General features: G+C 39.4%; 2 protein-coding genes and 1 long non-coding RNA gene across 8 annotated transcripts; 1 reads left to right on the top strand and 2 right to left on the bottom strand.

Moving 5' to 3' along the window:
• Nucleotides 1-1,317: 1,317 nt before the first annotated feature.
• On the bottom strand, nucleotides 1,318-6,210 carry LOC129652896 (uncharacterized). Its single transcript, XR_008714831.1, has 2 exons — nucleotides 5,933-6,210; nucleotides 1,318-1,660 (listed from the first exon to the last, which is right to left on the bottom strand). It is a non-coding gene; the product is annotated as an uncharacterized LOC129652896 (long non-coding RNA).
• Nucleotides 6,211-9,833: 3,623 nt separating this feature from the next.
• NVL (nuclear VCP like) lies at nucleotides 9,834-100,091 on the top strand. 6 transcript variants are annotated; one of them, XM_055581970.1, is made up of 23 exons: nucleotides 9,851-10,134; nucleotides 16,634-16,707; nucleotides 19,183-19,235; nucleotides 19,318-19,417; nucleotides 22,798-22,852; nucleotides 23,411-23,683; nucleotides 26,623-26,755; nucleotides 26,976-27,052; nucleotides 27,611-27,745; nucleotides 29,195-29,296; nucleotides 31,434-31,551; nucleotides 38,026-38,170; nucleotides 42,592-42,856; nucleotides 44,112-44,330; nucleotides 47,170-47,274; nucleotides 52,367-52,429; nucleotides 55,080-55,199; nucleotides 56,761-56,860; nucleotides 72,473-72,579; nucleotides 80,406-80,482; nucleotides 83,485-83,573; nucleotides 90,979-91,049; nucleotides 99,772-100,091. In XM_055581970.1, exons 1-23 carry the CDS (start codon nucleotides 10,078-10,080, stop codon nucleotides 99,814-99,816), a joined length of 2,583 nt encoding a protein of 860 aa, XP_055437945.1. In that variant the 5' UTR covers nucleotides 9,851-10,077; the 3' UTR covers nucleotides 99,817-100,091. The 6 variants fall into 6 exon arrangements, with proteins under 6 accessions (XP_055437950.1, XP_055437945.1, XP_055437948.1 ...); XM_055581973.1 differs by having other exon boundaries at nucleotides 10,071-10,134; nucleotides 19,188-19,235; XM_055581974.1 differs by lacking the exon at nucleotides 9,851-10,134 and adding an exon at nucleotides 10,159-10,311 and having other exon boundaries at nucleotides 19,188-19,235.
• A 5,226-nt stretch (nucleotides 100,092-105,317) lies between these two features.
• On the bottom strand, nucleotides 105,318-105,756 carry LOC129653941 (small nuclear ribonucleoprotein G). Its single transcript, XM_055583573.1, has one exon. It carries the CDS (start codon nucleotides 105,693-105,695, stop codon nucleotides 105,465-105,467), a length of 231 nt encoding a protein of 76 aa, XP_055439548.1. The 5' UTR covers nucleotides 105,696-105,756; the 3' UTR covers nucleotides 105,318-105,464.
• Between the last annotated feature and the right edge of the window lie 10,801 nt (nucleotides 105,757-116,557).

Below are 116,557 nucleotides of genomic sequence, written 5' to 3'. Positions count from 1 at the left end.
GCAACCGCTATAAAAAAATAGGATGGAAGTGTCTTTAAAATTTCAGAATAGAATTACCATATGATCCAGCAATCTCATTTCTGGGTATATATATACAAAAGAATTGAAAGCAAAATCTTAAAGAGAGATTTGCACACCCATGTTTTTTGCAGTATTATTGACAATAGCAAAGAGGTCAAAACAACCCAAATGTTCCTTGACAGATCAATGGATAAAGAAAATGTGGTATATAAATGCAACAGAATATTATTCAGCCTTTCATGAATAATATTCATGTGACATGCTATGATGTGGATAAATCTTTAGGCTATTATGCTACATTGAAATAAGCCAGCCACAAAAAGACAAATATTGAATGACTCCATTTATATGAGATACCCTAGTAGTAAATCTCACAAAAACAAAGCGTAGAATGGTGGTTTCCAGGGGCTGAGTTGAGGAGGAAATGTGGACTTTTTAGTCAATGCATACAGAGTTTCAGTTCTGCAAAATGAAAAAGTTGTGGAGATCTGTTGCCCAACAACGTTAATGTGGTTGACACTACTGAAATATACACTTAGAAATGGTTAAGATGGTGAACTGTTACATATTTTTGAAAATTTGCTTACATATTTTTTAATGTTTTTTTAGCTTTTTTGTGTGTGTTGGGTTATAGCAGATTAACAATGTTGTGATAGTTTCAGGTGAACAGTGAAGGGACTCGGTCATACATAAACAAGTATCCATTCTCCCCCCAACTCCCGTCCCCATCCAAACGGCCACAGAACATTGATAAGAGTTCCATGTGCTATACAGTAGGTCCTTGTTGGTTACCCACTTTAAATATAGCACTGTATCCATGTCCATCCCAAACTCCCTAATTATCCCTTTCCCATACTTTCCCCTCTAAAATGTTTTTAAATGAAGGAGAAATGAAAACATTCTCAGGTAAACAAAGATAGAGATTTCTGTGCTAGGAGACCCACTACTAAAAAGATAAAGAGTATCAGTCCTCATGCAAAGAGTTGACTCATTGGAAAAACTCTGATGCTGGGAGGGATTGGGGGCAGGAGGAGAAGAGGACAACGGAGGATGAGATGGCTGGATGGCATCACTGACTCGATGAACGTGAGTCTGAGTGAACTCCGGGAGTTGGTGATGGACAGGGAGGCCTGGTGTGCTGCGATTCATGGGGTCACAAAGAGTCGGACACGACTGATTGACTGATCTGATCTGATCAGTCCTTTAGGCTGAAATAAAGGACACTAATTTGAAACCATGTGAGGAAATAAAGAATTCTGGTAAAAATAACAACTTAAGTAAATATAAAAGTTAATGTTAATTTAATTTTGGTTTGTAATACTTTCTTTCCTATATGATTTAAAATACAATTACGTAAAACTATAATTACAAATCTACTGATGGGCACACAATGTATAAATATGTAATGAGAATGACAAAGCTATATATATATGTATATGTGTGTGTGTGTGTGTGTGTGTATGCCAATATGCCAGGTTTTTCACTCTCCTCTTTCACTTCCATCAAGAGGTTCTTTAACTCCTCTTCACTTTCTGCCATAAGGGTGGTGTCATCTGCATATCTGAGGTCACTGTATTTATCCCAGAAATCTTGATTCCAGCTAGTGCTTTATCCAGCACGGCATTTCACATGATGTACTCTGCATAGAAGTTAAAAAAGCAGGGTGATAATATACAGCCTTGACCTACTCCTTTCCCAATTTGGAACCAGTCCATTGTTCCATGTCTGGTTCTGTTGCTTCTTGACCTGCATACCAGTTTCTCAGGAGGCAGGCAAATGAGTGAGTGAAAGTTGCTCAGTCATGTCCGACTCTTTGCAACCCCATGTATTATACAGTCCATGGAATTCTCCAGGCCAGAATACTGGAGTGAGTAGCCTTTCCCTTCTCCAGGAGACCTTCCCAACCCAGGGATCAAACCCAGGTCTCCTGCATTGCAGGCAGATTCTTTACCAGCTAAGCCACAAGGAAAGCCCGGAGGCAGGTAAAGTGGTCTGGTATTCCCATCTCTGGAAGAATTTTCCAGTTTATTGTGATTCATACAGTCAAAGGCTATGGCGTAGTCAGTAAAGCAGAAGTAGATGTTTTTCTGGAACTCTGTTGCTTTTTCTATGATCCAACAGATGTTGGCAATTTGATCTCTGGTTCCTCTGCCTTTTCTAAATCCAGCTTGAACATCTGGAAGTTCTTGGCTCACATACTGTTGAAACCTGGCTTGGAGAATTTTGAGCGTTACTTTGCTATATATATGTGTGTGTGTGTGTATATATATATATATATATATATATATATAGTAGTAGCAAAGTTTTCATATGCTATTGAAATATATTAATTCAAAATAGATTTTTGTTATAAATTAAGGTATTTAATTGTACATCCCAGGGCAACCATTAAGAAATAAACTTTAGGGAAATGCAAATCAAAAACAATGGGATATCATTTCACACCTATTAGGATAACTGAAATTAAAAAACAAAATGACAGAAAATAAGTCTTGGAGAGGATATGGAGAAATTGGAACCTTCATACGCTGCTGGTGGGAAGGTAAAATACTGCAGCTGCTGTGGACAGTGGTTTGGTTGTTCTTCAAAAAGATAAGTATTGAATTCCCACATGACCTAGCAATCCCAATCTTAGCTGTATACCCAAGAAAACTGAAACCACGTATTCATAGAACAATTTGTATACAAATGCTCAAAGCAGCATTATTCTTATAAGCTAAAAGATGAAATAATCCTAATGTCAAACAACTATGAACTAATAAGTAAAATGTGATATATCTATACAATGGAACACAACCACAAAATGAATGAAATGCCAATACATGCTACAACCTGGATAAATCTTGGAAACAAACTATGCTCAGTGAAAGAAGCCAGACACAAAAAGTCACATATTGTATGGTTTCATGCATATGAAATGTCCATAATAGGCAAATCCAAAGAGATAGACAGTAGAGAATTCACCTGCAATGCAGGAGACATGGATTCGATCCTTGGGTTGGGAAGATCCTCTGCAGAAGGGAATGGCTAGCACTCCAGTATTCTTGCCTGGAGAATCCCATGGACAGAGGAGCCTGGAGGGCTATAGTCCACGAGGTTGCAAAGAGTGTGAAATGACTAAGTGACTAACACTTTCAGTTTCACTTTCATAGATCCAAAAAGTGGCTTAGAATGCTTTCCAGGGGCTGAGGAAAGGGAGGAATTGGGAGTGATTGCTTAAAGGGCACGGGCTTTCTTTTGGAACTGATGAAAATATTCTTGAACTACGTATTCATGACACTGGCCCAACACTGTAAATATACTAAAAGTCACAAAATATCATCTGTATTATATTTAAAATGGTGAATTTTATGTTAATTTTACCTCAATTAAAAAAGTATTGAATTATACAGTTAAGATGAATACATTTTATTATAGATACAAGATACATCAATAAAGTTTTTTTAAAAAAGAGTATTGATATTTAACTTCTCATTCAACAATCTTTTGCTCTTCTTGGCCATTTGTTCTTTCACATTAATCTTAGGCTCAACTTTTGAAATTTGTCATTATTGTAATTATATGTTTGTTTGTTTGTTTGTTTATTTATTTTGGCTGCATCAGGTCTTAGTTGCAGCATGCATGGCATGTGGGATCTTAGTTCTCCAATCAGGGATCAAACCCATGTCTCCTGCACTGCAAGGTGGATTCTTAACCACTGGACCACCAGGGAAGTTCCATGTGTTTATTATTTAGCCAGCCCACTGTTTGACCCTCTCACTAGAATATAAGTTCCAAGACCATATCTGTGATCATCACTGTATCCTCTGACTTTAGCATAGCAACTGACATATAGTAGACAATAAACATTTGTAGATATAATGAAAAAATGACAGCTCAAAATATTACTTGTATTCTCTTAGGATTAGGGACATGAATATGGCATTCATCTCAAAGGAGGACAAACTTGATTAGAAATCAGAATTATTGGCCTTCACAAAATAAACCAAATCAAAGGTTTTTTTCCTCATCTCAGAAAACATGGATACAGACTCAGCCTCAAGCTCACAGCAAGCAGGCAACCTCCCTTTTGAACCTTGGTAAGGAATCTCAGCTATGCACACTCTCACAGTTTTCCTCCATATTCCTATTATACACTGATGACTATATAATTCATTGTCTAAACTGGAACCCTTATGAGACATAAAGGTGAGAAACTGGGTATTCAAATGAACAACGGCCAGACGCTGTAAAACAAAACAGAAAAACTATGCTCTGATTTATAATCTGCAGCAACCAGCCCAGGAAACCAACCTGCTATCTACAAGTTAGACTTATAGGAAGTCAGAACAATATCTCTAGCAAACAGTCCCAGAAGCCAAACAATAAACCCTGTAGCATTGGTCCTGAGTGTCTAGGACTCCACTGACAGGACTCACCAGAAAAATCAAATATGCTCCCCTAAGTAGTCACCTGGGCTTCCCAGGTGGCACAGTGGTAAAGAATCCGCCTGCCAATGCAGGAGACACAAGAGATGCAGATTAGATTTCTGGATCAGGAAGATCCCCGGGAGTAGGAAATGGCAACCCTTCTAGTATTATGGTGGGCTATAGTCTATGGGGTCACAAAGAGTCAAACACAACCAAGGGACTGAGCACACACAACTAGTCACAGAGATGCCCTGCTTTTTAGTTAGCTCTTCCACAGCTTCTCCATGCCAACAGCCTTTAGTCAGTGCACATCTGAAACCTTCCCTTCTCTCAGCTATGACGCTTTCCCAGTCCTTTACCCACCTTTGAGTCTCTGCCAAAATGTACATGATGGTGGTCAACTCCCTTGCTATTTTTGCAATCTTTGAATAGTCTTTGCCTATTCTCATTTGGGTGACTTTCACTCATTTCCATGAAAGGAATACTCTTAATAATTGTGCCAAGGACTTCCCTGGCAGTCCAGTGGTTAAGATGTCATCTTCCAATGCAGGGGGTGCGAGTTTGATCCATGTTTGGGGAACTGAAATCCCACAGAGTGTGGCCAAAATTTACAATAAAATAACTTGTGCTGGGACTTCCCTGGTGGTCCAGTGTTTAAGACTCCATGCTCACATTGCAGGGGGCAGGGGTTCAATCCCTGGTCAGGGAGGATCCCACATGCTGCAAGGCATGGACAAAATAATGATTGTGGTGGGTCAAGAGGCAAAAATTGGGACTATTTTGAGTAAATCAGGACACATATCATCTTAATTAAGAAGCACAGTTAGACAAGAGGCTATTTACCATTGAGGTACAAGGTTTGGGAGGGCAAAGCTGTGAAAAATAGTAAAATGTGCCACTACCACTAGGTGGGATTGTGCCATCAAAGAATGGAGGACAATTAACTTTCTGTGGGAAGTTCTTGAGATGTACATGCACTCAGGTTACTGTTCAGCAATCTTTTTGGTTTATCTGTATGGTACTGTAAAATCTGAATACTGGAATTGATGTAAAATTATCTTCAGGGCAATAATTAATGGAAATAACTCCAAAGGAAAATGTTATAGCATACCAGTATTGATGCTGAGCATTAACTTACTTTGAATTATTGCCTACTGCACCTGATGCAATAAATGGGTGAAAAATACTCCTTGCCCTTAATAGGTTTGCATTCTAGAGTACTTAAGGTCCAAATAAGTTATATAATTTTCAGGGCCCTGTACAAAATTAAAATAAGGGGCCTCTTGTTCAAACAGTGCCGGGGTCCAGCCCCGGCTGATCCAGGGTATTCGAAGCGGGGACGGCGTCGGCGACCTATTTATTTATAAATATTTATCAAAGATATAAAGAGTAATAGAATGAGGATAGCTCAGTAGGAAAATTCAGTGGAGAAAAGAGGCTGAGTAGCTTGGTTTACGCGGGAGACCAATAAAACTTCAAGACAAGATGTTTGCACCACTTACGTAGGCCGCAGGCGTCCTTCCGTTCTCCAGAAGGAGAGGAGACACTGAGGCCTCCCCGGTCGGATCTTAGAAGCCCAGGCATAATTAGCAAGCATGGCGGGTTCCGCGCTCCAGATGGAGACTCAGCCAGAATTTGAGAAAGAGAGCGACATGGGGAGACCAAGTTTCGGTGAACAAGGCCCACACTTTATTTTCCAAAGTAGTTTTTATACCTTAAGTTGTGCATAGAGGATAATGGGGGAAGAGGGGGAGTCATGAAAGCACAGCAGTTCCTGGTCCTAATCGAAGCCAGGCTTTCAAACTTATCATATGCAAAAGTTCAGGTGAATTACATCATCTTCTGGCCAGGAGGCCTATTAACATTTTAAGAAACTTATTTTTCTCTAAAGGTGATTATTCCAAAGTCAGGCACCAGCCTCCAAAAAAGCATTGGACAAAGCTGCATTCCTATAGGGCAAAGGTGAGGTGGGCTCAATCAAGAAAAGAATTAACTCAAGGGTCCAAGGTTACAAACATTGAGGCTACTACTTACATTTCTATACACCCATTATATCAATCAATACACTGCCAAGGACACAGTAGGTAAGGAGTATGGAGACTTAGCAGCAAACATTGGCCCAATAAGTGAAAAACCCTTCACCAATACAATTTCTAATCAATCTTTTAACTACTCAAAGGAATCTGCGTTTAGACAGTTTAGAACATCTCCTGCCTCTCACAGTTGGGAGGCTCTGAACAATCACATGTGGCCGGAAAAACCTATTCAGGCAAGCTAGAGGATTTTCAAAGGAGTTTGTAGGTTGAAACACTGTCACACTCAGGAATTATTAACTGGAGCTGTAAGTTAACTCCTTTTTCAGAGAGAGGTAGTGGGGGACAGCCCCCCGTAAAGTCAGAGGTGTAGGTGAAAGCACAAAGCAGAAAGTAGGCAGACTCTGGTTTTGGAGGGTAGATGCTCGAGAATTTCCAGGGGGACCCCTGAGGCTCGATCCCGCCTTTGCGTATGCCAAGCCTCCTTCCTCATGACCTTTGTCATGGGTGGAGCTCCTCACGCTGGCTCCCGGCAGTGATAGAATTCCAGTTGAGCTATTCCAGATCCTGAAAGATGATGCCGTGGAAAGTGCTGCACTCAATATGCAATATGCACTCAATATGCAATATGCCGGCTCCTGGCAAAACAGTGTTAAGAATTTCAGGATAGCAATTGTGGAGCATTAACCTGGTGTTGAGCCCTTTCTGAGCACAAAGCTCTTTGCAACTGCACAGGTCACACACCCATGAAGCTGACCCCAAATATAGGATAGTACTCTCAAACAAATTATGGACTAATAAACTATGCTGCTTGGTATATGTTGTAATGCTGCTGGGCCTGTTTTATTCCATGTAGTACATTTGGTACTCAGTCCCTCAGTTGAGTCCGACTCTTTGTGACCCATAGACTGTAGCCCGACAAGCTCCTCTGTCCATGGGATTTCCCAGGCAAGAATAATGAAGTGGGTTGCCATTTCCCCAGTTCATGGGTCTCAAAGAGTCTGACTCGACTGAGTGACTAACACTTAGTGGGCTTCCCAAGTGGCGACAGTGATAAGAATCTGCCTGCTGATGCAGGAGACATAAAAGACATGGGTTCAATTCCTGGATCAAGTGGAGGATGTCCTCAAGCAGGAAATTGCAGCCTGCTCTAGTAGTCCTCTCAGGGTGCACCATTACGGGCAGGATATGGCTGATGGCATTATGGCCACAATATTCTTTGTTTACTAAAATGGCAGGCAACATTCTTTATCCACACTGTCAACATTTCACCACCTTCTCTTAATTCCATCTCCTCTCCGCACCTCAATGCACTACTTCAGTTCAGTTCAGTTCAGTTGCTCCATCTTTTCTGACACTTTGCGACCCCATGAACTGCAGCACCAGGCCTCCCTGTCCATCACCAACTCCCTGAGCCTACCCAAACTCACGTCCATTGAGTCAGTGATGCCATCCAACCGTCTCATCCTCTGTTGTCCCCTTCTCCACCTGCCCTCAATTTTTCCCAGAATCAGGGTCTTTTCAAATAAGTCAGTTCTTTGCATCAGGTGGCCAAAGTATTGGAGTTTCAGCTTCAACATCAATCCTTCCAATGAATACCCAGGACTGATCTCCTTTAGGATGGATTGGTTGGATCTCCTTGCAGTCCAAGGGACTCTCAAGAGTCTTCTCCAGCACCACAATTCAAAAGCATCAATTCTTCAGTGCTCAGCTTTCTTTATAGTCCAACTCTCACATCCATACATGACTATTGGAAAAACCATAGCCTTGACTAGATGGACCTTTGTTGGCAAAGTAATGTCTCTGCTTTTTAATGTGCTGTCTAGGTTGGTCATAACTTTCCTTCCAAGGAGTAAGTGTCTTTTAATTTCACGGCTGCAATCACCATCTGCAGTGATTTTGGAGCCCCCCAAAATAAAGTCAGCCACTGTTGCCACTGTTTCCCCATCTATTTGCCATGAAGTGATGGGACCAGATGCCATGATCTTAGTTTTCTGAATGTTGAGCTTTAAGCCAATTTTTTCACTCTCCTTTTCCATTTTCATCAAGAGGCTCTTTAGTTCTTCTTCACTTTCTGCCATAAGGGTGGTGTCAATCTGCATATCTGAGGTTATTGATATTTCTCCCAGCAAACTTGATTCCAGCCTGTGCTTCATCCAGCCCAGCGTTTCTCATGATGTACTCATATAAGTACATCTCATGATGTACTCATGATGTTTCTCATATAAATTAAATAAGCAGGATGACAATATACAGCCTTGAGGTACTCCTTTTCCTATTTGGAACCAGTCTGTTGTTCCATGTCCAGTTCTAACTGTTGCTTCCTGACCTGCAGACAGGTTTCTCCAGAGGTAGGTCAGGTGGTCTGGTATTCCCATCTCTTTCAGAATTTTCCACAGTTTATTGTGATGCACACAGTCAAAGGCTTTGGCATAGTCAATAAAGCAGAACTAGATGTTTTTCTGGAACTCTCTTGCTTTTTCCATGATCCAGTGGATGTTGGCAATTTGATCTCTGGTTTCTCTGCCTTTTCTAAAACCAGCCTGAACATCAGGAAGTTCACGGTTCATGTATTGCTGAAGCCTGGCTTGGAGAATTTTGAGCATTAGTTTACTAGCGTGTGAAATGAGTGCAATTGTGCGGTAGTTTGAGCATTTTTTGGCATTGCCTTTCTTTGGGATTGGAACGAAAACTGACCTTTTCCAGTCCTGTGGCCACTGCTGAGTTTTCCAAATTTTCTGACATATAGGCTGCACTATATGTCTCATAAGCCAAGTAAGACCTCAAATAAGAATATTGAGAACACAATTGAAACAAGCAAACAGGTAGAAACTAAAGACAGTAAATTTTTTGAAAATTGATTCTTTATTTGTATCTTCTGAGATGCAAGATAAACTTCTTTGTGGTCAAATACATACAGTTAAGAAAATCCCGGGCAGTTTCTAGCCCAAGATGGAGTCTGCCAGTGGATGTGCTCAAGGAATTATCTGCCGAAAATACCATAAGACCAAGCGATTCCCAAATGTAACAGACGGTTTAGTTTTCTGGTTAAGCTAATTTTTTTTTTTTTTTTTGGACACCAAGCCCCTTTGTCGGGACTCACTAACGTGGGTCACTGTGTGGGAAAATAAGCAGGAGAGTGGCGGTGTGTTTTTACCCTGATCTAATCATCACAATTACCCAGCTTCGGTTTTAAGATTCCGGGTCAAGATTAACTAAATTCGCAAACTGCGCCTCGACAGGCTAGAAACCTGTTACAGATGTGGGTGGCCACGCCCCCGCAGGAACCTCCCAGCTCCCGCCCCTGCGCTTGTCCGCAGAGTCGGGAACAATAAAGTTGAGCGTGTTCAAATGGGTCCTTGTATTCCAGGGCCTCTTGAACAAGCCTGTAAAATAAGACTCTGAAAAACTCCCTTCTTCTCTCAGATCTTCATCTTGTTCTTGGTGATTTTTTCCCCGTTTACTCGCGGTACAAAAGTCTTGAAGGGAACGGCGTGGGCTAGGGTGGGTGGGGCGCATTTCCTTGGGCAGCTGGCCCGGCAATCGCCGTGGGCAGCCTCGGGGAGGCCCCCGGTTCACGTGAAGCCCGTGCAGCAACAGTGGAGGCAGCTGCGATGAAGCCCAGGCCCGCGAGGTTCGTGGATAATAAACTGAAGCAGCGCGTCATCCAGGTGTGTATCCTGCACGGCCAGCTCTCAGAGTGGTCCGCGTTCGCTGCTCAGGCGCCCCAGAGGCCCTTTCTCGCCGCAGCTGGGAGAAGGGGGGGAGGCTTCTAGATCGGACTGACTTGCCGCCAGCGCCAGTCTGGATTCCAGCGTGGGGCTGTTGACGACTCCACTTTTTCGCGGGTGATTCAAGCCCCTTCCTCCTCATTTTGCGGCCGAGTTTCAAGGCGCAGCCGGAATCCCATGAGAGGCAGCAGCTTGATGAGGGCCTGCCCGGATGTGCCTGACTTCTGTGCAGATCCGTAAAAAGAGTGGAGATGGCGTTTGAGTTTAAAACTTCCTGTCTTGTGTAGTTGGGAAGGAAATATTCCTCGAAACCTTGTAGGGACGAATTGCTTTCGGGGTCATAAAGAATACGTTAACTTCCTTTCTTAGGAAACTTGGAGTCAGGTTCGGACACCAGTAAAGACAAGTACTCTGAATCTTACTTCATAACGGGCACTTTACCTGCCCTTTTTTTTTTTTTTTTGTATTCATAATCGTCAGTGGAATGCATTGTGTGGTAAATGCCTTGGACATTTAGATTACTAAGCACTCAGTTAGAAGGAGGGAGAGAGACTTTAAGAGCTATATTCTCACCTTGTTTTTCTTTTACCCTTCCAGCTCCTGTATCGTCAGTTTTTTGAATCTGTTTCTTCCTTTCTCCTTTAAATGTTGGAAGTGCCTTGAGCACCTATGCTCTTACCTTCTCTTTATATTCTATCTATCTGTGCATACTTCTAGGTGATCTCATCCAGTCTAGTACCTTTAAATATTATACATCCATTCATGACTTCAAAATTTATATTATAATCCAGTGCTGATTATCTTGAGTTCCAGATTGATATATCCAACTGCCTACTCAACATCTCCTCATGAGTATCTTATAGGATTTCAGCTTAGAGTATTGATCTCCAAACTGTTATTTTCTTTGTGTTGTTTTATTTCAGTAAATGACATCGCACCATCCATCCATTTGTTAAGGCCCAGAACCTTAAGAATCATTCTGACTCTTGCTTCCTGTAACCAATTAATCAGTGACCTATTTGGCTTTGCCTTCAAAATATACTTCAAACCTAATCACTTGGGCTTCCCTGATAACTCAGTTGGTAAAGAATCCAACTGCAATGCAGGAGACCCCGGTTCGATTCCTGGGTCGGGGAGATCCCCTGGAGAAGGGAGAGGCTACCCACTTCAGTATTCTGGCCTGGAGAATTCCGTGGACTACAGTCCATGGGATCGCAAAGAGTTGGACAAGACTTAGAGACTGTCACTTTCTTTCTAACATCCTAGTTCAAACCACACTCCCTTTAGACTGTTGAAATACCTCCTAACTGATCTCACTGTTACTGGTTTTACTTAGTCTGTTCTACACTAAGAGCACCCAGGGAGATCATTTTAAAGGGAAGATTGGAGTGTGCCAGGGTCCTACTCAAAACCCTTCTGTGGACTTTCAGACATCTAGAGTAAAATCCATTCCTAAATAGCCCTTTGTATTTTGGCCCCATCCACCTTTTTGTCCATTGCTTTTTTCCCCTTTTGTAATCTCCCTTGATTACACGGTCCTATCCACATGGACCTTCTTAAACTTCCTGGGCACAGGACTTTTGTTTTTGCAGTTTACTCACTTTATTGCTCTTTCTCTGAATGTTCGCACAATTTGCTGCTTCAGTTTGTTCAGATCTCCGAGCAGTGACTCCTAATGGCTAAATCCAGTGGCCTCTTCTCAGTTTTTGCCACACTTGACTGCTCTGCAGCGTTTGACATTAGCAGTTTTCCTCTCTTTTTACTTTGGTTCATTATAAAAGTAATAGGGGGACTTCCCTGGTGGTCTGGTGGTTGAGACTCCATGCTCCCAATGCAGGAAACCTGGGTTTGAACACTGGTCAGGGAACTGGCTCCCACATGCCGCATCGAAAACCAGGAATACTGTATGTCACAACTAAGACCTGGCACAGTCAAATAAATAGTAATTTAAAAAATAAGAGTAATAGGTTCTTATGGTTTAAAATAAAGGGAAAGAAAGTGAAGTTGCTGTCGTGTCCGACTCTTTGCGACCCTGTGGACTATAGCCCTCCAGGCTCCTCTGTCCATGGGATTCTCCAGGCAAGAATACTGGAGTGGGTTGCCATTTCCTTCTCCAAAAAAATAAAGGGAACTGGAGGGTATAAAATGAGAAGAAAGAATTCTTTTCATCTCCACTCCACTTCTGCATGAGTAATCATGGAGAGTTTCTGTTGTACCTGTCTTAAAATTTTGTATGCATATATGCACTTATAGATTTTTTTTTTTTTTTAATCACACTCACAGGCTCATCTGCATCTCTTCTGCTGCTTGTTTGTTTCATTTAGCAATACGTTTTAGACATCTTCTTTCAAGCAGTAGACTTGCCTCCTTTTAACTAGCACATTAATCTATTGCTATATAACAGATTACTCTAAAACTTAGCAGGTTAAAGTGGTTTTAGTCCTGTTGTTTTTTGATTTGAAGTGGGTTTGAGATATATATGTGCAATTCAAGATTGACTGTGGTAAATGACAGCAATCTATAGGAGTCCAGAAAAGGGGACAGTTAACTGAAACTGCAGCCTTGGACACCTAGTCTCTTGCCATTGGGGGCATTTATGCAGAGGCATAATGTTAGGCATTATGTTAGGCATAATGTTAGGCATTATGTTAGGCATAATGCAGAGGCATGTGTTAGGGATCCTTGAGAAGAAATTGCTGTATGAACTGGGGAACCTAGACTAGATAATTAGCAAATATTGAAACTTGTGAGTTGATCACTAAACATTCTAGGTTTGAAATCTGGCTCCGTAACCCACGGGCTGGTAAGCAAGTAAGTGATGCTTTCTAAGGCCCACTTGACTTCACATTCCAGAATGTCTGGCTCTAGGTCAGTGATCACACTATCGTGATTATCTGGGTCGTGAAGATCTTTTTTGTACAGTTCTTCTGTGTATTCTTGCCATCTCTTCTTAATATCTTCTGCTTCTGTTAGGTCCCTGCCATTTCTGTCCTTTATCGAGCCCATCTTTGCATGAAATGTTCCTTTGGTATCTCTGATTTTCTTGAAGAGATCTCTAGTCTTTCCCATTCTGTTGTTTTCCTCTATTTCTTTGCATTGATCGCTAAAGAAGGCTTTCTTATCTCTTCTTGCTATTCTTTGGAACTCTGCATTCAGATGTTTATATCTTTCCTTTTCTCCTTTGCTTTTCGCGTCTCTTCTTTTCACAGCTATTTGTAAGGCCTCCCCAGACAGCCATTTTGCTTTTTTGCATTTCTTTTCCATGGGGATGGTCTTGATCCCTGTCTCCTGTACAATGTCACGAACCTCATTCCATAGTTCATCAGGCAGTCTATCTATCAGATCTAGGCCCTTAAATCTATTTCTCACTTCCACTGTATAATCATAAAGCATCACTATGAACAAAGCTAGTGGAGGTGATAGAATTCCAGTTGAGCTATTCCAAATCCTGAAAGATGATGCTGTGAAAGTGCTGCACTCAATATGCCAGCAAATTTGGAAAACTCAGCAGTGGCCACAGGACTGGAAAAGGTCAGTTTTCATTCCAATCCCAAAGAAAGGCAATGCCAAAGAATGCTCAACCTACCACACAATTGCTCTCATCTCACACGCTAGTAAAGTAATACTCAAAATTCTCCAAGCCAGGCTTCAGCAATATGTGAACCGTGAACTGCTTGATGTTCAAGCTGGTTTTAGAAAAGGCAGAGGAACCAGAGATCAAATTGCCAGCCATCCGCTGGATCATGGAAAAAGCAAGAGAGTTCCAGAAAAACATCTATTTCTGCTTTATTGACTATAAAAAATATTTGCTGTATTGACCAAAGCCTTTGACTGTGTGGATCACAATCAACTGTGGAAAATTCTGAAAGAGATGGGAATACCAGACCACCTGATCTGCCTCTTGAGAAATTTGTATGCAGGTCAGGAAGCAACGGTTAGAATTGGACATGGAACAACAGGCTGGTTCCAAATAGGAAAAGGAGTATGTCAAGGCTGTATATTGTCACCCTGTTTATTTAACTTATATGCATAGTACATCATGAGAAACGCTGGACTGGAAGAAACACAAGCTGGAATCAAGATTGCCGGGAGAAATATCAATAACCTCAGATATGCAGATGACACCAGCCTTATGGCAGAAAGTGAAGAGGAACTCAAAAGCCTCTTGATGAAAGTGAAAGTGGAGAGTGGAAAAGTTGGCTTAAAGCTCAACATTCAGAAAATGAAGATCATGGCATCCTGTCCCACCACTTCATGGGAAATAGATGGGGAAACAGTGGAAACAGTGTCAGACTTTATTTTTCTGGGCTCCAAAATCACTGCAGATGGTGATTGCAGCCATGAAATTAAAAGACGCTTTACTCCTTGGAAGGAAAGTTATGACCAACCTAGAAAAGGTTGAAAAATTGAAATATTGAAATACCAATATTGAAAAGCAGAGACATTACTTTGCCAACAAAGGTCCGTCTAGTCAAGGCTATGGTTTTTCCTGTGTCATGTATGGATGTGAGAGTTGGACTGTGAAGAAGGCTGAGCACCGAAGAATTGATGCTTTTGAACTGTGGTGTTGGAGAAGACTCTTGAGAGTCCCTTGGACTGCAAGGAGACCCAACCAGTCCATTCTGAAGGAGATCAGCCCTGGGATTTCTTTGGAAGGAATGATGCTGAAGCTGAAACTCCAGTCCTTTGGCCACCTCCTGCGAAGAGTTGACTCATTGGAAAAGTCTCTGATGCTGGGAGGGATTAGGGGCAGGAGGAGAAGGGGATGACAGAGGATGAGATGGCTGGATGGCATCACTGACTCGATGGATGTGAGTCTGAGTGAACTCCGGGAGTTGGTGATTGACAGGGAGGCCTGGCGTGCTGTGATTCATGGGGTTGTAAAGAGTCGGACACAACTGAGCGACTGATCTGATCTGAAGCAAGTAAGTAAGCTTTTAAAGCTTCAAATCAGAGCAGAGTGCTTCCCTTATTACTCACTGGTAAAGAATCTGCCTGCCAATACAGGAGACATAGTTCCATCCCTGATCCTGGAAGAGCCTACATGCCCCGGATAACTAAGCCCATGTACCACAACTACTGAGGCTGTGCTCTAGAGCCTGGAGCTGTGCATACTGAAGCTTTTGCGTCCTAGAGCCCCTGTTCTGCAGCAAGAGAAGCCACTGCAGTGAGAAGCCTGTGCAGCAACGAAGACCCAGCACAGCCAATAAATAAATAATTTTTAAAAAATAAATAAAATAGGGGGAGAGTAACATCTACCTCATAGCATTGTGAGCACTAAAAGAGAATGTGTAAAAGGCCCCTAGAACAGCTTTACCAGGCAGCTTTACCAGGCTCTTCTTTCTAGGTCCCAAAGTCAGTCAGTGAAAGTCACTCAGTTGTGTCCGACTCTTTATGATCCTGTGGACTATACAGTCCATGGAATTCTCCAGGCCAGAATACTGGCGTGGGTAGCCTTTTCCTTCTCCAGGGGGTCTTCTCAACCCAGGGATCAAACCCAGGTCTCCCACATTGCAGGTGGATTCTTTTACCAGCTGAGCCACCGGGGAAGCCCAGGCCCCAGTATGTTTGTATTGGGTTGGCCAAAAAGTCCATTCAGGTTTTTTACTTTGGCTGACCCAATATTTCATTCTTAAATAACCACAGTTATTTACTGGTGAAATTTGTATGCCTTTTGGGCACTGCACAACTTCTCATACTTTGCGATCAGATTGACACTGTTATTCATTTCCTGTTCCACCTTGATTTTTATTACAAGAAATGCTGGAAACCCAGTTTTGCAAAGATGTGACATCGTCAGAAGGTGCTTTAATATTGAAGCCATGAATTGTCTCAGGCTAGTACAATTGACCCTTGAACAATATGAGGGTTGGGATGCCAACATCCCCTTCTCCCCCCAGCCCCATTCATTTGAAAATCTGTGTATAGCTACAGTTGGCTTTTTATATTTGTGGTTCTATATTGGCATATTCAACCAGCCCTGGATCATGTAGTACTGTAAAATGTATTTATCGAAAAAATCTGCTATAAGTGGACTAGTGCAGTTCAAACCCATGTTGTTTGAGGGTCATATGTAGTTCCTGCAGATGGACAGATCAAATATTGTGTTCCTTCAAATTTAAAATATCCCTTAGTGCTCTTACGAGTTCAGTTTGTTGTGGTATGTCTGGGAATCTGGGATATAGTAAGCTCTCATCTACTGCCTTATAGCCATTCTGGTTATTGTTATTGCATTTCATAGTGATTAATAATGTTAATTAAATTCTTTTATTCTGACTTGGCAAATATCTGGTGATTGTTGTTTATGTTTCTAGCATACTTTATTAATGAAGAGTTTGCATTAAAGTATAACATGTTCGAATAGCTCAATTGCTTAGTTGTTGATTACAATCACTGAGTTTGGACTACTGTGTTGTATTTGTCATGTTTTCTGTTTTAGTACCTCACCAGTAACAGATGTGGCAAATATGTGGACACTGGAATCTTAGCATGTGATTTACAAAGAATGTACAGGTAAAGAAATGTAGTCTCCAAATTTTTGCTTTTCTTTCCTACCTTTCTTTAAAAACAGATTTATTTGTTTATTTGTGTGGCTGTGCTGGGTCTTCGTGCTGTGAGGGCTTTCCTCTAGCGGCCATCAGGAACTACTCTCCAGTTATGGTACTTGGGCTTCTCGTTGCGGGGGCTCCTCTTGTTGCAGAGCATATGCTCTAGAGCATTTGGGCTCAGTAGTTGTTGCTCCTGGGCTCTAGAGCACAGGCTCAGCAGTTGAGGCGCATGGGCTTAATTGTCCTGCAGCATGTGGGATCTTCCTGGGCCAGGGTTCAAACCCATGTCACCTGCATTGGCAGGGGATTCTTTTCCACTGCGCCACCATGGAAGCCCCTTTCCAACCATTTTTTAAATCTCCATCCTGCCTAAATTTCCAGTTGATATTTATAGCTGCTAGCTTTAGTTCACCAATCCACAGGTTTAGAACTCAATTCATTTATATAAGCATTTATCAAGCACCAGTTATATGGAAGGAGCTGCCCTTGTTATTAATGAAAATGGCTACTTCTTAGATTTCAGCATCTTACTCACTGGTCAGTAGTATTCTTTTCTTCACTAAAAAATGAAAACCATCAGGCATGATCTCCTTCAGCTTCCTGACTATCTAAAAATGTGTCACTCCTGCAGTCTTTGCACTACAAATTAAATCCTTCTTTTGTGCCTCGGTTCCAGGTCTTCTGATATCTTTCCTCATTAATTATCCCTGCTTTGTGTATTGGTGTCTCTGTTTTCTTCTCTCCCTTTGTCTGTATATTAATTTGCTAAGGCTGCCATCAAAAAGCATCATAGACTAGGTGGCTTAAACAACAGAAATTGTATTCCTTAATGTTATGGAGGCTACAGCTTCACAATCTAGGAGTTGTCAGGATTGCTTTCTTTTTGAGGTTTCTTCCTGACTTGCAAATGGCTATCTTCTCCCTGTGTCTCTACTTGCTCTTCCTTCTGTGTGCGTATGTATCCTAATCTCTTATTCTTAAGAAGACACTGGTCATATTGGATTAGGGCCCACCCATATGACTTCATTTTACCTTAGTTACCTCTTTTTATCTTTTGGCCAATACTGTGTGCCATGTGGCATCTTATTCCCTGACCAGGGATCGAACCTATGCCCCCGGCATTGGCAGTGCAGGGTCTTAACCACTGGACCTCCAGGGAAGTCCCTTTAGTTACATCTTTTTTTTTTTTAATGTGTCTTTATTTAAATTAATTTTAATTGGAGGATAATTAGTTTACAATATTGTGATGGTTTTTTGCCATACATCAGCATGAATCCACCACAGGTATGCATATATCCCTCCCATCCTGAACGCCCCTCCTACCTCCCTCCCTTTAGTTGCCTCTTTAAAGCCATATCTCCAAAAACAGGTATATCCTGAGATACTGAGGATTAGGACTTAAACATTATGAATTTTAGAGGGACACAGTTAAGCTCCTAACACTGCCCTTTTGCCCCCCAAATTCATGACTTCATTGTTTGCAAATATACTCTGTCCATCCCAGCCACCCCAGAAGTTCTTAATCAATTTCAGCATCAACTCTTAATCCAAAATCTCATCTGAATATCATTTAACTCAAGTAAGGGTGTGACTTGGAGAAGGAGATGGCAACTCACTCCAGTATTCTTGCCTGGAGAATTCCATGGACAGAGGAACCTGGTGGGTTACAGTCCATGGGGTCACAAAGTCGGACATGACTGAGTGACTAATGTGCATGCATGGGTGTGACCGGAGGTATAGTTCCTCCTGAGGTAGAATTCCTGTCCGGCTGTGAACTTGTGAAGTCAGACAACAACTTAACCTGTTTCCTAAATATGATGGGATAGGCATAGGATAAACATTCTCATTCCAAAAGGAGAAATTGGGAAGAGGAAAGGTGTCATGGTCTTAAGCAAGTCCAAAACCTGGCAAGGCAGATTCACTAGACTTTAAGAGTAATTGTTTTTGGCTCAGTGCTCTGTCCTCTGGACTCAATAGAATGACTGCCCTGCTCTTTGGGACCAAGCGAGAGACAGTGCCTGTACCTGGGCCTGTGCGCCCTGGGTGCATGGTGTGAGTGGCAGCCCTGCCAACTTTGGAGCGTCCCTTGGAGCCGCCTTTCCTTTTTTTGAAGGGTAACACATGTTCACAGCTGCATTGTTCTTTTGGCTTGTCTTGTGGGATCCAAGAAATCCGGTAGCCTGCCTTCATTTCATCCCTCCTCTGTCTTCTTCAGTACAAGGTGGCAACTTTGCTGTGGCTATAACCCTATTTCTAGTCAAGGAAAAGTAGAGTAGTAAAAATATAAACATAGAATTTGTTTGAAAATAGGTTTATGGTTAATGTAAGTATAGTGACATAATCATATATACATGTAAGGTTAAGTTCTCAATTTAGATTGAGCTTAATGGGAAAATATTGGTAGAGACCCTGGTACTAAACTTCTTGTTATGTTTTTCAGTATAGACTATGGTCGAAGGAAAAGAAATGCCTTTAGGATTCAGGTGGAAAAAGGTGAGTCTTTTAGTGTTAGAGCTGAATTATTAATGAAGTCATAGAATTGTTTCAGCTCATGGCATTTTTCTTTTTGTTTCAGTTTTTAGCATAATTAGTAGTGAGAAAGAACATAAGGATCTAGCAGAATTAGAAGATGAACATCTGGCCAAAAGAGCAAGACATGGTGAAGAGGATAATGAGTAAGGATTATGGAGTGGAGGGTTTTTCTAAAACATTAACCTGATCATGTTACATTCCTACTTGTAAAACTTCCAGATAGGATAACTTGGCCCTTCATTGCCAATAAGTTCCTGCAGAATACTTACCTAACCTCTCCAGACTCGTTTCAGACATGCGGAATACTCGCTGTTTCTCAGAGAGGTTAGATTCTTTCTTTGTGCCTTTGTGTGGGTGGTTTTCTGTAGCTGGAGTGTTCATTTCCCCTTCATGAACTTTCACTCAACCTTCACCAGTCAGCCTTCAAAAGGTTATTTTCTTGCCTTTCAAGCCTTTTTGGACTCCTTTCTCAGCTTTTCCTTAACTCAAAGGTAATTTAGTATAGTGTTTCTGTCATCTGGTATATGAGATTATTTGTGTTACTTACAGAACTTTCTCATTAGCTTTGTTTTTCTCTGTCCTAATACAATGCCAGGTATATAAAAAGGTGTCAATTAATTTTTTGTTTAAGAAGTAATATTGTTGACACTTTTATGACTATATTGCAGTATAATTGATGTACAATTAGTGGTACATTTTTAAAAATGTACAGTGTATTGATTTTTGACATATGTATATACTCATTAAACCATTAGCCTAAGCAAGATACTAAGCATATCCATCAACTTCACAAATTTTCTTGCACCCATTGGCAGTTTATTTTTCCTTCCATTCCTATTCTGAGGTAGCCTTTGATTTACTTTCTGTCACTATATATTTATATTTTCTAGAATTTTATATATATGGAATTGCAGAGTATGCATTAATACTTTAAAAATTTAGATTCTTTCGTTCAGGATAATAAGTTTGAGATTTATCAGTGTTGTGTGTATCAAAATTCCATTGCTTTTTATTGCCCTGTATGTATGTATATACCACTATTTTTTTTAATCTGCTTACATATTAGTGTTGGATTGTTTTCATTTTTTGGTTTTTACAAATAAAGCTACTATGATCACTTATGTACTGGCATTTTTGTGGAGAGTGTTTTCATTTCTTAATACTAGAACCAGAATAGCTGAGTCATATGGTAACTGCATATTTAACTTTATAAGAGACTGCCAGACTCTTTTCCAGAATGTTTGTATCATTTTACCTTTGCATCAGCAGTATGTGAGAGTTCCTCTGTTACCATGTGAGAGTTCTACATATTACCAGCATTTGGTATGATCAGGCTTTAACTTTAGATAGCCTGTAAAGGAAATGGCAGCCCATTCCAGTATTCTTGCCTGGGGAATCCCAAGGACTGAGGAGCCTGGTGGGCTACTGTCCACGGAGTTGCAAAGAGTTGAACACAACTTTGTGACTAAGTAACAAAATGTATGTTAGCTGTAGGTTTTTTTAAAAGGTGTTCTTTATCAGATTGAGAAAGCTTCCTAATATTCCTAGTTTGCTGAAAGTTTTCATCGTGAATAGGTATAACATTCGTCAAATGCTTTTTATGTGGATATTTAAGGGTTTTATTATTGGCTTTCTCCCTTTATTCTATGAATCTGGTGAATTTTATTGATTTTTGAGTGGTAAACCAATCTTGCATTCCTGCCACAAACCTTACTTGGTCCTAAAACATTATCTTTGTAATATATTTGAAAACTCTATTTGCTAATCTTTTTCTGTAGATGTTTATATCTGTATTCACATTGATCTGAATTTTTTCTTTCTTTTTTGCTCTTTGTTAGATTTTGGTATGAGTTCTAGCAGAATACTTATCTCACCTCTTCAGACTTTTGTTATAGTGGTCTTATAATATTAGTTGGAAAGTGTGTGGTTTTTTTGGTCTCTAGTTTATGTTTGTATAATGTTACTGTTATTTTGTTCTGGAACATTTCTTAGAATTCATCCAGGATTCATCTGGGCCTGGAGTCTTTTTTGTGGATAGGAGTTTGATAACATTTAATTTTGGTAGACATAGGTCTCGTCCCCCTTTTTTTTCCTTACATCAGCATTGGTAAATTGTACTTTTAAAAAAATTTGTTCATTTCACCTATTTTGGCATTTTGGCATTGAAAATTTGTGGCATTTATTGACATAAAACTTTTCCAGATACTCTTTTGTTTTCCTTTTAATAACTGTAGGATCTATGGATGATAACTCCTTTTCGTTCTTTATAGCTGCTCTTTTTTTATTTGGCTTTACCATAGTTCTTATAATTAGTTTCACATTTGTGGGCTTATAATTGTTTCCATTTTTGCACTATTGTATATGTAATAAATAATCCTTTAGTATATATATCTTTGTACAGATTTCTTTTTTATGTTGAAGTCCTGAAGTGGTATTTCTAGGATCAAAAAGATTTATATTTTTGAAATTTCTGGTACATATGCAGTTGCCATCCAAAAAACTTGCCTTTGGTTTATATTCCCAACAGTTTTGTATAAAGAGTGCATTTCTCAACATGCTTGCAGTTCTGGTTATATTTATTATTTAATCTTTGCCAGTTTTATAGGCAAAAAGTTGATTGTGTTATTTTCACTCATAATATTTTGATAACTAGTTTTGTGTTTCCTTTGTGAATTGCTTATTTATGGATTTTGTTTTTCATTTGAGGTCTATTTGAACTTTCCTTATTGTCAGAGCTCTTTGTGTAAAATAATCTCTTTTTATATGTATTACAAATGCTTGTCACAGTTTGCCATTTGCATTTTATTTTTGTTTATAGTGTTTAATTGAAAAATTATACATCTTTACCTAGTCATATCTTTCAATCTGTTCTTTTATGATTTATGCTAATGCACTTAGACCTCTATCACAAGAGTATATAGAATAATTACCTATACTTTTTTCTTATATCTGTGGTATTTCATTTAACTCTTGATAATTTTGTAGAGCATGAATTGTAGGGTAAAACAATTTTTTTAAAGCTTTTATTTAATCCTCTGATAAGCCAGTGTGTTTGTGCTCAGTCATGTCTGACTCTTTGCAACCCCATGGACTGTAGCCCGCCGGGCTTCTCTGTCCATGGGATTTCCCAGGCAAGAATACTGGAATGGGTTGCCATGCCCTCCTCCAGGGGATCTTCCCAAGCCAGGAGTCAAACCTGTGTCTCTTGTACGTCCTGCATTGGCAGGCAGATTCTTTACCACTGTGCCATCTGGAAATCCGATAAGCCAGTGAGAGATAGACATCATTTATAATCTCCATTTTATAGATAAGGAAGCTGAGGCTCAGGTTACAAAGCTAGTATCTGGTGAAGATGGATTTTTTTTTTTTAAGCTGTATTTTGAATCCACACTTCTCTGATTCCAAAGCCTGGATTCTTTACCACCATAGTATTTTGCCTCAGTTTATTTTCTTGTTTTGAGTAGTATTTTTTTTTAGGATGTGGGAGAAAATCATTTACATTTCTTTTCTTCTTTTTACTGAGGTATACTGAAAGCTATTCTGATGCCTCAAGTATGGAAGATTACCCAGACCCACAGGTAAGCAAGATATTTAATGAACCAACTTTGATTTTTAGAAAATCATTTTGAATCCTTCTCAGAAAAGACCAGTAAGGAATAGAGTTAGAGACTTTGAACATCTTCATTAGTAAATAATTGAATATTTCTGTGTGGAGCATTGAACTCATGGATTGGCCATCCTTCCAGTATTTGTGTGTATAGCCTGTTACACAGGGAAAAAGAAGGGAAGAGAATGGCCAGAAAAGTCATGATGATATCGTTATATTTGATCTAGTTGAATTGATAGGATAATAATTGCCTACCAGCTCATTTTCATACTTCGATGTTTTAGAAACAACCTTTCTTATTTGGTTTTGTTTGCCAATTATAAATTTGTACATTAACCTGGAATGGAGGGGGTACATCTTTTTGAATAGTAAATGTTTGTGAAGTATTGTATTGTGAGCACATGTATTTTCGGACTGTAATTGTTTTGGGAAAAGGTATTGAGAAGAAAATATAGAAAACTTAATACATGTAATCAAATTTTCATGAGTGCCTATTGAGTAATTTATGCTAAAATCATGTTTCCACCAGTCAGCAAATCATATGAACAGTTCGCTGCTCTCCTTGTATCGGAAAGGAAATCCTGATTCTGTTTCAAGTACTCCTGAGATGGAACAAAAAGAATCCATTACTTCATCACCACGGATAACTTCCAGAACAGGCTGCATTCCTTCAAAGGCCCCTGCCGGAGGTTCTGAAGGAGGATGGTTTATTGACAAAACCCCGGGTAGAAAGAAGGACAGTTTTTTCTCGGATCTATCAGATGAGAAGTGTAATGATAAGAAGCCGATCTCTGAGATAGAGGTATTTTTTATGCTGGCATTTTAGCCTCTTGTAGTTGGAATACATTACACCCTTTTCATTGAATGTAATACCATGTAGATTCTTGTGTTTTGTAAAAGGCTTAGGAACTTGAGATAGAATTTGCTCACTTCCCACTATGGTCATCATTTTCATCCTGGTCCAAGCTTCTACTCTTTCTTCCCTTAACTTTTGAAATAACCTTCAGTTGCTTCTGTGTTTGATCCCCTAGTTTATTCTACACACAGAGATCATTTTTTTACAAGTTAAGTCTTATGATTGTCCTTCTTTTATTAAAAACCCTCCAGTGGCTTCATTCAGTCTTCAGTCAGAGATCTTGCAGTTGGCAGCCCTGCCTGACTTGGCTCCATGCTGTCTGTTTAATCTTATCTCCTGCTCCCCTCCTCTCCCACCTCCAAGTTTGGCCTCAGCCACAACTGGGCTTCTTGCTGTTTCTGAATATGCTGACCCTTCTCTCATTTGGGACAGTCACACTTGTACTTTCTGTTTGGAACATCTTTCCCGAGATTCCTGTGGCTTACTCTATCATTTCTTTTAATTTTTATATTGATTCTTATTCTTGGCTACACCGTGCAGCATGTGGGATCTTAGTTCCCCCACCAGGGATCAATCAAACGGTGCTCCTTTGTTGGGAGTTCGGAGTCTTCACTACTGGACCACCAGGGAAGTCCCACCATCATTTCTTCACATCTTGTTTCACTTGTGATCTTTCCGGAGGCCTTCCCAGACATGTAAAATAGTGCATCATTGGATATTCTGTTTCCTAACCCTACTTTTTTCAAGTAATTAAAAAAATCACTATATTATAAGTATTTATTTTTTTTTTTTTTTTTTTTTTTTTTTTTTTTATTATAAGTATTTAAAATGACTGTTTGTATAATTGTTTTTGGGTTGTTGTATAAGAATGGCAACTCCAAGAGAGGAGGGGCTTTGTTTAATAATGTGTCCCTGGCTAAAATATGTCTAGCATGAAGTTGTTAGTTTGTGAATTAGTGCCTGATAAACTTCCCAAGTTGTTTTTATTAGTGAAAGTTAAGGAGTAACTACTACCTTTGGTGTGCATCACAGAAAATTGATGATTGTAGACAGAAGGGAGGGTAGCTGCTAAAATATCTGTGTGGTTTATTTTCAGTTTAGGATGATACTTTGAGGGATCCAACATAAATAGATATACTATGAAAATGGATAAAATAAATAGATACTTAAAATAATTTTCTTTTAATTAATTAAAAAAATATTTATTTAGCTGCTCTGGGTCTTAGTTGCGGCATGCAAATTCTTAGTTATGGCATGTGGGATCTAGTTTTCTGATCAGGGATCAAACCCAAGCCTCCTGTGTTGGGAGCAAGGAGTCTCAGCTACTGGATGACCACGGAAGTCCCTTTTTTTATCTTTTTAAATTGGAATATACCATATATAAAAAAAGTAAAGCTTGATGGACTGTTGCAGAGTGAGCACATCGGACATCATTCTTACTTGATTCTTTTAATGCCTGGCAGAGAGGGGGTTTCAGGTACTCTGTCTCCCAGTAGAGTGGCTGCTTGTGCTCCGGGTCTCGCTGTCTGGTATGGGAAATGTTAGCTGCCTGTGTCTGTTGAGCTGCTGAAATGGGGCTAGTGCTAATGAGGAATTGAATTTTTAATTTAAATGTAAAAACTATCAGTCAGTTTAGTTACTAGGAAACTTCTACGTATATTTTAAATAACTTGGGTATGTGAATATACTTTTTCAGCTATAGATTTTATAAAATATAAACACATCAAGTGTTTCTCGTGAAAATTTTTTGTCTGAATTAAGATGTGCAGTAGATATAAAGTATCCACTGGACTTTGACAGCTTATTGTTAAAACAGTGTAAAACATTTTATTAATAATTCTTAAACTGACTATATGTTGATACTGTTTTGAATATATTTGGTTAAATAAAATAGATTATTATTTTCTTAAAAAATACTTTCACTTATTTTTTCCCTTTTTAAATGTGGCTCCTAGAATATTTGGGCTTCCCTGGTGGTGCAGTGGTTAAGAATATGCCTGCCAATTCAGGAGACACGGGTTCAATCCCTTGGTCGGGAAGATCCCCTGGAGTAGGAAATGACAACACACTCCAGTATTCTTGCCTAGGAAATCCCATGGACAGAGGGGCCTGGTGGGCTATAGCCCACAGGGTCATAAAAGCGTCAGACATGACTTAGCAACTAAACAATGACAGCTAGAATATTTAAAATCCCATATGTGGGGGGTGGTATGTTTCTCTCGGGTGATGCCATTCTAAGTGGTTTTCAAGCACCAAGCTCTTTGATTTGGCGAAGCCTCTCCCCTCTGCTTTTGAATTATTAATAGGCCTTTTCCAAATCTATTTACTTTGTCTTTAAAGAACATTATTATTGTTGGCAAGGTCAAGGACAAAGCTTGACTTTTATGTTGAATTATATGGCTGTCAGAGCAGCTTTCTAGTCATACTTAATTTAGTGATTGATTAGACATCAGATGAGTACCAACTACGTAAAAGGCTCAGTGAGAAATAAAAGATGAATGCTATTATCTTAACTCCAGAAGCACACAACTCAGTGAGGAAGAAATAACATAGACAGGTGAGCCACTCATTTACAAGCAGATTGTATAGGCTCTACCACAGTTGCAAATTCAGTGTTCTGAGAGTGTGAAGAAGAGATTAATTCTATCTAGAAGATTCTGGAAAGGAGGTTTTTCAGGTTTTAGGAAGTAAACTGAGCATTAAGGTTGTGGAAAAGGACATCCCCAGCAGAGGTCACCCTTAAGCTAAAATGTTGGGAATAGCTAATGGGTGAAAGTACCAGGGTTGAAATGTATTTTTATTTATTTATTTTTTTAGTAATGCCTCCCCCCCCCCTTTTAAATGGCCTAGTTCCAAGCATGACACATTTAATTTTTTTCCCCCAGAATTCAAAAGATTCTTCTCTTCTGGAGAGTAACAAAAAAAGAAAAGGCAAGCTAAACAGCAAAGGAGGCAAAAAGAAGAAAGAAGATCTTCAGGAAGTAGATGGGGAAATAGAAGCTGTCCTGCAGAAGAAAGGTGGGATGGAAGTCTTGTGGGTGGCGGCGGCTGTGTTTGCTTTGAGCGAGACATTGTGATTCCAAGCTCTTTGGCCTGGGGAACCTCCTATGTGTGGAGACATTTACTAGAAAATATTTCAGTGTCTAATGGACCTTTGTTTATGTAAAGATTATTCAGTATAGTTCTGAGTCGCTACTGAATCACTAATCTTTTCACCTCCTCCTTTTTTGTTTACCAGCTAAAGCCAAGGGGCTAGAATTACAGATCTCCAGTGTGAAGTTCGAAGACGTCGGTGGCAATGATACAACATTAAAAGTTAGTTCAGATTCAGAATTTCTACCTCAAATGGGTAGATTACCAATCAAATAAGGCCTTCAAATAAGGTATTCAATAAGGTATTCAAATAACGCCTTCCTCTTTGTATCTAATAGGAACTGAGTCTAGAAAAGGAGGCCAGGAAGGTGAGAAGGGCAAGCCTGACTTGTCCCCTTCAGGGTCATGAGGGATACAAGAAACATATCTTCAGTTTTCTCACCATTTTAGCTACAGTGTGCATAAGATACTTGCTTTATCAGGAGTAGCACTTTAACAGTTGTAATGGTTAGTTTTTTTGTGTTTACTCTGTTTCAGTTACTATGCTAGTTACTATTCATTCTTTCTGCAAGGTAGGTATTATTACCCTTTGGAAATGGAAGCTCACAGAGGGGTTATTGCTAATTCCTCATGACAGTTACCAGAACAGGATTCAAACTCAGGTGTAAGTCTAAAACCTGTCTACTGCATGTTGCTGCTCCAAAGAATAGGTCCTTTCATTCCACATTGATTCATTCCCTTTGGGGCTGTGAAGGACATTGTTCCTGTTTATTCCTACAGGAGGTCTGCAAGATGCTCATACACATGCGTCACCCAGAGGTGTACCACCACCTGGGCGTCATACCCCCACGTGGAGTTCTTCTTCATGGACCACCAGGCTGTGGGAAGACATTACTTGCACATGCGATTGCTGGGGTGAGGTTTACTGACGTTTGTTTGCTTTTGTTCTTTTGTTGTTACTTGTTTTTATTTTTTCTCATTGGTCAACTCGAACCAGACTTGGCGTATTTTCAGGAGGACTGATCCCTTCATTCTTTTCATGCTGCTCTTTGTGAGATGGTTTTTTTTTTTTTTTTAATGTATCCAATTATATGGCAAGGGTCGGGTGGGAAGCCAAATAATATACTTATGAACAACCCATTTTTTTAACCCATAGTTCTTGTTTTAGTTTTAGTTCTTACCCATTGTTTTAGTTCTTGTTTTTAGTCCCTGTTCTTTCCCTTTAAGCTAGTGGTTTTCAAGAGCAATAAAATTAAACTGGAGGATCATATTTTACATAAAACCAAATTTATTCAGAATTTGCATCCAGAGTCATGTTTTTATCCTTTTTAGTGTAAAAATGTCCTTTCTTAAATGGTGATAATAGATACTCAGTTGGCAAAATAAAAAGTTAGCAATTTTCATTGTAGCCCCATCAGGTTTCTCGGAAACTGTAAAATGCAAAATGTCCCAGTAAGTTTAGTTTGAAGAGGAGCACACTGTCAGTCATTAATAGATCGTGTGCTTTGAAAGAAAATTGTTTTTCTAGGAGAAATTGATAGATGTGCCTCTTTTATTCATTTGTTAAATAAACCTTTTGTGTGACTATTGCATGCCATACATTGAGACATAGTGATAAGTACAAGAAACTCAGTTTTTATCTATAAGGGGTTTTTCGATCTAATATGCGAGACACATTAAACTGTCTTTCACACAAATAAATGTTGCTTCATGGTTACATTTACACTGAGTGGGAGACCAGAAGTGCAGAATGCTATGTGGTATGTTGTTGGTATGTTGCTTTTACCCACGTTAAGAATTAGGGTTAAAGAGAATATCATTGAGGAAGTGAAATTTCAAGATAGTCAGAAGAATAGTAGGGTTTAGGATGGGTTGTTGCCAGTTATATTGGTGGGACAGTGGTAGTTTCTCTTCTTTTAAGAATCTGCCTCCTCTGACTTGTTACTGGCTATTTCTCTGGGTTTCTTTGGTGGAGAAATGCCAGTAGGGTGTGTGGGAAATGACTGTGTCACAACTCCCTGCTGTTTCATATCCAGCAGATAAATAACAGAGATTTGTTTCGGCTCAGCTCTAAGTAAGGGCAAATATATTTCTTAAGATTCAAGACCCTTTATTCAGAAGAGATAATAACAGTTTTATGATATCTGTAAAGTAAAAATAAGTAGAAAGTATCTAGTCGATGTGTTTGGATATAATTTCAGATTTTTAAGTAATGTTTTTCATTGGAACAGTACAAAAAGATACGACGTTCCTCAGAAAATTGGTCGTTTAAAAAATGTAATTTTGAGAGAGGGACTGAGTAAAGAAAAAGTAGGTAAGTGAAACTTTGAAAATTTAGTCATTTTTTAATATATTTGTGCATAGGAACTTGATCTTCCAATTCTCAAAGTAGCTGCTACAGAGATTGTATCTGGAGTGTCTGGAGAATCCGAACAGAAGCTAAGAGAACTATTTGAACAAGCTGTGGTGAGTCAGCTAATGACTGTAATGTCAGGTTGTCAGATCGTATAAGGCTATATGGAAGTTCTTGTTTTCTTTAAGGTTGGTATTTGTTAACATGTTCACTGGCTATTCTTTTCTAAACGTAGTAATTTGTTCCTCATGATGGCTAAATGTTTAAAGTAGATTAATTGATAGATTGTTGGGTAAAATAATCTGTTTAATCTGAAAATAACATAATTGGTGAGAAGTTCTGACTGTCATACCTATAGCGATATGCTAAAAATAGGTTATCCTTGTGATATATTTTTTTTTATTCTGATTATAACTCATTAAAATTTGGCTGCTTAAGAACTTCTGAGGAAGATGACATTTGTATTCCATTGAAGTTTTATCTTCAGTATAGTGTTATGGTTAAATGTACTTTCAAGTTAGAAACAGAGGTTCAAATCCTTAGGCCACTGCATACTAATTGTGTAATCTTGGGCAAGAGATTTTACCACTCTTAACCCTGTGTTTCCTTACTAGCAAATAATACTGATCAAATCTCATGGGGTTGTTGATTGTATTAAAGGGTTTATGTAAATTTTTAATGTAGTGTCTAACACATAGCAAAAGCCATGTAAATACTGGCTATGACATCATGCTCATTTGACCAGTCACTGGTCATCACTGTGGTTAAGAAGTTAAAAATACTGATAAGTTTAATTTTACATTGTCATCATATGCATCCCAAATACATTGGGACTGGTGACTATGGCCAGTGCATCTGAAATGCAAAGCTGAGAAGATAAAGTATATTTTACCAGAACTTGAAAATGTTTTTTTTAAATAGTAAGAAAGTAGCAAAATTTGTTACCTAGTCCAAGCTCTGTATTGCTTGCTGTGGCAGGTCAATAAATTGTTAACAAGTAGTTGGGGCTGCTGCTGCTGCTAAGTCGCTTCAGTCGTGTCCGACTCTGTGCGACCCCGTAGACAGCAGCCTACCAGGCTCCCCGTCCCTGGGATTCTCCAGACAAGAACACTGGAGTGGGTTGCCATTTCCTTCTCCAGTGCATGAAAGTGAAAAGTGAAAGTGAAGTCACTCAGTCGTGTCTGACTCTTTAGCGACCCCATGGATTTCAGCCCACCAGGCTCCTCTGTCCATGGGATTTTCCAGGCAAGAGTCCTGGAGTGGGGTGCCATTGCCTTCTCTGGAAGATAGACTGCTGCTGCTGCTAAGTCGCTTCAGTCGTGTCCGACTCTGTGCGACCCCATAGACGGCAGCCCACTAGGCTCCCCCGTCCCTGGGCTTCTCCAGACAAGAACACTGGAATGGGTTACCATTTCCTTCTCCAATGCATGAAAGTGAAAAGTGAAAGTGAAGTCGCTCAGTTGTGTCCGACTCCTAGTGACCCCATGGACTGCAGCCCACCAGGCTCCTCCATGCATGGGATTTTCCAGGCAAGAGTACTGGAGTGGGGTGCCATTGCCTTCTCCGGAAGATAGACTGGTGTCCCCCAAACCATCCTCCCTGGGTTAGAATATAGGTTTTTTTAATTCCAAAAAGGAGAAGGGCTAAAAAGTCCTTGTTCCAGTCAGACTCCAGAGGGAATGTGTTCATTTCTTCCTTCCTGTAGTCATTCACAGGTGGGCCTGGTCAGGATGTTTCCTGTGAGCTAAACATAGACTGGCATTAGAAAAGCTGTGGGCACGTACAGAAGATGCAGTGGAGGGTGGGAAGGATACTATGCAGAGCACAGCTACGTTCTTTAAGGCGTTACCTGTTTTCCAAAATGAGCTTGATTTGTTTGTTAACTGGTGTACAACAGAAAGACAGGTAACCACATTTGTGTTTATGGTGAACACAATGATGAATGAGAATAAAAGAGACAAAGGGAAAAATTAGTTATTAGTTCTGTGTTTATCTAGCTCTGAACCAGTGCTATGCTTGTACGATGCATAACAGCCAATACTTAATAAACATATGGTCTAGTACCCCTCTTTTCCAGTCTCCCCATTTCCTGGTGAAAGTCAGTACAATAAGATAGGTGTAAACTGCTTTCTTTAGGGTAGTTCTTTTGGTGAATGGTCTCTGAACTTTAAGATCGAAAAAAACATATATACTTAACCACACCAGTATAGGGAATACATTTACATTTATGATTTTTTTTCTTATTTCTAGTCAAGTGCACCATGTATCCTCTTTATTGATGAAATTGATGCTATTACCCCCAAAAGAGAAATTGCTTCAAAAGATATGGAGCGAAGAATTGTAGCCCAGCTCCTAACCTGCATGGACGGTGAGTTTGAAACAGTGAATTCACTTTAAGATAATGTTTTTTTTTAAATATTGTAAGATGTGAAGATATGAAATATTTAAGTAGCATAAAACTTAGAGTACAAAGCAGAAATCCTTTTCTTTTCATAAAAAATTGTATCATTAATTTTTGGAGTATATCTTATTATTTATTTTTAACACATTTACACACACATATAAATACACTAAAATCTTGTGTTGCTTTTTCCAATACTGTGCACCGTGCACACTATTCTATACTCTTTGTATCTTAATAATATCTTGGAAATGTTGCCATTTAAAAAAAAATTTCATTTTTAATTGATGATTGGTTTACAACATTGGTTTGATTTCTGTCATACATCATCATGAATTAACCATAGGTGTACATATGTCCCCTCCCTCCTACCTTCTGCCCAAATGTTGCCATTTTAATCCATTTATATCTACCTCTTTTTAATTGCTGCTTGATATCCTTTAGAACAAATTCATTATATTGTACTTAAATATTTCCATTTTGATGGATATTCAAGTTGTTTTGATTTTTGCTTTACAGTGAACTGTAAAGGATATCCTTAAATGGGCCTTTTTGGTACACATAAATTTTTCTAAGATGAAATAATGGTTAAAGATTACACATTTAAAATTGTTATAAGAAATGGCAAATTGCTTTCCAAAAAGCCTTTTCCATTTACATCTTTACCAGTACTATTCGAGAGTCACCCTTCCTCCAGATTTTTCACAACACTAAATTGTTTTAGTTTATGACACTCTTGAGGGATGAAAAGTGGTATGTTTGTTGTTACTTGCATTTCCCTGATTACTATTGATGTAGATCATCTTTCCATAGTTTTTGGCTTTTCATATTCTTTCCAAAATCCCTTTTTTTATCTTTTTCCCATTGATTGAATTTTTAAAAATTTGAGTGAATACTATATTTTAATATATTATAGAAACAAATCCTTTGTTAAATATAGTACAATTCCTTCCTATCTGTAACTTGTTTTTCAGTTTTGTTTAATGGTTTTTGGATACAAATTTGGAAGAAAGAAATCAGCACAAGTAGAACTTCTGGAACTAGATCTTACCTGCTGGAAAATAGCATATGTTTTGTGTACATAATAAAATTTGAAATAGTATGTAATTTGCATTTCTTGTGATGGTAGGTTGTAGGTTGTTTATTCTGCTGTTTTATTCTTATGTAAAATTTTCTTGCAATGTCTTAAGGCCTATGTTCTGAATTGCCATCTTTTTAAATTTATTTTTTAATTGAAGGATAATTGCTTTACAGAATTTTGTTGTTTTCTGTCAGACCTCAATGAATTACCACAGTTTATTGAAGCTAATATGTTATCATAAGATGCACCATCATTTTATGTACATCTGAGAAGGAAAAAGACGTAACACCAATCAGAATATGACATAATGCTTATTACATTGATAGTATAAGCATTCTGATTTCAGAGATATTAAAATGTGGAAAAATGACTAAGTATAGGGATTAAGCAGACTGCTTATTACTAGAACATTACTGAAAGCTCTGTTAGTTGAGGTTTTTGGTGTGTCTCTGTGTGTGTTTTAAGGTTTCCTTTTTTAAAACAGAATAGGGAAAACAGTAAACAATTCAGTTTACATAGTCAGCCTGTTACTGAACTGAACTTGGATCCAGTTGCATGACGCCCAGCAAAAGCCAATTTACTGACGCTGGGTTGTGGTGAAAGAAAGTATGGTGTTTATTGCACGGTACCAGGCAAGAAGAGTAGGTAGCGAATGCTTGAAAGACCCAAATCCCTGATGCAGTCAGGCAAGGGTTTTTAAAGGCAGCGTTAGAGGTGAGGGTTTCAGGGTGCATGAAATCAGCTCTTGGGACATTTTTCTGATTGGTTGGTGGCATGGTGATGTTTCGGGAATCTTAATCATCAGCCAGTCTGGGGTCTCTCTGCTTGTGGTCGGCATGTAGTCACTGTGCTCCACTGGGTAGAGGGTCTTACTTTCTATAGAACAACTCAAAGATCCCTACAGATTGTTATCTATATATCCCTTCCTGTGACTCCCTGGTTCTAATTATTAGCTGCTTGAGTTCACTTTTTAGAACTCTGGGAGGACCAGACAAGAAGCAGAGGACATGGAGGGGCTTGTACCCAGGAGAGCCCAGCAGGATCTTGCTTGGTCTCAGCCCTCCCTTTTCTTTGAAACTTCTCAGTGCTGAGGGGGAACAAGAGTGAGACAAAACAGGAAATAAAGTGTTGGATAGAGGTGTCAATCATAAATTCTGCAGAGGAACTTTATTTTGGGGGGCTTGTTTCTTTCTCCCTAAATAACCTGTGACTTGTAGTCATTTTTCTTCCTACAGTTTGAGAATTTTGTAAAAACATGATTAATTCAGAGTTTATAAATCTGAAATTGTAGTAATTTTAATAACGAAACTCAGATGTAATTCTAATTACTAAGACCTGTGAAGGATGTTAAAAATACCATTTGTTTATGAGAAAACTGATACACAGCTGAAGGCCAGATGCAAACTGAGTCATTGGCAAAGTATCAGCTAGAATCCAGATATTTATTTACACATACAATTAATGACCTACCCACGAATGCTTTATTTATGAGAGCTGTTACCCAAGAAACGTGTTAACTAGTTTTTTTTATTAACTCTGTAAAAAGAACTGAAGCTTTCATTTTTTTAAATACTCAGAAATTCATTCTTTTGGCTAATGTAACTTCAGTTTAAAAGATCAAGTCCTCTAGAAGAGGGAGAAAAGGAATGAAGTTTGTCTTATAGTGGATGGCCAATCCTAGCTGAGGTCTGATTTTTATCTTTCTAGAAGCTTTTGAAGCAACCTTTATGTTGCTAAGTATTGATTTCCTGGGGAAGGATTTTTTTCATTACTGAAGATTTAACAGATTTCCATGATTGTTCTTTTTGAATTCTGTTACTAACCCTTGTTGTGTTCAGAGCTCATCACCAAGACTGTATTGTCTGAGCAACATGAACTAGCAAAAGGAAGCTGACTGCTGCCCTTGGTCATGTTTCTAGCTGTGAGAATGAAAGCAGCCCTGAGTTAGCAGGGGGACAGCTTTGGCTCTGTGCCTGCATTAGTGCAGGGAGGGTTCAGTTATGAGAACATCTTTCTGTGACTGCAAGCATGTAACTCATGGTGCTACCTCAATTACGGGGTGTCGCCTTGTTACCTATGAAATATAGGTCTCTTCGTTCACGGATCTCCTTTTGTAGCATATGAGTCTCTTTTTTTTAGCTAATTCCCTTTTTTCAGTTTTCAAAAAGTGTTACAGAGCTTTCCTCTCTCACTTAAAGATATACCTTATGCATATTTTCTTTATTCAAAGAGTAATTACTTCTTTATTCAAAGAGTAATTACTGCCAACTAAATGCTTCTAATTTGGTTTTGTTTTGTAACCCCACCCATGTAATTGTCTCTCTGCCTCTGCCATTCACTGAAACTAATCCCAGAAAGGTCATTGACAATTCCCACTGGCCACATCTTTGGGCGTGCTTTTAGCCCTCACCCCTCTGAACCCACCTCTTAAAGTTAACTGGTGGACGGGACTCTACCGAGAGTAGTGCTGGCCCAGGGCAAGCACCCAGTGAGTGTTAGCAGTGGGTCTGGGAGCATCTGATACTGTGGTTACCTTGTCCTTACAGGTGTCAGCATACTTGACTTGAGTAACACATAGTCCTTCTCCTGTTCTCTGATAGCTCTCTAGCACTTTCTCTTACTTGCCTCCTTTCCCCCATCCTTTAAAGAAAGATATTCCATAAGGTTTTACACTTGATCTTCTTTTCTTCTTGCCCTCTCCCTACTTCCAACTATCTCCTGTTCAGCTCATCTTTGGAAAACTTTCAAATTACATCTCTAACCTTCATTTCTGATAAACTTCCAACCCATGTTCACCGCTGCCTGCTAGATACTTGCAGGTAAGTGTCCCACGTCCCCTCATACTCAGTAGGTCCACTGGCTTCGCCTGTGGCCCTTTCTGCTGTCTGACCCCCCTTCTGTATTCCATATTTAAGCTAACAGCTTCCAGACTGAGTTGTCTTTGTCTCTTCCTTCTCCTCCTCCTTCACATTGAATCATTTGTGTAGTGCTTTTGATTTCATCTACAACTTGGACCTTGAATTGGGGTTTTCTTTTTTATTTCCTTTGTGCCTGCCTTCACTCATCTTTTACCTGATTATTGTATTCAAATCACAGCAAACTCTTGTATTTATTCCTTTTTATTCCATTCACAATTATTATTAGAGTTATCTTTCCAAAACACACATCTTAACAGAAAAACATTTCGTGGCTTCTGTTGGCAAAAGAATGTTCTATAAACTTCCCATGACTTGACTGTTAGAGGACTTGGTTAGCCATTACCTGTGTGTGGGGCGGGGGGCGGCGTGGTTGGTGTGCAAACCTCAGTCTCTCCGCTACTCCACTCTGGTTCAGTTGTGAGAAATAATACGTGTGGAAGGCACACTTTAGGCCCTGTATTCCGTCCATGAATAAAAATCTGTGTCTAGATTAGTTGCCAGAGCAACTGGAGACTATGTTGTATTCCCCCGTCTCAGTGCCATGAGTGTGTTTGAGATACTTACTACTGTGTCTTGCCCAGACTTCCTGATGGTGAACCACTCTCCCTGTCTAAACATGGCACAGCTGTTTGTACCTCTGTGCTTTCACTCATTCTCTTTCTTCCATGTACAATTTCATTAGCCTGTATCTCCTTGTTAATAGCCTATCCACCCTTTAAGCCTTTTTGGAATGTTACCTGCTCCCTAAGTTCTTCCTGATTCCTCAGTCTGAATTCATAATATCTTCCATTGTATCACTGCAGTGCTTTGTTTATACTTCAGTTCAGTTGCTCAGTCGTGTCCAACTCTTTGCGACCCCGTGAATCACAGCTCGCCAGGCCTGCCTGTCCATCACCAACTCCCGGAGTTCACTCAAACTCAGGTCCATCGAGTCAGTGGTGCCATCCAGCCATCTCATCCTCTGTCATCCCCTTCTTCTCCTGCCCCCAATCCCTCCCAGCATCAGGGTCTTTTCCAATGAGTCAACTCTTCACATGAGGTGGCCAAAGTATTGGAGTTTCAGCTTCAGCATCAGTCCTTCCAATGAACACCCAGGACTGATCTCCTTTAGGATGGATTGGTTGGATCTCCTTGCAGTCCAAGGGACTCTCAAGAGTCTTCTCCAACACCACAGTTCAAAAGCATCAATTCTTCTGCACTCAGCTTTCTTTATAGTCCAACTCTCACATCCATACATGACCACTGGAAAAACCATTAAGTGAAGTGAAGTCACTCAGTCGTGTCCGACTCTTTGCGACCCCATGGACTGGACCCTATCAGGCTCTTCCATCCGTGGGATTTTCCAGGCAAGAGTACTGGGGTGGATTGCCATTTCCGTCTTCAAGAAAAACCATAGCCTTGACTAAATGGACCTTGGTTGGCAAAGTAATATCTCTGCTTTTCAATATACTATCTAGGTTGGTCATAACTTTCCTTCCAAGGAGTAAGCGTCTTTTAATTTTATTGCTGCAGTCACCATCTGCAGTGATTTTGGAGCCCAAAAAAGTAGTCTGACACTGTTTCCACTGTTTCCCCATCTATTTCCCAGGAAGTGATGGGAACGGATGCCATGATCTTCGTTTTCTGAATGTTGAGCTTTAAGCCCACTTTTTCACTCTCCTCTTTCACTTTCATCAAGAGGCTTTTTAGTTCCTCTTCACTTTCTGCCATAAGGATGGTGTCATCTGCATATCTGAGGTTATTGATGTTTCTCCCAGCAGTCTTGATTCCAGCTTGTGCTTCTTCCAGCCCAGCGTTTCTCATGATGTACTCTGCATAGAAGTTAAACAAGCAGGGTGACAATATACAGCCTTGACGTACTCCTTTTCCTATTTGGAACCAGTCTGTTGTCCCATGTCCAGTTCTAACTGTTGCTTCCTGACCTGCATATACTGTGCTTCAAATAGATTGAGTTGCTTGAGGACAAAGTTTGTATTTTCCTCACATCTTTCACGTATTGCTGCTAATGCTGCTAAGTCGCTTCAGTCGTGTCCGACTCTGTGCGACCCCATAGGCGGCAGCCCACCAGGCTCCCCCATCCCTGGGATTCTCCAGGCAAGAACACTGGAGTGGGTTGCCATTTCCTTCTCCAGTGCATGAAAGGGAAAAGTGAAAGTGAAGTCGCTCAGTTGTGTCCAACTCTTAGCGACCCCATGGACTGCAGCCCACCAGGCTCCTCTATGCATGGGATTTTCCAGGCAAGAATACTGGAGTGGGGTGCCATTGCCTTCTCCGTTTCACATATTAGGCATTTAATAAATGTTAGTTTTATATTCATATATATAATATATCATTGTCATTGTGTAATACTTTCTCTCTAACCACTTAATAACTTGGATAACATTATTACCCTTAGTGTCAAGTGTCTTGTTCACCACTCATCCTCTGTCTGGTTCTTACTAGATCTGAATAATGTGGCTGCTACAGCTCGGGTCCTAGTCATTGGAGCTACCAACCGACCAGACTCCTTAGACCCTGCTTTGAGACGTGCAGGAAGGTTCGACCGAGAAATATGCCTAGGTATCCCAGATGAAGCGTCCAGAGAAAGGTATACTCTTACAGAATGAAGTTTGTATGCCACTATGTCATCTGAACTGCATGTTTTGAAAATGAGGGGTGAGAAATGCCATGAAGCCTTCTTTCTCTCTTATCTCTTTCTTTATGTGCCAGTGAAATTGATTTGAAAAGGAAAAAGCCCACATTAAATTAATGCTTAAGAAAACAATTTACTCACTAATACGGCAGTGGTTTCAGGCTGCTTTTCCAGTAGTGATAATGGACTTATGTCCACACTCATTTGTCTGATCTTATTAACAATGTCTTTTGTTTTTTAGGTGGCTGTCAGCCTAGGGAGAGTGTTTAGAGCTATGGAATAGTGCTCATTGGTTCACACGTGGGTTAAATCTGAGTACCATATTTTAACCTGTTGCACTAATCTGCCTAAAACCATAAGTCCCCTGACAGATAATTGCATGGCAGCCAGAGAGTTGAAAGCTGTCTGTTTGCTATAAGACTACCCTTTCCTAGTAATTGGGTTTGAAGGTCCACAGAGCAGAGAGGTGTCCACCAGCATCTCAATAACAAAAATATCTGGGGAGGCACTGTTCAGGCAGTGGAGTAAAGGAAATCTAGTAAAGAAGTGTTCTGAAATACTGTATTTATAATGACTTTCAGCTTAAGTTCATGACACTAAATTGCTGCACACGATCACCAGCGGCTTTTAGGGAAAGTAGTATATAGTGAAAGGATAGGCATGGGGACAGGGAAGACGGGTAGAGATGAACAGGAGACTTCATGAGTGCTGAACATAAAACTGACCAGAAGACACTGGGCAGGAGAAAGCATTAGGAAGAAGAGGTCATCCTTCCCTTCTTGCTAATACTTAATGTGGCTTCCGCTTTTGATTGATTGGCAGTTGCTTCTTCAGCTGTTGTATTCAGCGTCATCTATAGGTATGCTCATTGTGTTCTCACATGTATTAATATAATCTTTAAACGGTTACTCAACTATTCAAGTTAAGTTGTTTGTATTTATTTAGGAAACATGTATTAAACATATAGTATATGTATACTAATGGGATAGGTAATGTAAGGAATGTAAAGAATTCTAAATCCTTGCTTTTAGGATGTTTACAGTACTGAAAGAAAAATAAGGCCTGTATCCTTTATCAAATCTTTTTTTGGTTAAGTGTCAAACTTTATCATAATAGAGACATAGACACAGTAAAGCCCACCATCCCTACTAGATAAAATTGTTCCTTGATCCACTCACTATTCCATCTTCAGTAGAGTCCTTAAAGGGCTTTCCTAGGTAAGTCATATTTTGAAAATATTTAAGCCTACAGAAAAGTTGAAAGAATAATACAATAAATATATGTATGTCCTTTAGCTGAATTTACCACTTGTTAACATTTTGCTATGTTTGATTTCACTCTTTATGTAAAAACATCATGTGTGTATGTGTGTGCGCATGTGTATATATATTTATTTTTTGCCAGCCCACATGAAGGATAGTTGAAGAAATCATGATACTTTAGCTGTAAATACTTCTGTGTAACTATACCATTTTCACAGTAAATAAACTTAACACTGATAATAATATTACTCAGTACAATCTATTCTGATTTTCCCAGTTGTCCCCAAATGTCCATTGTTCTTTTAATCTTTCATTTTTTTAAAACCTAGAATAAAGGAGCAAACCTGCCATGTAGTTGGCATGTCCCTTTAATCTCCTTTAAAAAGTCTTTAGTCATTCGATATGGACATATTTATAGTTGACATGACATAATGCCTGGGATTTGCATTAAAACACTCCAGAGGGGGAAAAAAGTAGGGGATAAATAAGACTGTGAAAATGTTGATAATTGTTGAAACTGAGTGATTAAAAACATGAGGGTTCATTATTGTGACAGTTTTAAAGCATATATTTGTAAATTCTCTGTCCTCCTCTTAGTGGGAGGTGGGTCCGTGTCTCCTCTTCTTGAATCTGGGCTGAGTGACCCATCAGTCAATACAGAATAGGGGAACTGATGCTACAGGACTTTTCTTCCAGGGCTAGCTGATATGCTGTAGACAGTGTAGAGCTCAGTTTCTGAGTCCAGGCCACCTGCTCCAGCTTCTTTACTCAATTGTCTTAAAACTGGAAATCTCTTAATGGTAGTTTTCTCCTCCTTTGGAGTTTCCATGTCAGTGTTAGTCTCTCAGTCGTGTCTCTTTGCGACGCCATGGACTATAGCCCACGAAGCTCCTCTGTCAGTGGGGATTCTCCAGGCAAGAATACTGGAGTGGATTGCCATTCCCATCTCCAGGGGATCTTCCCAACCCAGGGATTGAACCCTGGTCTCCTGCAGGCAGATTCTTTACCATCTGAGGAGTTTCCATAGTATGATGACCAAAGTTACATTTTTTTAGGAGTAGACTGTTAATGAAAAAAGGATGATATTTATTTTATGTTAGCTATTTTTTCTTTAACATTCTAAATTTCTTAGTATTCTTATGCATAGTAGCAAATCAGATCTGTGTTTTGAGGAAGTAGTTCTTTTTTTTTTTTTTTTTTAATTTATTTATTTTTGGCTGTGCTGGGCTTCGTTGCTGCTCAGGCTTTTCTCTACTTGTGGTGTGCAGGCTTCTCGTTGATGTGGACTTTTTTGTTGTGGAGCAGGGGCTCTAGGTTGTGGGCTTCAGTAGTTGCAGCCCATGCACTGAGTAATTGCAGCTCCTGGGCTCTAGAGCACAGGCTCAGTATTTTTGGCACATGGGCTTAGTTGCTCCACAGCATGTGGAATCTTCCCAGATCAGGGATCCAATCTGTGTCTCCTGCATTGGCAAGCAGATTCTTTACCACCAAGCCACCAGGGAACCCCAGGAAATAGTTCTATAATGAACTTTTTCTTCACTCCTACTATTTACAGTATCTAAGTGAAAATTTTCATTTATAAGTAATGTTCATCTGCTTCTCTTCTGTTCACTTACATGATCCCAAAGGGTGTTTCTATAACTTATTGTCCAGTAGCTTGACATATTAAACTATTTGTTTCTCTTACACATTTGAAAATTTCACAACATGTTATTTTGTCCAGGTTAATGTATAATATCACAATATCTAAATAATAATAATGAACATTTATTGGGAACTTACTATGCATCAGCCAGTGTTCTGGCACCTTTGCATATATTCACCTAACATCCCTATGATTAAGTGCTATTATAATATGTACTTAACAGATGAGAAAACTAAAGCACAGAAATGAAGTAACACGGAGTGGCAGAGCTGACTTCAAACTGAAGTGGTCTGGTATCAGACCTTTTGTCCAGAATATCTTTACTATTTTTAAATTTTATTCAGTATTACCAGAAATTATTTTAAGTATTCCTTTAGTGATAATAGACTTCCCTGGTGGCTTAGACAGTAAAGCATCTGTGTGCAATGTGGGAGACCCAGGTTTGATCCCTGGGTCTGGAAGATCCCTTGGAGAAGGAAATGGCAACCCACTCCAGTACTCTTGCCTGGAAAATTCCATGGACTGAGGAGCCTGGTAGACTACAGTCCATGGGGTCACAAAGAGTCGGACACGACTGAGCGACTTCACTTTTTCACTTTTAGTGATAATAATTATCCAGAAGTCCACATTTCATTGACACATACCATGTTGCCAGTTGAGTTCAGCAAAGTTTCTCACACATGAAATACAGGGGATCAGCAGTAAATAAAGATGAAATTGGAGAAATAACTGTCCTAATATAGGATTGAGTATTAAAGTTTGTATCAGCATAACTTTTCGTGATGAATAAAGCTAATGGTTTGAGTTTAGAGGCTTTTTTTATTTTTAGCAGATGTCTGTTTAATTTACGCTAAAAGAATTTACCTTATATTCTTATAAATCATTTATCTTATTTCTTCTGTAATACTGTCAAACTCTTAAAGGCAGAATATTTTTTAAAAACCTATTTTTTTATTCTATTGTCTAATACAGCAGATATTTATAACTTAATCCCTAATAGAATAAGGTGGGATATATATTAGAGAGTTAGCATTTGTTAAATAAGGGAACTATTTGATCTTATATTATGTCTGTTAAGTGAACTGTTTGATCTTAAATTGTGTCCGTTATAATACCATTGACAGAGAAGAAAGAATTCCATAAACATATATAGTTTTTAATATTTGGCTGTGTCGAGTCTTAGTTGCAGCACTCAATATCTTCGTTGTGTCACATGAGATCTTTATTGTTTTGGTGTATGGACTCTCTCTAGTTGTGGCCGGGGGCTCAGTAGTCACGGCGTGGGGACTTAGTTGCTCCGTGGCATGAGGGATGTTAGTTCCCCAACCAGGGATCAAATCCGTGTCCCTTGCATTGCAAGGCAGATTTTAACCTCTGAACCACCAGGGGAGTCCCCATAAATATATTTGGTGACTTATTTTTACTAGTAGGTTAGGAATCTCAATTTCTTTTCCTTGTCTTTTCCACAGAATACTTCAAACTTTGTGCAGAAAACTAAGACTTCCGGAAACGTTTCATTTTCGTCACTTAGCACACCTCACGCCGGGCTTCGTTGGTGCTGACCTGATGGCACTCTGCCGAGAGGCAGCCATGTGTGCAGTCAACAGGGTCCTAATGGAGCTGCAGGGGCAGCACAAGAAAAATCCTGAGATGGAAGCTTCGCCCTCTGAAGGAGACCAGGAAGAAAGGACTGGGGCTGAACCCACTTCTAAAACACAGGTGCTTTCTATCCAGGTACCTTAAATGACCTTAAACTTTCCATTTGAATGTTTCTAATTTGTGTTAACCTTAAAAGCAGGCAGGTGTCAGTGTTGTTGGAGTTTGCGATTTTCTGTTTCACTGGAATTGTGTCTTTAAAATAATTGTTATACCCAGTATATGTAAAATTTCCGAAGTACAAATTTTACTTTTTTCAGTTGATTCCAAATAAATTCCCTTTGTAATAATGATTATGAAATCTAGAGCAGGAGTTGACACATTGTGGCACGCTGTGGCCCACCTGCTTACCTCCTGTTTTTGTAAATTAAAATTCTGTTGAAGCATAGGCATGCTCACTTATTGATGTAGACTCTTTTTCTGTTTTCATACGTGACAGCAGGATTCTCATAGGTGTCTGTACAGCAGAGAGTGCACGACTCACAAAGTCTCTGGTGTTTACTCTCTAATTCTTTCCAGAAAATTTGTCAACTCCTGTGATAACACTGACATTTGGTTATAATTCCAGGTTATCTTTTGTTAGGCAGACTAAAATAGTCTGCTGACATAACCATATCCTTGGCCCTAACTTCAACTAGGGGACAGTGCTGGGAATGTGAGAGGGATGTTTATCATCTAAGATCTGTTAAAATTTTGAGTCTTGTGAGTCTTGAAAACTCAATATAACATTTATATAGCATTTTATAGCTTGAACAGGGGGATTTTATATAATTTGATCCATATAACTTTATCAAATAAATACCATTCCTGTCCCCATTTTATAGTCAAAGAAATGAAGCTTAAGAGATGGTGACTTGCCTGAGGCCATATGGCCTCTACTTTCCAGAGCAGGGGCTTAGATCCAGGTCTTTGGTTTTCAAATCATTTGTTTCTTTCTTACTCGTTTGGAACCAAAAGGATATCTGTTAATAATAATAACAGACTTATTCCTTTTATAATAGTGCATGTAAGCTAGGATTTTTATCAAAATTCACCTGTTTCTTGAATATGTAAAAAGTGAAAATTGGAAATATGTGGTTGTTGAAATGAATATTTACCAATTGCTCATGCCCTAGTATAGTATATAAAGATTATTTTTCTTATCTTTGTTAATAGTTGATATATCTTTTCTTGACTAAATCAGAGCAAAAGAAATGACCTATATCAATGAAGAAAATTATTAAAATGTATAGAGGTTTATATACCTTACAGAAATGTTGCACTAAGTGTAAACAGTAACTTTTTCAACAAGCTTTGTGGTTTTTCAATTTTTCCCTCATTTGTTTCCTTTAAGGAAGAATTACAAAGGCTGCTGGGGTTGCTAAGGAACCAAGATCCCCTCTCAGAGGAGCAGCTTAAAGGACTGTGCATTGAGTTGAATGACTTCATTGTTGCTCTGTCGTCTGTCCAACCCTCTGCCAAAAGGGAGGGCTTTGCCACTGTCCCTAATGTGACATGGGCAGATATTGGTGCCCTAGAAGACATTAGAGAAGAGCTCACCATGGCGATATTGGTAGGTGTTTCTGCCGCTAAATGTTGTTGGTGTGTGTGATGCCCAAACAGCCATGCATGTGTACTGGATTATATATCTAAATTGGCATGATGATATACTTTCTGTGATAGGTTCTCTTGTAATATTATTATTATATAATAATATATCAATTATAATAATATAATTATTATTGTATGATAATACGATAATAATTATTATTGTATAATAACACAGTGATATTATTGTAACACCCCAATGATGGCTTTTCATTCTTCTGAGATTTGTTTTATATTTACTCTTTTGGTTGTGTTTGAATTCTATGACACTGAGGGTTAAAGAGAAAAAGATTTAGGATTCAATCAAGAATAAATTGTTTGAGAAATACTTTCTGAGCTCAATCACACTCATTGGGATCAAAACAGTTTTAGTGCCCATGAAACTTTCAGTTAATTTTCATTTACTCTTTTCTACTTTCATGCTCCTTCATGGTTCCTTAATGATTTCCAATCCATTTCAGTTCAGTCGCTCAGTCGTGTCCGACACTTTGCAACCCCATGGACTGCAGCATGCCAGGGCTCCCTGTCTATCACCAACTCCCAGTTTGCTCAAACTCATGTGCATTGAGCCAGTGATGCTATCCAACCATCTCATCCTCTGTCATCCCCGTCTCCTTTTGCCTTCAGTCTTTCCCAGCATCAGGGTCTTTTCAAATAAGACAGTTCTTTGCATCAGGTGGCCAAAGTATTGGAGTTTCAGCTTCAGCATCAGTCCTTCCAATGAATATTCAGAACTGATTTCCTTTAGGATGGACTGGTTGGATCTCCTCGCAGTCCACGGGACGCTCAAGAGTTTTCTCCGACACCACAGGGCAAAAGCATAAATTTTTCAGTGCTCAGCTTTCTTTATAGTCCAAGCTCACATCCATACATGACTGCTGGAAAAACCATAGCTTTGACTAGACGGACCTTTGTTGGCAAAATAATGTCTCTGCTTTTTAATATGCTGTCTAACTTTTCTTCCAAGAGCAAGCATCTTTTAATTTCATGGCTGCACTCACTATCTGCAGTGATTTTGGAGCCCCAAAAATAAAATCTGTCACTGTTTCCATTGTTTCCCCATCTATTTGCCATGAAGTGATGGGACTAGATGCCATGATCTTCGTTTTCTGAATTTTGAGTTTCATGCCAGCTTTTTCACTCTCCTCTTTCACTTTCATCAAGAGGCTCTTTAGTTCTTCTTCACTTTCTGCCATAACGGTGGTGTCATCTGTATATCTGAGGTTATTGATATTTTTCCTGGCAATCTTGATTCCAGCTTGTGTTTCATCCAGTCCAGCGTTTCTCATGATGTACGCTGCATTTAAGTTAAATAAGCAGGGTGACAATATATAGCCTTGACATACTCCTTTCCCAATTTGGACCAGTCTGTTTTTCCATGTCCAGTTCTAACTGTTGCTTCTTTACCTGCATACAGATTTCTCAGGAGGCAGGTCAGGTGGTCTGGTATGCCCATCTCTTTCAGAATTCTCCACAGTTTGTTGTGATCCACACAGTCAAAGGCTTTGGCATAGTCAATAAAGCAGACATTTTTCTGGAACCTCTTGCTTTTTTGATGATCCACTAGATGTTGGCAATATGATCTCTGGTTCCTCTGCCTTTTCTGAATCCAGTTTGAACATTTGGAAGTTCATGGTTCACGTACTTTTGAAGCCTGGCTTGGAGAATTTTGAGTATTACTTTGCTAGTGTGTGAGATGAGTGCACTTGGGTGGTAGTTTGAGCATTCTTTGGCATTTCCTTTCTTTGGGATTGAAATGAAAACTGACCTTTCCCAGTCCTGTGGCCACTGCTGAGTTTTCCAAATTGGTGGCATATTGAGTGCAGACCTTCCACAGCATCATCTTTTAGTATTTGAAATAGCTCCACTGGAATTCTATCACCTCTGCTTTGGAGAAGACAATGGCACCCCACTCCAGTACTCTTGCCTGGAAAATCCCATGGACGGAGGAGCCTGGTAAGCTGCAGTCCATGGGGTTGCTAAGAGTCGGACACGACTGAGCAACTACCCTTTCACTTTTCACTTTCTCGCATTGGAGAAGGAAATGGCACCCACTCTAGCGTTCTTGCCTGGAGAATCCCAGGGACGGGGGAGCCTGGTGGGCTTTCATCTATGGGGTCGCACAGAGTCGGACACGACTGAAGCGACTTAGCAGCAGCAGCAGCTTTGTTCGTAGTGATGATTCTTAAGGCCCACTTGACTTTGCATTCAGGATGTCTTGCTCTAGGTGAATGATCATACCATCGTGATTATCTGGGTTGTGAAGATCTTTTTTGTATATTTCTTCTGCGTATTCTTGCTGCCTCCTCTTAATCTCTTCTGCTTCTGTTAGGTCTGTACCATTTCTGTCCTTTATTGTGCCCATCTTTGCATGAACTTTTCCCTTAGAGGTGTGTAAATATTAAAAGAAAATACATGGAGATGATAGTGAACAGGTTATCTCCTGCTGTTGACTACATGGAGTACTTCTGCTTCTGATTTCTTAAAGGGGAGCAGTGCCTAAAATTTTTATAGCCTAGAAATCTAGAGACATTTTCTAAAAATTTCCGAGTTTAGAATGTTGAAATATTGTATCTAAAATGTTCCCAGAACTTAAATTTAAGTATAAATTTTTTAAGAGCAAGGATTTTAAATTTATCACCCTTTACCTCATGCTGGGAACAGAGGGAAGCACTCTATGCTAAGCCCTGTTCTTATCTTCAGGCCTCACAATCAGTGTTGAAAATAGGCATCTAAAGATAATTTGAATATGCAGTATAAAGTGGATATTTGTAACAGGTCGATGTTGGGATTGTGTTTTCCAGGCACCAGTACGTAACCCAGATCAGTTCAGAGCTCTTGGCTTGGTGACTCCAGCTGGAGTCCTCCTGGCTGGTCCTCCTGGCTGTGGGAAAACTCTGCTCGCAAAGGTATGGCATAAATCAGTGGCATGTGTTTTGTTTCTTACTATCAGGGTAATATGAATTCAACTTTAAATGTTACAGTGGGATATTTTTGCATAGTTTCTATTAGAAGTTCATTTTGGAAAGACTAGCAAATTTTCTTCATCAAAGTTTCCCACTTTTATTTGAATTACAAAAGATAATATCATTGAAAATTTAGAAAAGAAAAATTTTAATACATCAAAACCCCATCAATTTTAACAGAAATTGTATATTCTGTGTATTATATTGATTTTAATGAGCATTATCACATAGTTGTAGTTTGTAGCTAAGATTGTTTCCTGCCTTGGTATAGTTATTTATAAGTGAAGTATTTTTTTCTGCATTCCTTATTGCAGTTGTTATTTTGAAAACTTCGTTTTTTACAGTATTAACAGAAAAAATAGATAAGCAAAAGGGGAAAGCATTACTTATAATCCCCTCTTTCTTCCCTGCTAATAATTTCATTTTGTTGTTAGTCCTTCCAGATGTTATTCTCAACTTACATATCAAGATAACATACATAACTTTTACACATATATGTACAGCTCTAAGATTTTTAAACATGGATTTCTCACTCAGCGATACTTCTTGAACATCTTCCCATGTCAATATATATAGATAAACATTAGTGTTTTTAATACCTGCAGAGTATTCTGCTATAAAGATGCTCTATAGTTCATGAAATGATCCCCTGTTTAAACAACAGTGCATGAAACAGTCCTGTGCTGACATTTTTGTACTTTGATGGGTAATTTTAGTAGAGTGCACTCCTGAATATTTCTTTAATGAAAAGAACGCATGCGTTTAAAGGTTTTGATCCATTACCATTCCATCAAAATACTTTGTTACCCAGGTACATTTGATCCATTACCAAAGTGTCTCCTAAGAAGTTTGTGCCAGTTTCTCCCCTTTCAGTAGAGTATGAGTATCTATTTCCCCAGCACCCTCAATTAGCAGTAGCCGTTGACACTGTTTTTAATATTTGACAGTCTTATAGGTAAACATGGTTATTTTCCAGGTTTTAAGTTATGTTTTAAAAATATGGCACCCCACTCCAATAACTCTTGCCTGGAAAATCCCATGAACGGAGGAACCTGGTGGGCTGCAGTCCATGGGATCGCTAAGAGTCGGACACGACCAAGCGACTTCACTTTCACTTTTCACTTTCATGCACTGGAGAAGGAAATGGCAACCCACTCCAGTGTTCTTGCCTGAGAATCCCAGGGATGGCGGAGCCTGGTGGGCTGCCGTCTATGGGGTCGCACAGAGTCAGACACGACTGAAGTGACTTAGCAGCAGCAGCAGCAGTGGGTTTTTAAAAATAATGTGTTTTATTGGCTTTTTTCTTGATGAATTGTTTGTTCATATCCTTTGTTTTCCTACTGACATGTATGTGATTTTCTTTTAATCACTCTTCATATAGTAAGATCTGTTATATTTGTAGTTTATCAGTATTTTGGGCCTTCTTTTGTTAATCATATTTTTGACACTTTAAGTTTTGTGGCTTCCCTTCCTACCCCCAGTAATCATCTGGGCAGTTTTCTCAGTCTTTTGTGATTCCTACCTTCCCTTTGGAATCAAGCTTACTAGAGTCATTTTTGTTATTTGTAACTTACATTAGTCATGGTTTTTAGTGTCTGTATAATATTCCATCTATAATTTACTTAACCCTTATTACCTTTTAAAGACATTTGGATTACTTGTAAACAAATTAAAATTGATGCCAAAAATAAATTAATTGATTAAAAATAAAATTACAGAATCAAAAAATAAAATCAGTGGCATTTTTAGTAAGTTTCACAGCAGCCAAATAATTTGTGGCTCCTCAGTAAATACCAAATATCCACAGTGCCATTTGCTCATGTGTGTGTGTATACATGTAAAATTTTTTAAACTTATTTTTACTTATATCATTAAATTTTCTTGCTTAATGCTTCTAGTACTCTTACACAGCATTGCTGTAAAGGAGTTTGGGAGCGGATGAGAATAAAAGAGGGGGTTGTTGGTCTGCATTTTTTCGCAACAGTTTTAGAAAACTGTAGCCAGAAGGAAGGTCCTGCAAGCTAATATGTGGACTCACTGGGTTGATGCAGTTCCCTGGCCTGGGTTCCTTGTCATGTTTGTTTGTTTTTGAATTGGTTATATTTGCACCTCAGGTTCTTATTAGTTACCCATTTTATGTATGATACTGTGTGCATGTCAGTCGCAATCTCCCAGTTTATCTCTCCCCTCTTTTTTTAAGAATTTTTAAGAATTCCTTGACAGTTAAGTGGAAAATGGACTGGAGGAAGGCAAGAGGGAAAGGAAGGTAGTCAGGGTTTTGGGGGTTTGATTTGATCTGGGTTTTTTGCCTGTTCAGACAATAGGACATGATGTGGATGAAGGTGATGGTATAGTGGACAAATAGGAAGTGACAGACTCACCTACATTTTAGCATTAGAGCCAGTAGAACTTCCATATGGGTTCACTGATCTAACAAGAGATCAAGGGGAGGCACCGTGGCTTTGGCTTAGAAAATATATTTACTGGGATGAGGAGGAAAAGAATTTGGAGTGTGGGGTTTGGAGTGTTAGGGGAGATTCAGGAGTCCTGCTTTGGAAATGACAGACTTGACATTCCTATAAGATCCAAATGGAAAAATTCCAAGTGGAGATGCTGAGGAGTGTGTTGAACACAAATCTTGAACTCAGATACCAAGTTTTAAACATAGAAAGGAGCTTTATTCTTGATTGTTTTGAAGTTTTGAGTGATTTTATTTAGATTTCATCTCTGCATTCACAGTATAGTTTTTGGATTCTTCTAAATGTATCACCATATATTTCTCCTTATTTGTTATCAGTGGCTTTAAACCATACAGCTTAATCTTTATTAAAAAAATAATCTGTAAGTACCATAAAGGACAGAAAAGGTATGGACCTAACAGAAGCAGAAGAGATTAAGAAGACGTGGCAAGAATACACAGAAGAACTATGCAAAAAAGATCATGATCCAGATAATCACGATGGTGTGATCACTCACCTAGAACAAGACATCCTGGAATGCAAAGTCAAGTGGACCTTAGGAAGCATCACCATGAACAAAGCTAGTGGAGGTGATGGAATTCCAGTGGAGCTATTTCAAATCCTAAAAGATGATGCTGTGAAAGTGCTGCACTCAATATGCCAGCAAATTTGGAAGACTCAGCAGTGGCCACAGGACTGGGAAAGGTCAGTTTGCATTCCAGTCCCAAAGAAAGGCAATGCCAAAGAATGCTCAAACTACCACACAATTGCACTCATCTCACACACTAGCAAAGTAATGCTTTAAATTCTCCAAACCAGGCTTCAACAGTACGTGAACCATGAACTTCCAGATGTTCAAGCTGGATTTAGAAAAGGCAGAGGAACCAGAGATCATATTGCCAACATCCGTTGGATCATCAAAAAAGCAAGAGTTCCAGAAAAACATCTGCTTTATTGACTATGTCAAAGCCTTTGCAGAGAAGGCAATGGCACCCCACTCCAGTACTCTTGGCTGGAAAATCCCATGGACGGAGGAGCCTGGAAGGCTGCGGTCCATGGGGTCACTGAGGGTTGGACACGACTGAAGTGACTTGGCAGCAGCAGTAGCAAAGCCTTTGACTGTGTGGATCACAACAAACTATGGAAAATTCTTCAAGAGATGGGAATACAGGCCACCTGATCTACCTCCTGAGAAATCTGTATGCAGGTCAAGAAGCAACAGATAGAACTGGACATGGAACAACAGACTGGTTCCAAACTGGGAAAGGAGTACTTCAAGGCTGTATATTGTCACCCTGCTTATTTAACTTATATGCAGAATACATCATGAGAAACGCTGGGCTGGATGAAGCACAAGCTGGAATCAAGATTGCCAGGAGAAATATCAATAACCTCAGATATGCAGATGACACCACCCTTATGGCAGAAGGCAAAGAAAAACTAAAGATCCTCTTGATGAGAGTGAAAGAGGAGAGTGAAAAAGTTGGCTTAAAAGTCAGCATTCAGAAAACAAAGATCATGGCATCTGGTCCCATCACTTCATGGCAAATAGATGGGGAAACAGTGAGAGACTTTGTTTTCTTGGGCTCCAAAATCACTGCAGATGGTGAGTGCAGCCATGAAATTAAAAGACGCTTGCTCCTTGGAAGAAAAGTTATGACTAACCTAGACAGCATATTAAAAAGCAGAGACATTAATTTACCAACAAAGGTCCATCTAGTTGAAGCTATGGTTTTTCCAGTAGTCATGTATGGATGTGAGAGTTGGACTATAAAGAAAGCTGAGCGCCGAAGAATTGGTGCTTTTGAATTGTGTTGGAGGAGGCCCTTGAGCATCCCATGGACTGCAAGGAAATGCAACCAGTCCATCCTAAACGAAATTAGTCCTGAGTATTCATTGGAGGGACTAATTTGAACTCCAATACTTTGGCCACCTGTTGCAAAGAACTGAGTCATTGGAAAAGAGCCTGATGCTGGGAAAGATTGACGGTAGGAGGAGAAGTGGGCGACAAAGGATGAGATGGTTGGATGGCATCACCGACTCAATGGACATGAGTTTGAGTAAACTCCGGGAGTTGGTGATGGACAGGGATGCCTGGCATGCTACAGTCCATGGGGTCGCAAAGAGTAGGACACGACTGAGCAACTGAACTGACTGAAGTACCATAAAGACTAATATTGATGCTTTTGAATTTTGGATTATAGATGAATGAATGACTGATTGCTTTCATTGGGCAGGGCATTTGTGCCCAGTGAGATTATGATTTTACTAGGATTATAAACTCAGGCTTCAAATATGCTTACATATACCACATTTATGTAAACAAAAGATTTACATAAATGTTTCTGGTCATTTCCATCTAAATTTTGTCTGAGTAATTTGTGAAAAGTATTGAGTTTCTTTTTATTCCCATTTGTCTATTGTCCTTCTAATGAGAAAGAGGCAGCTATGAAAAGGGGGAAATAGAGATAAACAGCAAAAATTCCTTGTATTAAAAAAAAAATTCCTTGTATTATCACACATTATTAGTATTTTATTGTATCCTTGTCTTATTTGTGTCTTTTTTCTCTTACTAGGCTGTTGCAAATGAGTCGGGGTTAAATTTTATATCTGTCAAGGGCCCTGAATTACTAAACATGGTAAGTTCCTGTGGCATTAGCTATTATTTTTTATTAGGAAAAGTAATGGTCATTCAGAGTACAGGGTCCTCAGATTGTTGAAATAGTCATGGTATTTTGGTAAAATCGCTGCATTAGGAGTGAAGAGATTGAGCTTTGCTTTACTGTTCATTGTGTATAAATGCTTTCTTAATTAAGTCTGTTAACATCTGAGCCTAAATTTTTTCACCAGCAAAATGGAAATAATCAAAATACTCAACATTTTAAAGTGTTAACTCTGAATTTGTCAAGCACTTTACATGTATTATTCTTCAGCAACCCTGTGAGGTACATATTATTGTTGCCCCGATTCACAGATGAGGAAACTTAAGTTTCAAGGAGTTGTATAACTTGGCCAGTGCCCAATAGCTTGGAGTTAGTGGAGCTGACATTTGAATCTTTGTCGTCAGACTCCTGATCTGCTTTCCTTCAGATGAGCTAAGGATTAATAAATAAAAATACTTAGAGGGAAAGAAATCACTGAAGTATTTACTATATAATAACTTCTTTCTGCATTTAAGCAGTTTGTATCTCAAGTTTGAGACTTTGAATTTCTTATTTCCTGTTTATGCCTATGAAAAGTAAAAATGCTATTCCATAATATTCAAAGAAAGAAGAAATGAAAATGGTATCATTTGTTTAAAAAGCCTTTTTCAATTCATTCAGTGCACTTTTTACATTTACTATATATTATATATTTATCCCTAAATTAAGAAAATAACTTTTAAGTGTGGTAGTCATGTAGTTAATGTTAAAACTACTATCTCTTAGGGGTAGTAAAATATTTATAAATAAAGTTATGATGTCTGGGCTTTCCATCAAAATAACAAGTAGAAAGAAAGTGGACAGGGTTTAGATGAAAGAAAACTGATCATGAATTGTGTTGATAATTATGAAGCTGGGTGATGGAGGTATTTGGGATTCATTACATTATTATGTCTACTTTCATTATATGTTTGGAACTGCTTTTATAAATGATAAAAACAAAGCCACTTTTTATAAATGTTATGTGTTCTTTTATAACTTGATTTTGTTATTTTTGTTAAACATTATAATATTTCCCTTGTTGATATATTTGCTTCTAGTTATTAGTTTTATGTGTAGTAGTCTATTGAATGACTTATAACCACAGTTTTAAAAACTTTGTTACAACCTAGAGGGATGCATGGGTTGGGAGATAGGAGGAAGGTTCAAGAGGGAGGGGAAATATGTATACCTATGGCTGATTCATGTTGCTGTATGGCAGAAACCAACATAGTATTGTAAAGCAATTATTATCCTTCAATTAGAAATTTGAAAAAAATAAAAACTCAGGTTTTTTTCTGGATAGATGTTTAAGTTGAGCATTATATACAAGTCAAAGTGCAGCAACAAAGACCCAGTGCAGCCAAAATCAATTAGTTTAAAATGATAATTTAAAAACATCTACTGAATGTTTCAGTTCAGCATTCCAAATTTAATTTTTGTTAATTTAGATTTTTTCAGGAAACTAAATTGGTCTGCTGTATTTGTACACTGTGCAGGATGTTATGGTCACAGAAAAATTAGAAGTGGTCATGGCTTCTGCTTTCCAAGGACTTACGTTGTAATATGGTGAAGGTATTGTAGAATAGCTCAGAAATTACAACAGTAGGAGGTGCTATAAGAGATGAGAGAGCGATGGGAAGAAAGATCAATGATCCTTTAGACTGCAAGAACTGTGTTGAGGTAGGTTGGAAAAGCAGGTCCTGTGAGAGAAGCAGAGTAAGGCAAAGCACAGTGAAAGCTATAGGACAGATCTGAAGAAAAGAAGATCTCCTCAGATAGAAAACAGAAGTGCTTTAGTCGTGTCATCTCTGATGTCTTCTGTGCCTTAATTACTTTCATATGGCCATGTAGTCATACAGTAATAGAAAAGATACTTTAGGTATAATTGGCGTTGTAAAGATGTTTTCAGATTCTGTCTTATTTAGCAGTATTAGAAAAAAAGCTTTTCTTAGTTAGCTAGGTTGAAATTTTACACAAATAATTTTTTGTGCCTGGCTAAAAGTGAAACTATTTTACATATAACTTTTTATTTTAGTTAGTTCTAATGTTATAGCTGCCTGTGAATTGCTTTGTATTTTGATTTTACCATACAGTATGCATTTATGAAACCTGGTAGATATCTAGCTGGCTTGATTTGCCTCCTCTGATGCTATATTATGATCATGAGTTCTTCCTTTAGCAAGATGACCTATATAGAAACAACAGTAGGACAGTAAGTTGTCCTCTTCGCATTTAAAATACTGTTGAATTAATGAAAATATATGCTGGGTGTTTTATATGCATAAAGCTTGATCAGTTCTAAAATGCCATAGAATTGTGGAATTTTTCTTGACCTAGAAGAGACCTTATATTCTATTTAGTCTTCATTTTGTAAATGAGGAAATTTATAATAAGTTTAAATAAGACTTAATTTTATGAAGTTGAACCAAATAAAACTATTTTTATAGGTCAAAATGGTTAAATGTCAGCTGTTGTCTGTGGTTTGACCTAATGCTTTTTGAACTCTGATATATACATGTCATTTAAAACTAGTATTACTGTAATTTGGCCCAAACTCCAAAGTTGAATTGTTTCTACATTTTATTTCCATTCTGTGAATGGTCAGTATGTTGGTGAGAGTGAGCGTGCTGTGCGACAGGTCTTTCAACGAGCCAAGAACTCAGCACCCTGTGTGATATTCTTTGATGAAGTAGATGCCTTATGCCCTCGAAGATCAGCCCGGGAGGTAGGTATCATAGTTTAGTGATTATAGATTTTTCTGAAGCACCAAACCTTTTTTAACTTCTTGTAAAATTATGTAGAGTTCAAATAGTTGTTTTATAAAGTCATTCCTTGAGAACGCTGAGACTGTTTAAGTGAAGAAAGCTAGTAATTTGAAAACGGCCTAAGGAGAACAGTTTTATTTTTATTAGTCTCTGTATTCATTTTGTTTTCCTGTGTATTATTTTGGTTTGTCATACCTGTTTGACACAAGTGTGTTGTTGGGAATGGAATGTTAGTTCTGGATAGCTTACCTTGTAATCCGATTATTCTTTTCAGGGTTCCTGAAACAGTAGAAAATATAATTAAAGACATCATGTGCTCTAAGTAGGGTCAGATAATATGCTTTAAGACTCAGCACCGTTTCTATCTGGGGAAGATATAAATTGATCTGCATTAAATACCACTTGCATTACTACTGTGAGTCACTGTTCTTAGAAATTTCAGTACAATGAGTGCTCAGAAATAGTTCTCAGGAATACTGTTATAAAGAGTTGGAAGAGTAGTGAAGCATAGTATAAAAAAATACATAACCTTTCTCTTGGATGTTGCCCTGAGCTTTGTATTACATGCTTCACGGAAAAGAGAAAAGGCCTCAGTGTCCCAGCTTATCGATAGCTCTGGATATCCAGTGTCCTGGGGAGTCTGATCTGGCATCCAAACACTGAGTCTTGGGACTTCCCTGGCAGTCCAGTGGTTAAAACTTCACATACCAATACAAGGGGTGCATGCTTCATCCTTGGTCAGGGATCTAAGCTCCCACATGCCTTGTAGCCAAGAAACCAAAACCTAAAACAGAAAAAATATTGTAATAAAGTCAATAAAAACTTTAAAGATGGTCCACATCAAAAAAATCTTTAAATACCTTAAAAAAAAGAGCTGAGTCTAGATTTGCCCAAAGGGAAATTCACTGTAGCTGTTAGATCTTTTTTAAAAATTTATTTTATTGATGTATAATTGATTTACAGTGTTGTATTAATTTGTATTAAAGCTGATGGTATTAATTATACTAATATCAATATTTAGTGCATTAATATTTATGTTGTTATATTAATATTTAATATTAATGCAATTAATATATATAATATTAATTGTATTAAAGCAAATTGATTCAGTTATACACATGTACATTTCTTTTCATATTCTTTTCCATTATGGTTTATCACAGGATTTTGAATTCTCAGCTGTTGCTTCTTCAACTGACTCAGAAGCATAAGACTTTGGGACTAGCTGAGCCTGAGACTGAATTTCATTTCTATCTTTATCTAGCTTTGAGACCTTGGACAAAGAGCCTCTCTCAGCCTTGGTTTCCTCATCTGAATTGTGGATAGTAGCAGGATTGCGGGGAAAGCACTCTGACAAGAACATGTTTTGCACAGTGATCAGATACAGTGACTTCTTTGGAAATGATATTATATCTTTTGACAGAAACTTTCATTCAAGTTAGCAATTACAATATTTTGTATGAAAAAAAAATAGCAGTGTGTTCTTTTTATTAGGAACTGATGGAGCTATATTTGTTTTAGACAGGGGCAAGTGTCCGAGTGGTGAATCAGCTGCTTACAGAGATGGATGGTCTGGAAACACGTCAGCAAGTTTTTATTATGGCAGCCACTAACAGACCAGGTAAGAAAGAAGATTATAAAACAGCTAAGTCTAAAGACTTCCAGCATTTACAAACAGTATAATTTACATACATCCTAGTAAAGAAAGATTAAGTTTGGGGAATCCCTTTTTGGTTCATAAGTTGGAATAAAACTTTAGAAAGCATTTAAGTCACCTATAATTTTTTTTAATGGATGGATGTGTGTGTGTGTGTGTGTGTGTGTGTGTTTGGTGGTATGGCCTGGATTCTGTAAGACTTTTTTTCTTTGTTGGTGGACAGCAAGTTGTCTTGTTGGCCAAGAACACTTGTAACATACACTTTGACCGTGAAGTATTATCAGGATTTATATCCTGTGGTTCCTCTCAAGCTTATAGGACACAGGAACCAGACTCTTTTTCACTGTATCTGAAGGTTGAAGGTGGGTGTTTAAGGTTTTATCGTAGAAGCTTATCCATATACCTGCACTTAACTCATTTTTTAAATTGTTAAAAAGCTTAAGTCCTCTGGGAAAGGCTTAGAAAAAGCCTCAAAACTTTAGAAATAATGAATGAAGGTGGCTTATACTTTGGGTCCTAAATTGTTTTCATATTGTTTGATACTTCGCCATCCGTATGAGCGACTCTCATAGCTGCCCTGCATTGAGGTTTCTAACTATGTCTGCCAGCAGTGACATGGGACTTTAATTGCTTAAATGGATTTTTCAGTTTTCTAAGCTGATATAATTTTTCATTTCTCATAAGTTAGTACAGATACTAAAATCTTCATGAATTGTATACCATTTCATTTTAAAAAGAAAAATTGAAAGGTGTTATGGTTTAACACCTTTGAATTAGACTCTTATCTTTGAATCAGAGATATTTCCTTTGAGTTCAGCAGTACTGGGTGTGAGTCCTGGCTGTAGCACTTCACATCTTACCAACTCTTCTCTTTCAACCGTAATTAGTCTGTACCAACTGAGTAGGTTATAATTCAGTTCCGACACTAACCACTTAGAGTTAGTGCCAGAACCTGCAAGTTAAGGGGTGAGTCGTCTTGGCGACTGCCCTCCGTCAGATGCCAGCTGCACGGGGTGTCTCCAGGACACCTGCGCTTCTGACCAACTTGCTACACAGGCTTGGGGATTCCCATAACTGCCCTCATGTTCAATAACTTGCCAGAAGGACTAACAAAATGAAGAAAAGCACTATACCTACATTTCCAGTTTGTTATAAAGGGTACACTTGGGGCTAGATCTCAGAGGTGGTACGGTTTCCAGGCCCTTTCTCCACGGAGTCAGGACACGTCACCCTCCTGTCCCATCAGCGTGTTCATCAACCAGGAATCTCCCTCAAGTTTGATGTCCAGAGTTTTTATTGATTACTCATCAGCCATGTGTTTGAACTCAATCCCCCTGCCTCCCCAGATGTCTGGCTACAAGTTCCAACCCTCTAATCAGATGGTTAGTTATTCTGATAACCAGCCCCATCCTGAAGTTATATTGGGGCCAACCTTGAGTCATCTCTTGAGCATAACAGAGACACTCCTGTTGCACAGAAAACTCTAGCCAAGAGCCAGAGGTAACGACCACTGTACTTATTCTTTACTGTACCACATTAATCCTGAGCATATATTACTTCATATTGCTGCTGCTGCTGCTTAGTCACTTCAGTCGTGTCCGACTCTGTGAGACCCCATAGACGGCAGCCCACCAGGCTCCCCTGTCCCTGGGATTCTCCAGGCAAAAACAGTGGAGTGGGTTGCCATTTCCTTCTCCAACTTCATCTTGCTAACCAGTACTTATTCATCTATAAAATGAGGATGATAATACCTAATAGGCAGTATTGTCAACAAAGCTTAAGTGATGTTGGTAATGTATATATTGTAGTGTGTGGCAAGTAGCTGTTAAGTAATTATTATCATTGTCATACACACTTTAGGTATTGGCAGTAGGAACAGTCGTTGGGTCATAAAATCAGAGTCATGCTAGAAGAAACCTTGAAGGTCTCAAATTTGGATAGCATCACATCCTGCCTTTCCAAGCAGCTGCAGATCTTTTCTAGCAGATTTCGAGAAGACAGTATTGGGTCTGCCATAACCTATTCTGTCTTTAACTGCACTCAACGTCTTTCATTCATGTTTATTGTAGACATCTTATCTTTTAGTTTAATCTCTGTAGATTAGAAAATAGTGAATCCTTCAGCATTACTTAAATTTTACTTAAAATCCTTTCCTTCAAAAGGATTCAGGTACATTGTCTTTCCACTTTTTTTTTTTCACCTCCTCTGATCTCTTTATTCACCTCCTCTGATCCCTTTATTCACCTTTTAACTCCTTCTCCAGATTCTCCTTAGTTGTAAAAACGAACAACTGAGTGTAGTCGTCTATTGAGCTTAGCCAGTGAATGGAGGCTGAATCATCATATGGCCCCTGTGTTTTGTTCTTTCCAGCATCCTTGAGTATTGTCTTCCTCTCTACTGTACCTCACCCATCACTTCCTCCCGATTACATTGAAGAGCCACATAAATTTAAAAACAGATGTTCTGGGTCTCTCTGCTTGTATTGATGCTTGTTTGGCAGTTCTGTCCCATTGTATTCTATCCTGTGACGTTCTGTTTGGTTGTTTATAACTTCTTTCCTGGTTAGCCTTAAGAAATCCGCTCCTGCCTGATGTACTGGTCAGCTATTGCTGTGTGACAAACTGCTACCATACTTAGTGTCTTAAAATCACCATTTTTGCCTTGTTCTCATTTTGTAGGTCAGGAATTCAGGGAGGGCTTGTCCAGGTGGTTCATCTGTGATCCACATGCCACCAGCAGGCATGGCTGGGCCAGAGAATCCCTTCCGAGGTGACTTCTCTGCTCACGTGTCTGGTGCCTTGGTGCTCCTTGGCATTATGCCTCCCCTCTCCCTCTGCAGTTGTCCTCTTCCAAAGCCTCGCCATGTGGCTTGACTTCTGTTAGCATGGCTCTCTGAGTACTCACCCTTCTTAGACAACAGCTGGATTCCAAGAGATAAAGGCAGAAGTTGCCATTCCTCTTGAAGGTAAGGCCCAGATTAGACAAACTCTCTTTGTCAGGACAGTGACAGGAAGAGCCAGATTCAAAGGGAGAGAATTCGGAATGTAAAAACATGTAGTTATCTTTAATCCTTGTTATGTAAATTTTTCTCTCATCATATTCATTGTATTATGGTGCAAGTTATACATCAGCCTTACGGTTTGGTGTTGTATATGGATCAGTTATATCAGTATAGTTTTCTTTAATCTCAGAAGATTTACTTTTTCACTCATTTTTACAGAATTTTTATTATATGCCTGGTCCTACTGAGCTTTGGGAATTCAAAGGTTAGCAATTCAGAAAACTTATTTGCCTGCATATGTTATGATTTGGGGCTGAACAGGGAATAAGTAATAGGCAGTCCAATAAAACAGGGTAAGAGGATGGAGAATGTCTATTTTGGGGAAAGGAATGCTAACTTAGATATCATGGTCCAGGAAGCCTTCTTCAGAAGAAGTGACATATGAGCAGGAAACCAAATAATGTGAAGAATTGAGCTATACAATAATCTGAGAGAAGGCATTCCAGGTAGGCAACAATAAGTGTAAAGGCCCTGAGGTGAGAACAGGTTTGGAGAACCAGCACGGCCAGTGTGTCTCAAGTGAAAAGACCTGCGGGGGGCAGGGGGGAGTCAGTAATGGAGAGGAGCAAGGGGTCTTTTAGGCCACAGTATGGGGTGTGGGTTTTATTCTGCCATGAAGATTTTTTGAATGGGAATGATGTGATCTAGTTTTCTTTTTATAAAATATATGACTTTTTTTATTAATAACTTTGTATTTTGAAACATTTATAAACTCACAGGAAATCATAAAAAATAATGCACAGATGTTCCATTTACCCAGTTGTTACATTTTACATAACTATGGTACCAAATCAAAACCAGGAAATAGACATTTGTGTAATTTTGCCTATTTCTGTGCTGTTTTAGCACATGTGTGGATTCATGTAACCCCATTGCAGTCAACACAAAAACTGTTCCATCACCCACAGACCTCCTTCCTGCTGTCCCTTTATGGAAATAACCACCTCTCTCCCCCCATCTCTAACTCAGGGCAACTGCTAGTCTGTTCTCCATCTCTATAACTGTATCACTTTTAAGAATTTTGTATGAAAGTAATCATACAAAATGTGACCTTTAGGTTGGCTTTATTCACCTATTCTAATGCCCGTGTTGTTCAGTTGCTAAGTCGTGTCTGACTCTTTGCAACCCAGTGGACTGCAGCACACCAGGCCTCCCTATCCTTCACCATCTCCCAGAGTTTGCTCAAACTCATGTCCATTGAGTCGGTGATGCCATCCAACCATCTCATCTTCTGTGTTCCTCTTTTCTTCCTTCCTTCGATCTTTCCCAGCATTAGAATTCTTTTCCAATGAGTCAACTCTTCACATTAGGTGGCAAAATATGAGACTGATTGAAATTCTTGTATGTATCAATAGGCTGTTCCTTTTCAGTACTGAGTAATGTTCTGTGGTGTGGAGGTAGGTCCTAGTTTGCTTAACCATTCTCTTCTTGGGGGCATTATGTTCATTTCCAGTTTTTGAGTGCTTCATATAAAGCTGCCCTGAACACCTACATATAGGTTCTTGTGTGGACATAATTTGTTTCTTTGAAATAGATGCCCAGGAGCATGGTTGCTGGGTCATATGATAAATATATGTTCATTTTTAAAGAGGTTATCAGACTCTTCTTGAGTGACTGTGATTTCTGTCAGTAATGCTGAGAGAGATTCAGTTTTTTTGCATCTTTGTCCCAGTCTGTAGCTTGTCTTTTCATCATCTTATTTCCTTTTATACATTACTTTCTGAGGACCATGTCTAAAATCTGTTTTTCAAAACTAGGTCACAAAGATTGTCTCCTGTGTTTTCTTTCAAAGTGTTATGGTTATGTTTCACACTTAAACCTGTGATCTGTTGTTAGGTAACTTAAGTGAGTCACAAAGTTTTGGTCAAAGGTTTTTTTTTCCCCCTGTGGTATCCAGTTGTTCCACCATCATTTGTTGAAGACTCCTTCCTCCACTGAGTCACTTTTACACCTTTTTCAACAATAAGTTGATCAGTGCTAGCAATGAACAATTGGAGTTTGAAATTGAAAATACAATACCATTTACATCAGCACCAAAAAGAAAGAAAAACAGGGACTTAGGTATAAATTAATAAAATATGTACAAGATCTGTATGAAGCAAACTATGAAACTCTGATGGAAAAAAATCAAAGATCTGAATAAATAGATATCTCGAGATGTTGTGTCTGATAGGAAGACTCGGTGCTGTCAAGATATCGGTCTTCCCAGTTTGGTCTATAGATTCAAAGCAATCCTAGCAAGTTTTTTTAAAGAACATTTGTTTCTAAAGTTGATATTGAAGGGCAAAAGTTTATATTCTAAAGTTTATATGGAAGATCAGTTCAGTTCAGTCGCTCAGTCGTGTCCGACTCTTAGCGACACCATGAATTGCAGCACGCCAGGCCTCCCTGTCCATCACCAACTCCCCGAGTTCACCCAAACATTGTCCACTGAGTCGGTAATGCCATCCAGCCATCTCATCGTCTGTCGTCCCCTTCTCCTCCTGCCCCCAATCCCTCCCAGCATCAGAGTCTTTTCCAATGACTCAACTCTTTGCATGAGGTGGCCAAAGTACTGGAGTTTCAGCTTTAGCATCATTCCTTCCAAAGAAATCCCAGGGCTGATCTCCTTCAGAATGGACTGGTTGGATCTCCTTGTAGTCCAAGGGACTCTCAAGAGTCTTCTCCAACACCACAGTTCAAAAGCATCAATTCTTCGGCACTCAGCCTTCTTCACAGTCCAACTCTCACATCCATACATGACCACTGGAAAAACCATAGCCTTGACTAGACGGACCTTTGTTGGCAAAGTAATGTCTCTGCTTCTCAATATGCTATCTAGGTTGGTCATAACTTTCCCTCCAAGGAGTAAGCGTCTTTTAATTTCATGGCTGCAGTCACCATCTGCAGTGATTTTGGAGCCCGGAAAAATAAAGTCTGACACTGTTTCCACTGTTTCCCCATCTGTTTCCCATGAAGTGATGGGACCAGATGCCATGATCTTCGTTTTCTGAATGTTGAGCTTTAAGCCAACTTTTTCACTCTCCACTTTCACTTTCATCAAGAGGCTTTTTAGTTCCTCTTCACTTTCTGCCATAAGGGTGGTGTCATCTGCATATCTGAGGTTATTGCTCTTTCTCCCGGCAATCTTGATTCCAGCTTGTATTTCTTCCAGTCCAGCATTTCTCATGATGTACTCTGCATAGAAGTTAAATAAACAGGGTGACAATATACAGCCTTGACGAACTCCTTTTCCTATTTCTCCACAATTAGTTTAATCAGACTTGCTGTTTAAGATATTAATAAGGAAGTACATGTATTATTAGAGACTTCCCTGGTGGCTCAGACAGTAAAGCATCTGCCTACAATGTGGGAGACCTGGGTTCGGTCCCTGGATTGGGAAGATCCCTTAGAGAAGGAAATGGCAACCCACTCCAGTACTCTTGCCTAGAAAATCCTATGGATGGAGGAGCTTGTTAGGCTACCATCCACAGGGTTGCAAAGAGTCAGACACGACTGAGTGACTTCACTTCATATGTATTATTATTCAAAATTTTGTTTTCCTAACAGTTTGATAACTTTTAATACCATTGATTTCTTTGTAATCCTATGTATTTTGCCTTATGCATTAAAGCACGTTTTTGACAAGGAGTCCATAAATTTCACTGTAGTCCCAAAGGAGTTCTTAACATAGAGGATCATCTTGAGTTAGAAGATCCATGGTCCAGGGGAGAATTGGAATGAGCTTGGTGGGAGAATTAAGAAGTGATCAGTGGGAGCTGATCCCACTTTGGGATATATTTTGAAGGTAAAACCAATAGAAAGTACTGTAATTAGATGTGGATGTGAGACAGAGAATAAACAAAGATTACTATTAGTTTTTTTTACCTAAAAGCTAGGTAAAAAGTTTGCTACTTGCTGAAATGGAGAGCACTTGGAGAGGAGTAAGTAGGTTTCTATTTTATTTGTATATCAGTTTCTTTTGCTATTAGCATACCTAAGCAATCATTGCCTATCCTGAGGTCACAGAGATTAACTCCTATGTTTTCTCTTAAGAGGTTTATACTTTTAGTGCTCACATTTAGGTCTTTGATCCATTTTGAGTTAATTTTTGTCTGTTGTGAGAAAGGTGTTCATCCTTTTGCAGGCTATTCATGTGTCTCAGGATTCTTTGTTGCAAAGACTAATCTTTTTCCCATAGAATTGTCTTGGCAGCATTGTTGAAAATTGAAGGTCCATTGGTAACACATTATTTTCTGTAAGTTGAAAATTGCTACTGTTAGCTCTTAAATTTTAGCTTTTTTTTTTAGTACTTAATAGGATGGCTAAAAAGCCTCTTGATGAAAGTGAAAGTGGAGAGCAAAAAGTTGGCTTAAAGCTCAACATTCAGAAAACGAAGATCATGGCATCTGGTCCCATCACTTCATGGGAAATAGATGGGGAAACAGTGGAAACAGTGTCAGACTTTATTTTTCCGGGCTCCAAAATCACTGCAGATGGTGACTGCGGCCATGAAATTAAAAGACGCTTACTCCTTGGAAGAAAAGTTATGACCAACCTAGATAGCATATTCAAAAGCACAGACATTACTTTGCCAACAAAGGTCCGTCTAGAAGTCAAGGCTATGGTTTTTCCAGTGGTCACATATGGATGTGAGAGTTGGACTGTGAAGAAAGCTGAGCGCCAAAGAATTGATGCTTTTGAACTGTGGTGTTGGAGAAGACTCTTGAGAGTCCCTTGGACTGCAAGGAGATCCAACCAGTCCATTCTGAAGGAGATCAGCCCTGGGATTTCTTTGGAAGGAATGATGCTAAAGCTGAAACTCCAGTACTTTGGCCACCTCATGCGAAGAGTTGAGTCATTGGAAAAGACTCTGATGCTGGGAGGGATTGGGGGCAGGAGGAGAAGGGGACGACAGAGGATGAGATGGCTGGATGGCATCACTGACTCGATGGACGTGAGTCTGAGTGAACTCGGGGAGTTGGTGATGGAGAGGGAGGCCTGGCGTGCTGCGATTCATGGGGTCGCAAAGAGTCGGACATGACTGAGCGACTGAACTGAACTGAACTGTATGGGATAGCAGTTGCTTTTTGATCAATAGCTGAGGAAGAGTTTCTCCTGTTATGCATCTGTCTGATTTGTAAGCAAATGGATTTTGTCCTTAAATCTTTAGAATTGTTGATGACTTTTTCATCGCAAAGATAAGAATTGTTCTGTTAGAAAACGAAGAGGGTAAGAATTGTTATCTTGAGTCTTCAACTTAAAGACACAATTAGGTAAGGAACCATTTAGGAAGCTGTAAAAATAATCCAAGTAAAAGATGATAGTTTGAATCAGGTAATATCTGGGGGTAGAAAGAATCTGAATATGTTGTATGATAGAGTTGACAGGATTTGCTAATGGGTTGAATATAGATGTGGAAGAATGGAATCCAGTATGACTCCCAAATTTCAGGCCTGAAAAGCTGGAAGGATCTGTTGGCCTTAACCAAGGTGGGAACTGATGGAGAAAGATCCGAATCTCAGTCATCATTAAGATGCCTGTAGTGAAACAGAATTGTTGAGTATGAACCAGCTTTTCTTTGAGAAATGATGTAATACATGAAAATTTATAAGAGCTTTTGTTGGAGCATTGTTTAAATCATCTAACCCCCCCCCCCCACCCTGGCACGCACCCCTTATGGCATGTAAACTACTCAGGATGCTTTTTACTGTAAATAAAGTAAGTAAATAATTTATGAAAATAATAAACTATAAGATACTAAATGTGATGTTTGTCAGTAAGAGAGTTTAAATTATTATTAAAGTCCTAAACTAAGAATCCTTTCTAAATACAATAGGGATTGTTTATATCAAGCTTTATTTTGAGACATGCTGATCTGGCTTTAAGATCTACATTTGTGGACTTCCCTGGTGGTCCATAGGTTAAGACTGTGCTCCCAGTGCATGAGGCGCAGGTTCAGGCCCTGGTCAGGGAACTAGAACCCATGTGCCTCAACTAAGAGTTTACATGCCATAACTAAGACCTGGTGCAGCCAGATAAATAAAACTAAATAAGTAAAAATTTAAAAAAGATCTGCATTTTTATGTTTAAAATAAAAGATGTTTTCACAGCATGGTATTGGTATAGACATAGACATATAGATCATTGGATTATAGCATCAAAACAATGTTTCTACAAATATGTGGACAATTGACTATTTTTTTTTAATAAAGCACAAAGGCACCGGTGGGAAAAGGATGACCTTTTCAGTAGTGATGGAACAATTGAATATCCATATGCAAGAAGAGTGAACTTTAATCCATACCTTTTATGACGTGTAAAAATGAACTCAAATGATCAAAGACCAATGAAAATCCAAAGCTACGAGACTGCTAGAAGAAAATATAGGGTAAAATTTTTTCTACCTTGGATCAAGCAAAAGATTTCATAGATGTGATACCAAAAGTGCAGTCTTTAGGGCAAGTGGTTTAATTGAACTGCTCTTCAAAGGATGCCACTAAGAGAATAAAAAGACCAAAGACTGAGAGAAAATTTGCAAAGTATGTTATTTGATAAAGGATATTTCATGAACTCAACAACATAACTAAAAACTCAACAGCAGCAAAAGGTATTAAAAATAGGCAAAAGAATTGTACAGACACCTCATCATAGAAAGTATAGGTGACAGATGAAAAGGTGCTCAATGTCATTAGTCATCAAGGAAATGCAGATTAAAGCTGCAGTGAGATATCACTGCGAACCTTAGAATGACTAAAATGAAAGAGACTAATTATAGGGCATTTCATGGACGCCAAGTCTGCGAGAGCACACGTGGGTGCCAGGCGGGAGGGGACCAGGAAGACCCAGCTGAAGGTGTACGGATTTGAGCCTCGATATTTCTAACCCAAGATTTAGAAGTGCATTGTGATTCCTGTCCATTAGACTGTAAAGTTATGTAGGTAATGTTGGAAACTATGATGACGGCTGAATTGGAATGACCTTTAGGCTATTTTGGACCACTCCAAAGAATGTGGGTTGCTAGAAACCCTCCCAGCTTTGCTTTTGTTGAATTGGAAGATCCCTGAGATGCAGGGCTAGATGGGAGAACAGTATGTGGGCATCTAGATCAGAGGTTTGAGAGTTCTGCCGTTGGTGTTCGCACTGGACAAGAGGTTTTCCAGTTGGTGTGGAATCCTAGAAATTTCAAGAAAGTTAGTTTACCTTTGCTTTGGGTCAGAAGGTCTGTATGTGATTCCCTGGTGGTGGGCTTCCCTGGTGGCTCACAGGGTTAAAGCATTTGCCTGCAATGCAGGAGACCTGGGTTTAATCCTTGAGTCAGGAAGATTCCCTGGAAAAGGAAATGGCAACCCACTCCAGTATTCTTGCCTGGAAAATGCCATGGATGGAAGAGCCTGGTAAGTTACAGTCCATGGGGTTGCAAAGAGTTGGACATGACTGAGCAACTTTACTTCACTTCAACAGTATCTCATGACTTCCTACTTTTGCAATCCAGTCCCCCATAATGAAAAGGACATCTTTTAGGGTGTTAGTTCTAGAAGATCTTGTAGGTCTTCATGGAACCGTTCAGTTTCAGCTTCTTCAGCATTACTGGTTGGGGCATAGACTTGGATTACTGTGATATTGAATGGTTTGCCTTGGAAATGAGCAGAGATGATTCTGTCATTTTTGAAATTTCACCCAAGTACTGCATTTTGGACTCTTATTGACTCTGATGGCTACTCCATTTCTTCTAAGGGATTCTTGCCCACAGTAGTAGATATAATGGTCATCTGAGTTAAATTCGCCCATTCCCAACCATTTTAGTTTCCTGATTCCTAAAATGTTGATATTCACTCTTTGCATCTCCTGTTTGAATAAGTTTGTCTTGATTCATGGACCTAACCTAACATTCTAGGTTCCTGTGCAATGTTAATGTTGTTCTTTATAGCACTGGACTTTACTTCCATCACCAGTCACATCCACAGTTGGGTGTTGTTTTCACTTTGGCTCTGTCTCTTCATTCTTTCTGGTGTTATTTCTCCACTCTTCTCAAGTAGCATATTGGGCACCTACTGATCTGGGGAGTTCATCTTTCAGTGTCATGTCTTTTTGCCTTTTCATACTGTTCATGGGGTTCTAAAGGCAAGAATACTGGAGTGGTTTGCCATGCCGCCTCCAGTGGACCACCATGTTTTGTCAGAATTTTTCACCATGACGCATCTGTCTTGGGTGGCCTTACACGGCATGGTTCATAGTTTCAGTGAGTTAAGATAAGTTGGTTCATAGTTTCACTGAGTTATGTATATGAATACATAGCTCTTTGTAACATTCTTTATTTGGAAATTTGAGACTATTCAAGATAACTGTGGCCTCCAGTTTAAGGGTACATTGTAGAGCTGAACTTTGAGATACTGTGCAAGAATTTTTTCCATACTGTCATTTGTAATATGTTTTGTGAGAATTCTTGGGATTAAAGTTTTGGTTACAAATTGTTGTTTTAACCTGAAAGCCTGTTTTTTCCTTAAAGAACTAAAATAATCTGAGCTTGGTATCACGTCTTGGTATAACACTCTTATTGGAAGCCATACTAACGTATTTTCTTGTAAAGTGCTTTTAAAAAAAATGTTAAAGATAAGGTGTCCATATGGCGTGGATTTATCTCTGGGCTTTCTATTTTGTTCCATTGATCTATATTTCTGTCTTTGTGCCAGTACCATACTGTCTTGATAACTGTGGCTTTGTAGTAGAGCCTAAAGTCAGGTAGGTTGATTCCTCCAGTTCCATTCTTCTTTCTCAAGATCGCTTTGGCTATTCGAGGTTTTTTGTATTTCCATACAAATTGTGAAATTATTTGTTCCAGCTCTGTGAAGAATACCGTTGGTAGCTTGATAGGGATTGCATTGAATCTATAAATTGCTTTGGGTAGTATACTCATTTTCACTATATTGATTCTTCCAATCCATGAACATGGTATATTTCTCCATCTATTAGTGTCCTCTTTGATTTCTTTCACCAGTGTTTTATAGTTTTCTATATATAGGTCTTTAGTTTCTTTAGGTAGATATATTCCTAAGTATTTTATTCTTTCCATTGCAATGGTGAATGGAATTGTTTCCTTAATTTCTCTTTCTGTTTTCTCATTATTAGTGTATAGGAATGCAAGGGATTTCTGTGTGTTGATTTTATATCCTGCAACTTTACTATAGTCATTGATTAGTTCTAGTAATTTTCTGGTGGAGTCTTTAGGGTTTTCTATGTAGAGGATCATGTCATCTGCAAATAGTGAGAGTTTTACTTCTTCTTTTCCAATTTGGATTCCTTTTATTTCTTTTTCTGCTCTGATTGCTGTGGCCAAAACTTCCAAAACTATGTTGAATAGTAATGGTGAAAGTGGGCACCCTTGTCTTGTTCAAAGGAACAAAATAGAAAGCCCAGAGATAAATCCACGCACATATGGACACCTTATCTTTGACAAAGGAGGCAAGAATATACAATGGATTAAAGACAATCTCTTTAACAAGTGGTGCTGGGAAATCTGGTCAACCACTTGTAAAAGAATGAAACTAGAACACTTTCTAACACCATACACAAAAATAAACTCAAAATGGATTAAAGATCTAAACGTAAGACCAGAAACTATAAAACTCCTAGAGGAGAACATAGGCAAAACACTCTCTGGCATACATCACAGCAGGATCCTCTCTGACCCACCTCCCAGAATATTGGAAATAAAAGCAAAAATAAACAAATGGGACCTAATTAACCTTAAAAGCTTCTGCACGTCAAAGGAAACTATTAGCAAGGTGAAAAGACAGCCTTCAGAATGGGAGAAAATAATAGCAAATGAAGCAACTGACAAACAACTAATCTCAAAAATATACAAGCAACTCCTACAGCTCAACTCCAGAAAAATAAATGACCCAATCAAAAAATGGGCCAAAGAACTAAATAGACATTTCTCCAAAGAAGACATACAGATGGCTAACAAACACATGAAAAGATGCTCAACATCACTCATTATCAGAGAAACGCAAATCAAAACCACTATGAGGTACCATTTCACACCAGTCAGAATGGCTGCAATCCAAAAGTCTACAAGTAATAAATGCTGGAGAGGGTGTGGAGCAAAGGGAGCCCTCTTACACTGTTGGTGGGAATGCAAACTAGTACAGCCACTATGGAGAACAGTGTGGAGATTCCTTAAAAAACTGGAAATAGACCTGCCTTATGATCCAGCAATCCCACTGCTGGGCATACACACTGAGGAAACCAGAAGGGAAAGAGACACGTGTACCCAAGTGTTCATCGCAGCACTGTTTATAATAGCCAGGACATGGAAGCAACCTAGATGCCCATCAGCAGATGAATGGATAAGAAAGCTATGGTACATATACACAATGGAGTATTACTCAGCCATTAAAAAGAATACATTTGAATCAGTTCTAATGAGGTGGATGAAACTGGAGCCTATTATACAGAGTGAAGTAAGCCAGAAAGAAAAACACCAATACAGTATACTAACGCATATATATGGAATTTAGAAAGATGGTAACAATAACCCAGTGTATGAGACAGCAAAAGAGACACTGATGTATAGAACAGTCTTATGGACTCTGTGGGAGAGGGAGAGGGTGGGAAGATTTGGGAGAATGGCATTGAAACATGTAAAATATCATGTATGAAACGATTTGCCAGTCCAGGTTCGATGCACGATACTGGATGCTTGGGGCTGGTGCACTGGGACGACCCAGAGGGATGGTATGGGGAGGGAGGAGGGAGGAGGGTTCAGGATGGGGAACACATGTATACCTGTGGCGGATTCATTTTGATATTTGGCAAAACTAATACAATTATGTAAAGTTTAAAAAAAAAAATGTTAACATAATTGTGTAATAGTTGAATCCACTATTACCATAGTTCTTGTCCCATAGAAGGCAGTTGGTTACACAAATCTTATTTTGTAAAGAAACACAATTGAGGGTTTTGAATTGAAGGAAGACTTTGGTTGTCTTACCTTAGTGATGGTATACTTTTAGGAGCAGAAACCAGTTCAAAGGTCATGATACTCAGTGACCAACATTTTAAAATACAGTTACATGATACATTATAATTCAGTTTCCCTAAAAAAAGAAAAACTTTTATCATTAGTACGAAAACTTCCCACAAAGCTTTAAAAATTGCTTCCATTTTATGTAATTTGAGATACTACGTGGGAATTCTACATTGATCCATCATGATGTAAAACGCACTTTATGACTCAGAGGTAACTGCAGAATTGAATATGGAGGCACATATATCCTTCCACTTAGAAATGGAGAGGAGTTGTAATTTCAAGGTTTTGTACAATTAGATTAAATCGTAATGCAACAACAACAAAAGATTAACTGTACTAAGAACTGACAAGGATACAGAGTATATGAATGTATTACTGTTGGCAATGTAAGATGGTACAGCTTGTTTGGAAAGCAGCTTGTTGATTTTTAAAAGTTAAATGTACACCTGCAGTGTGTTATTGCCATACTGCTTTGCATCCCATACACAGGTATTTACTGAGAGAAACAAAAGCATATACAAAGACTAGTACTTGAGTGGTCACAGCATCTCTGTTTATAGTAGTCCAAAACTGGAAATGAACCAAATGTTTGTCAACAGAAGAATTAAAAAACAAATGTGATACAGCCACACAATGGAATGCCGCTCAGCAATAAAAAAGTTAAATACTGATACATATGACAACTTAGGTGAATCTCGAAATAATTATGTTGAGTAAAAGAAAGCAGACAGTATATACTGTATGATTCCACTTACATAAAATTCAAGAAAATGCAAACTAATCCATCGTGACAAAACGGATCAGTGGCTGCCTAGGATAAGGGGATTTAGGGAAAGACAAGAGAGAGAGGAAATCATCAGTAAAGTGGAATCATCAGTAGAAAGGAATCATCAGTAAAAAGGAATCATCAGTAAAGTGCACTCCATTTTTAAAGTGCAGTGGTTTCCTAAGACCACAATTGTTTGCAAACCTTTGCCCTGTAGAGTCAGGTAACCCTTAGGCTTGTCAGACACATGGTGGTGAAAGTGTCAGGCTTCATTCTGCAGGGTGGAGCTGGATTTGAGAGAACTGAATATGTATTTTAGGAGGATAACTCTGGCAGCATTGTAAGGGGTCCCAGGGAGGGGAAATTTAGAAAAGAACCAGTTAAGGGGACATTACATTTGGCCTTGACTGAGGTTCGAGGTAATTGGAAGCAGACTTGATAAAATTGATAGAATGTGTCACCAATTAGAGGGAAGGGAGAAACCTGCCTGGTATTTGGGGGACAGGCAGGGGTCATCATATAAGTCTGAGAATCCTGAAGGAAAACAGGTTTGGGGCAGGAGGTGGATAGATAGACTTCACTTTTTTAAGGACAAGGAGAATCTTTTATTTCTAAAACTACTGTAATTTATCAGTTTTTTTCTCTTAAAAATGCACTCTTCCTGTCTCATGTTAATTATATTTTGTAAAAGATTTTATTTTATTTATTTAAGGCTTTTCCTCCCTTTGTCTCTAGATATCATTGACCCTGCAATCCTGCGCCCAGGCCGCCTGGACAAAACACTCTTTGTGGGTTTACCACCCCCAGCAGATCGTCTCGCCATCTTAAAAACTATCACAAAAGTGAGTAAAGGAAATGGTATATTTTTGTGTATGTTTCTGACATTTTAAATATAGATAGGTTTAAATATTGCCCAACCTATATCTCCCAAGGGAGAAGGTGAACTATTATTTATAATTTTTTAATTAATTTTTATTGGATTGTAGTTGCTTTATAGTGTTGTGTTTCTACTGTACAGAAAAGTGAATCAGCTATATGTATACATATATCCCCTCTTTTGGGAATTTCCTTCCCATTTAGGTCAACACAGCACTGGAGTTCCCTGTGCTATATAATAGGTTCTCCTTAGTTACCTATTTTATACATATATGTTACCTAGTGTATACATATATGTCAGTCCCAGTCTCCCATTTCCTCCCACCACCCCTCTTTCATCCTTGGCACCCATACATTTGTTCTCTACTACTTTTGCTTTGCAAATAAGATCATCTTTGCCATTTTTCTAGATTCCACATATATGCATTAATATACAATATTTGTTTTTCTCTGACTTACTTCACTCTGTATGGCAGTTTTTAGGTTCATCCATTTCTCTACAAATGACCCAATTTCATTCCTTTTTATGGCAGAGGAATATCCCATTGTATATATGTCCACATCTTCTGTATCCATTTCTCTGTTGATGGACATTTAGGTCATTTCCATGTCCTGGCTTGTGTAAACAGTGCTGCAGTGAATATGGGGGTGCATGTGTCTTTTTGAATTATGGTTTTCTCCAGATATATGCCCAGTAATAAGGTTGCTGGGTCATTTGGTAGCTTTAAGAAACCTCACACTGTTCTGCATAGTGGCTATTATCAGTTTACATTCCCACCAGTGGTACACGAGGGTCACATTTCTTCATACCCTCTCCAGCATTGATTGTAGACTTTGATGATGGCCATTCTGACTGGTGTGAGGTGATACCTCATAGTTTTGATTTGCATTTCTCTTGTAAAAGTGGCAAGAATACACAGAACTATATTTAAAAAGTCTTAATGACCCAGATAACCACAATGGTGTGGTCACTCACCTAGAGCCAGACATCCAGGAGTGTAAAGTCAGGTGGGCCTGAGGAAGCATTACTATGAACAAAGCTAGTGGAGGTAATGGAATTCCAGCTGAGCTATTTCAGATCGTGAAAGACGATGCTGTTAAAATGCTACACTCAATATGTCTGCAGTTTTTGAAAACTCAGCAGTGGCCACAGGACTGGAAAAGGTCAGTTTTCATTCCAGTCCCAAAGAAGGGCGATGCCAAAGAATGTTCAAACTACACACAGTTGCACTTGTTTCACAAGCTAATAAGGTTATGCTCAAAATCCTTCAAGCTAAGCTTCAGCAATATGTGAACTGAGAAATTTCAGATGTACGAGCTGGTTTTAGAAAAGGCTAAGGAACCAGAGATCAAATTGCCAACATCCATTGGATCATAAAGAAGGCAAGAGAATTCCAGAAAAATATCTACTCTGCTTCATTGACTATACTAAAGCCTTTGACTATGTGGATCACAACAAACTGTGGAAAATTCTTAAAGAGATGGGAATACCAGACCACCTTACCTGTCGTCTCCTGAGAAACCTGTATGTGCGTCAAGAAGCAGCACTTAGAACTGGACATGGAACAACAGACTGGTTCAGAATTGGGAAAGGAGTACGACAAGGCTATATATTGTCACCTGGCTTATTTAACTTACATGCGGAATGCGAAATGCTGGACTGGATGAAGCATAAGCTGGAATCAAGATTACCAGATGAAGTATCAGCAACCTCAGAAATGAAGATGATATCACTAATGGCAGAAAATGAAGAGGAACTAAAGAGTTTCTTGATGAAGGTAAAAGAAGAGAGTAAAAAAGCTGACTTGAAACTCAACATTCACAAAACTAAGATCATGGCTTCTGGTCCCATTACTTCATGGCAAATAGAAGGGGAAGAAGTAGAACCTGTGACAGATTTCATTTTCTTGGGCTCTAAAATCACTGCAGATGGTGACTACAGCTATGAAATTAAAAGACACTTGCTCCTTGGAAGAAAAGCTATGACCAACCTAGACAGCATATTAAAAAGCAGAGACCTCACTTTGCTGACAAAGGTCTGTGTAGTCAAAGCTATGATTTTCCAGGAATCATGTATAGATGTGAGAGTTTGACCACAAAGAAGACTGAGCACCGAAGAGTTGATGCTTTCGAACTGTGGTGCTGAAGAAGACTCTTGAGAGTCCCCTGGACTCCAAAGAGATAAAACTAGTCAATCCTAAAAGAAATCAACCCTGAACATTCATTGGAAGGACTGATGCTGAATCTGAAGCTCCAGTACTTTGGCCACTTGATACAGAGAACTGACTCACTAGAATAGACCATGATGCTGGGAAAGATTGAAGGCAAAAGGAGAAGATGGAAGCAGAGGATGAGATGGTTGGATAGCATCACTGACTCAGTGGACATGAATGAGCAAACTCCAGGGGATAGTGAAAGACAGGAGAGCCTGCTGTGCTGTAGTCCATGGGGTCGCGAAGAGTTGGACACGACTTAGTGACTGAACAGCACCACAATAAGGCCCCAGAAAGCTCCCTCCCTGCTTTCATCGTTTGATATTATAGCAAAAAGAAAGTCTGTGAACCAGAAAGTGGCCTTCACCAGACACCGAACCTACTGGCATGGCTTAGAGTCGGACAAAGAGTCGGACATGACTTAGTGACTGAAAAACAACAGACATGATTATCCAGGAATCTTGTTTTTCTGTCGATCCATCCTGGTCAGGAATGGGCTTGTTTGATGTTGATGTTCTATAAAAAAAAAAGTGTTTATGTTCAACAGAAGAGCACCACTGCCTAGCTGTGAGCCCAGTCAACTCATAGCAATGCCATGGGCCACTTGCTGGATGTCAGGGCCTGCTTTTCTCTGTCTTGGTGGCTTTATATTTCCAGATTTTTCTATCATGAACATATAGCTGTATATTAGGGGGAGGGGTATGGAGAATTTTTTCCTAAACAAAAACATAAATGTTGAGGTTAAAAGGGAAGGGCCTAGAATTAGCTAGAAAGGCTTTTTGGGCAGCTTCCCTGCACAAAGTTGTGACTGTTGAAAGAAAAGAAAAAGCGAAAGACTGATAAAAATCTGTACAGCTTCAAAAGGAACTTTTGTGGGCTTGTGGTTTAGACTGTTAAATTGTCAGTTCTCAACATCTGTCTATGCTAAAGGCTAAGGAGGGCTCTGGGCCACTTTTTCTTCGACTTTGTTTTTGTAGCAGTTTTGAGTGTGTCGTGTTCTCAGACCCATTCCACAGGAAGGGACCCGCTCGGGCCTGGGCAGCCAGGCACATTTTGTTGCCCTCTGAGGAGAGCTCCTTGCACTGCATTTCACATCCTTACCTCACTTTTCCCCTCCAGAGGCCTGGAATGTTTAAACATCTTTGTCGATGGCTAAAGCTGAAGCAATGTAGAGGGAGCGGAAGCAGAATCTCTAACTTCAGGGCAGAGTCCACAAGGCAGACCTCCTGCCCACAGGTTGTCTTTATAAAGACTCAGCCAAAAGTGAGGAAAATTGGCATTTTTAATGTTTAGTAAGCCATTGTATTTCAAAGTTCGCTAGCTTTTTACTTAATGTCCCCAGATGGTTTTATATATACTCTTTCCTCTTTTTCCAATTAAGACTTGAAATATTATGGGGAGATTAGAATAAACTTCTTTAGTCTTGGTCTGAAAAGTGTAGGTCAGAGCAACTTTTCAGTATCTCTCGGAGCCTAAGTTTCTTAAGAGAACAGTGAGCAATGACATACTGTTTCTTTATACTTTGTATTTGGTGATTCTGGTAATCATGTGATAATGAGAGGCTTATCACTAAAAACCCCCTTGGACAAGTGGAATTTTTTTCTTTCGTAATTTCCATTTCTTTCCTATAAGTGTTATTAAAACTTACCCTTTTCTCAGAAAGCCAGAAAGGTTATTTGATGTCTGCCAAATGCTTTGAGATAATAATATGCAATCTTTAAAATGGTGATAAAAATCCTACTGAAAGACCCAAGATTCTCAGTGTTTATAAAATGTGCTCCAGAAGACTAAAACATATAAAACATCTCACCTAGAAGTATAACTGTTAAGTTTTCATGAGCTAAGATAAAAATATCTGATAGAATGATAAGTGATATTTATTAAACACTCTGTTCTAGGTACTTTGCATATATGAATATGCTTAATCCTTGCAACTGCTTTTTGAACTCTAACATTTAAATATTCAAATGAATATTATTTCCATTTTACTGATGAACTAACTCTCTCTCAACAACAAGATACAGAGATGTGTGTTTCTTTTTATTTTTTATTTTATTGAAGCATAGTTGAAGAGTCCATCTCCAAAACTCTTCCTTTTGCAGCCTAAAAATCTATCCCCATTAAACTCCCCATTCCACCCTCCCCCCACCTCTTGGCAACCACCTACTTTCTGTCTCTATGAATTTGATTACTCTTTCAACTTCTCTGGTGGCTTAGGTCACCTGCAATGCAGGAGACCCAAGTTGATTCCCTGGGTTGGGAAGATCCCCTGGAGAAGGAGATGGCAACCCACTCCAGTATGCTTGGAGAACCCCATGGACAGAGGAGCCTGGGGTTACAGTCCATGGGGTTGCAAAAGTCAGATTCTTAAGAGACTATTTTTCTCTAACAGTTCCTTTGATTCAGCTTTCTCTAGTCATGAAATTATTGAGACTTCCATTAGAGTTTTATTAAGAGGGGCTTCCCTGGTAGCTCAGATGGTAAAGGAATTTGCCTGCAATGCAGGAGACCTGGATTTGACCCTTGGGTTGGGAGGAGAAGGGAATGGCAACCCACTCAAGAGTACTTGGGAAATCCCATGGACAGAGGAGCCTGGTAGACTTTAGAGTCCATGAGGTTGCAGAGTCGGACACGACTGAGCATCTAGCACTTTGGCACTTTCAAGAGGTGATAAATCAGTAGTGAAGAAGACCAGTATAAAAAGTTCTAAATATTTTCATACACATGTAAGTATCATGTTAATAAATGAGTCTCTATAGTATTTACATATTTGGTTTTATAAGCTTACTAATATTCCACTTAAACTTGTCCTAATTGCTCCCACTTGACAGTAAATAGAATTGACCTTTCATTTTACTTCTTACTGAAGGTCAGAAACATTTCCACATTTCAGTTAGGAATAATTAGATTTTAATGATCCCAAGATTCCTTAGCCCGCATTTCTACTCATTGGAAAGTAATATTGCTATTGAAACTTTTGCAGGTATCTTATGTTGACCACACCACTGCTGCTACTGCTGCTAAGTCACTTCAGTTGTGTCTGACTCTGTGTGACCCCATAGACTGCAGCCCACCAGGCTCCCCCGTCCCTGGGATTCTCCAGGCAAGAACACTGGAGTGGGTTGCCATTTCCTTCTCCAGTGCATGAAAGTGAAAAGTCAAAGTGAAGTCGCTCAGTTGTGTCCGACTCTTAGCGACCCCATGGACTGCAGCCTACTGGGCTCCTCCATCCATGGGATTTTTCCAGTGCCTTCTCCATGACCACACCACGCACACCCCCAAAAAAGGACAATTTGTTATTTTTTTCCAATTGATAATATATTGGGAGTTAATTTTTCTAAAATATTGCTCTTAGATAAGCATTTGTTTATTGTGTTCCTTTATATATTGAGCTTTCTCAAAATATTTAAAAGAGTTCCCTGAATATAGGAAGTGGCGATTGCTCCCAGTATGTAGTTGTGAGAAAAGTTTCTCCTCTAGGTTGTCATAAGGAAAGCACTCAGATGTGATAGATGTTTTTGATAATATCCCTGTCAAATAATAGCACAATAATAACACAATAAACACAATATAAGCTTTTCAGTACTGAAGCTGGTGGTTGTCCTGGTGTAAGCTGAGGACATAACTAAAAACGGGCTCATTAAAAACAACTTGATGAAAGGTCAAAGACATGCATTCGGAGATGTGTGGGCCTCTGTGAAAGTCCAGCTTGACCCAAGAATAGAATTTAGATATTGAGAAATATAAAAGAAGTATCCTCAGGTATTCCTCCATGAATTGATTTCTTATGATTGAGTTTTTGATCAGAACAGGACAATAGATAGTTTGAAGTAAAATTCTCTAGCAGCGCAGGGAACGTCCATATGCTGGGTGACAGTCAGGGTAAGGTTGATAGTTTCTCAGGAACATTAAAGAGACTCATAAGGGCTCAGGCCTAATGAGGAAGCTTCTCGTCCCACCCCGTGCCTCCTACAGTGGACTGGGACTCGACAAGGCAGTGTTCTCAGGCTTTCCCACTGCAGACGTAGCTTGGAAAGTCCAAACATTTTTCTCCATCATAATAAATCCTTATTACATGTTCATCATCACTATTTAAACAAGACTTCCCCTCCCTCTCTTAAATATAGCACCAAATTATCTCTATTTATCTGGTAATAAGATCTTGGGTTTTTTGGGGGGATTCCCTGGTGGCCCAGTGGTAAGAACTTGGTAAGAACTTGGTGCTACCATGGACTTGGGCCCAGTCCCTCATCTGGGAACCTAGATCCTGCCTCCTTGAATCCCTGCCCACCTCTGCCCCCTGACAAAATTGAAAACATTGATATTAAAAGGAACCGTAGGGGTCACTTAGTCTGTCTAGTTTTATATACAACCGGAGAGAGAAAGGAAAAAAGCACCAAAATTGTCTGCTGAGGTCACCCAGAGAGTTTACTTTCCCATGTTTATTTCACAGGTGTGGATTGAATGGGAAACATAACTTTCTTGAATCTGTGATAGATGAACATTTGCATTTTATCATATAATAGCAGCTAGCATATGTACAGTTTGTGAAATTCTTAAACGTGCCCAGCGGCAGGGACACCTGCTGAGCCTGTGCTAGAGCGAGGTGATGGCTCGAGTGCCGGTCGTCTGACCCTCTGCTGGGAGCGCCTGCTGAGCTAATATTTACACTTGAGGCTTAATGACATATGTTTATTTGCTGTTTTCCTATATATATATTTCTTCTTAAACTGTGTCCATGTAATATTTACTACAAAGAAAAGGCAGTATGCAGTGTAGATATAAGTTATGAATCAGAATAAATCAGAATAATAAAGCACATATAAGCCTACCATCTAACATCGTAAACTTTGTCACTAAAATCTGTTTTATTTGCCTCTGCAGTGTAAGTCACTAAAAATGTTATTAAATATGTACTGTATGCATGCAAAGTACCATGTTAAGTGTTGTTGAAATTTTGAGACTGTTCTGATACTTGTCCTTTCTAGCATCTCTTGGTATGAGCTGGAGGGGAGTTGGCATCAGAGTGAGGGTTAAGTTTTAGATAAAGGGTTGGAAAAGAAGACATTGAGCACAGAGGGCTTTAGGCTTTTGTTGTAGAGCCATTTGCTGATTGTTCTTTCCTGGCCACGGTCAGTGTTATTTCTCCCTTCCAAGCCAACCTCACACTAAAACTAAGCTAACATATACACATCAAAACTAATTACTGCTTGTGTATTTGCCATATTGAATCAGGCAAAGGAAATGTGATTCTTCACCTTTGGAAAGATTGAAGGTGTGGGTTTTGTTCTTGGTATTTTGTTTTTGGCTGTGGTGCTTGCAAGTTTGTCATACTTCACCAGCATGAATTGTTTGCCTTTGGCTTTCCCAAGTTTGGGATCTGCTTCTTAACCTTGTTTCTCAAAACTGAAATTTGTAAAAATCTGTAACACTAGTCTGGGAGTCAGTTACATTCATTCAGTCAAGCAGCCGTTACTGTCTGTTTAGAACCTATCATGTGGGGAAATACTGGTCTTTAAAGTCTTGACTAAGGTGGTCTTTAAAGTCTCGACTAAGGTGGATGTTTCTCTCTCGCTTAGAATGGTACAAAACCCCCACTGGACGCAGACGTAAACTTGGAAGCAATTGCTGGTGACCTTCGCTGTGATGGTTACACGTAAGTATGTCGGTCTCAGATCACTTAACTCGCTGAGGTCCCATTTCCTCATGTGTAAAACGAAGGAGAGTGATAGCAAGAGGATTAAGTTAGGAGTCCTGTAAAGCACCAGGGTCTGGCTCTTCCTCCTTCTTAGAGACAGGACCACCCATTTTGAGGCCCTGAGGAGTTCTCAGGAATAGGCGAGTCCTCTCATATATCAGCTGCTGGTGTTCAGCCATCCTGACCACCATCACTGCCCTTCACAACTTGTCTCTCTGTCCTTCCAGAATATTGCAGGAGACATCTCATTACCAGCTGCCAAATTATCTAGGTGCTTCAGCATTTAAAAGAAGAAAATCTACAAGCTTTTCAAGCCTCAGAATGCATTTTTCATAGCACACCTATTAATATCCACATAATCTATGAAAACAGGAGGTCAGATATTTCTACTTTCATAGTTTGTGGTTGTTATGAGTTTTTGTTGTTTGCTTCATTATCATAAAACTTCATTATAGTAACTTTCCCAATTTTGGGTCACAGGGAAGAAAATGAAATTCACATTTAACAGGGCACATCTCTCCCTCCGTTTTGGGGTTTGTTTGTTTTTTTAATGAGGTGGTGAACCTCAAAGCATGTGGGATCTTACTTCCCCAAGCAGGGGTTGAACCCATGCTCCCTGCCATCGAAACATGGAGTTTTAACCACTAGACCACCAGGGAGTTCTCCTCTGGCTTATCCCTGTTGATTGTCCACAATATACTTGGTGTTCATGATATTCCTATAGCTGAAGGCCAAATAAATGTGCTTTCTGAAGCTAAGTCAAGGAAGGTGGTGTTTTAATCTTCGAGGTCTTCTAGAGTCTGTTGTTCACAGTGTAAATTTATATCTGAAGAACATAGCTACCGGTACTGATACAGGCACCCAGTTCTTTCCAGTTCTGGTTGAAGATTTTCACAAAACTGTCTCATGAGATGATTACACTTGAAACCATGCTACTCACTTTCAGGGAGTGTGGCCAGGATCCAAGGTCTAATTTCCAGTTTTTTCATACATAAACATCTTAGGGATCTGAGTCTTGATCTTTGTTCTGCTACTGCACCCCTAGCGCTCCTGAGAGATTTGCTGCACTCCAGTTGGGACTCCTGTCTCACTATAAAAAGCGGTGACTGTCTCAGTGGAGGGGAAATGGTCATTCCCAGGCCATGGTGTTGAAGGGCCTGTGTAAAAGCCCTGCATTACCTTTAAGGAGAATGTACCTTTTTCCCTCATTGGGAATCAAATGCATGCCAGTCTGTAGTTAACAAACTTACTGCTAAAGAAAATAGGACTTAAGTGAGTAGTTTTTGTATTTGAGTGCTAAAATCTGAAAAGATTTTCAGTTGATAACAGAGGCAGTTTTGATGCAGAACTGACCCTGGGCCAATCTTTTGGATTCTGCCACATAGGAGGTCACTCATTAAATGGGCCAGGGTTAAACTTGGACGGTGTATGTTTTGGGTTTTAATACCACTGTCATCACAGGGACTGTGTAAGACTGCAGCCTTCAGCTGCTTGTTAAATTAGTTAATGGTGTCTCTGCACCAGTGTTGATTTAACATATGGGGTTTCCCCCATGTCTCAGACAGTAAAGAATCTCTGTGAATGCAAGAGGCCTGGGTTCGAGCCCTGGATCGGAAAGATGCCCTGGAGAAGGGAATGGCAACCCACTCTGGTATTCTTGTCTGAAGAATTTTATGGACAGAGGAGCCTGGTGGGCTACAATCCATGGTGTCACATAGAGTTGGACACGACTGAGTGACTAACACTTTCACGCTTTTCTCAAAGAAATGAATACCCTGGCATGTATGTACCCACTCCAGTGTTCTTGCCTGGAGGATCCCAGGGATGGGGGAGCCTGGTGGGCTGCCATCTCTGGGGTCGCACAGAGTCAGACATGACTGAAGCGATTTAGCAGCAGCAGCAGCAACAGCATGTGTATGATTGTTAAATAATATTACAAACCTAACACCTAACCAGCAGAAACATTGAGTTCAGTTAATAATTTAAACTAAATTAAATAATCTTAGGTATGTGGATTATCAGCATTATATATTAGTTTGTCTAGAGATGAGGATTTTAATTTTAAAGATGAGGTTTTTATCTCCCAGTTGAAACTCTTTCTCAAAGAATCTCTAAGAATCCTGTTAAAGATGTAATATATTGAAACACCAGTCAACCCCAACATCTTTCATTGAACGCAAGAACCATGCTGATTCAGCATGTTATTACACAGACCAATTAAATGAAGGCTTGTTAGTTCTTGTCATATTTTAAGTAATTTATGATGTGTCAATTCAGCTTGAGCTTGAATCAGGTGCATCAAACTCTTTAGCCTTTGTATTTTCCTTTTTTGAACTAGGGGTCATAAATGACTTTTTATATAAGCTTAGTTTAGACTTTAGGTAATATATTAATGGTATATACTTGTAATGGGCCAGTTTGTACTTTAGCATGAGCCTTGTGAATAAAATTTTACAGTAAATAATGTGTAGGTTGCTTTCTTCTGACTGTTTGAGACTTTTTATATTAACATTACTATCTATAGTGATTAGTGTGAGAATATTTGACTCACTGCATGTTTCCTTCATAATTTCCTTTTTTCTAAAACTTAGAAGTATTTTGAGTAAAAACTAAAAGCTCTTTCCTAGTGACCATGATTGGTTTATCCCACCTTTATTGGTCAGTTTCTTTCCTAAACGTTTAATATGTGACTTAAAAGAAAATTACAGGACTTCCCTGGTGATCCAGTCCAGACTTCGCCTTCCAATGCAGGGGACACAGATTCAATCCCTGATCTAGCAGCCAAGATCCCACATGCTTCTTGGCCAGAAAACCAAAACATAAAACAAGCAATATTATCACAAATTCACTGCTTTCAAAAAATACATTTAAAGAAAAAAGGAAATTGCTTTCAGACTTTTTTCTGGGCTTTTGCACAGTGTCTAAGAATAAATGAGTTAAGAGCTCTTCTCATATTTCAGGGGTGCAGATCTCTCTGCTTTGGTACGGGAGGCTTCTATCTGTGCCTTGAAGCAGGAAATGGCAAGACAGAAGAGTGGAAGTGAAAAAGGTACAGTTCTCGCTAAAATCTCTCAGTCCTAGTTAATTATCACTCTGGGTACCTAATGCCACTGGTAACCTGAAAAATAACCATTTCCTAGCATCTATCATCTGTGATATTAAAACTGACATTTTTCTGATGAGACCTTTAGCAGCTGTTCTGGAATATTATATAACCTCTGTAGCTGACAACTATAATAATAGCAGTTACTTGGTGCCTTATACAATGTATTCTGTCTTTGCTTATCATCATACATATACTGTTTGCATCATGAGTTTGGTCTGTTTATCGTCCTGGAAAACCTCCTCATTCTTTTTGTTAGGGCAGTGCTGCTGCTGCTGCTGCTGCTGCTAAGTCACTTCAGTCGTGTCCGACTCTGTGCGACCCCAAAGACGGCAGCCCACCAGGCTCCCCCGTCCCTGGGATTCTCCAGGCAAGAACACTGGAGTGGGTTGCCATTTCCTTCTCCAGTGCATGAAAGTGAAAAGTGAAAGTGAAGTCTCTCAGTCATGTCCGACTCTTCGTGACCCCATGGACTGCAGCCTACCAGGCTCCTCTGTCCATGGGATTTTCCAGGCAAAGAGTACTGGAGTGGGTTGCCAGTAAACTTATATGCATATATAGAGGCTCCCAGACCAATCTGCTGTCTAAATGCCTTCCAAAGTACCATTTCAGAGACAAGAAGGAGGGATTTAGAGGGGACAGTCTTTGAATCACCATTTTGCCTTCAATTCTTTGCTCCACTGACATCTGAGAGTTTGGCATATTGGGGGTCTTCAAATTTAAAAGAAATGCCAAAGCTTGACTAATGCAATCGAAGAAAAATGGTATAAACTCCAAATGCCTGTGCAGTTTTCTATAATTTCCAGCATTATGCCTTGAAAATTTATCAGATTTAAAACTTAAGCCACTTCCCGTAGATGGTATAATTTTAGGAAAAAGCATTATCCAAAAATTAAGGTAACACTAAAATCGTATACCCCAAATTCAAGTCTAATGCTATTTTGTTGTTCTGGGTTACTTAGTGTGTAGGAGGATGTATGCAGATATTAACTTTGTTTTTGAAAAAACTTGAAAATTTTCCAGTGATTCTGTCTTACAGTTTCCTCAGTATATGTTCAGGAATCTCCCTCTTTGAGGTTGAATTCTACTAACCACCAACATGGTCCTCTTAAAAATAGGTCTCCGTCCATCATCCCCCTCCACCATGGTCTAAAAAATGTTCCATCTTCCATAGTTTGGGGCCTGATACAGCCAGAGCTGAAAATAAGTATACTTCACCTTTGCTGATTTCCATATTTCAGCTTAATACAAATAGGAGTCATGGCATTGACTGACCTCTGCTCTGTACAGCACTACTTTTGCAGTTATTCTGCTGTATTACTTTTGCAGTTATTCCACTACTATTCTTTTTTCCTCAGAAATATTAAGATTTATGTGCTTAAATATCTGAACGCTATGCATAAGAGCAAGACTTGCAGTAAGAAGTATTAAGTTGGAAAAAAAAAAATAAACCTGAAAAACAAGATGTTATCTTGTTTTTAAAGAAAGAGGGCTGAATTCCCTGGTTTCAGAATTAAAATTTGACTCTAGTTTAAAAGGTAAAAAGAAGGACCATTGATGTACTTCTTTGTGTCAAATTTCACTTAAACTTTAAAGTATCAGTGCAGAATAGAAAGAACTGGAAAGAAAGGATAGAAACATACGCTGCCAATTATTATTTAAGAGTAGATATGACTTCAGCCAAAATCACAAGTATATCAGGAATTGGCCTCTTTTAGGGAGTCCTTTAAAAAAAAAAATCTGTCATTTGGTATAGCCACTGCACATCAACTTTGAGATTTCTTTAAATAAGTTAGTATTCTTGTCTAGCTATGTGAAATTTTTCAGAGTAATTTTACTAGGAGGTAATTGGATATCATTTGGTACCTTCACATATGACACTGACATGGAATAAAAAGTTGACAGGTGGGAAAGGGGAGGAAGGAAGATCCACAAAGTATAAAGTGAATTATAATGTGTAAAAACTTTTTAAAAAGTAGGGCTGAAGAATTTGAAACCATAAGAACAAGCTATGTGTATACATACATATCTAAAAAACAGTTTTATATCTTTAAAATTAGAATGTTATTTTACTTTAAATGTACAGCATGCAAAATGCTTTGTAAGAGTAGAATGTGTACAACAATATAAATTTAAGTTTCTAGACACTGACCTAGGTCCTTAAGCACTCACTTACCCAGCAAAGAGATTATTCACCCAGCCATCACTCTTGCTTGGACAATGCTTACTGGTACCTGGACAATTTAAAGTGTATATGAATTGTTTTCATCAGTGAAGACACAGCTGTTCAGTTCAATTCAGTCACTCAGTCGTGTCCGACTCTTTGCGACCCCATGAATCGCAGCACGCCAGGCCTCCCTGTCCATCACCAACTCCCAGAGTTCACTGAGACTCACGTACATCGAGTCAGTGATGCCATCCAGCCATCTCATCCTCTGGCGTCCCCTTCTCCTCCTGCCCCCAGTCCCTCCCAGCATCAGAGTCTTCTCCAGTGAGTCACCTCTTCTCATGAGGTGGCCAAAGTATTGGAGTTTCAGCTTTAGCATTGCACTTTCAATTGCTGAATTACATGTTTTTTCACTTTGATGATACATACCGTATGATCATTAGAAAGCTACTTACATAATGTTATAATCACACAGTATGCTAACTGCCTATTTGTAACTACAAGAAACTTGTTAAAGACACACTGTTGACTATGATACTTTACAGAATCATGGCCACAAGTTTCTGCAAATGAGGTTTACTTCTCTCAAATCAAAAAATATCCCACAGTTCAGATTTTCATAAGTAATGCTTCTTTTAAAATAAAAGCAAACATGTTGTCCTGTCTGTAAAATTATATTTCTAGTCCACTTTACAGAATGTTAAAATGCTTATAAATGCATTGCATGCTGTGTGCTCAGTCACTCAGTTGTGCCTGATTCTTTGTAACCCCGTGGATCTGTCCATGGAATTTTCCAGTCAAGAATACAGGAGTGGGTTGCCATTTCCTCTTCCAAGGGCTCTTTCCAACCCAGAGATTGAACCTGCATCCCTTGCATCCCCTGCATTGGCAGGCGGATTCTTTTTATCTCCTAGTGAAAAACAAAAACCAGTCATCACACTGGCCCATGGAGCCATCTAGGGCTATTTTATATTTCCTACCATTAGAAAAATTGAACTAAACAAGGAAAAAAAGCAAAGGAGAGAAAAGAAATTTTACAAAATGGCAACTAGCATGACCTAAAAAAAGAGTGTACTGAAATATCTTCCTTCAGTTCAGTAACCAAGCCCTTTCTGGAATGAACATTTATGGGTAACTAGGTTAGCAGAGTGTTCCTCTTAGTGCTCAGGACAAAAATACAAGGTATGTTGAAATAACTTCTATCTTTGTATAAGGAAAGACAGACTTTGAAACGGAGTGACTTTTAAAAACCACAAACCTATATTTAGCCAGAATGTTCAAGATTGACAGGTTTGATGGAAGGAAATCTTCACTGGCAACAAAATTAAAAATCATAATCTTATGGATGCCAATTGTTTTTAGCAATGTGAAGATTGTTTGAACTTGTAACATGTCTCTTAGAAGTAAAAAAGTTGCTTTAGTTCTGTGGACTGTTGAATTGCCCTATTTAAATAAATATTGCCTCCATCTTAAAAAAAAAAAAAGAAACGGCTTCTGAATAGCGTGGACTTCTTCACTGTGGGAAAATAGCCTTGGCAAACTTGTTTCAGAGGCTCCCTCCAAGGAGATTGATTCATCCCATCAAGTCTATAGTTATCTTAAGATCTGCATAAGATTGATTTCATCCCAATCAAGTCTATAGTATCTCCAGATCTGCACCTCAGACTTCAGAAGTCTGTCTACTTCAGCTCCTAACATTTTCTCCATGCTTAAGCATAAAAGTCTAGTTCTTTCGGAATCTTCACGTTTTGAATTTCTCATAGCATTTATTCAAAATCTGGTTTTTCCAAATATCTTGTTAACAGCTCATCCATTGAGATCTACTCCTTCCTTCAAGCTTACTTTCCCTAATCCCATCCTTTACTGATGAGTTGTTCTCCAGGAGGTCAGTAAGCTGCTGTACTTGTTCTGGCTGGCTGCATTGCCCTAAGAGTGCTTCTGTGTTAGTGTAGATGAGGAATGCTGCTGCTGCTTAGTCGCCGTTGTATCCAACTCTTTGCGAACCTGTGGACTGTAGACCGCCAGGATCTCTCTCCAGGGGGATTCTCCAGGAATACTGGAGTGGGTTGCCATGCCCTCCTCCAAGGGATCTTCCCAGCTCAGGTATCAAACCCAGGTCTCCCACATTTCAGGAGGATTCTTCACTGTCTGAGCCACCTGGGAAGCCCGAGGAATGCTGAGACCATGTCTGATAAGATGCCATCACACAAGAATGTAGGTTGTCATACAGTGGATAGCGTGCTGTAGAAGTAAGGCCACACAAGCGGCTGCTCTTGTCACTCCCGACACTGCTGCAGTATCCTCCAGTAGTTTTTGTTACATAGATTGTATACTATCCAATATTGAGGCCTGCGCCGCTGCAGACAGCCTCAGCAAACCCAGAAAATCAACACACATATCTTAATCATGAAGCCCCTGAGTTTTTGGTTGTTTACTTTGAAGATTCAGTTATCTGAACTTCTTTTATGTAAGCTGTTTTAAGTTTGTTTTGAAAGTGGGTGGGATATAATTCACAAAATTAGAATGTCATGTAAAAAATCCTTATGTGGTACTATGCTGCCTGAGAGCTGATTATGATAACTATATTTGGATTTGTTTGTCACTAAAAATTAGCAGGCCTCTGTATATGTATTGACTGCTCCTAATAACTCTGATGGGATGTCTTCGTATAAATATGTGTAACAGATTCTGACATCCCTGCTTTGCTGCAGTTTGCATTTCCAGCTGCCTGTCCTTGAGGGACTTTGCATTGATATCTTACTGAACCTGAAATCAGTAATGCCATTCAACTTCCATTTGACATGTTCAGCTACACATTGTATTTTACTTTTAGGTAAATACACTTTCTTAATTTATATATTAGTACTATTTTAAGTATAAATTGTCATCATATAAGTTGTCATATAATTGTAAGCGAAGCCTTTCTTAATTAACATTTAGTTACTAGATTTCTCTTACCGTGTGTTGGCATAACCTTATAAGGAATTAAAGCACCCTTCTAGTCCAGTGTTGTCATATGATCTGTATATATTATGTATTATGATGTAACTCCCTACATCTCATTATGTGTATGTACCCTTAAATAATATGGAATTCCGTTTTCCATTCTTAGTTAAATTAATTTGAATTATCTTGAAAGAGAACAATTCTGACTCTTTGTCCTGAACATTGCCATTAAGTTAAACAATACAAAGATAACAGGGTTATCTGTTAATGAGTGATAGTTCTCTTACTACATTAAAATATGATGAGCCAGAGAGTGGGAAAAATGGGGAGGTATTGATCAGAGGGTACAAATTTCCTGCTATATGATGAATAAATTCTGAGGATCCCGTGTACTAATTATCAGTAGTGTGTTATATACAGTTAACCTGGGTTTGAACTGTGCAGATCCACTTATACATGTGGATTTTCTTCAGTAAATATGTAGTACAGGACTACACGATCCATGCTTGGTTGAATCTACAGAAAAAGAACTACAGATTCAGAGAGTCAACTATAAAGTTATACATAGATTTTTGACTGAGGGCCACCACTCCTAACCTTCACATTGTTCAAAGGTCAGCCAAACTTGAAAGCTGTTCACAGAGTAGATCATAATAAGTATTACCACAAAAATAAATAAAAAGGTGATCATGAGGGGCTGGAGGTGTTAACTAACCTTACTGTGGTAACCATTTTGCAGTAGATCATCATGTCACATTGTACTTCTTAAAGTTAACATATTTATTATGTACCAACAATATCTTAGTAAAGCTGAGGGGAACACAAAGTAACAGAATATATGAACCATTTATCTTTTTTAAGGATAAGAATCTGTTTTTCTAATTAAATATGGACAAAGTACTTTTTAATATAATTTGTCGCATAATAAACTATTTTGATTGCTGGGGGGAAAAAAAGACTATGCTTTTAAAATATATGACATAACTTAAGCATTTATGGAAAATTAAATATGGTTCAGTGTAGTTCAGTCACTCAGTCGTGTCTGACTCTTTGCAACCCCATGAATCGCAGCACACCAGGCTTCCCTCTCCATCACCAACTCACGGAGTTCACTCAGACTCACGTCCATCGAGTCAGTGATGCCATCCAGCCATCTCATCCTCTGTCATCCCCTTCTCCTCCTGCCCCCAATCCCTCCCAGCATCAGAGTCTTTTCCAGTGAGTCAACTCTTCACGTGAGGTGGCCAAAGGACTGGAGTTTCAGCTTTAGCATCATTCCTTCCAAAGAAATCCCAGGGCTGATCTCCTTCAGAATGGACTGGTCAGGTCTCCTTGCAGTCCAAGGGACTCTCAAGAGTCTTCCCCAACACCACAGTTCAAAAGCATCAATTCTTCAGCGCTCAGCCTTCTTCACAGTCCACCTCTCACATCCATACATGACCACAGGAAAAACCATAGCCTTGACTAGACTGACGTTGGCAAAGTAATGTCTGTGCTTTTGAATATGCTATCTAGGTTGGTCATAACTTTCCTTCCAAGGAGTAAGCATCTTTTAATTTCATGGCTGCAGTCACCATCTGCAGTGATTTTGGAGCCCAAAAAAATAGTCTGACACTGTTTCCACTGTTTCCCCATCTATTTCCCATGAAGTGATGGGACCAGATGCCATGATCTTCGTTTTCTGAATGTTAAGCTTTAAGCCAACTTTTTCACTCTCCACTTTCACTTTCATCAAGAGGCTTTTGAGTTCCTCTTCACTTTCTGCCATAAGGGTGGTGTCATCTGCTTATCTGAGGTTATTGCTCTTTCTCCCGGCAATCTTGATTCCAGCTTGTGTTTCTTCCAGTCCAGCGTTTCTCATGATGTACTCTGCATAGGAGTTAAATAAACAGGGTGACAATATATGGCCTTGACGTACTCCTTTTCCTATTTGGAACCAGTCTGTTGTTCCATGTCCAGTTCTAACTGTTGCTTCCTGACCTGCATACACATTTCTCAAGAGGCAGGTCAGGTGGTCTGGTATATGTAAATTAAATGAAAATGAAAAACTGTCTATAACTTTGATGAGCAGAATATATCTGGCTTGAATATTGCTCTGAAAAAGAATAGAGCCAGTGTCATTAATTGCCTTGGTGTTTCCCTTGAATGCTTGTAAGTCTCTCAAGAGAAATTTAGTTATAAATCACAGTTAGCTTACCATACCCAAAAATTATGTATGTTCATGCATTTGCTCCACAGGTGAACTGAAGATTAGTCAGAAGCACTTTGAAGAAGCTTTCAAGAAAGTAAAATCATCTATATCACAAGAGGTAAGCAATGCTCTTAAAGGTAGAAGAGCAATTAGAATTGAGAGTAGTAAGTATGAATTTATGAGAAAAAGCAAAATGGTTGCCTCTAAGAGAGTGTTCTTGAGAGACTGTAATTTTTAATGTTTCTGGAGACTAAACACAGAGAAAATGACCTCGTGTATGTTCATAATCTGAGAATTTTTAATCATTCAAGTATTACTTGACCTGTATCATCCTTTACACTTACCCATAGTTTCAGGAAAGTAAAAATACCTTCACTGTAAAGTCAGAGAAGAGTTAAAAATCGCTCAGACTCGTCCTTACAAAAGATGCTGAATTTTACTGTATTTCTTACTGTGTTGAGGTATTCTGTCTGTAATAAGTTAAAATGTTTGCTGTTAAGTGAAGTGAGGTTACTGTAACACAAAAGAGTTGAACCCAACCCAAAGTAATGTCTGAATTGAACACTGGATATCTTAGGGCTTCCTCATAGCTCAGTTGGTAAATCATCTACCTGCAATGCAGGAGACCCAAGCTCTATTCCTGGGTCAGAAAGATCCCCCTGGAGAAGGAGATGGCAACCCATTCCAGTATTTTTGCCTGGAGAATCCCATGGACAGAGGAGCGTGGCAGGCTATAGTCCACGGGATCACAAGAGTTGGACACAACTTAGCGACTAAACCACCTATCTTGGATGGATATCTTTTGTTTCTGGACTTCCAGAAGTCTAATTTGCCTTAGCCATGTGATTGTGTTTATTGACTATACTTAAAGTTCCTCTAAGTCATTATCCATTTATTACCCCTGGCTCAGTATTTCTTAAGATTATTGATTGAAAACACTCAAGTCCAAGTTCAAACAGTTATATGAGATGGGTTGCTGTGTTCCAGTGCCTCCAGTCCTGGTATAAATACTCTTATTTGACCATCTTACCACTTTTAACTAAAGTAATCAGTTAAGGAGTTTGGGCTAGTGATGGTGTCTTTTAAGTATATATTTTACTTCTTTTTCAACTAAAGTCTAGTCTGCTGAACCTGGCCTGGGCCTTTTACTCTATGTGGAGAAATGCAGTCTGTTTTGACCTCCCAGGCATTTTTTACACTAGAGGAAATGTTTTTATTTCATTGTCTGTCTTTGAATAAGATAATCTTATTAATTAAAATCAAACAGTTTTACAGTTAATCTTACTGGCACTTTTCATTCCCCCCCAAAGATTTAGTCATTAAAAGACAAATCTTCTTATGTTTATTACTTGTAATCAGAGTTCTGATTTGAGGCTTTTCAAGAATCAGGACATACTGACATAGCTCCACATTTTCACTCTCATCCTGTAACCTTACTTTTTTTAAATTAAAATTGTATTTACCTTTGTAATGCACAAATACAGTTCTGTGCGTGTGCGTATTAACTTGCTTCAGTTGTATCTGACTCTGTACAACCCCATGGACTGTGGCCCACCAGGCTCCTCTGTCCATGGGGATTCTGCAGGCAAGAATAGTGGAGTGGGTTGCCATGCCCTCCTCCAGGGAATCTTCCCGACCCAGGGATCGAACCCACGTCTCTTATGTCTCCTGCATTGGCAGACAGGTTCTTTACCACTAGCGCCATCTGGGAAGTCCTACAGTTCTGTTAGTTTTGGCAAGCTTAACTGGTACTTCAGTCAATATAGAGAACATTTTCATCACTTCAGAAAGTTCCTGTGTTCCTTTGTAGTTGTAGTCCCTTTAGTCCCTTTACAGATGCTGTACCAGGTAACCCCTAATCTGACTTCCGTCATCATGCTCTAACTTCACCTGTTTGGGAACTTTATGTAAATAGAATCATATTGATATACTCATTTGTCTGGCTTCTTTTGCTCAATGTAATGTTGCAGAGACTCATCCACATTGCTATTTTTCACTAGTTTGATCCATTCTCTTGCTGAGTAGTTTTCCGTTAAATGAATATACTGCAGTTTGTGTATCCTTTCCCCTGCTGGTGGGCACTTGGGTTTTTTCCAGTTTTTGGCTTCCTCAGATAATAGTGTGTCAGAGAGAGAGAGAGAGAACGAGAACATGTGTTTTTATTTCTCTTGAGTAAATAACTAGGAGACGAATTGCTGGAACTGTGGCAAGTGTATGTTTAACTTTATAGGAAACCGCCAACCTTCTTTCCAAGTGACTGTAATACCGTTTTGCATTTTGTGAGCATTCCAGTTGGCCCACACTCTTACCAACACTTGAGTATTTTCAGTCTTTTAATTTTAGCCATTCTACTGGATGTGAAATAGTATCCTGTTGTGGTCTAAATTTGTTTTCCTAATGACTAAAATGTTGAGCATTTGTTCATATGCTTATTGATCATTTGGATATCTTATTTTGTATCCTCACCTTTTGCTCTTAAAACATTGAGTTGTTTTCTTATTATTAAGTTATGCAAATTCTTAGTTTATCTTGGCTTGAAGCCTTTTATGAGATACACATTTTTTTCTGAAATATCTGTAGGATTTATTTTGGAGTATAGTTAAAATGTGTTTCAAGATTTATACAACAAAGTGAATCAGTTATGTATATATATCTCCACTCTTTTTTTTTTTAGATTTTTTTTTCCTCATATAGGTCATTACAGAACATTGAGTAGAGTTCTCTGTGCTGTGCAGTAGGTCCTTATTAGTGATCTATTTTGTATATAGTAGCATGTGTTATGTCAGTCCCAATCTCCAAATTTATCCATCCCTCCCTCTTCCCCCCTTGGTAACCATAAGTTTGTTTTCTATATCTGTGACTCTGTTTCTGTTTTATAAATAGAAGTTCATGCGTACCTTTTTTTTTTTTTTAGATTCCACATATAAGCAGTATCATATTTGTCCTTCTTTTTCTAACCTACTTTACCTACTATAATAATCTCTAGGTTCATCCATGTTGCTGCAAATGACATTATTTTGTTCTTTTTTATGGCTGAGTAATACAGATGTGCATATTGAGGATATTTTGTCCTAATTTGGTTTTTTTTTTTCCTTTCAATTTTCTAAAGGCATCGTTTGGAGAACAGGAGTTTTTAATTTGTATGAAATCCATTTTTTAAAAACGATTTGTGTTTTTTCTGTCATAAGAAATCTTGATTATCCTAAGTTTATGAAAATTTTCTCCTTTGCTTTTCTCTAGTAGTTTTATAGTTTTATCTTTTACATTTAGAACTATGATCCATTACAAACTAATGTTTTTTAATTTAAAGTTAGAAAAGTCATGATTATTTTTTTCCATGCATCTATCTAGTTACTGTTGTCTTGTTGGTTGAAAATACTTTCCTTTCATTGAATTATCGTGCCCTCTTTTTGAAAACCAATTGATCATATATGCATGAATTTATTTATTCACTCTTTTTTCTGTTCCACTGATCTTTATATCCATTTTATGCCATGTATATGTTTTGCCACTCTGTTGATTGTTTTACATCAATTTTTAATTTTTATTTATTTTCTGGCCACACAATGTGGGATCTTAGCTCCCCAACCAGGGATCAAACCTGTGCTCCCTGCAGTGGAAATTTAGGTTCTTAATCACTTTCGGGGAAGTCCACTTGATTATTACAGATTAGATATGTTAATCTTGAAGACAGCTAGTGTAAGTTATTCAGATTTGTTCTTTTCCCCCCCCAAAATTGTTTTAACTATCTTAGTCTCTTTGCTTTCCCATATAAAATTTGCAGTCAGTGTATCAATTTCTGTAAAACAAACTTTCTGGGATTTTGAATGGATTTGCATTGAATCTGTAGATCAGTTGGGAGAGTATTAAAAATACTGAGTTTTTCAATCAGTGAACTTAGTATATCTGTTCATTAATTTAGGTCATTTTCTTTTATATAAATTTATTCATTTTTTAAAAATTCACTTATTAGAGCCATTTGATCTCTCCCAGCAATGTTGTACATTTTCAGGATGCAGATTTTTCAGGATGTACATTTTTCATCAAATTGATTAATTTATAGTTTTTTATTTTTATAATGTTTTTTAAAATATTGTACTCTAATTGCTACTAGTATATAGAGGTTCATTTGGTCTTTATATATTGACCTGGGATAGCTCTTCATTTGTCACTCTTTTACCTTCTTTACCTCTAAAAAAATTACTTCAGTTTTCTAGACTAAAAAAATGAAACCATCTTGTTTGTATTTGCCTGCTCTAATTTTGAAAAGCTTCCATGTTTAATGTTTTTACATTTAAGAGTTGCATTTATATTTTGCAGTTACAATTAAGTAATTGTATTAGAGTTGGCTATAAAAATGTCATGCAGGGTTTGAAAATTGCTTGCTTGACCTATCCTTAAATTGGGCCACATTTTCATCCTTGCATTTGTGATAATTAAGGAGTAAATCTTTATTTTGTCACCTGTTCTGAAACTCTGCTGGTAGATTTGAAACCAGTGGATGTTACGTTTGGTGGGGGGCGGGCACTCAGTCTCTGCTTTCTGATTCTCGTCCTTCACAGTCCACAGCTGTACCAGAGAACATCTTCCTTCCTTAAATTGTTCTTAGTTGAAGTATAGTTGATTTACAATGTTGTGTTAGTTTCTGGTGTACAGCAAAGTTGAATCAGATATATATTTATGTATATTATATATGTGTGTGTATATATATATACTTTTCATATTTTCATTATTATTTTAAGATATTAAATATAGTTCCCTGTTGCTATTCAGTAGGGTCTTCTTTATCTAGTTTGCTTATTTATTCTGGCCAAGCTATGACGCTTGCAGGATCTTAGTTCCCCAACCAGGGATTGAACCCCAGGCCCCTGGCAGTGAAAGCATGGAGCCCTATCTATTGGACCTCTGCGGAATTTCCTATCTCTTTTATATATAGCAGTTTGTATCTGCTAATCATGAACTCCTAATTTATCTCTTCCCCAGCCCCTTTCCCCTTTGGTAGCCATAAGTTTGTTTTCTATGTCTGTGAGTCTGTTTTGTAAATAAATTCATTTGTGTCCTGTTTTAGATTCTATGTATAAGTAATTTCATGTGGTATTTTTCTCTTTGTCCGACTTAATTCACTTAGTATGATAATCTCAGTCTGTGCATGTTGCTGCAAATGGACGTTATCTCATTTTTCCAGAAGGGTGCCCAGGAGTGGGATTGCTGGATCGTATGACCACTCTATTTTTGGGAAGCCTTGTTCTGATTTAGGAGAATTCAGTTGAAATGAGAGGAGTTGGGTAGTCAAACAGAATCCATTTGAAAAATCAAACCAAAAGACAGGTGTGGCGTTTGTTGATACAATTCTGAACGTAGGATTGAGTGGCTCATTTGTAACCCACCTCTTTCTACTTTTAATATTAGGGTTCCTTTAGTTGTAAATGACAGAAACCCAACTCTCTAAGTGGGAATAAAGAGGAATCCATTCCACATATAAGGAAGTTGAGAGTACTGCTGGCTTCAGGCATGCTGGATCCAAAAACTTCATTGCTTCGTTTCTTGGGGGAAAAGGCTGCCTGCAGGCCCAGACATACAGGCTACTTGTTTATTAACCCCCATAGCAAGAGAATTTCCTGATAGCTCCCACAGGAGAGTTTCAGGGAACCTGTGATTGGTCCAGCTCAGGTTAGAGCCCATGGCAAAACTAATCACTATGATTAGCTCAAAAGTTAGATACTCTGGCCAGGTGGAATGTAAGCGGTAGCATAGTTTTCTAAAGATCATGACTTCAGGCCCTAGGATAAAAAGCTATAGATAAGGCGAACTTAAGTCTTTTCACACTAAAAGAAAATCTACTAGGCTTGTTAAACACAAAAGGAACATTTAATTACATTTTACATTTTAACCTTTTAGACATACTTACAGAGATAGCAGTTGCTTTGAAGTGAGTTAACATTAAATAAATGCTTGGGAGATGTCGAAAAAGGAAAAAGAAAAATGAAAGGAGAACGATGTGCACATTCTGTCCCAGAGTCCACAGAGCTGGTCCGTATAGTTGAGAAATGTCCAGCCTGTTCTCAGGCTAGGTAAATCTGCCCTGCTAGCTGGTGCCTTCTCTTTCCTTGAGGCAGTCGGCTCCCTGGTGCTGCATGGTTTTTAGTTTGAGGTTGGAAAACAACAGCATGTGAAGTGGATTCGGTGTCCAGCAATTGGCAACGTGATAGTAGGGTCTGGTTTAAAGGCCAGATGTGGAAACTTGTCATCTGACCCACTGAATCTTCATAACCAGCTGAGGGTGAGAGGTGAACATAGCTTGCAAACATTCCTTCTGAGACTCTGCCTGTATTCCTCATTCGTTCCTACTTCATTGCTACCAAACTTTCAGGCTCCATCTGAAGATCCCTGCCCAGTCCTAGTTTGTCATGAGAGGCCACGTCCTCTTGTGATCCTAAGAAGACTGAATGGATCGGCAATTCATTACGCCAGATACCCCAACTTAGACGATTGGACTCTTTTTGCCAGTTTCTTCTAAGTCAGGTGTTATTTTCTTCCCTGAATGAAACCATTGTCCAATATGTGTCACTTCACAGACTTATAAAGCATAACTTACTTTGTTGGTTTGGTTTTTTTCAGTTATAACTGCTCACCAGAAACCTGAGCCTGGGTTAACATCAGTAAATGTTGAGACCTTGAAATTGTTTTCCCAGCTATGTATTATCTCAAATGTAGGCTTTTCCCTCTGCCTACTATGACATTGTTCAACTGTCAGGAAGGAAACCTCACTCAAACATAAATTGGGTATTTTTTTCCTTCCTCCTCTATTAAAACCACACCACAGAAACCCTCCTGTTTTATTAACTCATTGGTCTAGTGTTTTTCACACCCACTGGCTGGCGCACATTGATTCTCTTCTTCACACTCAGGATTATGTGGTTCATCCATTTGCTTGATCAAGTCTGTCACATTGAGAGAGAAAAACTTCCCGAGTAGAGTTGCTCTTGCCTCTAGCTGTGTATTGAGTTGCCTAGGATCCCATCCTTTCATCCATCGAGAAACATATATGTATCATGTACCTGCCATACACATGCCAGGCTTTGTGCTAGACTCACAAGATACAAAATTGCATAAGACCTGGGTTAGGAACCATTTTCACCAATTAAAGAGTTGTAAACACTACCTTAGATGTGTATATAGAATACATATTAACCTGATCACTCAGATTCCTTCAGTGTTACAAAATAGTTTGCAAGTAACTTTTGCTTAGAAGGTATCAGCACAGTGTGACAGAGGCAATGTGACTGGTTTTATTACTCACATATCTGAACCAGTGGTTCCACACACTGTATACTTTGTTTTATCCTCTGAAGAACATCCACAGGAAGGCCACGTGTGTGTCCCAGTGATACTACTTGATTCCAGTATATTCTCTTTAATACTTTTGATGGTCATAAACCTTAAAACTTTGAAATATTTAATTTCTGAAAACTACCCTAGTGCATCTTAAGCTATCACTTCTCTTTTGGAGATAGGCATAGTATGAATTTTGAATAAATAATAAATAGATGACCAAGCTGATTATTACTTTGTGAGATCTTTTAAAAAATTAAGGCACAACAGTTAAGGTAGAGAGACAGCTTTCCTTGTTTGGCATCGTAACTGGCCCTTATGAAACTAATAATGATTGCTTGTGGGGAGAGAAACTGGGTAACTGGAGGACAGAGTTTGAAAATGGACCTTTCATCTTATTTGAATTTTGAACCATGTAAATGTATTACCTAATTTAAAAACTTAAATACTAAAAAAATAATAATTTAAAAGATCTTGAGGACCGAAGTACTAGTGATAGTTATTTCTGAAAATTAAGGATTACTTTTTAATTTTTTTCTGCTGATCTGTATTTTCTAATATTTCTACAATAAATGTTTTATAATTTAAAACATTATTATTAAAAAGGGAATCACTTTAATCTGGCTCTAAACACAGCATGCTTGAAATGTCTTTGTTGTTGTTGTTCAGTCCTGTTCGACTCTTTGTGACCCCATAGACTGTAGCACGCCAGGCCTCCCTGACCCTCACAATCTTCCAAAGTTTGCCCAAGTTCATGTTCATTGCATTGGTGATGCTGTCTAGCCATCTCATTCTCTGACGCCCTCTTCTCCTTCTGCCCTCAATCTTACCCAGCATCAGGGACTTTTCCAGCGAGTTGTTTGGAATTCCAGCATCAGTCCTTCTAGTGAATATTCAGGATTGATCTCCCTTAAGATTGAACGTCTTTATTACACCTTTATTGTTTAGCAGTGAGTTGAAATACCAAAGCGCTCTTACCCTACTTCAGAGTTAATTCAGCATTTCACTAATGCCTGTTTTATATTCACTGTTGACACTGTTTGAGAGCTACTTGCCAGGAGTTGGTCCAAGGGTTACAAAATGATGTTTTCACTGCCATGGGTCCAGGTTCAATCCCCGGACAGGAAACTTAAGATCCTACAAGTTGCATAATGCGACCAAAAAAAAGAAGAAGAGAGAGGTACTTGAAAAAAATCACTGAATTAAATATATAGAATTTTTTAAATTAATCTTTACATGGTCTTTTGTGCCTTAGTCTTTACATAGTCTTCCCTCTGTGCATGTCTGTGTCTTACTCCTCCTCTTATGAGGACACCAGATCATATTGGATGACTAAAGCCCACCCTAATGACTTCATTTTAACGTAAATCGCTTTAAGACCCTCATTTCCAAATCCAGTCACACTGTGAGGTACTGGAGGTGAGGACTTCAACATCTGAATTTTGGGGAACACAGTTCAGCTCATTTCAGTTTCTAGCTCCATATTCTGTCCTCTCCTCTCCTCTCAGGATCGAGCAATGTATGATGCTCTCCAGTGGTCCCTCAGCTGGTGACTTCTCTAGCAGCGAGCCTTCCGGGAGTCCAGTGCCTCGAGATGCCAGAGATGCCCACGTCCTCTGAGCTGCCCACTTTCAACTTGACACATGTGGTCTCACATAAGCGTTTTATCCTCAAATTAATGAGGCCAAGTCAAAGCTGAAGATTCTTCCCATCCGGACAACCTCATATGGAAACATCCTACCTCCTATTTAAGGGGAAAAAAAAAAATTAATTGTCAAAGTAAAATAACAGATAACCTTTTTAAAATAAAATGTTTATTTTGAAACAACCTCGACTGTACTACAGAAAAGTTGTAATTACAGTAAAAAGAACTTCCCCCCCAAAACCATCTGAGGGTGCTTCCCAGCCTGATGCCTGATCACCCGTAAATACTTTATATTTCCTGCAGAGCAGGATAGTCCCCTACATAACCAGCCATTCACATCAGATCAGCCGTGTCAGCTGTGATGCTTCCCTGTCAAATCCTCAGGCTGCATTCAGGTTTCTCCAGTTGTCCCAATAAAGTCCTTTATAACAAAGGAATCTAGTTTGGAATTAGCTGTTACAACTCATTGCTTTTCTTTTGGGGGCGGGGGCTGCACTGGGTCTTCGTTGCTGCACACAGGCTTTCTCCAGCTGTGGCAAGTAGGGGCTACTCCTTGTTGTGCGGGCTTCTCATGGCAGCCACTTACCTTGTTGCAGAGCACAGGCTCTAGTTGCCCTGCTGCATGTGGGATCTTCCCCGAACCATGTGGGATCTTCCCCGAACCAGGGATCAAACCTGTGTCTCCCACATTGGCAGGCAGATTCTTAACCACTGAACCACCAGAGAAATCCTGCTATTTTCCTTAAAGTCCAGAACAGCTCCTGTCTTAACTTTTGACACTTTTGAAGGTTATTGGCCAGTTACTCTGTAAAATGCCTTCAGTGGAGTTTGTCTGATGTTTCCCCATAATTAAATGCAGCTTGTACGTCTTTGGCAGGAATAAATATCATGAAGTGATGGTCTTCTCACTGCATCCTGTCCGGTAGGTGCAGTTTCAGTTTGTTCCATTACTAGTGATGTTCACTTTGATCACTTAAGAGGGTTCTGCCAAGCTGCTTACACTATAAAGTTACTCTCATCAAACTCAGGTATTGCTATTGTTTTAGTGTGTTCTCTTTTATGTTGTTCAAATCGTCCCAGATTCAGTCAGTCGGGAGCCCCTCTCATTTGCCTCTGTGCACTCGTGACAAGTCTCTAGCTGGTAATTTCAGAAGGGTTTGTGTCCTGTTTTATCTCATTGCTGATTTACAGTGCTGCTCACAGTGTTTTCTGAGACTGTGTAGATGGCTTTGGTTACCTACTTTCTCCCCTTCCAAATTTTCTATTCCACCTGACTCTACAAAAGTGTTTATGCTACTTTTAAAAATGTGATTGATAAAATGAAGAAAATAGTAATAGATCAAAGCAAGTCAGGTAAGTAAGGCACAGTCCTTTTTTTTGGAGTTCACAACTGAATACAGGCTTCTAACCAGAGTATCACAATACCCAAGGGAGGGGCATGAAAAGGAGGGTGCTGTAGGACCCCAGAGGAAGAACACCAAAAGAAAAAGCAAATCAGGATCATGTCTTCAGCATAGATGATTAAGAACGAAAGCTAAAAAGTGTAGGCCAGAAGGTCTTAAAGAGTTATGTAATTTGAGTAATAAATTTGATTGGGCTTGGTATCAGCCAAATCAAGAGAGAAACGCAGTCCGGTATGTCGTGTATATAATATAAGAGATAGTGAAGATTGTCTTGACAATTGAATTTTCTTGACAATTTCTAGACAAGTCTAAAGTACCGAACTTTCTGGTTGTTTAGCTTATCCTAAATGCCAAGTGTTGACTGCATCACAGGTTAGGCTGCATTTGTCCATCAGCTTTGCAAATCAGCTGTGATGTAGGTTGGACAGCAATGAGTTATTGGGCAGGAAGTTAACCAACTAATGTCACAGAGAATATTGCCAGCACTCTCCATAAGAAAGGAAAGATAACATGTTCTAAGCACCATCTGTGTGCTGGACAGTGTTGTATTGTTTTAATTCTCCCAACTCTTACTCCCCATACAATAGGGATCCAATAGCTGCTTCATTTTACTAAAAAGAAGAGCTTCTTCACAGTCACCTGCTGTATATACATGCGTGTATATGCAACAGCTGAATTCTGGTCCACAGCTGTCCATCCGGCTTTTCTTTCTCTTGAGAAAAAGTTCCAGCCCTGTGTTAGGAAACATCTGGAGTTGTATCCTCTGTTCTAGCATTGTGAAAGATTCAGCAACCTCATTAAATGCTTTGTGCTGCGCACTGATAACATAATGGTAAACTCGGAACTTACTGCCTAATTTGATATGTATAGCGGAAATAGCCAATTGTCCCATAATATCCATTCTTCCCTTCTTCCTTTTAGTAGGAAGAGTTCTTGCTGCCAGGAGAGTGACTGTGTTCTGTCTAGTGTAATATGAACACTGGTGATGACCTCAGTTCTGGTCACATCCTTAAAAAGAAGACACTTGAACTGCAAACCTATCATTAACTGGGGGCAGTCTGCCTTGAACTCAATGCATCTTAGCCCATAAGCAGACTCTGGAAAATGTCCTCAGAAACCACACCTGGTTTAAAAAAGAAAACACTGTTTGTGCGTTTAATTCTAGTTCTCCTTCCCTAGGCTGGAATGATGAAGTAAAGAACTGGCTTTGACCATATAAATAGGGACATTCTAGGAGGTGACAGAACCATAAGACATAAGAAACTTAAGGTCCCTAAGCACTTGTTGGGCAGTTTTCTCACCACTCAAGGCTCATTTAGCCTGAACTTTTATGTATGACCTTTATCTTGCTTAAGCCAATTAAATTTTTGTCTCTGTTAGAGCAGCCAGTCTAATATCCTAGTTAATAGTGTGTTGAGACAAGTAAGGAGGAAGTTGCAAAACAGCGCGCAAATGGCTGTGAAGGGATGAGAGTAGATGCTCTTAGGAGGAGCACAGAGGAGAAGCAGCTGGTTCATCATGGGGTCAGGAAGAGTTCAAAGAAAATGATGCCTCACCTCAGCTGAGTCCTGAAGGCTTGAGAGGGAAATGCAGGAAGAGAATAAATGATCTGACAGACGGTAGAAACCTCAAGATGTGAGAGGGACTGATGTCTGGGAAACTAACTCTGTTCATCCATCAAAGTTGTGTTTACAAGAGGGTCTTACTTCCAAAAGCTGAAATAGTGAGAAAGCAAGATAGTTATGTGTTAGGCACAATCTTCAGTCATTGTTTATCTCGCTCACTGTTGAACTCAGAACTGAATGGATTTGGATATATTTTTGCACCACTCAGTTCCAAAGCCTAGAGGCCAGGTACATTTGGGATAAAACGGAATCCCACATCATTCAGATGTTATCCTTAACTCCATTGCTTTAGTTCCATGAGACCTATGCTTGTGCTGGCATCAGCATTTTTAATTTTCAACTTATTTTTTATAAAATAAGGACAACAAATTCAATTAAATATGCAGGTGTTATAGTTGGATGACTGACTTTAGGTCTCCTGCTAAGTTTCATGAGGGGAGGGATCCTGTCAGGCTTGTCTCCTTAGCATCCAGCCCAGTGCCTGGATCACAGGAAGCATTTAATAATAAATATTAAATGTTCTTAGGCAACAGGACTGCCAAAATTAGACACTGTGCCCAGCGTCTCCCTCTGTGGGAGAACTGTAAGTGTTGATTCATTGGGTAATAGAAACCTCACTGTGTCATATGAAAAAAGATAAAGGAACAAGTGAATAACCTATAACCAACAGTTTCACTCTAACACATATATCCAAAATAGAAATGCATACACAAAGGCAGAAAAATTCATAATTGACCAGAAATGGAAACCTAAGTATCCATCAATAGTAGAGCGGGTAAACGTGGTATCTTCATGCACTACAATACTACACGGTGATGATGAACTATATATATGCAACACACGGATGATTCTCACACATACTGAGTGGAAGAAGCCTGTCCTGAAATCATCTTAGGCAATTCTACGTATTATATAAAATTCAAAAAGGCAGCTGGTCAATGCCATTAGAAGTCAGATCAGATCAGATCAGTTGCTCAGTCATGTCCGACTCTTTGCAACCCCATGAATCGCAGCACGCCAGGCCTCCCTGTCCATCACCAACTCCCGGAGTTCGCTCAGACTCACGTCCATCGAGTCAGTGATGCCATCCAGCCATCTCATCCTCTGTTGTCCCCTTCTCCTCCTGCCCCCAATCCCTCCCAGCATCAGAGTCTTTTCCAATGAGTCAACTCTTCACATGAGGTGGCCAAAGTACTGGAGTTTCAGCTTTAGCATCATTCCTTCCAAAGAAATCCCAGGGCTGATCTCCTTCAGAATGGACTGGTTGGATCTCCTTGTAGTCCAAGGGACTCTCAAGAATCTTCTCCAACACCACAGTTCAAAAGCATCAATTCTTCGGCACTCAGCCTTCTTCACAGTCCAACTCTCACATCCATACATGACCACAGGAAAAACCATAGCCTTGACTAGACGAACCTTTGTTCGCAGAGTAATGTCTCTGCTTTTGAATATGCTATCTAGGTTGGTCATAACTTTCCTTCCAAGGAGTAAGCGTCTTTTAATTTCATGGCTGCAGTCACCATCTGCAGTGATTTTGGAGCCCCAAAAAATAAAGTGACACTGTTTCCACTGTTTCTCCATCTATTTCCCATGGAGTGATGGGACCGGATGCCATGACCTTCGTTTTCTGAACGTTGAGCTTTAAGCCAACTCTTTCACTCTCCACTTTCACTTTCATCAAGAGGCTTTTTAGTTCCTCTTCACTTGCTGCCATAAGGGTCATCTGCATATCTGAGGTTATTGATATTTCTCCCGGCAATCTTGATTCCAGTTTGTGTTTCTTCCAGTCCAGCGTTTCTCATGATGTACTCTGCATATAAGTTAGAAGTCAGGCTTATGGTTAATATTAGAGGGCAGTGCCTGGAAGAAGCACCAAGTGGCGTGGCCTCTAGGTTGCTGGCCATACCCTCCTGGATCTGATAACAGTTTCCTGTGTGTGTGAGTGATGACTCATTGCTCCATATGCTTATCATAGCTCTTTTCTGTAAGTATGTTCACATCAGTTAAAAAGTTTTTCTTTTAAAAACTTATGAAGATTTATCTATAATTTATGATTTCATCTGATTTTATTTATAATAAACATTTCAAAAATTTAAAAGGATAGGAGTAGCAGTATTAAAAATGTATATCATTTAAAAGTAAAGAACCACACAGAGCCCAGTGTACTTGAAGAAAAGCCAGCCACATGCTTCTTTTCCCCCTAAAACACCAGGCATGTTGCTCATACTGTCCTTTCAGCTGGTTAGAGTTAAGAAAAGTTAAAAGAGGTGAGTGGGAGTGGGATTTGGTTGTTTAAATTACCCCAGTTCTAATGTCTCTCTCTCCACTTGGGAGAATGTGAGCTTCAAGGATGTCTGTAGCCATCAAGGTTGTCTGGAATGTTTCTTTTTTTTTTTTTTTTTTTGGCTATTACAAAAGTTTATTTAACAAAAAAGTAAGAAAATGTACACAACCCAATTTTTCTGGTAGTAAAATGTGGAGAGGGGACACATGGAAGCGTTGATTTCTCTGGTGAACACAGCCATTGTTCATACTCGTTCCAAGGCTTCTAACATGATGATACTATTTCCTCGTATTACCACCATTCCAATATTGTTCTGTTGCCCACTAGTTGCCATCTCCACACATTCATCTATCACAAGATTCATAAAGGGATCAAATCCCCGCAATATTCCTTGGACATGTCTGCCACCATTTAATTTCAATGATAACTTCTTGTCCATAAATTTCTTCAACTCGGGAGGGTGTGCTTTGCTCATGTCTACTCTGCGAGCTCAAAGAAGCCTCCAAAACCTGGAATGTTTCTTTAGAGGGCATGTTGGCCATGCAGTCTGGTCCCACTGCCAGGCAAGCTTTGCCCCTAAGAGGATTACAGGAGGAACTTGGCAAAGTTTGTTCCAAAGACCTCTTTCTTAGGTGTGCAGGTGCAGGCTCCCCCATCCCTGGTGTGCAGTCCGCATTACTTCATAGGTGTGCAGTCCACATTACATCATAGACAAGGATGTTCTATTTTCCAAGACTGCAGTAAGCCTCAAGATGGAGAAACTCAACAGTTCCTTCCTTTCCTTTTGTGCCCCACCTCTGCACTGAAACACCACCTCTGCCTCCCACAGTCCTCACCACCCAAGCCAGAAGGGTGAAAGTCATCTTGAGTACTACTACTCAGTGATCAGTCATTCATTATTCATTCTCACAGACACTGACCTAGTTCAAGCTGTAATCAGCCTTCATATGTTTACTTTGACCTAATTAATCTCCTATTCCAAACTTACTAAAACCAGGATTGCCATCAGAAGATACTTACTCATTATGTCACTTTTCAGCTTAGCATCCTCCTGTGGCCTAAACTCATTGGTCTAGTTATGCATGGACCTTTGCAGGCAGTACACCTCTGACACCCATCCAACCTCCTCTCCCCTGACTGGATTCATTGCCATTCCAGTAGAACACCATATTGTTTCACATCTCAGCCTTGGCTCACGAGGTTCCCATTACCTGGCAAATCCACCTAAACACAGGACCCCCTTCCAGGCTTGAAACACTCCTATTGAGAAGTCTTGCCCAGTCCCTCACTCAGCTTTTTGCTCACTGTTCTGACCTAGACTCTGTGCTTTAGGTACTAGATTCTCAGTGGCAGAGTCCTTAGTTTATTTTTGCATTACAGCACTTGACACATAATAAGAACAAAGTAGCTTTTTAATAGCACAATTCAATCACTTTGCTCTATGGCACAAAGCACTGTCAACAGTGGGGGGATTTGGTGCAGATTTTATGTTGTTTTCATCTGAGGAATCTACCAGACTGGAACTTCATGGCTCATGGCTCTCTGAAGAGAAATCAGCAAAGTTCTGGAGGTGTGGCCTCCTCTGCTGCTGCTGCTAAGTCGCTTCAGTCATGTCTGACTCTGTGCAACCCCATAGACGACAGCCCAGCAGGCTCCCCTATCCCTGGGATTCTCTAGGCAAGAATACTGGAGTGGGTTGCCATTTCTTTCTCCAGTGGCCTCTAGCACTTAGTTATTGCTTGTCAGAAGTCCTTTTAGCAATACTTCTCCATGGCTAAGGAACCCCTCTAGGTGTGCTCAAGGCATTCAAAAGAAACTATTTCTAAGAGCTTGCTCTACATAAGTATTCTCTCTCTAAAGCAGAAAGCTTTAAAAAAGAGATTATATATATTTATTACAACTGCTGTTTATTACAAATGCTAATTACCTTCTTTACACAGACAGGAAAACCTGCTCTCCTACTCTGTGACTGAGTGAGCCTGATAAATGGACAATGGGTCTTCTTTACAGACTCCAGGAAGTTTTTCTAGCTTGAACTTTCTCAAAACTAATATTACAGAAAGCTAAAAGTTTCACAGGAACTGAGGCCGTTAAAAGTGGAAATACCAGGTGGCAGAAGTAGCTTAATTCAGGGACCTGGAGAATCACTGTTTTGCAGTATATGTATAAGAAAGTCTGAGCTCCCTGGGTGGGTCAGTGGTAAAAAATCCACCTGCCAAGCAGGAGATGTGAGTTTGATCCCTAGCTTGGGAAGATCCCCTGGAGAAGGAAATGCAACCCACTCCAGTCATTTTGCCTGGGAAATGCTATGGATGGGTGAGCCTGGTGGGTTACAGTCCATGGGGTCACAAAAGAGACTTAGCAACTAAACAAGCAAATTAATTAATTCAACACTTTTGGAACATCTATTTCATATCTGCTTTTGCTTTTTTATTCATTTGCCTCCATTATTCTCAGCTCACTTAGAACTTGGATGTTGGAGCAACAGATTCTCTGACACTTTATTGTCAAACTCAGTTTGTAGTCCAACGTAGATTCATTTATTAAAAATGAAATTATTTGTGCCACTTTAATTTTGTACCTTGCATGGCAGAGGTTTGGAGCATTTGTGCTTTGATAAACAAAATATCATAGGCTTTGTTGTTATTGCCAGTGGCATGGGATGAGGACAGAAGAGGAAGGTGGACTTACAAACTGTTTCTTTACTGACACATTAAAACTGAGACACATAGTATCCTCATTTTATATTTGAGAAAACCCAGGCTCAGAGAGGCTCCCAGGTGACACCAGTGATAACCCTCCTGCCAATGCAGGAGACATAAGAGACTTGGATTTGATCCCTGGGTTGGGAAGATCCCTGGAGAAGGGCACAGCAACTCACTCCAGTATTCTTGCCTGGAGAATCCCATGGACAGAGGAGCCTTGCGGGCTACGGTCCATGGGATCACAAAAAATCAAACACAACTGCAGCAAATTAGCACGAGGCTCAGAGAGGTTGAACAACTTATCTTGGTTCTCAGCTAATAACTTATTATCTGGAAAAATCAAACTCAAGAGTGTCTTACCTTTAAAGACTTTGCCCTTCTCCTACATCTTACTGGCTTTGGGGGACAGAAAATGGACTTCTGTGTCATTAACTAGTGTGAGTTGTAATAATAATATTCTTTATTAAATAGTGAATAACTTTTTTTTCCTTTGAACTCAAGCAACTAATATCAGAAACTGTACACTCTTGCCACCCAGAAAACTCATAAGATTGTAGCAGACAAGCTTTGAAGTGACTATTTGTTGTTCCGTTGCTATGTCATGTCTGACTCTTTGTGACGCCATGAACTGCAGCCTGCCATTCTTCCTTGTCCCCCACAATCTCCCTGAGTGTGCTCATATTCATGTCCACTGCATCAGTGATGCCATCCAACCATCTCATCCTCTGTCACCCCCTTCTCCTCTTGCCCTCAGTCTTTCCCAGCATCCGGGTCTTTTCTAGTGAGTCGGCTCTTCACAGGAAGTGGCCAAAGCATTGGAGCTGCAGCTTCAGCCTCAGTCCTTCCAATGAATACTCAGGGTAGAATTCCTTTAGGATTGACTGGGTTGATCTCTGCAGTCCAAGTGACTCTCAAGAGTCTTCTCCACCATCACAGTTCAAAGGCATCAGTTCTTTGGTGCTCAACCATCCTTATGATCCAATTCTCACATCCATACATGACTACTGGAAAAACCATAGCTGTGACTATATGGACCTTTGTTGGTAAAGTAATGGCTCTGCTTTTTAATACGCTGTCTAGGTTGGTCATAGCTTTTCTTCCAAGGAGCAAACGTCTTTCAATTTCATGGCTCTAGTCACAATCTGCAGTGACTTTGAAACCTAAGAAAATGAAACCTGTCACTGTTCCACTTTTTCCCCATCTATTTGCCATGAAGTGATGGGACTGGATGCCATGATCTTAGTTTTCTGAATGTTGAGTTTTATGCCAGCTTTTTCACTTTTCTCTTTCACCTTCAAGAGGCTCTTTAGTTCCTCTTCACCTTCTGCCATTAAAGTGGCATCATCTGCATATTTGAGGTTGTTGATATTTCTCGCAGTAATCTTGATTCTAGCTTGTGATTCATCCAGCCCAGCATTGGCATTTTGCATGATGGACTCTGCATAGAAGTTAAATAAGCAGAGTGACAATATACAGCCTTGACGTACTGCTTTCCCAGTTTTGAACCAGTCGGTTGTTCTATGTCTTGTTTTAACTGTTGCTTTTTGTCCCGCATACAGGTTTCTCAGGAGGCAGGTAAGGTGATCTAGTATTCCCATCTTTTTAAGAATTTTCCATAGTTTGTTGTGGTCCAGAGTTAAAGGCTTTAGCATAGTCAGTGAAACAGAAGTAGATGTTTTTTGGAATTCCCTTGCTTTTTCTATGCTCCAACAGATGTTGGCAATTTGATCTCTGGTTCCTCTGCCTTTTCTAAAACCAGCTTGGACATCGGGAACTTCTCAGTTCACATACTGCTGAAACCTAGCTTGAAGGATTTTGAGCATAATCTCGCTAGCATGTGAAATGAGTGCAGTCGTATGGTAATTTGGACATTCTTTGGCATTGCCTTTCTTTGGGACTACATTCTTTGGGACTGGAATGAAAACACCTTTTCTAGTCCTGTGGCCACTGTTGAGTTTTCCAAATTTGCTGGCATATTGAGTGCAGCACTTTCACAGCATCATCTTTTAGATTTGAATTAGCTCAGCTGGAATTCCATCACCTCCACTAGCTTTGTTTATAGTGATGCTTCCTAAGGCTCACTTGACTTCTCACTCCAGAATATTTGGTTCTAGGTGAGTGACCACACCATTGTGGTTATCTGGGTCATTAAAGGACTTTTTTGTACAGTTCTGTGTATTCTTGCCACCTTTCTTAATCTCTCCTGCTTCTGTTAGGTCCTTGCTGTTTCTGTCCTTTATTGTGCCGATCTTTGCGTGAAATATACCCTTGGTATCTCTGATTTTCTTGAAGAGATCTCTAGTCTTTCCCAGTTTGTTGTTTTCCTCTGTTTCTTTTCATTATTCAGTTAAGAGAATCTCTTCTTGCTATTCTCTGGAACTCTGCATTCAGATGGGTATATCTTTCCCTTCCTCCTTTGCCTCTCTTCTCTTCTTTTCTCAGCTATTTTTAGGGCCTCCTCAGGCAACCACTTTGCCTTCTTGCATTTCTTTTTCTTGGGGATGGTTTTAGTCACCACTTCCTATACAATGGTACGAACCTCCATCCATAGTTCTTCAGATACTCTGTCTGTATAGTGACTGTATAGGGTCCTTTTTGGAGAAGGCAGTGGCACCCCACTCCAGTACTCTTGCCTGGAAAATCCCATGGATGGAGGAGCCTGGTAGGCTGCAGTCCATGGGGTCGCTAAGAGTCAGACTCAACTGAGCAAATTCACTTTCACTTTAATCTTTCATGCATTGGAGAGGGAAATGGCAACCCACTCCAGTGTTCTTGCCTGGAGAATCCCAGAGACAGGGGAGCCTGGTGGGCTGCTGTGTATGGGGTCGCACAGAGTCGGACATGACTGAAGCAACTTAGCAGCAGCAGAAGGGTCCTTTTCAGGAGTTAACTATTGGTCAAGCTCTAAACTGTAAAATGTAAGCACAAAGGTAAAAATGAGAGGAATGAGGATATAGCCGAGTGTGTGATTTCACTGTTCACCATGGAAATATTCAAATATATGTATAAAAAAATCATTAAGTTATACCAAATGAAATGCTCATTTTTATAAGTTAAAAGGATCAAATGTACCAGTGCCACATGGTTCAACTAAATAGAATGATTCCCATGTGCCCCATCACCCAGCTTCACCAGTGATCACCTCATGCTCAATCTTTTCATCTGTTCTTTCCCTTGCTACTCCCCACCCTGAATAATTGTGAAGGAAGTCTGAGACAACCTATCATTTAATTCATATACATACATAAATGCCACGTGTAAGTTTTATACATATGCATACATACATTTATTTTTGGCTGGGCCATGTGCCATGCAGGATCTTAATTCCCCAATCAGAGCTGGAACCTGTGGACCAGGAGTTGATCCCACACTGCCTGCAGAGGAAGCTTTGTAGACTTAACCGCTGGACCACCAGGGAGATACTGCCTGTGTGTATTTTAAATAGTGATTTTTAAATGGGTAGGCTGGAGGCAGAAAAGTCATTGGAAAAGTCCCTGATGCTGGGAAAGATTGAGGGCAGAAGGAGAAGAGGGCATCAGAGGATGAGATGGCTGGATGGCATCATTAACGCAATGTACATGAACGTGGGCAAACTTTGGGAGATGGTGAGGGACAGGGAGGCCTGGCGTGCTGCAGTCCGTGGGGTCGCAAAGAGTCGGACAGGACTGGGTGACAACGAGAACAGGCTGTAGGCAGAGAAATAGCATCTTACTCTCCAGCCTTGGGAGTAAAAGGTGTAAGAAAATGGACAAGTGTTTAAGTCTGGGGACACTAGACAATGCTCAAGTCCCTCCTTAGGCATAATCGGAAACCATTGTTTGCATTGTGCTTTTCAAATCCCATTGAATTCTGGAGAACAATGGTTATTTCTCCACATCCAGGGATCTCAGGTCATCTAGCAGCATTACCATTTGAGTTTTATCTTGCAGATCATTACCTCCAGTTTACTTACAGCCTCCTTCTCAAGACTATTGAATTGTCATGCTACAAGAGGCCTTTGAATCCTCTGTCAGTGTTTCTCAATTCTGCATGACAGAAAAATCAACTGAGGCTTATAAAAAAATACGTTATCTGCCTGTCTCCCAAGTCAATACAAATAAAAGCAAAAATAAACAAATGGGACCTATCAAACTTTTAAGCTGTTGCACAGCAGAGGAAACCACTAAAACAAAAGCCTACAGATTGGGAGAAAATATTTGCAAATGATGCCACGGATAAGGAACTTAATTTCCAAAATATACAAGCAGCTCATACAATTCAAAACAACAACAAAAAAACCCCAAACAATCCAACCAAAAAATGGGCAGAAGACCTAAACAAACACTTCTCCAAAGAAGACATACAGCTGGCCAATAGGCACATGAAAAGATGCTCATCGGTAATTATTAGATGCAAATCAAAACTACAATGAGGTAACACCTCACACCAGACACAGTGGCCATCATTAAAAAATCTACAGGGAGTTCCCTGGCCGTCCAGTGGTTCAGACTTGAGCTTCCATTGGAGGATTCCATCCCTGGTCAGGGAGTTAGGATCACAGGTGCATCTTGGCCAGAAAGAAACAGAATACAAAGCAGGAACAATATGGTAACAAATAAAATACAATTCTCTTTTAAAATAGTCTACATCAGAAAAAAATCTACCAAAAAAAAAAAAAAGAAAGAAAAAAATCTACAAATAATAAATGCTGCAGAGGATGTGAAGAAAGGGGACCCTTCTTATGTTGCTGGCAATATAAAGGGTACCACCACTATGGCAAACAGAATGGAGGTTCCTCAAGAAACTAACAATGGAGTTGCCGTATGATCTTGCAGTCCCTCTCCTAGGCATATATCCAGACAAAACTGTGATTTGAAAAGATACATGCACCCTAATGTTCATAGCAACCGTATTTACAATGGCCCAGCCGTGGAAGCAACCTAAACGTGCATTGACAGATGAATGGACAAAGAAGATGTGGTGCATGTACACAGTGGAGTAGTACTCAGCGAACAGAAAGGATGAAAGGCCACTCGCAGCCACACAGATGGGCCTAGAAATTATCACACTAAGTGAAGTAAGTCAGAAAGAGAAAGACAAACATGCTGTCACTTACATGTGGTATCTAACATACGACACAGATGGACATATCTACGAAACAGAAATGGGCTCACACACGTAGAGCACAGAGTTGTGGTTGCCAAGGTGGAGGGGAGGGAAGGACTGAAAGTTTGGGACCAGCAGATGCAAACTATTATATGTAGGATAGATACCCGACAAGGTCCGACTGTATTGCACAGGCAACCACATTCAGTATCCTGTGACAGACCACAATGGAGAAGAATACAAAAAAGAATATATATAACTGAATCACTTTGTAATACAACAGACATTAACACAACTTTGTGAATCAACTTTACTTCAATAAATGTTTTTTAAAAAAGGCAACCTGGGCCTCACTGCAGTCCTATTGAGTCAGAGTCCCTGGGTGGGGCTTGGGGAGCTGCAACTTGGATCTCCCTAGGTGATTTTTTTTTTCACTTGGAATATAGTTGACATACAATAATATATTAGTTTCAGGTATAGAATATAGTACATTAACATTTATATTCATTATGAATTAGTCACCACAATGTCTAGCCAGCATCTATCACCATACAAAATTATTATAATATTATTGACTGCTTCTATATTGTATGCTTCCCTGGTGGCTCAGAGGTAAAGAACTCGCCTACCAATGCAGGAGACACAGGTTCAATCCCTGGGTCAGGAAGATCCCCTCGAGAAGGAGACGGCAACCCACTCCAGTATTATTGCTTGGAAAGTCCTATGGACAGAGGAGCCTGGCAGGCCACAGTCCATAAGGTTGCAAAAGTTAGACATGACTGAGCGACTAACAACATCAACACATGACCAGGTAAAGCCTCAGTCATGTTGAAAACAAAAGAGAAAGCGAAAGTGGGTTCTGCCAACCCTGGCTTTCTGCTGACCTTGACCAAGCAAACAAGCCAGCCTTGGTGTGCAAATATGTGCCATCCAGACATGCCCGCCACCCTCCTTCTCAAGGTGAAGTCTGGAGAGTTACCAACCCAGGGATGGCTTTGGTGCCACAGTTTCCACCTCCTGTTTCTTTCCTTCACCTTTAGCCTAATCCACGCAGCTAGCTGTGGAGTGAGCTGACACATGACAAAATTTGCCCCAGTGGAAGTTCACGTGTTCCTCTCATACAGTGCAAGAGAGCAGGAGAGGCGTTTCAGATCAAGAGGGTGTGCTGGGCAGGGAGCGGCGTGATTGGCAGCGAAGGGGCTGAGGGACAGATTAGGAGCCCTCTTTCCTGCTGCTAAGCATGTGGCAAAGCTGGAAAAGGGGGAAGACTTTCAGATTTACATGAGGTCTCAAATCTTGAAGAATCCTAAATTTGTTTGCATTCGGGAACCCATAACAGTTTCTGTTGCTAGATGAAACTCAAGTTCATTTAAGGTGAGTCTGATGATTGAATTTTCATTGGCATCAGGGCACAGCAGCTATAGTAGTTTGCAGTCCATAGTCCACTCGTAACTTGAAATCAGAAACTAAAAGGCAGTCACTTAAGTGGGAGGAGAGATTTCATTAATTTGTTCAACAAATATTTCTTGACTGACGACTGAGAGCAGGTTTGGTGCTAGTTGTGGACAGTACAGCTCAGCCTGGAGCAAAACCCACGTCATTCCTCTGAGAGGTGTGGGGAGGTAAAAAGGCAGAGTTGATAAGTCCAAGTGTTGTTCAGTCACTCAGTTGTGTCCAACTCTGCGATCCCTTGGACTGCAGTACCCCAGGCTTCCCTGTCCTTCACCATCTCCCGGAGCTTGCTCAGACTCATGTCCGTTGAGTCAGTGATGTCATCCAACCATCCCATCCTCTGTCGACCCCTTCTCCTCCTGCCTTCAATCTTTCCCAGCAGCAGGGTCTTTTGCAATGAGTCAGCTCTTTCCATCAGGTGGCCAAAGTATTGGAGTTTCAGCTTCAACATTAGTCCTTCCAATGAATATTCAGGACTGATTTCCTTTAGGATGGACTGGTTGGATCTCCTTGCAGTCCAAGGGACTCTCAAGAGTCTTCTCCAACACCACAGTTCAAAAGCATCAATTCTTCAGTGCTCAGCCTTCTGTATAGTCTCACATCCATAGATGACTACTGGAAAAAACTCTCACATCCATAGATGACTACTGGAAAAACAATAGCTTTGACTATATGGACCTTTGTTGGTAAAGTAACGTCTCTGCTTTTTAATATGCTATCTGTCATAGCTTATCTTCCAAGTAGCAAGCGTCTTTTAATTTCATAGCTGCAGTCACTGTCCACAGTGATTTTGGACCCCAAGAAAATGAAATCTGTCAATGTTGTTTCCCCATCTGTTCACCATGAAGTGACGGGACGGGATGCCATGCTCTTAGTTTTTTGAATGTTGAGTTTTAAGCCAACTTTTTCACTCTCCTCTTTCACCTTCATCAAGAGGCTCTTTAACTCCTCTTCACTTAGTGCCATAAGGGTGGTGCCATCTGCATATCTGAGGTTATCGGTATTTCTCCCAGCAATCTTGATTCTGGCTTGTGGTTCATCCACCCTGGCATTTCGCATGATGTACTCTGCATAGAAGTTAAACAAGCAGGATGACAATATACAGCCTTGACATACTCCTTTCCCAATTTGGAACCAGTCCATTGTTCTATGTCCAATTTTAACTGTTGCTTCTTGACCTAGATATATGTTTCTCAGGAGGCAGGTTAAGTGATCTGGTATTTCCATCTCTTTAAGAATTTTCCACAGTTTGTTGTGATCCACCCACACAGTCAAAGGCTTTATAGCATAGTCAATGAAGAGAAGTAGATGTTTTATGGAATTCTCTTGCTTTTTCTATGATCCAACCAACAGATGTTGGCAATTTGATCTCTGGTTCCTCTGCCTTTTCTAAATCCAGCTTGAACATCTGGAAGTTCTTGGTCACATACTGTTGAAGACTAGCTTGAAGGATTTTGAGCATTATTTTGCCAGTGTGTGAAATGAGTGCAGTTGTGCAGTAGTTTGAACATTCTTTGGCATTGCCTTTCTTTGGGATTAGAATGAAAACTGACCTTTTCCAGTCCTGTGGCCACTGCTGAGTTTTCCAAATTTGCTGGCATATTGAGTGCAGCACTTTCACAGCATCATCTTTTAGGATTTGAAATAGCTCAACTGGAATTCCATCACCTCCACTAGCTTTGCTCCTAGTGATGCTTCCTAAGCGCACTTGACTTCGCACTCCGGGTGTCCAGCTCTAGGTGAGTGACCACACCATCGTGGTTATCTGGGTCTTAAAGATCATTTTTGTATAGTTCTTTTGTGTATTCTTGCCACCTCTTCTTAATATCTTCTGCTTCTGTTAGGTCCATACTGTTTCTGTCCTTTATTATGCCCATCTTTGCATGAAATGTTCCCTTGGTATCTCTAATTTTCTTGAAGAGATCTCTAGTCTTTCCCATTCTATTGTTTTCCTCTATTTCTTTGCATTGATCACAGAGGAAGGCTTTCTTACCTCTCCTTGCTATTCTTTGGAACTCTGCATTGAAATGGGTTTATCTTTCCTTTTCTCCTTTGCCTTTCCCTTCTTTTCTTTTCTCAGCTATGGCCTCCTCAG

This window comes from Bubalus kerabau, chromosome 5, assembly GCF_029407905.1.
Source record: "Bubalus kerabau isolate K-KA32 ecotype Philippines breed swamp buffalo chromosome 5, PCC_UOA_SB_1v2, whole genome shotgun sequence".
NCBI classification, from domain to species: domain Eukaryota; kingdom Metazoa; phylum Chordata; class Mammalia; order Artiodactyla; family Bovidae; genus Bubalus; species Bubalus kerabau.
Note: the sequence above shows the minus strand (reverse complement) of the source record. Positions and strands in the feature narration are given on the sequence as shown.

Excerpts from the sequence above, each read along its gene's own strand:
- NVL (XM_055581970.1), top strand. The coding sequence starts at position 10,078 with ATGAAGCCCAGGCCCGCGAGGTTCGTGGATAATAAACTGAAGCAGCGC. Across the intron at positions 29,297-31,433 it reads AACTATTTGAACAAGCTGTG|TCAAGTGCACCATGTATCCT; the intron begins GTGAGTCAGCTA and ends TCTTATTTCTAG. Across the intron at positions 44,331-47,169 it reads AGCTCACCATGGCGATATTG|GCACCAGTACGTAACCCAGA; the intron begins GTAGGTGTTTCT and ends TGTGTTTTCCAG.
- LOC129653941 (XM_055583573.1), bottom strand. The coding sequence starts at position 105,695 with ATGAGCAAAGCACACCCTCCCGAGTTGAAGAAATTTATGGACAAGAAG.